This window comes from Watersipora subatra, chromosome 3 (genome assembly GCF_963576615.1).
Source record: "Watersipora subatra chromosome 3, tzWatSuba1.1, whole genome shotgun sequence".
NCBI lineage: Eukaryota > Metazoa > Bryozoa > Gymnolaemata > Cheilostomatida > Watersiporidae > Watersipora > Watersipora subatra.
In genome coordinates this window covers 4,685,453-4,829,631 of record NC_088710.1, presented here as the reverse complement: position 1 = coordinate 4,829,631, position 144,179 = coordinate 4,685,453, and the positions used below count along the sequence as shown (strand labels likewise).

The following is a 144,179-nucleotide window of genomic DNA, read 5'->3' as shown; positions in this document are numbered from 1 at the left end:
CATGTTGCTTTTTTCAGACCTGTACGGCTGTGAGTTTTGACAGTCAAACCAGAGTCGTGACAGTTCATAGGTAGAGAGTTTTGGCAGTTGAAATAATGGTGCAGAAGAGGCTCAGCTGATGAAGGAGAATGAGGCTCCGTAGGCATGGGAGAGAGAGGCTCCTCAGCAGGCAGAGGGAAGAGCGCCTAAGCAGACCCTTGGGAAAGAGAGAGAAAGTGAGCTCTGCAGGCCTTTAAGAACGAGAAAGAGGCTGAGTCATAGGAGCTCTTCTCTTTTACAGATGTCTGGCATAGGGGACGGTTAGCCTGTGGCAGTCGGTTGAGTGTTAAGGTTCAATGCTTCATTTCAGGCCTGTATAGATATCTTGTTTGCGTAAGTCTTCAGCGGTGGCACGTGATGTAGGGTGGAGCTCGTGTCTTACCTATGGTATCTAGGTCATGTTTGACAGGAGTGGCAGATCTGTATATGTGTACCCATTTGATTCGTCTCTAATGTTTCTCTGGTAGTCTTCCGGTGATTGGTGGGTTTAATTGCTTCGACATCCATTTGGCATGTTCTTCATTTGATGCTGACGCAATTTCTATAATTGATTCATCTAATTTTGAAGTTTATAATTTGCTTTTGACCTTTTCTAATTATTGGATCTTTTGATGTCTTTGGACGTCTTGCTGGTTGTATGTATAATATTATTATCCCGTGGTCTGGCTGCTTTCCTTGTTGGTATGCTGTTTTTGCAGTATTGTAAAGGGCTGACTTCGGTAGCTGAGTCAGCTTTACTTTACTAACAAGGGAGACGTAATCCTGAGCTACTGGTATGCCTTATCCAAGGCCTGCTTGACGCGCCCAAGGGTGGTCAAGTCAGTCCACGATAAGTACCTGGTAGTCAGGCTTACTCCGAAACCAATCTGGCCTGCCCTCTAGGTCCCTATATCAGGCTAGTCTAGATCCACTAGCAGCTTGCTCTAGGACTTGATTTCTTATGCTATGGCATACCTGATCAAGTCTAGATAAAGCTGTGGATCAATCCCTAGCCCTATAGAGCCACCTTGGCAGTTCTGTCTGACGTTTAGAATGAGCCTGCTTCTGCAACTGTTGAGCCAACCAGGCAAGCGTCAATATAATCAGTTCTGCGAGTATAATAGTTTTATTTATGATAGCTTAGAAACATGCGGACACAAGATCGGGTGATATCAAGCATACCAGTGCAGCTCATGCACTGGCTTATATCGCAGTATGACTCCGCTCACTATTCTACCTATGTCACAAAAGAGTTGCACCAGGTTATATAAGAGTATACACGTATATTAAATATGAGATTACATAATACAAGGGAAGTTCGGGCAAGTCTATACAGTCAGGCAAGTTCTACCACTAATATGAATATAATAAGTATAAACAATCAATATGTACAAATCTCCGTCCTCTACAGTATCTCTATACAACAGTAAGATCAGATTACCACAATGATGCTATCAAATAATATGCTATAAATTTAAAAATTTATAAGTTATATAGCAATAATCTATCAAATGCTACAAATATTGCTGTGCAATACTGTATATACTGTATATACTATATACTATATAATGTGTTTTACTTATGAACTTATGAGAATAGCTGAGGATCATAGCGCTCTATAAGATCGCCATTTCTAGAACTTATAAAATTTAGCGCATGCTTGACGATATTGATAGATTCCATTGTCCTAGGCTGGCCAGTCATGCCTAATGAGTAGTAATAGTGATACATCTTTTCCGTCAACACGTCCAACAACTAATCATACAACAATCTACGAGCTACATGTAATATTACTAGTAAAACAAATACAACAAATATATATTCATCAACATATATTAACATCAACATATTATATACATAATAACTTATAATACATGCAGAAACAAAAGTAACGTTTTTGAAACAAAAATATTTGGATCGTTTGCTCAGCCAGTTGCGCTCTGATTGTTGTTGTTGATGGAACAAACATCTTCTGGTTGCGCAATATCTTCCACAATGTCTTCTAGCCTTAACTCTTCTTCACTGCTGAACTAGTCAATATTAGCGTCGAAACAATTTTTTAGCAGAGAAAAACTTTTGCGCGTTGCATTTCGTACAAACACATGTACATGTATTGATAAACTTTTAGCCGCATGCACATTAAGCACAACTTTTAGTCCAGTAGTTCTTAACCTTTTTTGCCTCATTCCCCTTTTCCAAACCTAAAAACAGAAATTCCCACTCCCAACTCCTTCAAATAATGCACTGCAACTAGATAGTGAACTCTATTTACATATATAACTTATATACATATATATACATGTATATATGCATTTATTACAGTCATATTTACATGGAATATTAAAAATGAATGTATATATTGAAACTCAATATATCTATCATTGTAAGACAGTCAGCAGACTAGTGCAATTTCTGTGTTTGTTTGGAGCTGACCAGAATGTTGATGTTAGGAGTTGTTGTAGATAGGGCACACCGTAGGTCAGCTTCTACTTCCCGACGGTTTCTAGATTTGCTCTTTATGGTTAGCATTGCTGAAAATGCTGACTCGCAAAGATATGTGGAAGCAAATGGAATGAGCATCTTGAAAGCGGCCAGGCTTATGTTGGGATACAATCTTTGGGCCTGAACCCAAAAGTGCTCTATTGATAGCTCCTTGAAGTCATCTTTTAATGCAGCGTTGTTGGTCAGCTCCAAAAACTCCTCCTGAAGCTGTTGCGGAATCTGGTGGACATTGCATCGGAAAGGGTCTCGAGTCAGGCTCATCAATTGCTCTGTCCTAGGATCCAATTTCGGAAAATATCTCTCAAACTCTGCTATCAAGCTGTTCAAGTGATGCTTTATGTCGGTTAGCAAAGAAGCGGAAGGAGCTTTCTTGTCAACTAATGTATGCAGAACTGGAAATGAAACTCTTACATTCCCAGTAGCCAGTCTTTTTATCCAGAGTTTGAGCTAGTCCTTGAATGCATTGATACTATCAGTTACATTCAACACATTTCTGTCTCCACCTTGCATCTTTGTGTTCACTTCATTGATTGAACCAAATATGTCAACCAGGTAAGCAAGACACTGATGTAAGCCTTCCATCTGCATTGAAGCCAGTATTTTGGGTTTGTTATGAGTTTTCAAGAAATCATTGACCTCTGCTCCTAGATATAAGAAACGCAGAAACATGTTACCCTTTGATAACCATGGAACTTCGGTGTGGAACAATAGTGATGAGTGCACATCCATATCTTCGCATAACTTGTAGAAGAGACGTGTTTGCAAGGCAGAGCCTTTGATAAAGTTTACTACTTTAATCACTGAAGAAAGATGTTCCTGCAATCCTTTGGGAAGAGTTTTTTGCTGCTAGCGCTTGTCTGTGAATGAAGCAATGGGTACTCACCACTAAAGGATTCTTTTCTTTTATCAACTGTGCAAATCCATAGTTAATTGCTGAAAAGGTAAGGATTGCTACACTACATGCATGCCATGCATAAACATACCTGCAATATCAGCAGCAAACAAGCGACGATAAGCAAAACTTTCAAAGACTTGGTAACATATTTCAAAAGGTTTATATGTGTTTTGTATCGTTATTATATTTAAACGACTCTACACAAAAATGGTTAAATTTGTTGATGAGATTTGAGTACAAGGGTTTGTGACGGCCGTTAATGAATAATCTTCGGGAGTTGTGTGCACATGTGCATTTATCATAAATCTCCCAACCAATCGCTTCACTCGTGTTTGGTCGCAGGATAAAACTAGAAATTCCCTTTTCATACAGCCCACAACCAAAGAGACGATGGAAAAAGAAAGGGTACTGCTGGTTGAGAAATGCAATATTAGCAGTCAAATAGCACTGCAGTGCAATAGGAGAACTGCAATGGTAGCTGCAATGGTAGCTGTAATGTACTGGGTGTTATTATGTACAACAAACTGCAATAATGAAAGGGAAAGGTGATATGTTTATATCTCTCTCCTGCAATAAGAGAAATGCAACATTAAAAGTAAAATGGCAAGCTGCTGTGTAAAATACACAGTTTGAAAGTTGGTTGCGTTAAATGTAGGATGGTTTTGACAGCAATCTGTAACAGAAAGCAAGCATTAGCATTGCATTAGCAAGCATTTAATGGCTATTACCCGTAGCAAGCAGTTAAACTATTCGCTGTTCGCTCTATGCTTATATATTGGATTTATTTGTGTCTTATAAAAGACGCCCCGGCTGTGTATTGGCTCTCGTGGGGAAATAAATACTTTCTGCCCTTGCAAATTACATCTAAAATCACCGAACCACACACCAATGGCTTACCAGACGCATTTTAAGTAATATCTCAACAAACTAGGAAAGATGTGAGGGTCAAAATTGGTCCAAATGTATCAAAACTAGTTGAAATCTGACAAAAAAAATTAAAATTTATTAGAAATTGTCCGAAGTCATATTTGTTGTATATGCGTGCGTCTGCCTCGTGCCCGTTCGTAATGCAGGACCTTAGGTTATGCATGACAGTCTGGCATAGAGGGGTCACACCGCGGGTACGTGGATATATAGGAGTCGACCATGTGGACTGCTGCGGAACTATAAAACCATGGGGCTGACTGCAGACAGGGTTTTTCCATTGTGGAATATTTTGTGAGTGCATATGTTCATGAATATTCACACGTGCTTGAAAAAAACTTCAAGAATGCTTAAACTTGTGATGTCATCCAGAGCAAAATAGTAGAGTCATTTAAAAAAACAACATAAAATAGGCATATTGTATTAAAAAACAGTTAAAAGTTGTCTTGCAACAATATTCACATTACAGTTATTTGGTATCAAAAGATTCACCATGTCTTACTCTGCCATGTTGTAGGTGCAATATATCTGGATATGTGATTACAAGCTCTTTTTAAAGCTAAAAAATAAACAGTTTATTGCCGCCATCACGAAACAGCCGTAGATTGAAATCTGTTTATTTCTCTGACGTAAGCATTACATTTGGTTATCGTTTTGTCATGTTATGTTCTCACAGAAATTGAAAGGCCAATAAAAGGTTCAATCGAAAACGTCTCGTAGCACTAGTTAATGACTAACACTTCGGGTTCTACAGAAAAGCACATATGAAATATAAATGCTCGCTACTTTATACTTTTGTTTCGGTTTGGCCTAATCGTCTAGTCGCAATCTGATCATGTGACTCGTGCTTTCTGCCAAACAGCGCGAATAATTCCTGCAGCATTTTTCATCTATCACAGGTGACAAACAGGCTCCTCATGTTTATCAGAAGATGATATGCACTCCTTCGAGCTAAGGTGCAATAATTAAACAAACTTTTACGGTAGGTTTTGAGATATCAGTGCTCAAAGTGACAGCATTACCACGATGATGAAATAGACGCGGAAGAACAATGGTCATGGTTTTATTGAATGTGTGAAGTATATTTGTGAAAATATTTCGACAAATGAGATTGTGTGAAAGTGTAAACAGAAGCCATATTGTACAACTACGTCCCAATTGAGTCATTTTGGAAAGAGATTCCAATCTACAGCGGTCTCGTGATGGTGGCGATTAACTGTTTATTTTTGAACTTTTAAGTGCTTGTAATCACATTTCCACATTTTTGGCGCCTACAACACAGCAGAGTAAGACATGGTGAATCTTTGATGCCAAATAACTGTAATCTGAATTTCGTTCCAAGACAACTTTTAAGGGTATTAGCTTTTATATGAATAGAACATTCATTTTGGTTGATTATATGTAATTGTTAGAATTGATGCTTTTGTTTAGGTGGTTGGAATAATAATCCTACTATTACTCAGTTTAAGGCTACCTTTCGCAAACTTATCGGCAAATGTGGCGCAAAATCAGATGCAGGTAAGACAGGTAATGTTAGTGCTCGAAACGAGATTCTCATCATACAGGCTACTCCAGAAGTTAATCAGTTTTTGGAGCTCACAACAATTACATATGTCAAATTTCTGTTATAGGTAACAGTACATTCAATATAGCTGGATACATTGTGCGAAAGCTAACTAAAGTGCTGTCATGTAACATTGGCCGTCAGTCCCTGGTTACGACTAAGTCAAGTATCCATTACCGACATCTCTATACTCTACTTGAGCTACAAAACAATGGAGGATTGGTGCGTCCATCAGACGGTGTCATCACGATCCTGCTAGTTACAGAGCGATACTTTCGAATCAATGCAAAGCCAGATTCATTCCATTGTGTGGTGTATGTTACCAGTAGTGTACGGTCTAGTGATGAGTTATGCCTTGGGAAACACCTTACAGACACAGCAGATGGCATATCCAACCACTGCTTCATTGAAGAAAAACCTTATTCAGTCGTTCTATGATCTCAGACAGCATAATTATGCTAAAATCGTACATTCAAACTGCAAGGTGCATCTTTGCGGCATAAAATAATAAAGCAGTACTTTTTAAAGGGCAGTAATAGTGTAATTACCAGAATATTCATCTGTAGCTGTTGTACTCCTATTTATAATCTGATTTAGTTGTAAGACACTCTGACACTAGCTCAATTTCCAGTGGTATACAAATCTCATCTCTCAATCTCATCTCTCAATTTACAGTATCTGTAAGGCGTACGTATAGGTTTAATCATATGATTACACTAATTCCTGCATATCCTTGTTTGCATTATTTCGATTATCTTCTATTACAAGTGTTTTTAATTTCTATGTAGTTGTTACAGTAGTTTATTCTATCTTTTACAGATACTGTTTTCTACATATCATACATTCATGAGCAGACTTGCCAACCCAAGAGTGGGGCAATGCATGAGATTTGGTTTTGGGGCACTTGATGCATCAATGATAGTATATATAAGATTGTGGAAATTGGGGCAAAAATCTCACGCATTTCCATTTTTTATTTGGGGTGATTGCGTGAATCTCACGCCCAATGCGTGAGAGTTGGCAGGTATGTTCATGAGCTATTATCACTTACATCTTAAAAACCGTTTCTGTTTTTGCAGCATATGTGTTGTTTTTATCAAAATACTTCATGTGCTAAGTTTCTCCATTATGGTTTATGCATATGTAATATAATTTTTAATGTAATGGAACAGTGGTTATTGTATGATACGGTGATGACATTAATTACTATCGATTTGTGTTCTAACATTAATTGTACGCAGCCATCATGTTTTGTAGCAGGAAACGGAAACCCTCTTTATTCTTCACAATCTAGCGAGCCTAATAACTATACAGTAATGATATATATATATAACACATGTAGCGAGTCCGATAAAGCAATATACAACATCCCCTTTCAAAAAGCAGTAACAGACATTACAGGTTAGTTAAGCAACATAAAGGAAACTCTCCAGAGCAGTTCCACTAAGGCTAAGCCGATGAATAACATATGTGTATACAAATTTTGTGCAAACACTACAGTCTACTGAGTGTTAGATCACTAGTCTGTGTGGCGAGTATTTGTAGGTTGATTTTCTTGTATTGTTACTTGAGTATGTCCGGTACCATATAGTCCTCTAGGCGCTTTGGCCTCTTCCGCTCTCTGGGTAGAGCACATAACCTACCTGACTACGGCTGGCTGGCTATACTAGGGGTTAGATGCGAACCCAAGCCCTCTGCGCCAGGTGAGTCAGGTGACAGCGCTCCACATGAGTTGGCTCTTTGTAGCACCTCTGCACTCTGTGGAACCGGCAGAGGGGCTTTGGTGTAGATACCACGGGGCCCTCCTCCCTGACGTCAACTAGAGCACTCCTGTTGCGTCTGATTACTCCCTTATCCGTTTTTACTTCGTACGATCGAGGGGCAGACTGTCCTATAACGCATCCCTCTTGACACATGTCTCTCACGTATACTGGGCATCCAGGTTTTAGCTTGGGCAACTAGTGCGCTCTATGTCGGACGTCATGGTTACGCTTAGTTCTTAGGTTAATAGATGTTTCCTTGTCTACGAGGGAGTCTTTGGAGTGTTGTATAAACCTTTGTTCAGGCATAAATTGGGAGGGTCGTACGGATGAGGCGGCCCATTAGCAGCTCTGAAGGTGTAAAGCCATTCTCTAACGGAGTAGCCCTATAGGTCATGAGGCTCAGATAAGGGTCTTTTAGTCTTCTCCCACATGCGCTTGACTGTGCCAACAGCATTCGACTTGTATGTAGGCCAACCTTTTCTGATTAATGATAGGACTTCTCGACATATAGGGTCTAGCTGTTGGGCATTTCTCATCTCCCGGATCAGAGGATCTTCACTCAGCACAGCAGCCGTAACTGATTCTACCTCCTGGATGAATAGGGTGTCTACCGATGAAGGTTCCTCTGCTGGTGCCCGAGACAAGGCGTCGGCTATGTGATTGTGTGACGCCTGAACATACTTCACGGTTGGTGCGTATCTCATAAGCCGGAGTCTCATCCTAAGTACTCGTGCGGGCACTTGATCTAAGTCTTTAATACTCATGAGTCTGACTAATGGCTTGTGGTCCGTCTCAACAGTAAAAGACAGTCCTCGAAGAAATTGGTCCAGCTTGTCGCAGGCCCAGGCCAATGCTTCCTTCTCAATAGTAGCGTAGTTTCGTTCTGTCTCTGAGAGGGATCTAGATGTATAATAAACTGGTCTTCTGCTACCATCTGGCTGTACTTGGAACATTGTAGCCCCAAGTCCAGCCTGACTAGCATCTGTGCTCACGATCGTCTCCAGAGTGGGATTGTAGTGGGCCATGGCCTGAGTGGAAGTAAGTAGGCCTTTAATCTTCTGAAATGCCTCTTTTTGGGGCTTGTCCCATATCCACTCCCTGCTCTCTTTCAGCAGCTCACGCATGGGGGCATTCATTGAGGCGAGATGGGGGATGAACCGAGCCATTTGGTTGAGCATCCCATCGATTCTTCGCAGCTCAGTCTGGTTCTTTGGGGGAGGGAAGTCTTGAATAGCAGCAGTCTTAGCAGGATCCGGGCGGACGCCATTTCCATCTACAATATGTCCAAGAAACTTAACTTGCGATCTTCCTACTTCACACTTTGACTGATTTAGCGTGAGCCCTGCTCCCTGAAATCTCAGCAGAACTCTCCTCAGAGCTTCGTCATGGGTGGCTCTATCTCTGCCATGAATCAGGATGTCATCCATGTGACAAATAACATTTTCTAAACCGCAAAGGAGCTTGCTCATTGCTCGTAAAAATATCTCCGGGGCACTGGATATGCCGAGCGGCAGACGGTTGTATGAATATCTCCCAAAAGGTGTCAGAAAGGTAGTAAGCTTTCTGGAGTCTTGGTCGATCTGCCAAAATCCGCTATTGGCATCAAGTTTAGTAAATATTTTGCTGCCGCCCGAAAGAGCCAAGCTTTCATCTACTGATGGCATGGGGAACACTTCGCGTTTCACAGCTTTGTTTAATCCAGTCAAATTCACGCAGATTCGGACATCTCCGGAAGGTTTTCGGACAGGCACCATGCCACTACACCACTCGGTAGCTTCAGCCGTTGGTGAAATCACTCCCTGGACTACCATCTCCTCAAGTTTCCGTTTTGTCTTTTCTCGTAGAGGTAATGGTACCTTTCTTGGAGTGTAGATGCAGACTGGCTAGTAGTTTTCCTTCAGCGATATGCTGTATGAGTAGTCCTTCAGTTTTCCTAGTCCTTTGAAAAGTTCTGGGAATTCGCTCAGCATGTCTTTTGTAACTTCAGCTTGTTCCTTTACATTATATGTGACGAGTTTGAGCTTTTCGCAAGCCTTTCTGCTTAACAGCGAGGTTGCCTGGTTGCGAATCACAAACACAGTTTCCTTGTGTTTCCATGCTTTGTATTTGAGCTCAGCATCAAAGGATCCTAGGACGTGGAGCTCCTGGTCTCCTGGCCCAAAAAGGTGCAAATTAGTCTTCTCGAGTTGTATGTCTTTCAGCCAGGGCACCTTGTCACTAATCACCATCCCATCAGCTCCAGTATCTAGTTTGAAACTTGTGTTGTGGCCATTTACCTCTATTTCTGCTTTCCAGGCATCCACTGTTAACTGGCCAATGCGGAACTCACCGTTGAATAATAGGTCTCCTGGGGTCTCTCTGACCTCTTGAATTGTCCTAGAACGACACTGCTTCTGGTAGTGTCCTACTTTTCGACACTTCCTGCACTCGGCGTCTTTAGCTGGGCAATCTCTCCTTGGGTGTGATGGTTCCCTTTCCGCATCTTGAACACCTCGATTGTCCACCATATCTTTGGTTATATACGGGTAGGTTTCTCTCTTCATGTATTGGTGGGCTTGGTCTTGGTTTTTGCTCCTGGGTTTTCTTGTGCGTCCTACTGACTGCATCTACCCCTATGGTCCCTGAACCACTTTTCCCCACCGACTGCATCACCGAAGAGGTAACCTCGTCACTACGGCAAATTCTCACTGCTTGAGCTAAGGTCAATGTGTTTCCATGTGAAATCAACTTTTTGCGTACAGTGTCGTCTTTGACACCCAAAACTATTCTGTCCCTCAGCATCTCGTTGTAGGGAGAGTCACCCTCAGTGTTTCCAGCAGCTGAACGGTAATTATATGAACATCTGTCACCTAAAGCTCGCAGTTCTGCATAGAAAGTATCAAGATTCATCGGGTAACTGGTTTCGCACATTGAACTTGTAACGTTCGTGAACTACATTTCTCTCCCCTATGCAATATTGTTCCAAAATGTTCAAAATGGCAGTCAATGAGTTATCAGTATTATAAATCTCACTCGATTCTACAATTTGTGCAGCATTGTCACCCAAGGTATATAATAATAAGGCACGTTGATATTTTTCCTCTTCTTCAGCTAACCTAGACAACACATAGAAGGATTGCCACCTGCTCCGAATCCTTCTAAAATTGACCTTACGCTCGCCATCTAGAACAAGTTCACCTGGGGGGTCGATTCTCGGTGCATTACGTTGGACAATTACAGCTCTTTGATTGGCAACATCCTCCTCATCACGCGAATTTTTCACGCTGCCACCATGTATGATACGGTGATGACATTAATTACTATCTATTTGTGTTCTAACATTAATTGTACGCAGCCATCATGTTTTGTAGCAGGAAACGGAAACCCTCTTTATTCTTCACAATCTAGTGAGCCTAATAACTATACAGTAATGATATATATATATATATATATATAACACATGTAGCGAGTCCGATAAAGCAATATACAACAGTTATTTGCCTGAATATATCATTTGCTGGGTTTATGCATCTGTAATACAACCGTTTGTATGAATAATATGGTCCACGGAAATCTATTTTACTTCCACTTCTCATTTATTATATTCCACTCCATTTGTTATCAATAGGAATTCTTCTTTCAGGCATTCTAAACGCTGTGTATGAGTAGTTTTCATTAACACCAGGTGGATAATATCTATTCAACATGTACGTTTATATCATTTTTCACGGTTTGTTTACATACGAAACTAGTTTATTATGAGCAATATTTATTGTGGTAATCAATAGTCATATTTTACAATATGTTTTCCACAAGGTACCACGGCAAGTAAACTAACTAAAAAGCGGTGTACAACAAAAAAATAAAAAGGACCGCAAAGAAACTATAGTTTAACTAAAAAACTAGTGAATAGTCTAACTAATATAATAATATTAGAACTGAATGCATAAAATATGTAGAACACAAGCTTGAGGATTGATATGAGTATTGTTTAAACAAAAAGTGGACAAATAATAGCTCAGTGAAAATAGTATACAAATATATGACAAGTTTTCTAGTCATGAAAACAAAGTGTAATATGAAATGGTTAAAATAGGTAAGGCTAAATGGTGAATGGTATTATTGGTCAGAGGATAGTAGGTGTAGTTTGAGTTTTGTTTTAAAAGATTGCAGAGGAAGAGTTCTTAAATGAGTGAAGAGATTATTAAATGAATTTAGCAGGTTACTGTTGAGTTTGTTGTGGTTTATGGCACTAGGTAATTTGAATCTGTTTCTGGTTTTGTGACTATGGTTTATGGTTTGAAAGCTATAGCTGAGATATTTAGGGCAGTTATCGTGGAGTATTGAATGAGCAGCGAGGCAGGTGAAGTAATGTGATAGCTTAGGTAAGGGAAGAACACCGGTAATGCTTGTTATTAAGTTGGTAGATGGTAAGTGATGGTTTTTATGGGGTATGTTTAGGTCTTTGCATATAAGTCGTAAAGCTTTTTTTTGTAAAATAAATAGTGTGTTGGTATATTTTACAGGTGTTGTAGGGTAAAACACATGCAGGCCATATATAAGATAGGAATGGATAAAATTATAGTAATATAGTCTGGCAGTATCAAAGCTCATAAGATGACGAATGTTATAAAATAAACGTAGGTTAGATGATATTTTATTTGAAATGAATGAGATGTGGTCTAGCCATGATAAAGAGTCGTTGATGATGAAGCCAAGTAGTTTAGAAGTAGATTGTCTTGTTAGGGTACTGTCAAATATAGAAATTGTCAGAGGGAAATTCAATGGTGGATTTACTAAGATATAGTGAGATTTTGAAATGTTAAGAGGCATCTGATTTGCCACACACCATTGTTGGATAAGTCTTAGGTCTGAATTTATTTTAGATTGGAGGCAAGAAGGGTCAGTTTCGGATATAGAGAATGAGGTATCGTCAGCATAAGCATGAGGTGTGCTGTGGAGTGGTAATTCAAGTAGATCATTTATAAAAATTTGAAACAGTGTGGGTGCAAGAATTGAACCTTGTGGAACGCCAGTAGCTATAGGAAGAGCATCTGAGCAGATATTTTTTATCTTCACGCATTGGCGCCGTCCATTCAAATATGACCTGATGGTGTCAAGAAATTTACCAGCTATTCCTATGTTTGCTAATTTTGAAATAAGTATATTATGATTAACCATGTCAAAAGCTTTTTGAAAGTCCAGAAAAATAATGACTAAAGTATTTTTGTTTTTGACCATGTTTGACCAAGTGGAGTAAAGATGATGAATGGTAGTGATGCAGGAGTGGTTTTTTCTAAATCCTGATTGTGAGCTGCTTATAGTTGTGTTACTATCTAAGTGTATTTGAAGCGCGGTAAGTATATGCCTTTCATAAATTTTAGAAAGTATAGGAAGCACAGATATGGGTCTATAATTAGATAAATTGTTTTTATCTCCACCCTTGTGTAGTGGGGTAACTATAGCAGTTTTCCATAGTTCAGGGAAAGTTACTTCCTTAATAGTTCTATTAATGATATCTGTGAGTGGGATGATTATGAATGGCAGTGATATGCGAAGAATTCGAATTGAGATATTGTCAATACCTGTAGCTTTGTTTGAACGGATATGATGCAGTATGTTTACTACGTCGGTTGTATGTATAGGTGAAATAGTATCTGAAGCATGTGAATAGCTATGCGATTTAGGAGTCCAACTGCGTTCGTTTTCGATACTTAAATTTTTAGATATGTTGACAAAATGTTTGTTAAATGCATTACCCAATGAGCGTTCCGGGGTATCAGTTTCTGATGACATATCTGGATTAGTGTTGTTTTTGTTAGCGTTGCGCATAACTTGCCACAGCTTCTTGGTTTGCTTATCATTTGACTCTGAAATTAGGTTAGAAATATAAAGTTTCTTCTTTTTACGTATTAGATTTGTTGTGTAATTTCTCTGTGTTTTATATTCGTTCCATAACTGCTGACTTTTAAGTTTATCTCTCTTTTCCATATTTTTCAGAATTTCACTGTCCAACCAGGGAGGAAGAGTTGAGGACTTGACAAATCTGGTCTTGGTTTTTAAGTGATGCAAGATAATCGAGTTTAGTTTAGAAGTAAATGAGTTAAGCATAGTCTCAACGGAAGGTGATTGGTAAAGAGTTAGCCAGTCAGCTTCTTTTAATTCTTTTTGAAAAGCTTGAATTGAGAAGCTTTTCCAGTCAAAGTAAGTTAGTTTTTGACGTGTTTTAGGTCCTGTAGTTGAGATGCCCAACTTACGAGATGCAAAGATTAGATAATGATCACTCATTCCAGTTTTGAGTACACCTGATTGATGAACGTTATCTAGATATGTTGTGTATATGTGGTCAATAAGTGATTGAGATTTTTTTTGGACTCGAGTGTTTTGTTTGACTAACTGAACCAGAGCTAGTTGTTTTAAAATATTATTCCATTTGATATTGGGAGCATTTAGATTTATATTAAGGTCACCTAAGATGATAAGTTCATGACAGATGTCTTTACAATTTGCTATATAATTTTCAAATGTGTCTGACCATGTACCAGGAGAATTGGGAGGCCGGTAAACAACTGAGGTGAGAAATGGTTTCGAGTATGGTTGAGAGATTTTAATAGTAATAGATTCAGAGAGAATGTTATCAAGATCAGGTAGAGAGATGAAGTCAATTGATGAGTGAACATAGGTCAAAACACCACCACCCTGCCTACCTATTCTATCTCTACGCTGTATTACATAATCAGGAATATATAACAAATTACTACTTATTGAGTTGCTTAACAGTGTTTCAGAAATATGAAAAATTTTAAAATTGTATTTATTGATTAGATATCTTACATCATCCATTTTGTTAAGAAGTCCTCGTATGTTTATGTGAGCGATGGGTAATCCGACCAATTTAACGAACATTGTTGTGTCTATTGAGGTTTGTGTTGGCATAGAGATGCTCTACTCTGAAGATCATGTTTAAGTTGGAAAGTAATAGGCTATTTTTTACTGCTTGTTTTAGTTGTAGTTCATCTTTGAAAGTTATTTTCAGTGTACGTAGTGGTTGCTGGTCTTTGAAAAGCCTAGAAAATGAGGCACCGGAATATTTATTTTGTATAGCATCGAATATTTCTGAGTCAGGTATATCCCTAGGAACATTTTTTACCATACCAACATGTTCCAATGAGTCTTTGGGGTCGATAGTCATTCTAATAACAGAGCCACCAAAACTATCGGTTTTCCAGTCTCTGGTGATCTTAGCTGCTATCTCTGCAGAATCAAGTTGTACTATAAATCTTAACTTTTGACTTCTTTGTCTCTCTGATAGCAAGGGATATGCGTCAGGAATCAATGGTTTTAAGGTCCTTCTAGTGTAAGGCAATGGACCGCGAATACATCTGTTAAAGAGCATTTCAGATGGACTGAAAGGTAGACCTTGGACTGGAGTTTGTCGGTAGGCTAACAATGATTGATAAATGTCCGACTTAGATTCATCAGCAGCTGCCTTTTTCAAGAACTGCTTAACTGTTTGAACGTATCTTCCGGCCATACCGTTGAATTTGGGATAACGTGGACTAGAGGTTGTAATGTTACAGCCCCATTCGGATGCAAACTGACGTTGAGCCATACTACCAAAAGGCATGTTGTCTGCAACTACATCAATAGGTACCCCATGAACAGCAAATATACTTTTTAATGCTAGTGTGACATCTTTGGCAGTCTTGCCTTTGATGATCCTTAGTTCTGGATAATGAGAATAAAAGTCCACCACTAGTAAGTAGCTGTTGTTTTTAAACTCTAGTATGTCCATTCCAACTTTATTCCATGGTAACTTAGGTACTTCATGTGGTAGCAACGGCATTTTCTGTTGTCTATTAGAAAATCTCAGGCATGTAGGACACTCAGCTACAAGTTGCTTAATCTGTTGATTCATGCCAGGCCAGTACATGCTTTGTTTCGCTCTCTCGATGCATTTATCCATTTCCAAGTGTCCTGAGTGAAGCTTCGTGAGGTATGGGCGTTGCTGAGACTTAGGGATCACTAGACGCTCACCTCTGTAAATCAATCATCACTGAGATATAACTCATCACGTACACCCCAATATGGCTGTAACTCAATTGGAACCTGTTTTTTTACAGCCCAACACCAACCACTTAGAATTGCCGATGTTAGGAGTTTCATGGTATCATCCATGGCATAATGCATCTTTATTTCTTCTTTGGCGGACTCTTCTAACTGAAGTGAGTGAATCATGACAACATCATCTTCAATGTTATCGCTGATGCCCTCGAGATATGCCCGTGACAGAGTGTCAGCTAAGTATAGATATTTGCCAGGCACGTAGTGGATCTTTTCAACTCTGTATCTTTGTAATCTTACAAGAAGTCTCTGTAGTCTAGGTGATGCTTTGCAAAGTGGTTTCTGAACAATGGAGACCAGAGGTTGGTGATCTGTCTGAACATCAATTCCACGTCCATAAGTATAAGTGTTAAATTTTTCACACCCATATACTATAGCTAGTAACTCTTTATCAATTTGTGGATAGCCCTCTTCAGTCTTAGTTAGAGCCCGTGAGGCATAAGCTACTGGTTGATTCGCTTGAAGCAACACTGCTCCTAGACCACCCTGAGAAGCATCTACTTGCAAAACAATGTCTTTCTCTGTGTCAAAATACTTCAGAACTGGTTCATTAGTTAGAACAGCTTTTATTTTAGTCATAGCCTCTTCTTGTTGATTGCCCCATACCCATGGAGTATCTTTCTTTAGTAGGTCTCTAATTGGTTGAGTTTCCTTTGATATATTTGGAATATATCCTCTCAAAAAATTAAGTGATCCCATGAGCCTTTGAATTCCTTGTCGGTCTACTGGGTTTGGCATCTGCTTGATTGTTCTGACCTTTTCTGGATCAGGTTTTAGCTCATGCTTGGACACAATGTGGCCCAAATAGTTAACTTCCGACTGATTATGTTGAATTTTGTCCTTGTTAAATTTAATGTTGTTCTCTCTTGCCCGTTGTAGCAATCTTCTGAGTTTTCTATCATGATTTTCTTGGTCTGTACCAGCAATAATCAAGTCATCAAAATAGATGCAAACATCAAGGTCACCAAATACTTCTTCGACTCTCTTTTCAAATACCTCTGCACTAGAGTTAATCCCAAAGGGTAGACGCTTGTAGCAGTACCTGCCAAATGGCGTATTGAAGGTTGTAAGTAGCTGTGATTGGCGATCGAGTGGAACATGCCAGTATCCTGCTTTCATGTCTACAATGGTGAAAACAGATTTTCCTGTGAACTTGAATGATATGTTTTCTAGCGTTGGAATATGATGATGCTCACGAAGAATTGCTTTATTTAACTCTTTTGGATCTAGACATATTCTGACACTGCCATCTCGTTTCTCTACCACCACCATACTGTTTACCCATGGTGTTGGTTGGTCAACTTTGGCAATTATGTCATTGGCTTCCATTTTGTCTAGCTCAGCTTTCACTTTGTCTACCATACTCAGAGGTATGCGTCTTGCTCTGTTGATAACTGGTTTCACTTCAGAATTTACCCTAATAGTATGTTCTTTTTCGAGACAGCCCATTCCCTGAAAACAATCTGCATACTCCTCTAAAATGGCTTGATTGTTAACACTGTCAATTCTCTTGACTATATTCAGTTCCACACATGCTTGAAGGCCTAATATTGGTACAACATCCTCGTCAACGAGCTCAAATACGAGTTCATCTTCTGTTTTGTCAGTATTTAGCTTTAGCGTGGTTTTGCCAGCATTTGGTAGGACATCATTGGAGTATGTTATAAGTCTTGCAGTGCTTTTTTGTATGATAGCCTTCAGATCTTTGGCATACTTCAATGGTAAAACATTTGCCTGTGCACCAGTATCTACTTTAAAGGTGATTTGTTTTGAAACAGAATCATGTGAAAGTTTGTATGATTTATACCATCCTTTTCTCGAATCTCTATCGTTGGCTATCATTCCAATGAATAGGTCACTAACCCCAATATCCGATCTTTTTGCCGTGACTGAATTTACTTCCTTCTTGGTACCAGTACACTTTTTTCTAAAATGATTTTTCAAGCCACATTTATTGCATGTCTCTCCATAGGCAGGACATTTCCCTTTAAAGTGGTCATAACCACAAAATTTGCAGTCAATAATTTTCCTAGGCGCTGGTATAGGAGGTCCTTTACTTGTTCCGTTGCTTCTGTTTACAACTGCCACCACTTTTTCACTAGCCATTTCAGCTAACTGATTTTTTGTGACTTCTGATGCTCGGATCATATCAATGGCATTGTTCAGGTTTACGTCTCTATTTTGCAACAATTTTTCCTTGAGCCTCTGATCTTTTATTCCAAACACACAGCGTACTAATATCATCATGTCTCGTTGCTCAGCAAATTCACATTTATTAGCTTGAGTTTTTAGCCTTTAAACAAACATATCAATAGGTTCACCTTCGGTTTGAGTCAAAGACATAAAAACATACCATTCATACAGTAGGTTTCTCCTCGGGTTGAAGTAACCTTCAAATTTTGCCAAGACATCAGGAAGGCGAGTCCTAACTTCAGGTGGCTCTGCCTCCTCATCAAATTCAAATTGATCTAATATTTCCACAGCATCTTCGCCAATGCAATGTCGTAGTATAGCTATTTGTCTCCTCCATATTGCGTTATTTGCCGGTGGCCAAGCCCCATTTTCATCAGCAGGCCCAGCAATGAAGTTTATTGCATCCAAATAATTTTCAAAATTCCTCCTCCATTTCCTCCAGTTTTCCGCCAAATTTCCATCCATGCACAGCTCAGCCGGTGAGGTTAATCCAAAACCATCCATAGCAACACACAAGCAGTACACAGAAATTGGAAAACAAATAAGAAGCAGGTCTAATCAGCTGATATTCAAAATATATTACTTGGCTGGGTTCTCATCAATCAGCAAATCTTGATGTATTTTGCTGCCACCATGTTATAAGTTGTGATAATTACCTAAATGTTGTCTGGTTAGTTGATGATGAAACCTAATGGCTGGCCAGCCCTAAACTATCTAGATGATGTCAATCGTTAAAGATTAAAGTTACAGTCGTAATTTATTTAGCGTTCTAGCATTTCATCAGATCCTCAGGAAGTGCTATTCTTGGTTGCATCATGGGAAGGTCTTGTAGCATCATGGGAAGAAGGGTAGACAACTCTTATCCAGACTGATTATCAATTACTAATTAATAAAGATATGATAACTCTAACAATATACAACACTTATCTTATTTTTTTCTACATAAATCTTTGGGCTAAATCCGTTGATTACCAATTGAGCGACCGACAATATCGCAGCCAAGCCGCATAGACAGAAGAGAACAACTCCTTTTCAATCTAGCTGATGCATCAGGTGCAGTGCTTATTGTGAAAAGCTGTTGTTTGCTTACTCCGCTAGCCGGGAGAGAGTTCCGCAAAAAACAACAGTTTGTCAAGACAGGCTAGCCCGGCACTAATATGAACATCGAAATATTTTGGTCTACGATGACATTTGACGTAACGCTCTCTACTTTACAAAAAGTAGAGAAAAAGTATGTTGCAAAAAGTAAAATTCTAAAAAATGTTCTATGTCTATGGCTACTGCTGATTTCGAATTTTTTTTAATGAGGTCTATAACGCGTCTGTAAATGTCAATGGGAATTCCCGAATGATCAGCAGTTTCGTTACAGCAATAACAAAATATTAGTTTGGTGACTAAACTGCAATAAATTATGGATAGACTCGGTGAGCAAAAATCATATCGTGTAGCAGTATTTCACTTCGTTAGTTATGTAATATTTTAACGAGTATTGTTTATATTATATGATAGGCCATGATAGTTTTTTTTATGTTCGATGGTATAGACACGTACAAATATGAAGGTACTTACGACCCTGGAAGGGTACAGCGACATCACATCGTTAGCTCTTCATTACAACATGTGTGAGCCAGTTAACAAATGCCAATTTGAGAAAAAAATTATTTAGGTAATGATATATTAATATTGCTGTTATTTTGTGTTTTGTATTACGTGTACGTTTGATTTGTTGTTTTGCTACCTGCGCATGGTTGGTGATCGTGAGTTAAGCATTTTTAACCTAAACTTCCACTTTAAGCTATGTGTAAAAATATTTTGTGTATTTTGAGATATTAAAAATAATAAGAAGCACACTTTATCAAGGTGCAGCTAGTTTTACGCTGCTATAGTGTTCTACAATTTGTCGCTTTCTTTCGGACGAGTATAACTGGAGTGGCTCAGAACCTGGTCACGTGACGGATGAATTTTCTGTTTTTGTCTAATATTTAATATCTCATGCCAAATCTTACAAATCTTTTCGAGATTTATATTTTTTTTATACATTTCTCTATTTTTCTATACATTTTCCAAATACCTCTCTGTGTACAATAATCTTATGCAAGATTCTGCAACTATTTAAGCACATTTTTGCATATCTTATCTTATATTTCTTAACAGTATTGGGTTATTAGTAGTGGGTTATTGCAATATTGCTATGATAGAATATAGCATTGTGGCCAGTGTCTAATATTAATCATGATACATGATTAAATGCAACTGGGCATGTGCAAGACATGTGACAAAAACAGGGAATTTTTTGTTTTTGTCACATGTCTTGCACATGCCCAGTTGCATTTAATCATGTATCATGATTAATATTAGTTATGAGCGATTAATATTAGTTATAATCGTCAAGAAAGGGACGAGTATAATACTCGTCCCTTTCTTTTTATCCTCTCTTTCCTATGTCAAGCGCAAGGTCGAACAAGATTTGTTAGAGCTTGAATAAGTCTATTTAACATACGACGAAGACTGACAGGGATTTTTGCTCTAACGTTCTGAGGCTCTATTATTCATACTTTAACATAATCAAGCTATTACCGGAGTTGCTATTGCTTTTCCCTAAAAAGTACATCAATTTACTCTTCAAACCCAAATGCCTAGTTCACAACTGATTCTTTATCAACTTATTTAACTAGCTAAGAGATGAGATTTTTGTTCTAGGCTTACAACCATACATTGCCTTTGTAAGCACTTGCTAATTTGTATTGCGCTAAAAGAACTATGTACATACATTAAAATCTCACTCTTCACACTACCTGCTGAATAGTTCAGTCCTGTAAGGCAAATTTGGACTGACGTACTAGTTACAATAGCTAAAAATTTTATTGTTTCTACAACTATCTGCCAACCAACAAACTGTACCTGTTTGAGCCATTATCTTAAAAGAGAAGCAACACTATTAAAAAAATTCTTTTGGATTCTTTACATGTAGAAAATACACAATTTGAGGCGCATCAGAGACGTGTGAATCTTAATCATATATTCTTGCTATATTAGAAAAATTACTGTAGCTTTCACTTTTAATGAAGTACATAATAAAAAAACCTATTCAGGTAAGTTTTGTGGCTAAGTGCATGCATGATGATGCATCATTGAATGCCGTGACATGAAATCTTATAAATATATATTAATATATTATAATATTATTAATATGCAAAAGCTTGAATATGCCCGCTGATTTTTCATAAAGTAATTTATTATAGTGTCGACCATATTTAGCTGAAAAAGCTTGTAGAGGATAACTCCAAGTTTATGAATGCATGTAAGACCAAACGAATACTTACACCGATTGATATTCTGATTGTAAATGTTAAGCATTACAAGTGGATGTGCTTTGGCTGACTTTCTATATTAGCGCAATGTTGCTACTTTCACTTCTTTCTTTACCCACCTAACAATCAGTCTTTGTAAGGAACAACAATGGCACATGATCGTTAACAAGCCTATCTGATGGTCTAAATAGCCTACGTGTGCATAATCTTCTTATTCTTAAATGCACACTTTTTTATTGTACCAGAAATTTATTCAAACTACTGATTAAGTAGGACAGTTTTATCAAAATTGGCGAGCAAAAGTTTGCTTGCAAGACCAGACCAGCCAATGGTTTGAGCATTAGCTGTAAACACAACTGGTGTCTAGTAACTGACTATGCAATAGTGAACAGCAACTTGCTTCATAGCATGAGTAATATCAACAGTGAGCAATGGTCTTTATAATCAGTTGATAGAATAAAAGAAAATTCTCATTCAACCTAAAAATCTACTTATTCCTCAGTACTGGCTCGGATTACGACTCAAAAGACAGTTCATGGTAAGATACTTTTATCTCATGATGCTAGCCAATAACAGCTCAGCTCTTTAAAGTAGGGCATTAATTTGGTGCTTGGCGGCTGATAGATACTACATGCGTAGGTAGCTTGCGCAGGTAGCCTTGATCAGTAAAGGCAAGTAAGTTTTGGATAAAAACAAGGACCTCAGGAAGATAGCAGGCATTCAGGGTTTAATTATTGTAAGACCTTTACGATGAATGCTGGGAAGGGCGTGTGGTCTATTCAATAATCACACATGGCTGTATATTATCTGTCACTGTTTGTCTAGCACCTCCTTACAGAATTACCCAATAAGAACAGCTTCAACTAGTATCCAAGTCAGTCAAGTTAGTCATCATAGATAATGTCATATATTTATTGGCTCTGTAGTTAAGTAAAATGTAATAATATATTGTTATATATTACTTACTAATTATTAAGTTCAGTCTCTGAACTTCTTATTTTATTTTTCTTTTGCTTTTTGTATCATGTCATATTTGCGTTAATTTTAAAGACTTACTAGCTAAAAAAGGTTTATAGGTGAACAGGATTTAGTCCGCTTATGATGTATAAAATTTGGTAAATTTCAACAAACACATTTTAGATGAAGAACAATTTAAAGATATTGCATAAAGTTTTAGTTTGTAAAATTTATTGGGCTAAGGAGGTGGCATGTTTATTAAACAAAACAGTTGATATGCAGTGAAAACATGTTCAATTGACAGAAGCAAGGTTAGTTCATAAAAGTTATAATATTTCTATCAGTGCTTGCTGCCATGTAATCTCCCCCTTGAAGATGTGATTGCGTCAAATTTAAGTTGATTTTAACAGAAAGTATTGATTTTTTTCTATCAGTCGACATGTTGTTTGTTGTTTTAGGCAATTTCATCGTCAAGATATTTGAAGATTAAAATTGACAAAAATTGATCGCGGTAAAAAAGCTCAGGAAAAAAAGATGTGCCCAGACTTGCCCAGAATTATGTTTATGGGCATGTCCATAAATAATAATTTGACATTTAGAGTTATTTGATGCCACCTGAGTTGAAGACTGAGAGTTTAAACAATGACGTCATAGCTCGTTAACTGTGGCGGAGAAAATGCCACGCCTCCAATTGATAACATAGTACTGAGACACTAACTTTCACCCTCTAAAAACCTACTTCAAAAAGTAGCTAGGGTTACTTAACCACCACAATTCTACTTCTCCATTCTTTACTTTGTTGTTAATTCCCATATATTGGGAGTTGTCCATTCCTATATGTTTAAAAAGATAACTCCAAAATTATATATAATATAATCGGTAAAATCCGTTTTTTGAAAAATAATTAATATTTTAATTATTATTAGCATTTAGACTTCTTTGCTAGTTTGGACTGATATAAAAGTTTTCCAGGCAATATTTACTTTTAGCACTAGTTCTAAGCTTCAAAAAGTGTAAAAATGCAAGTGTTGACATTATGTTTGAGATTATCTACATGTTTTACCTTATCCACGTCAAGCTAATTTGGTGTTTAATAATTACAATGCATTGATAATTGTTTACTGTATAATATTTTATGAGCATACTCTTTTCTGTGAGCATCTTGGTTTAGAGATTAAAATATAAAAACCGGGCTTCGTTTTCCGGTCGCCATACTTGCAACTACGATTAATCCTCTCTGTCTCCAAACTATAAAAACAAGTACTTTAACCAATCTTAACATGGTGCCCCAAGTGTGATACTGGTTTTTGGTCATTACGAGAGCCATGGAACAACTTCTGGCGCCAAAACCTTTAAGTGATGGGGGTAACCTACCTGAGGAGTGGAAGGACTTCAAGAGACAGTTTGATCTTTTCTTGGTAGGTACAGAGAAAACCAATGCCGATAATGTTGTCAAAGTTGCTTTATTACTAAGAACCATCGGCCCGAGGGGAGTTGATATTTATGACTCGTTTACGTGGACTACAGAGGAACATAAAAATGATTATGCCAGCGTTTGTGAGGCGTTTGATGCGTTCTGTGCACCTCGTGTGAATACAGTGGCCCAAACCTATAAGTTACTTACTATGAGGCAGGGCAGGAATACATTTGATGAATTTCTAACCGAGGTGCACTCAGTTGCTAGACTTTGTCAGTTTGACACCATGTAAAACAGGATGGTTTTGCACGCTCTGCTATTGGGCATAGAGTGTGACAGAACAAGAAGGCGCTTGTTTGAAAAACAGGATGTAGACCTGAATACTGCGGTCCAAATAGCACGACAGATGGAGGCCGCAGCAATAGATCTGAAGGCAATCACCTTGCGAGAAGAAGTGGCTGCAGTACGCCGCTACCAGCCACAGAGAAAACTAGATCAGGAGGGCAGAAGAGGCCATTCCAAAGGTGGTAAAGGTATGCCGTCTAGCGGTAGTTGTGATAGGTGTGGAATGTCACACCCTCCCAAGTCTTGCCCAGCGTTTGGTCAAAAGTGCCATCTGTGCACAAAATACAATCACTTTGCGAAATTGTGCAGGTCTAAGAAGCAGGGTGAAAGCAAGACTGAGTCTGCCCATCAAGTCAGTTCATGGAACTACTCGTCAGATGAAGAATCGACAAACAGCATTCAGATCACTACACGAGACAAGAAGTTACTTGCTAAGATTTCGGTGAGAGCTGGGGATTGTCAGACCGAGATCCATTTTCAGCTCGACACGGCAACTACTTGTAACATTCTTACTGTAGCTGACTATGAAAAGATTGGTCAACCAACCCTACAGCCAACCACTACCAGACTCATCATGTATGATCAGACTGAATGCAAACTAGAAGGCTGGTGCTATGTTGAAGTCATGGACAAAGAAGAAAGCTATCGCAATTTGCGATTTATGGTGGTAAACACCACACAACAGAGTCTGCTGTCTGGAACCACATGTCTGGACATGGAGTTGATCTACCTGACAGAGTCAGTATGTCTGGTAAATGAAAGGAAACTGAGCGATCTTCTGGATGAGTATGATGATGTGTTCACAGGGATGGGCACTCTACCAGGAGAATATCGCATAGAGCTGGATAAGGAAGTTCAGCCTGTTCAGGTGAGACCTCGCAAATTACCTCTCTCAATGAAGGCCGATGTTGAGGCTGAAATTACCTCACTAGAGAAGCGTGGAGTCATCACCCGTGTCAACCATCCAACACAATGGATAAGCCATATACAGCCAGTAAGAAAGGCGAACAACTCCATACGCATATGCATCGACCCTCAAAACCTTAATCGCGCAATCAGGCGCAACCACACACAGATGCCTACGCTAGATGACGTACTAACCCAGCTGAACCGAGCTAGGTGCTTTTCGCTCTGTGACGCCAAGGACGGTTTTCTCCAAGTTAAACTAGCTATGGATTCGACTGATCTGACAACATTCTGGACTCCTGGTGGAAAATATAAATACCTAAGGATGCCCTTTGGCATCTCGAGTGCACCAGAGGAGTTCCAGAGAAGACTCTGTGAGTGTCTGCATGGCTTGCAGGGGGTAACAGTTGTCGCCGATGATGTACTTGTCTATGGAACTGACAGAGAAGATCATGACAAAAACCTGGAGGCACTTTTGAAACGAGCTAGGGATACCGAACTACGCCTGAATCGCCAAAAATGCAAGTTTCTGCAGGATGAGCTCAACTACATTGGACATGTTGTCACAGCCGCCGGAGTTAAGCCAGATCCGGCGAAAGTTGAAGCCATTGAGAAGATGCAGCCACCAGCGTCGACAGAGGGGGTGCGGAGATTTCTCGGACATGTGACATACATGTCCAAGTTCATCAACAACTTGTCGGCTGAGAGTGAACCACTGAGGAGACTCCTTAAGGACAATGCAGTCTTTGAGTGGGGCCGTGACCAAGAAAGAGCTTTCCGAAAGCTTAAGGCTATGTTGGTGGGGGCAGACACTCTCCAGTATTTTGATACCAACAAGCCCATCGTGATCCAGACGGATGCTTCAACGGCAGGAATAGGAGCTGCACTTATGCAGGATGGTAAGCCGATTGCCTACGCGTCACGGTCGCTCACTGAATGTGAGACCAAGTATGTCCCCTTGGAACTTGAATGCCTGGCCATTGTTTTCGGCACAGAAAAGTTTGACCAGTACATCTTTGGTCACACAGATGTGACGGTCCACACAGACCACCAGCCAATACCCACAATTTTCGAAAAAACCTTTATTCAAGGCTTCAAGGAGAGTGCAGGCTATACTGCTGGCTCTACAACGATATTCTGGCATCAAAATTCTTTGGAGACAGGGAAAAGACCAGAAGACTGCAGATATGTTGTCTAGAGATGCTTACATGGAAGCACCAGGGACAGCGCCACCACGGGAGCACGTGTTTCAGTGTACAGAAAAGCCTGGAGACCGATCATTGCCAAATGTGCTCTACCAGAAAGTACAGCGGCTAACCTCTAAGGACAAAGATTTGTTAGAACTGATGGAACACATCAAAGCCGGTTGGCAAGATGTACCATCCTCACCTCTGATCAGGCATTACCACTCCTTTAGGGATGAAATGACCGTAGAGGATGGCATTATCTACCGTGGCAGTAGAACAGTCATTCCGAAAGAGATGCAAGCCGAGGTGATTGAAAGTCTCCATGCTAGTCACATGGGGACGGGAGCAACTCTACGCAGAGCCCGACTCGCTGTATATTGGGCAGGCATGTCCAAAGATGTCACAGAAAGATGTAGTCGATGCTTGGTGTGTCTGCAGGATACAGACCGACAACAGCGAGAAGAACACCAAGCACATGCAGTTCCTGCGAAACCCTGGACCAAGATCGGAGTCGACTTGTGCAAATATGAGAAAGAACACTTCATTGTGATTGTGGATTACACATCCGATTATCTGGAATGTCACCCAGTGAAGAACCTGACTTCTCAAGGATTTATAGACCAGCTGAAACAACTGTTTGCGAGGCTGGGCATCCCACAAGTGGTCCAAACCGACAATGGGCCTCAGTTTGCCTCTGATAAATTTGCAACATTTGCAGAAAAGTGGCGATTCTACCACACTACAAGCTCACCACACTACCCCCAGTCCAACGGCAAAGTGGAGTCGGCAGTAAAGATAGTAAAAAGGACTTTAAGGAGGACTGCAGATCCCCAGTTAGCAATACTAGAGTACCCCAACACTCCTACATCAGAGATTTCCACTACTCCTATACAGAGACTCTTGGGTAGGGAGACGAGATCTATCTTGCCACTGGGCCCCCGAAAGCCTAATGAGGATGAGGTCCAGAACTGGAGGGAAAAGTGGCTAAAACGGAAAAAGACTCAGGAGAAATATAATGATCGGCACAAGAATCTTCCTGCTTTACTGGAGGAGACCCCGGTAATGGTACAGGACTTCAATCGACATTGTCGAAAATGGAAAGAAGGAAGACTGGTCAAGCAACTAACTGACCGCTCCTACACAGTCGAATGCCATGATAACTTGTTGAGGCGAAACCGGCGTGATCTAAGGCCAGTGCCTGTAGATATGCCAGAACACCCAAGCCAGCATTCTCCACCAAGGAGCAGATCTCCACAGAATATTGATGCACCAGCTACTCACTCAGAGTCCCAGGCCCTAGCCCCAGGTCCCAGTCCCGGAATTCAGTCCCCTGAGGCCACTCCCCGACGAAATCCACCGAGGCAATGCCAAAAGCCAGTCTGGATGAAAGACTATGTACAGTAACAGACTATTGTTAGAAGGGAAGATGTTGACATTATGTTTGAGATTATCTACATGTTTTACCTTATCCACGTCAAGCTAATTTGGTGTTTAATAATTACAATGCATTGATAATTGTTTACTGTATAATATTTTATGAGCATACTCTTTTCTGTTAGCATCTTGGTTTAGAGGTTACAATATAAAAACCGGGCTTCGTTTTCCGGTCGCCATACTTGCAACTACGATTAATCCTCTCTGTCTCCAAACTATAAAAACAAGTACTTAAACCAATTTTAACAGCAAGTGCTCAATGCAAGTGTATGCAATTTTTCTGAACGCACACCGCCATTGGAATTGAGGCTCTATTTAAAGCACATAAATTACATAATTTTTTATGGTATATTTCAATACATCAGAGTCTTGGCTTTCGAATGAGCTATTGTTTGCCATGGTGAGACAGACATTGGTTGGTGTTTATAGGATTTCCCCAGAGCTCTACCGTGAAAAAGTTTACTGGCATAGTCTCGAAAATTGTGACGTCACAATTCTCATATTTGTTGTTGTGTGCTCTTATCGCTTATTTATCAACTACGATAATGACGATAATGACGCTAATGGCAGGCGAAGGTAGGACAACTCCAGAGAACAAATGAAGATGACAAAGGAATCAGTGTCATTTGTTCTCCATGTACATATTACTTCTATGATAAGTATCTCAGACTCCAAGAACCATACTATATTTTCCCGATGATATTGTAATGGTTTGGCCCCGGTAGCTGAGCCAGCCTTACTTTCCTAACAAGCCGGTGCAGTCTGAACACTGGGCCTTCCCCTCATCGGCCTGCCTGACACACCTAGTGGTCTGATCAGGCCGCGGCTAGTTGCCCTCAGTTCAGGCTCACTTAGAATACTAACACGGCCTGCTCTCTGAGGCCCTATCTTGGCTAGTCTAGGTCCCGGCTAGCTTACTGTAGGGCCTGATCTCCAATGCTATCGCATTTCTGATCAGGTCCGGTCGTAACGCAGCCAACCCCTAGTCTTCCTTAGGTATCTCCCAAGCAGTTCGTACTTGAAGCCAGATCAGTTCTGGCAGAATGATCCTTACTAAGCCAACCAGGCAGGCATAAACGTGATCAGTTCGTAAGAATAAATGTAGTCTATTTAATATATATATATAATCAACACATATGCAATACAGCGTTAAACAGCATCGAGTTCACAAGTAAAAATCCCAATGAGTTGGCCTGTGCCTTCTCCTTATATACGGTTTCACTCCGCCCACTTACATAATGATTATGTAACACCAAATGCGTTGTGGCAGGCCTGTGAGGCAGGCCTAGATAATAACATATAATGGTATGCTGGCAGGCCTGTGAAGCAGGCCCAGAAACACAGTATTATATAACAGGGTATAAAAGAAGCACACACAAGAGTATTACATAACAAGATATAAAGGAAGCACACCTAAAGTCATAACAAAGAATATCGGTGTCTAAAGCTAAGAGCATGGTTAGCGTTTGTCCAGTCCTCCACAATATTATGCACTAGCTTTTTATTTTTAATGTGGTGTTGAGGGTGCCGACTGAGACTAATTAATTTCAAGCATTGCGTGATCTCGCGAAAGTGCGATTGACATTTAGTCCTAGGGCCACGCAACCGCAGGTCATAATTTAATCGTGATTAATTTAATGTGATTTCATTACCTTTATCAACGACAGTACATTTATTGAAGCATAATTAATTAACCCAGAACATGTGTTTGTATTGGTCGGGCGTTAGCACGATCGCGGGCATTGTTGATTATCTAGAATCTTAGTTTATTATTAGCGCTCTCCGGGTTTAACAGCACCGATTGTCACAGAAAAACGCAGCCTCAATGGCAGCGAAAAGGATCGACGACCTAAGGCTAAATGAGAATTAGGACGTCACATTTTGAGTACCTGAATCAAGTGTTTTTTTTGCAGGACGTACTTTTGACACCCCGTTTTTCATAGTTCTATTATTCTTTGTGTATTGAATATAGGCTTATTCGAAAGCCAAGACTCTGATGTATTGGAATATATAATAAAAAAATTATGTACTTTATGTGCTTTAAAACGCTGTTTACACGATTGTCTATACTCTTCTATGTTCTACTCAGGATGCCACTACACATGCACATTTGCTCCCATTATAAAATTCCTTGAATTGATTGATGCAGTATTTTCTTGGCTTTCAGATAATATAAAGTTTACTACTTTCAAAATAGTAATTCTGGAGCTATGAAGTGCAACATGCGTAAATGATGAGACAATTTGTGATGTCCCATCATTTACGCATATTGTTGTGGAAGTCAGCGCTGACTAACCACTAGCAAGTGGGTTCTGCGTACAAGTTGTCTTATACTGAACGAGTAATAGCTCTCATGCGCAACTGTAATTGTTGCAACAAAGTGTCTGGTGAATAATGGCTTTTATTCACACAAGCTCTATAAACATGAGAAGATAGAACAATTAGAACAATTCACTACAATCAAGCGTAATGCTGAAATGAGCTACAATAATAAATACCCAAAACAGTTACACTTGTAAATGTAAGAATGTTAAGCAATATATATGTTACCAAGGATATACAAAGGTGCACAAAGGTAAGTTAATGTTACCACACTGTTCTTAATGCAGGTTAAGGACGTAACTCTCAGTCTTTAGTTCCGTTGTTTGGAGTCCGCATCGCTAGCTCTGTGCTCTTTGTTTTCCCGTCTTAACACTGAAGCACCATTGCTTATATAGCAAGGGCTGAGTGTTAATCAACGGGCTTTCCACGCAAGCTGGCTTTTAAATTATAGGGCTAATCTGAGAATAGCTGAATGCTTATGGCAATTAAAACAACTCAGCTTAGTAAATCCATCACATTCTCCACCCCTAGATGCAGTGCCGGTATTTTAATATTGGCTCACAAGCGTCGATAAAGGATGGATTAGGGATCCAGCTATAATGTTGACAACCGTGTTGTAACCTTAGGTTACAATGCTTAGTTATCCTAATAATACAGCTGGTTCGAGTGAGTTGAATGTTTTGAGTGATGGTTGATGCTATAGCAAGGCTCGAGACCGTAGATAAAGGCATCCGAGACTCCCCAAGTGAGTTTCCAAACTTAGTGTCATCGGACATACCAATATCTTCTTTTAAGGCCTCGAAGCTCAATATAACACATGATCCTTCAACCAGGGAGGTTTTCTCAAGGCTCGCCTTGGCCGTTCAGGAAGCGGAACTTGTTCTTCCCAGGACATGTTGAGATCATCAAAATGCTGATCGAGTGCAGCATCTGGTGATGCTGGATTCTCTTCAAGCCCGATATGCTCTTCTATATCACTGGGAGAATCATTCCTTGACTGGTCAACATCCGAGCTGGTCCTTGGGCTTCTCAGTTGTCCAGCTAGATCAGATGCCGGCGTGAACAGTTTGAGACGGCATTCATTGATGGTTCCTTGACCAGCAACTTTATAAGTGCCGTTGTCAAAGACCTTCTTTATAATGAATGGCCCATTAAACTTTGGTAGTAATTTTGGGTGAATCCCTTTACGTCTCCGTTTGTTTTGCACTAACACCAGATCTCCTTCTTTGAAGATTGCATCCTCCTGTTCAGGTAATCTAGGAGGTAGCATTTGTTGAGTGCGAATCAACTGGTAAGCAGTATCTAACTGGTCTTGCATATGGGAGGCGTATTCACTTCGTGTAGTCTCATTGACATCATGTGTCCCGCCTATTAGCTGGTCAGGTAGCCTACATTCCCGTCCTAGCATCAAATAGTTTGCAGTTTCCTCTGTTGCTGCATGTGGGGTTGCCCTAAAGGCCCTCATGATCTGTGGTAGCACAATGTCCCAGTTTTCTTGCGCTTCCATCTGACTAAGTAGAAGACAGCGAAGGGAATCGCCCAAGGTTCTATTTCCACGTTCCACCACCCCGTTAGATTGGGGATGATAGGCAGTTGTCCGAGTTTTAGTGATTCTCCACATGGCGCAAAGTTCTGCCATAAGGTCACCTTCGAACTGTGTTCCTCGGTCACTATGGAGCTCTTCGGGTAATCCGAAGTAGCAAAAGATGCGGCTATCTAAAGCTTCAGCAATTATAGGAGCTGTGGCATCAGGTAGAGGTACAGCATCCTGCCAACGGGTGAAATGATCTGTCAACACTAAAATCCATCGTTTTCCTCGAGGGGTCAAAGGCAGCGGTCCAACTAAGTCAATCGCAACCTTTTGCCAAGGACGGCCAACCCAGAGAGGTCTATGACTTGAAGAATGATGCAAACCTCCAGACTTTGCTCGCTGGCATATTTCGCAGCTGTTCACTATACGTCGAACATCAGACGTCATTCCAGGCCAGTACCATGTTAGTCTAAGTCTCCGGAGGGTCCTCATTATCCCGGCATGAGAAAGGGTATGTGTGTTCCACACCACCTGCTTCCGCATGTTCATAGGACAAAGTATCACCTCCCGAGATCTTTTCCCAACAAGTATACGAGTTACCAGCACTTGATCCTCTCTTATTCGCATTAAAGAGAGCATGGTGCTAAGCTTTCGTAATTCTGTACTGCCAAGGTTGACTATAGCTGGATCCAGAGATTGTTGATTCTTGATAGCATTGTAGATAGTCGCAATATCACTTGGGAGCAACTGAGCCTGACACAGTTCATCAGAGCTGGGTGTATCCGACTGTGGTGTTGGTGAAGGTTGGTTGCGACCCCCTTGTTGATTAGAAGAATAATCTAAAGTTGTCTGCTCCTCATCATTCAGGCAGTCATCACTAGTGCTGGAATCTTCTACCATGCAACAACCATCACCGTTAGTTACGATTAAGCTGGCAGTTTGTGAGGACTCTGGTCCACTCCTAGCTGATGCTTTACAGTCTGTACCAATCACTTCATGAATGTGGTTTTCATCCAATAAGTCATCGGCACACTCTTGTGCCATCAACTTCTCTCTAGCAATCCTAGTACACACAGGGTCTTCATTTTGTGCCCGCATTGATAGTTCATGTCGAATTTGGCCCATGCTTGGTCCTCCACATTGTTTCGTGACTCTGTCGCATTTGGTGCAGTCGTTGCATGGCCTCCTTGATAACCCATCAGCGTTCCCATGTTTGCTCCCTGGTCGATGCTCTATGGCAAAGGTGAATTCGCTCAAGATCTCTAACCATCTTGCAACTTGGGCAGAAGGCGTAGTCCTCCTGCATAACCATAAAAGTGAAGCATGATCAGTACGAATTTTGAACTCTTTACCATACAAATATGGACGAAAATGAGCAACAGCTTTAACAACAGCTAACAGTTCTCCTCTAGTCACACAATAGTTTTGCTGAGCATGTGACAAAGCACGACTATAATAGGATATTACCCGTTCCTGGCCATCTTGGATTTGAGACAAAACTGCACCAACCCCATTAAGAGAAGCATCTGTGTCCAGGATATAGTCAAGGGTCGGGTTTGGATAACCCAGAACTGGGGCCGTCAGTAGCGACTGCTTCAGTATGTTAAAAGCTGCATGGCACTCCTCAGTCCATTCGAACTTGGCTGTTTTACTGGTTAGCTTTGTCAGTGGTCGGGCTTTGTTGGCAAAGTCCTGGACATACTGACGATAGTAACCAACAGTCCCAAGAAAAGATTGTAGCTCGGTCACATTCTTCGGAGATGGCCAAGTAGCAACAGCAGATATTTTCTTTGGATCAGTTGCTACACCATTGCTACTAACTATATGTCCCAAATATGCCACTTCTTCTTGAAAGAGATGGCATTTGGAGGGCTTAAGCTTGAGCTTGGCCGATCGAAACCGAGATAGGACCTCTTCAAGGTTGAGGTAATGTTCTTCGAAGCTGTTACCCATGACTATAACATCGTCTAGATATAGCAGCAAAGTCTTCCAATGCAGTCCATGTAGCACTTGCTCCATCATTCGTTGAAATGTTGCCGGAGCTGCCGTCAAACCAAATGGCAAGACTTTCCATCTCCACAGGCCTTCTCTAGTGCAAAATGCCGACTTATCTTTAGCATCTTCATCTAGTGGAATTTGCCAATAGCCGCTCATGAGATCCAGTGTGGAGAAAAGTTTGCTGCCAGCCAAGGCCTCCAGACTTTCATCTATACGAGGCAGGGGGTGAGCATCATGGACTGTAATAGCATTTAATCTGCGATAGTCAATGCAAAACCTCCAGCTGCCATCTTTCTTTTTCACGAGTACAACAGGAGAGCTCCATGCTCCATATGCAGGCTCAATAAGACCTTGCTTTGACAACTCGTGAACTTGCTTGCTGACCTCGGCTTCTTTTTCCACCCCTAAACGTCTTGGAGCCTGTTTAATTGGCTGTGACATCGCCTTAACAGGGATAAAATGTTTCATCAAAGAAGTCAGTCCTTGATCAGAGTCACCTTTTGAAAAGACATCACTGAAGCTATGCAACAACTTGGCAATCGCTTTGCGTTGCGAAAGCTGAGAACATGCCTCAGTTGCCTCTTCATATAGGCTCTCCAAGTGAGATGGAATAGCAGGGATATTTTCATCTGAGACACGCTTCCTGTGGTTCCCATCCATCATATGAACAGATGAATTGACAATCTGTCCCTTCTCCAAGCTGACACACTGCCCTATAATAGATCCAGCATTAATGTGACATACTTGCATTGCAGGATTAATGCATCTAACAAAAAATTTCCTTTCTTCACTCCCTGTACTCACACTAGCAGCAATAGCTATGCCATGCTTAGCCGCAACCCCTGTGTCTTCTACTATGCCAACAGGGGTACAAATGTTATTTAACAACCGACACCGGACCAACTGTTCAGATCTAGCGGGAATAGATTCATTAGCGATTACCTGTACCCTACTAACAAAATCTATACCACGCTGGTTGGTGCATCTAAGGTGTTTACCATTCATCACAACAGTAGAGTCTAAACAACTAACTAAGCAATTATGGCTTACTAGAAAGGGCATTCCAAGTATAGCATCCGGTTCAATATCTGCAACAACAAAGTCTAATTCGATTGGTTCTGACCTTAATCTGCCAGCTAATTTTATCTGTCCATAAAATTTCAAACCAGATCCATCTGCCAGAGTGCCTGTAGTGTGTTCAAATGCTAGCAATCCACCAAGAAACTTCCGTGGCAGCCTATCAAACATTCTCCTTGCCAGCAAGTTGAGGGTACATCCACTGTCTACTAAATAGTGTACTGAACAGCCCTCAACTTTTCCTGGAATATAGAGTGCAGAAGCAGTGGCTGCAAAATTTATACTAGGATGCTCTGCATCAACCCTAGTACTGCAATTAGATTGACCTACCGGAGGGTTCGCAGCATCTCCAGAGCAATGAAGAGGCAAGGGAAGCAAATCAGGTTTCCTAATGATTGGTTTTAATTGTGACAACTCACCAGGACTGTCTGCTTGGCTCACCCTTGCTTCTCTCCTGCCCTGCCTATTTGGCTTTCTGTAACGGGTATCTGACACCGGTCCACCCACTTTACCCGTAATCTTAGGAGTGAACCTTGCTAGTTTTCCTGATTAGGATTTGTGGATGGTGGTGGTCTTTTCTTCCGTACTGTACAACTCCGCATCAGATGGGAAGAGTCTCCACATATGAAGCAACGTCTGGCTCTATGAGACTTGACATTGGTTGTGTCAACACTTCTTTGCTCTAGAGCGGCAATCCGGGCAGACTGATCTTTTATCAGCTTTGTCTGTTTTTCCAGTTCTAATGACATGGAGAACAGAACCTCAGCCAGATCCGTTTCAGAGTTGTCTTCTGCAGCTTTGCCACTAGTACCGCTTGGATTATCTATTTGGGTAACTCTTGGAGGATTTATAGTTCTTGAGGGTACGGGTTGACGTCCAGCTATTTCATAATGTTTTGCTGCGGTAATGGCTTCCTCCAGATTTGAAGCCTTGACCAGCAGCAGGTGCCGCCGAAGTGCAGGGTCATTCACGGCTCGCTGGAAGTGTTCTAAGGCCATCTCATTCTCGACAGCACACCCAAGACCACCATAGGCTAACTTTGACAGCCTCTCTACTCTGTTACCCAATGATAGGTAATCTTCTCCTGCTCGCAGGTGTAAATAGTGCAGCTGTTCTCTTGCTTCGGATGCAGACAGTCCGAACATCTGTAGCAGCTTCCTATTTACCTCAGAAACCGTTTCAGCTCTTCCACAGTCTTTGGCTGTTTGCTCTAAGCAGGATCTTAGTTGTATTAGTGCGACTCGGTCATCCCATCGGCTTACGTCACAAATTTCAGTAAATTGTTGTATAAATAAGTTTACATCTCCATGCCCATCAAAGTGTGGTAACCAGAGATCCACTCGACCACTGAGTGTAGAGTTAGGAACCTCATCCTTTGAAGTAGGCTCGACCAACCTGGTTGACTGTAGCTGCTCCGTTGGTCGGGGAGTGGAAACAGGAAGATGTGCCAAATTGTGGAGTCCTTCTGCTGCTGAAGAAGATATGCGACTGCTGGCAGCCTGTCTGTCCTGCAGTTCCAACACATATTGCCGGTACATATCGTCAATGAAGGTCATCCCATCGACTTGTACTGATGTATCGGAGTGCATGACTTGCTTGGGCTGTTTCTCATCAGTATCAGTGAATGGATTAGTCGCGTCCAAGAATGGCTTACTTATCGGCAGAAATGGATTAGTAAACATTCTGGACTCTCCGCCTTGAGCCATCTCTTTCCAGAGAGCTGTTCAACAATCACTAGGTTGTGCGTACAGCTAAACTTTCAGTAGCAACAGGATTACAGATATCCCACCGCTGCCACCAATGTTGTGGAAGTCAGCGCTGACTAACCACTAGCAAGTGGGTTCTGCGTACAAGTTGTCTTATACTGAACGAGTAATAGCTCTCATGCGCAACTGTAATTGTTGCAACAAAGTGTCTGGTGAATAATGGCTTTTATTCACACAAGCTCTATAAACATGAGAAGATAGAACAATTAGAACAATTCACTACAATCAAGCGTAATGCTGAAATGAGCTACAATAATAAATACCCAAAACAGTTACACTTGTAAATGTAAGAATGTTAAGCAATATATATGTTACCAAAGATATACAAAGGTGCACAAAGGTAAGTTAATGTTACCACACTGTTCTTAATGCAGGTTAAGGACGTAACTCTCAGTCTTTAGTTCCGTTGTTTGGAGTCCGTATCGCTAGCTCTGTGCTCTTTGTTTTCCCGTCTTAACACTGAAGCACCATTGCTTATATAGCAAGGGCTGAGTGTTAATCAACGGGCTTTCCACGCAAGCTGGCTTTTAAATTATAGGGCTAATCTGAGAATAGCTGAATGCTTATGGCAATTAAAACAACTCAGCTTAGTAAATCCATCACAATATTGCACTTCATAGCTCCGGAACTACTATTGTGAAACCAGTAAATTTTATATTATCTGAAAGCCAAGAAAATACTGCATCAATTAATTCAAAGAATTTTATAATGGGAGTAAATGTGCATGGATGGTGGCATCAAATAACTCTGAATGTCAAATTATTATTTATGGACATGTCCATATAGTGAAACAGCCTGTCTCTATCTCTCATTCACATTGGCTATTGCAATAAAAGTCTAGTTCTACGCGACTCTATTGGTATATATTTTATTTTGAATTTGCTCATGATTGTTAGGATGAAATTTTAAATGTAGCTCCAGATACATTATTATAAATGTCTCAAACGCCTCGAATAAAGGAAATTAAAAATTTGTCATATTAGTTCCTTTTAAATTTGAGTACCGACTACGATCCTGTCGGTCTACGGTAATTAGGTCGTCGAGTTAACTTATTTATCGCGGCCTTTGTATCAGCGAAGTTCTCAGTTGCTACCCACACCGGAAACTATTTACTAGATAAAATAAGCAAGCCACTTCTTTAAAAAGAAAATGTTCGAATATATGGCGAGGCCAACTGCATCTCTAAAAAGTCATATATAGTCAACGTTATCTAGTCATTATTAGTATCAATTTGTAGAAAATAAACTACCGGTCACATTTGATTTGTTGATTTAAGTACTAAACAAATGGTTTTATGAGTTGACTGAATTAGTAAACACAAAACGCCAACTTCTGTGAGATCAATTAACCCAGCGATTTTGGCAAAGAGTTAATAAAGCCATTCTTGCACCTGGATAACGGTTTGTGGACTCATCCGTTTTCATTTAGTAGCGTGGAGCATAAAAATCTTCGAGCTTTTAATATTTGATTCGTTAAAATTGAGTCGAGCTATGCAAAAGTACTTGTCAATACAGCTCTGTTTACACTTCATAGACCCATCTATCAGACAAGATTTTAGCACAGGTTCCGGGGCTATGATGTATTCAATAGGTTCTGCAAATCATGTTTTGCACCATCTTCAACAATAATGCTTTATTATATAATTTTGACAAAATGAAAAAATTCATTTCGGCATGAAGTTTATTAAAAACATTCATCCAAGTCGTAGCCACTCATATAGTTTCAGCTCATATTATAGGGCAAATTAATCTACTTCAGCAAACTCAAACAAAACATATCATGGTTTGTGCAGCGCACATTCATGTCTCTCTTTCCCATTTATGGCAGTTTCCAGACTGACACAGCTGCTCTGCTGGTGGCTAAAGATAGACATCCTGTAATCAATAAAACAAATGTTATAAATAGATGTCATTTATAGATATGTCGTTCTAATGCGTATCTACTGAAAGCTTTCAAATTGGGAGTTAGATAAATTGCGAGTGTAATTTTAAAAAGGAATAAATGTTTAACTAAAGCATAAGTACACCAAGCCAACAATTCAAAGCTTTGTTTCTAGGAGATAAAGATAAGCATTGATCTGTAAGATATTATATCTCAGCAAAGAAGACCGCCAGAGTTGACCTGAATATGTCAGCCTTATACGACATGCGTTATCTTATTATAATAACATCGGGTAACATTCCAAGAACTACACTCATTTACACAAACTATGCAATGTTTACTGTTTTATTTATACTGACAGTCATTGCTGACACTAATTACTATGAACAATGTCTAAAGCCAAATATCTCATCCTGTCTCTGCCTTCAAGATTTATTCTTGATACATTTCATCATACCTAATGATATATTCTGCGGTGAACTTTTGTCGTGCCATCAGTGTCTAAAACATACAATGTATATTTTGTCTAATGTTGTGCGCCACATATACCAAGTTGTGTTTGGCAATGTTTATACTTAGATGTCAATCATGCTGTCACAGTTTTTGTATATAAGAACGGTTTTTAGCTTTATATCAGCAGTTAATTTACAAGTGATTGTTATGTGCACACTGTATCTGACTCAAATATAATATCTCGCTTAATGCTTAGAGTGAACGTCTTGTTTCACGCCGAACCCATAAGTGTGAGGACAGCACCCCCTCACAGATCAATCGGTTTTCTTCACTTTCTACAAGTGAGAAGTGAGCGTAAATTCTAATCATAAATCTAATTTACTAGCTAAAACTGCCCAAGAAAATTTGAAGCAAATATTATAGCTAAGTGAAACAATAAACAAGTTATGAAACGATGATTGGTGATAGCAAAAAGTTATAATTTTATTAATTAGTAAATGTGTTAATGAGGACTAAACTTATTACCTTTACTATATTTAACACTTGTTCATCAATTTAAGCCATTATATTGCTAGATGCTATAGATTAATTAAGATTAATTATGTTGCTAGATGCTATAGATTAATTAAGATTAATTATATTGCTAGATGCTATAGATTAATTAAGATTAATTATATTGCTAGATGCAATAGATTAATTAAGAAGCTGTCCATTTAACAATCAACACAGGAAGTTAATTATAGTCTCAAACAGTGAAATATAATCCGAATGTAAACACAACAGTATATATAGGAGACTCAAAGTCAAAGATATATTTACCTTCATTCTCCTATCTTCCTCTGCAACATAACGCTGCTGACGCCTGTCGGCTCTAACCGTATGTTGTCTGCCCCAAACTTTAACCACCTGATAATCAAAAAACTCTGAATCACCTTCGCAGGAACTGGAAGTATTGTTACTATCGTTTTACTAGCGATAACATTTATTATGACCTATATAAAAATTTTCTGCTGATGATTGGCTAAAGAAAAGATCTTATATTTATCGCTCATGGACTCTTTTCACATGTATCACTATATACGTCATGAATGAAGCACCCGCTCTAATCTGAGCATTTTGAAAGATGACCTCGTTCAAACGCTTATATCTCTGGACAGGGTTAGTCTAAAATGACAAAAATAACATCAAATTGTAGCTGATGTTTTACCCTTTTATTGGCTTTAATTTCATTTGATCGACTTTTTTGATGCAATTACATCCTTAATAACATATGTAAGTAAACCATGTAAACTGTGTAAAATGCTGACTGTGTACCTAATGGTTAAGTTTCTGTTGTGTTACTGTGATCGACCTAAAACTAAACTGATATAAAACTATAAATGTTTATTCTCTGTTAGCCAGTTGTAAAGGCTTCAATTTTTATATAAGGTGATTATAGATGCATTACTTTTCATCTTGTTATCAACAGAAATTTTCTAGTTAATATTTGAGGCTGCATGCAGTCAACAGACTATCGTGACTGATGCTTGCTTTAACTTGTGTCATTTCTTGTCCCCCCACCCCTCCCATGTGGTACCTTATTCTTGGAAAACTAAAAACACTGAAGATCTCATGCAAGTTAACTGTTCATGTATGTTAAGCTGATCACCTCTGCTTACAAGTCATTCAGGCCAAAATTGTATAGGGATTATGGTACATTGTGTTTAGTTTAGGTCATGGTGTCTGATAACTGAGTCTGTCAAGGTTTCTTAACAGGGATAAGCGCATGCTTGCCGATGCGGCCTGAAAAGATGTAGCCCGACATCTTTACAAATAGGTTAAAGGTTGACTTGTAACAAAATTCACATTACCACTACGTTTTTGAGCTTTTAAGAGCTTGTAATCACATTTCCACATATTTAGCACTTACAACACAACAGAGTAAGACATGGTGAATCTTTTGATACCAAATAACTGTAATGTGAATTTTGTTGCAAGTCAGCCTTTAATGCTTGTAGGCTTTGATAGACTCTTGCAGACTTTAGATAGGCTTGTAGACTCTCTCACTCACTCTCTCCCTCTTTCTCCCTTTCTCTCCTACCTTTCTCTCTCTCTCCTCTCTTTCTCTCCCTCTCTTTCCCTCTTTCTCTCTCTCCCTCTCTCTCCCTATTTTTCTTTATCTCCCTGTTTCTCTCCCTCTCTCTCCCACTCTCCCTCCCCTTCTCTCTCCTTCCCTCTCATACTCCAAGTTTCTCCCCCTCTCTCACGCTATGTTTCACTCTTGTTTTTCTTACTATTTTGATTTTGTTTTTTTGTTTTGTCTTGCTTACTATTTTGTTTCTCACTACATGTGAAAAATAATTTTGGACTAATCATGGCACATACAATCATGCACATCACCACTTGGAGATCTGTTACACCAGGCGATTCACAAACTCGCTACATGCACAGACAAACCCACACATAAACAAATGCTTTTCCAGACTCTCATACGCATGTGTCCACACACAATGTGTTAAGTACTTATAAAATACTGTAGCATAAACTTGGTGATATGGTGATTGTAGTCACAAGTGCTCATGCATCAGGAATGACAACTACTTCAACGGCAACAACCTCTGGTAGGTATTTTGTTCATTTTGGCCCTCTCTGTATGTGACACATTTTTTCGAATTATATTGTATAAAATATGTACACTACTATATGATCTACATGCACACACATACAAACCTTCAACACTAGACATGTAGAAGTATGCAACCATTGTGTGGAACCCAACTTTTAGTAATTGCTATGTAAATCCGTTGATGTGATGATTGCAGGCACAAGTGCTCATGCATCAGTAATAACAACTGCTCCAACTCTAGACACAAGTCCTCATGCATCAGGAATGACAACTGCTTCAACACCGACAACCTCTGGTAGGTGTTTTGTTCATCTTGGGGTTCTCGACACGGGATGCCCTCTTATTGCGAATTATAGTGCATATAAGATGTACACTGCTATATGATATACTTACACTTACGTACAAACCCTCAACTCGAGACATACATATATGGAAGTATGCAATCATTGTGTGGGACCCTTGTAACTTTCTGTTTAGTAATTGTTATGTAAACTTGGTTGTATGTTGATTGTAGGCACAAGTCCTCATGCACCATTAATGACAACTGCTCCAACGCCAACAACATCTGGTAGGTGTTTTGTTAATCTTTGAATGATTCGGCTAGTTTTCTAGTGAGGAAGTATTTTTATGAACAGGCTGTGTAGACTTCTGAAAGTGCCACAGTTGATCCTTGAACTTGTCAATATTTTGTTGACAGGTAGGGAGGCTCAGACATTGACAACAACATCTTCTTCAGAGACAACAAAACTCTCAAGTGAGTTTGTTTTCTGCTCCTGTCAAACAGTTTTTTCTTTTGTAGCAATATACATTTTAAAAGTTTTTTTTGCCAAACTATGCATTGGCACAAATCATTCATATAATGCATTGCTTCATAGTGTTTCATTGAAAACTGATGAACACTCATAAAGCCTTTTAATAACTTTCAAACTAATTTTTAATTTGACAATGACAATTTGATTTATATGACATGATGAACCTGAGCAGACAAGTTTTCTCACCCTATCTGTTTCTGACTGTCGATTACTGGAACACTTACAGCACAAGTGGGGCAAAATATCATTTTAGCTTCTAATATTGAAACCTTATTCAAAGTACTGACACTTTTTTTTTAATTTAAACCATTCAAATGACATTCTATTGCTATTTAAGCTATTTATAACAATGAAGAATTTCGATAGTCGATAGTTTGATGTTTGAATAATCGATAGACACAAGTAAAACGGGCTTGTTAATGCCCGTTGTAGACTTGTTGTTATTTGCTTTGATGTTATGTGCAGGCCAGATATCTATTCTTATTAGTATTGTGGTGGAATGTGGTCCACTGAGAGCTGAGCATAGGACTGAGTTAAACCGAGCCAAGCTGTGTTCAGTCAGGCGTGTTAATGAGGTCGGAGTTTAGCCAAGCCAGAGCCATGCCGGGTCCAGCCAAGTAGAACGGAGGCGGAGCTTACTAGCTATATAAGCTCGAACATTTGTGTAGAAGAGCAGAGCTGTTCTGGGCCTGTTCATTGTTACTTGATTCTTTTTTGTACACCTTGATGAACTAAGCAGAAATATATGTATTGTACTCATTGTACTCATGACTCTTGTTCTAGTGGAGGAAAGTGAAGGTCGCACAAACCTTTACACTGGTGGCAGCAGTGGGATTGGTAACGATCCTAAGAACTCCACCACAGGACTCGCATCTGGATCACTGGACTCTAGATGAACTGGGCTGCCTGAAAAACGGCAACACCACTCCTACTGGAAGCACTTTTTACTGGAAGAAACCCAGAGAGAGCTGTGGAAAGCCCTACAGGATCGGATTTAGTAGATGCACTGCTCTGGGAGCAAAAACCTACTAAAAGGACTTATCTGAGGAGGCAGCAAGCTCCTACTGGAAGAACCTCCTACCAGAAGAAACCCAGGAAGAGCTGTGGAAAGCCTACCAATTGGACCCGGTAGATGCACTGCTCCAGGAGCAGAAACCTACTAGGGGATCCGGCATGGCTTGCCTAAGGAAGCGTTGTGTTTCTACTAGAAGAACTTCCTACGAGAAGAAACCCAGAAAAGAGCCAGCAGCCACTGACACAGTAGAGGCACTGCTCTGGAAGGAGAGCAGAAACCTACTGGAAGCCAGACATGGCCAATAGGAGAGCCAGTAGCGCTGACCCGGGACCCAACCGACTAGTCGAAGCACTAGAGCGGGTATGACTGATGCCGAGAGCTCAGGAACCGGTGCCACGCTTCAGGACTCCCAGTATACTGGGAAAAGAAATATGGAATACTTTATTGTTCGCTTCATAGAGGTAGCCGACGCCAACCAGTGGACAGTAAGGGCAACCCTATTGCACCTCCGGGAAGCACTTTGCGACCAGGCTGATGACTGTGGGCTGGCCGAGGACCAGGAGGCCATTTTTAATGCCCTCCGGGCAAGGTTCGGGCTATCCGCCAGGCAGGCGCTGAGCCAGCGCAACGCCCTTAGACGAGAGGAAGGGACGATGCTGCAGGAGCATGCTATGGAGGTTGAGAGGTTGGTGCGCATTGCGTACGGGGACCTGCCGAATCGCCACCGGAATATCATGGCTATGGAGACCTTCTGCAGCTCGCTAAGGGACCCTGCCCTGCAGAGACATCTGTTGGCCGTACCTACGCCCACGCTGACAAACACTGTACGAGCCGTAAATGACTACATCCAGATTCAAGGAGGCAAGTGTAGACCCCCCGGATCTTTGGTGCGAGCTCTGGAGGGAAGAACCTCTGACCAGGTGAACTCGGCCAAGACCGATGTTATAGGATGACTAGCCCGGCTGGTATAAACCCTCACGGACAAGGTGGAATTGCTCCAGAAGCAGGTGCGCACCTTAGCTGAGAAAAGGATCCAGCCAGTTACTCTTTGCTGGGGATGTGACCAACCGGGGCATGTACAGAAGAATTGCCCTTGCCACACCAAACCGGCTTCGGGAAACAAAAGACGGCCACAGCAGTAGCTCCGACTACTGGCTGTGCCAAGGCCAAACAAACACGGAAATACAATAGGATATCGCGGGACTCGACGACGGCTGATGGCTGGTCTCAACCAGCAAGGACTAGGCCAAGGGAAGTTTGTGCACAGGAAGGGCCTGTGGTGACACGGAATTATTACCAGTCTTTGGGTAAAACCAGTCTGGACAACCCCCATGTTCCGGACACAGCCTACGCCCCTCTGTGCGAACGGTAGGGACGTAACTCGAAACGCATGAGGGTGACCCCCAAATCCCCTCCGCCCCGGACACTGAGAACCATCCCCACTGGACCGGACAGTCGGAAGCCTGCCTTAAAAGTGTAATAAGATTTCACTTCAGATTTGTCTCCGCCACACCAATAGAGTTGTTTTGCTCAATTGTCATGCGCCCAATTGGTTAAGTTTTGAACATGTAGTGCTGAAGAGCAAATCTGGGTTCTAGGTGTAATGTCTAGACTTAAAATTCCAGCAAACTGAGTTCAAGTCATGCAGGTTAGTTTGTGAGGCAACGCTGAGCCCTGTGATATTTTTCATATAGAACTAGTCAATCATTTTAGCTAAGCAGGCTAAGGGAAGATTTTTAACTGCTCACTATGCCAAATAACAAAACCAGAGAAGGTTGGTGGCATGTGCCCATATATCAAATTTTATCTATTAAAACAGAGAACAAAATGTACAAGATATACTAAAATTGTTGCAAGGCATAGCATAAAAAATGTAAAAGGATATTCCCACCACTCTAGAAAAGCAACTCTGTCTTTAGGCTATGTCACACAAAGAGTTACTTGTCTGAACAGTGAATAGCTCTGGTAAAAAGTCTGAGAGTGCACAAGTGAAAATATAGATATAAATGTATTTGTGCCAGCGAGTGTGCTTCCAAAGTTACTGGATACTGGATCTGATCTCTATAGAAAAATGATAAACTTCTCGCTTTTATAATAATGGTAAATATTCTGTATATATAGCTGGTTAAAAATATCTTGTAATTCTATTGGCTAGCATCAGACTGACGCAAAAGGGTTTTAAAATAAGAATATTGAAATGGGGTTGCAAAATCTGTTCGTCATCTGTTTGTCATGCTTGTCGTGACCCTGAAAGCGGAGATGGACCCTGGAAGCAGAGAAGTGCGGTTTCTGTTATGCGAGTTCAGCGGAGGTCTTTAGTTCGCCTTAGTCCTGGGTCCTGATGTAGGTTTGGGTTTCAGTATAAGGTAATGTCTGTAAAGATTTTGTCACGTGTAGGCTTAGGCAATTGTCCATGTAAACATCTTTGTTGACCTTCTACTACCATTTGGTGTAAGTCTGATTGATGACAGATTGATTGGCGTTTATTGCGGGAATCTCCGTGGATTGACATGCTCTCTTTCTCAAAAGCTGTCTGCAACAAGATTAAATGGTTTTTAATGCCAACTTCATCTGCCACACTGATTCAAGTATATGGAAAACATATCTCTATCAAAGCCAAACAGCATTACAACAACATGTATTTAAGTGAGGTTGCTTATAAAAGCGACAGGGCCGACCCCTTCTCCGCCTTGGAGGTGGCAATCACGGAAGCAGCAGATTTGCTCCAGATGTGGGACGGCCCGAGGTACTGAACTCACTCCACCACCAAAAGGAAGCCTTCCAGGCCTCACGGAGGATGTCCTGGAGGATACCATTAGGGCGAGAGCCCTCAGCCGACCTCACTCCACCAGCTATTTCCTCCTAGGAAAAGTGGAGGGGTGGCCCATCCAGTTCCTGCTGGACACCGGATGTACCATCAATCTGATAAATAAACAAGTATTTGATCGATTGCCAGGAGCCGTGCGGGACCGACTCGAGGAGAATGACAGCCACTATTGGCTGACAGAACACGGCTCTCCTTCTACGGGATAATTCGTCTTACTATCCGTTTGAGGGATGTGAAGACAGAGGAAGTTTTCGTAGTGAGCCGACTGAGCGAGGATGCCATCCTCAGAATGCCGTTCTTCGTGACCCATCACTGCGCTCTCGAGTTTGAGCAACCAGTGCTTCGAGTAGATGGCAGACAGCTAGTCTGCACAGACTGGCATGGACGGCTGCTACAGAGCAAAGTACAGGTGATAAGGGGGGTAGTGGTTCCCGCCCAGACAGAGATGGCGCTACACTGTCGCATCACCACGCGGAACTATTGCCCCATGGGACTAATCGAGGGATTTTCCAACGGACCTCCCGTAGCTAGTAGCCTGAACCAGCCAGTGCCCAAGGAATAAGTCATCACCTGCTGCATGAACACTACGGAGCGGTCGTTGACTTTCCGGTCCAGAGCCACTATCGGCACGTACACGGGAGTGGAGACCCCGCAGGTCGAGGAGGACGATCCCTTACTGCGTGACGCTTGTCCGATTTCAATGAATGGAGTGCCGGCTCACCTCTAAGAATTGTTCTAGGCAGCCCGGCCAAACTGTGAGGACATGGGACAAACGTCAAGGTTGGCAACCTTGCTGCGTCGGTATGTCACCGTGTTTGATGACGACGTGGGAAGGACCTCGGAGGTGAAACATTCTATTCCACTTAAGGAGGGCACTCGGCCAATCCGAAAACCCCCTCACAGACTCGGACCGGAGAAGGAGGCAGAGGCCGAGAGGCAGGTCCAGGATCTGCTCAAACGAGGATTTATTGAGCCAGCCGAAGGAGCTTGGAGCTCCCCCGTGGTGTTGGTCTGGAAGAAGGACGGGAAGTGGTGCTTCTGCATTGACTACCGGCGTCTCAACACCATCGCGGAGCAGGATGCCTACCTGCTACCCAGGATTGACGACAGCCTGGATGCCCTGTCCGGCAGTCGCTATTTTACCACGCTCGACCAGGTAAGCGGGTATTGGCAGGTACCCCTGAATGCAGAGGCGCAGGAGAAGTCGGCTTTCTCGACACGATCTGGGCTGTTGAAGTGGAAGATATTGCCTTTAGGACTGACGTTCTACATGGCCTCCACTGGAGAACGCTGCTGTCATATCTGGATGATATTATCGTCATCGACCCAGATTTTGATATGCACCTACATCGGCTGGAGGAGGTCTTCCAGAGACTCCACAAGGCCGGACTAAAGCTGAAGCCCTCCAAGTGCAAGCTGTTGCAATCCCAGGTCTGCTACCTGGGTCACATAGTAAGCCAGGACGGAGTTTCTACAGACCCTGACAAGGTGGAGGCAGTAGCAAAGTGGCCGAGTCTGTGCGGAGTGAGGGAACTCCAAGGATTCCTCAGGGCGATCGGCTACTACTGACAATATATCCTGGAGTTCGCCACTATAGCACCTCTTGCATCGACTGACTGCAAAGGGAGAGCCCTGGAAATGGGTGGAGGGAGAACAGGCCACTTTCAATACGCTGAAGGAGAGCATCAGCACCGCCCCGATCTTGGGCTATTCGGATCCTTGGAGGCAGTACATCCTGGACACAGATTCCAGCAAATGTGGAGTAGGGGCCGTACTGTCCTAAGTACAGGAGGGCTGCGAGAGAATCATTGCCTACTACAGCAAGACCCTCATCTTCTACAATTACTGCGTCACTCGACGGGAGCTACTTGCGGTAGTGAAGGCGGTCAAACACTTTCGGCCGTATCTGTATAGCCAGGAGTTCCTCCTACAGACGGACCACGCGTCACTCCAGTGGCTATGCAGTAGGAGGGAACCCTCAAACCAAGTAGCTCAGTGACTTGAGATCTTGGCGGAGTTTAGCTACATCCTGGAGCACTGGTCAGGGACTCGCCACGAGAATGCAGATAGATTGAGCAGGCAAACCTGCGAGAACTGCCGGCAATGCGCAAGCATTGAACAAAGGGACGGAGGCCCCTCACGGAAGGAGCTGGCAAGGGAACAAGGGTAGTTAGCAGGGTATCGACCAGTTGCCTGAATGGGACTCCTGCCTTTGATAGAGCGGGATCGACCCTGGGCAACGTCGCATACCCTAGGTGGCCGGCTGGAAACTTGCACGGGACTACTGCCCCAACAGTGGGAGGATTGAACCTGGGTGCCGGAGGTTTCTTCGAGGGGCTATCAGCCCCACCAGGAGTGAAAGGACCAAAAGGCAAACTGGCAAGGACACAGGCTACCGGAAAGAGACCAGTGGCCATCATGTACTGAGCCATCGCCACAGGAGAGGAGGTGCCAGCAGAACACCTGGAGGTCGGGAGCGGAGAGCTGGACATCCTGCCTCACATGCGGGGCTCTCTGCGCATACGGCAGGACGGCGTGCTGGAAGCACGCATGGCCCCGCAGGCCCACGCCAGATGGTGTGCCATCTGCCCCCTGGCCATGCGGGAAACCACGGTGTGGCAAACGCACGCCCTGGCTCACTCTGGGGTGGGAAAGATGATAGGTCACCTCCAACTGACGTGGTACTGGCCCAAACTGACGTCCACAGTCAGACGGCTCATCAAGAGTTGCGAGGTGTGCCAGGCCACAAAGCATGAAAGACAAAGGCGGCCGGAGGAAAAAATAGGCTCTATGCAGGACGAACCTGGCATAAGGTGGCCGTAGATCTGGTGGGACCATTTCCTGTCACGCCAAGGGAGAACGAGTGGGTACTGGTTTTCACCGACCACTTCACCTGGTGGCAGGACGCATTGGCACTACCTGACGCCATGGCCCCGGTGGTCGCCAACGCACTGGATGAGCGGGTCTTCTGCTACCTGGGATTGCATGAGCAGATCCACACGAACCAGGGGTCGCAGTTCGAGAGCCAACTGATGGCCGAACTGTGCCAACTCTGGAATGTGGGAATGACCCACATGGCTCTGTATCATCCACAGGCAAATGGAATCGTGGAGCGGAGTAACCGAGGACCCGGAGACTCTTTGAGGGCGCTGCTCCTGGCTCGGGGACAGGATGACTGGGACCTACTGCTCCCCCAGCTGATGAGGGCATACAGAGGCACTCCCCACTCCGCGACTGGAGAAACGGCCAACATGCTAATGTTGGGACCGTAGCTGAGGTTGCCAGATCAGCTGGAAAGCCACCTTCCATCGACCGAGTTCTTTCTTGCCCACGAGCACGCTCTGGAGGTGCAGCGAAGACTGCAGACAGTGCACAAGGCACTACGGTAAAGCCAGATGCAAGTGCGGCAACAAGACAGGAAAGAGCCATCGCTGTACACCCCAGGCGACTGGGTATGGCTCACAAACAAACGTTGGAGATGAGGAGAAAATCCCAAGCTGCAGTCGAAGTTCATGGACCATACCAGGTCCTGAAGGCCTGGGGGAACCACACATATCTGGCGGAACGACAGGGCCAGTCTTCCATCCAGAGCGAAGGAAGGCTAAAACCCTATCATGCTTGCCCAGAAAGGTTGGGACAGGCCCCAGCTACTCTGAAGCCAAGGAGGGGGTTTCAACATGAAGGGAGCTCGACACAGCAGGCCGGAGAAAAGGCAGGAAGAGGCCAGAGTGGACCCTGTGCCGATAATGCCGCCCCTCCCAACTGGTAAAGGTTGCTGCTGGAGGCTGCTGAAAAGCAAGGACAAGAGGTAACTCTGGGAGAAAACCCGGCCAGACCAGAGGAAGGAGAACACCAGGGGATGCCAAGGACGCTCCAAGTTCGGTAGAAGCCAATCTGGTCCCACTAGAAGAGGTTCCGGGAGAACCAAAATCAAACCCGGAGGAGACCGGAATGGCTCCGACACCGGAGACTTTATTGGAACCTGTCTGCCACAACCCAAGGCCGGCCCGGACTACTAGAAGGCAAGACCAGTACGGGGTGTGCTACTCGATGGAGTCACCGGCAAACAACCCAGAGGTGGGACAAGAGGACAACCAGGTAGTTTTCACGGCCGCTACCAGGACCTTTCTGTTGGAGCACTTGCTCACCCCGGACGCCCTCAGTTTGTTGAAGAACTTGGATGATGCATGTGATGCGTCTTTGCAAGAATTATTGGCTTCAGTCACCAGGAGCTGGAAAGAAGTTGAGAAAGCCCTAAGTGCACCGAAGCCAGTCGGTGTGGCACCATACCAGGGAGATCGGGAGTGAGAGAAGGCGGCCACCAAGGCTGGCGCGAGCTGCCCTGGGGCAGCTGCCTCAGACACGGATGTGGAGGACTTGGACAGAATCCTGACAGGAGAGGAAGAGGTCTGCTACGTGGCTACCGTAGGCTCTCTCCCAAGGTTTAGATTGGAGACCATGGTCACCAATGGGGAGAGAGTGTTGTGGAATATGGTCCCAGTGAGAGCTGAGCATAGGGCTAATTAAGCCGAGCCAAGCTGTGTTCAGTCAGGCGTGTTAATGAGGTTGGATTTCAACCAAGCCAGAACCATGCCGGGTCCAGCCAAGTAGAACGGAGGCAGAGCTTACTAGCTATATAAGCTCGAACATTTGTGTAGAAAAGCAGAGCTGTTCTGGGCTTGTTCATTGCCTGTTACTTGATTCTTTTTTGTACACCTTGATGAACTAAGCAGAAATATATGTATTGTACTCATGCACGACTCTTGTTCTAGTGGAGGAAAGTGAAGGTCACACAAACCTTTAAAGTATTTTCTGTGTTTGATGTTTATAATATTTATATTATGTAACCTAAAAGGAATGTGGGTTGTTAAAGGAGTTTGCATTTTTGATTTGTTGTTCTAAAAACATTGTTGACAGTTTAAACAAATTTTAAATATGAAAGTATGAAATGTATCTCATAGTTGTTTTGATGAACATTACTAATTAGGCACTCTTTACAGACATGAATCAGTGTAATAACAACATGTTCTGATTCAATGCCTTTTGTTTTATTGTTGTAGTAGTTCCACCACGTACACGGAGATGTCCTCCAAACAAGAGGGGATTTATACAAACCAACGACTACAAAGACTGTTTGGAAAAGGCGAAAAAGTGTCCTGTCATCTTATTAACAGGTAACAAAACTGCTCTGTTGCTTAAGAAAAGAAGTTGGGAAGGTGGTATGTGCAAAAGTTTGTTTGTGGGAAATTGACACCTAATAATTTAGGACAAAATTGGAAAAGCATTTTTAAAGTTGGTTACAGAAAGAACATAAATTCGGCCTACTGGCAGCACAAATAGACTATATAACGCATTCAGAGTACATGCAACACATAGAGATATAAATTTTGTAGTTTAGTGCTTCAAAGTGAGTTGTTTTGAAAATGACTCGAAGACAGTATCAGTCACACTTTATAGGTTTATCTGTCAGAAATGATGTTGAGTGGTAATAGAGGTAAATGGATATAGGAAGCCATGATGCGGTGGCATAAGCAAGAGCTGGTAGTCAATGACCGAGAAGAGTCGGATGATTTAATGAAGAACAAAGCTCATAAAATTGAACAGAGACTAGAAATTTATGAGGTGTAAAGTTTTAGAGAAATAAAGAACTGTGAGAAAAGAATTCTCGAAATCAAAGTCAAGTTGCGCAAGAAGTTTTGAGCTTCTATCACTATACTCTTCTAGCTCTTCTGACCGTAACAACAAGCGCAGCTTTGGTGGATATGTACATGTCTGTAGTCAGCAGAACGTCAAGCACCGGAGTGCAATAATTGCATTAAAATAATTTCATCAACATAGACCCAAGGTAAGGGAGAATACCAAGTATGTGCAGAAGACTTGCTATTCATAAATATGAGAGAGAAGGTACCCAAGAAAGATGACCAAAACTTGACTCTAATTTTGTCTGTCAAACACAAGAAGAATATTTAAGGAGAGAAGAAAATTAAGCATTTTTGACAGAAGAGCAACTGTGTGGGTAGAGAGGGATAAGACTGAGGCAGAGAAGACTGATAAGGGCTCTAAAAATAGTTTTAACTTAAATTATAAATTATAGTCAACATCTTAATCTAGTAATGAAGAAAGACAAAGTTATACTAGATAACTTATTTTCTATAGGATACATTTCAATTATATTTACAACATACAACCAAAATGCCATCTACATACCACCAAAACACCATCACTAGCCAATATTCCACAAATATGCTGCCAACATATCGCCAACAACCAACAAGTTTTTAACACGCTGCTAACATGCTAATTACTTTTGGTATTTTATTATTTTTGTGATGAAATGATAAAAAATCAAGATGGCTTTTTATAGCATTGAACAAATACTGCTGTTGTTAGAACAACCCAGTTAATGCTTCACTAGTGTATATGCAACTAGTAGCTCTGCAGCTTGATGTTCTTTTACTTCAAATCTATTTAACAGCAGCTCCTCACTTTAGTAGCTCGCACTTACAACAGATAATTTAAGTACTTGGATCATTAAACATCTTTCAGGTTAGCGTATTGAGATTGATTTACAAAGCTCTGCTTTCCTGTGAATAGCGAAGTGCTTTAAAAGCCAGCTTGCATGAAAAGCCTATGGACTAGCACACAAAACTCGCTACATAAGCAACTATGCTCCAGCTTCAGAGAGAGAAAAAAAGAGCACAGAGCGAAGCTTTGTAAACACAGCAAGAACAGCAAATGATGTAGCAAAGAACTACATTTTACAGAACAGCACAAGCTTGAACGATACAAACCATACTGATCAATCAGTCACATTGCTTGCAACAAGTAGCCTACAGTTGGGCATAATAGTTATTAATTATTCAGTAAAAGGCAACTTTTACTGTTGCATATAATGTTTACTTACATCTGCTGTTGCTAATTGGCCATCTCTAAAAATATGACTGAACTACCGTCTTTTCTTGTGACTGTTGGTTACTATCATCAGTGTGTCCAGGAGTTTGCCAGCAAAGCTCGACCACTGACAAAGCTAATTGGTAAAACCACCAAGTTTTAATGGGCTGAGTATTGCTATACAGCTTTCAACACACTGAAGCAGCCGTTACTGACTGCACCAATTTTGGGTTATCTAAATCCAGCTAAATCCAGCTAAATCCAGCTAAATCCAGCTAAATCCAGCTCTTGAATATATTTTGAATGCAGATGCTTCTCTTAAGTCTGGTTCACACTATATTGCCATTGTACTTTTGGCGTTCATCGTCGTCTATGGGCATCGTGAACTGATGTCATCGATGAAAAAATGCGAATACATCGGGAAGTTTTGCAGCTGTCAAACATTCCCAATAATTTGCCGAGCATCGACACTAGCCTGTACAATGTGAACTCTTTCGGCAATAGTAAATCGCTATCGCGAATGACGTTATATATTTACGTTTGTCATAGTCACTGCAAGACTACTATTTGATTTGAGCACACGACAAGAAAAAGGTACCTTTGCTTCGGACAAAATTAAAAAGCAAAATGAAAATAGAAGCAAACAATGGCATGTGTTTATTATAGTGGAAACATTGTTATCGCAGACGATCACTGAAGTATTTTGGCATCAAAGTCGCAGAGTTACGACAATACAGTGTGAACTAGCCTTCAATGGGATTGGTGCAATCTTATTTTATTTGTGCTTTGTCACCTGTTCAGCAAAACTATTGTGTAATTAGGAGAGAATGGTTAGCCGTTGTCAAATATGGTAAAGGATTTATAATTCATACTGATCATTTTTCACTTTTATGGTTATGCAAAAAGGACTATGCCTTTTGCCCAATTGGCAAGGTGGTAGATCTTTAGTGAACTCACATTTACCATAAAACTTTGATCAAGGAGCAAATATGGAAATGCTAATGGATTATTAAAGAAGTCATGCCATGATTGCATCCAATGTGACAAGGTTGCAAAACTCTGTGAAAGGCCAAGCTAAGACCAAATTCAAAATGAACTATCAGTGAGGGCACGAAACGAAAACCCTGTGTGCTAGGATCGCTGGCGAGAAGTTGACAAAACTACTGACAATTTATTGGATGGCAAGTGCACCCATCAAGTTGTGAATATAGACGGTGAACTATTAGTTAAGTGAGGATTAGAGCCCTAACAAGCTGCCAGCGTAATTCTAACTAATGGTGACGGTTGTTGCATGGTAGAAAAATTCCAGCACTGGTGATGGCAGCCAGAGTGATCAGGAGCAGACAACTTTAGATTGCTTTACCAATTGACAAATAGATGGCAGCCATCATTCGCCAGTAGCTTACATGCTGCAGCACAAACAACCTTCGGGTATGCCTACCTCTGATGAATTGCGTCAGGTGCAGCTGGTCCCAAGTGATATTGCAAATATTTACAATTTTGTCGAAAATCAACAATCCCTGAATCCAGTCATAATTAACCTTGACAGTACAGAATTACGAAAGCTTAGCACTTCACTCTCTTTAATGTGAATAAGAGAAAATCAACTGCTGGAATCAACTCGTATATTCGTTAGTAAAAGATCTTGGGAGGTGGTACTTTGTCCTATGAACATGGATAAGCAGATAGTGTGGGACACGCATACCCTTTCTCATGTTGAAATAATGAGTACTCTCCGAAGACTTAGATTGACGTGATACAGGCCAGGACTTCTGATGTTCGACTTCTGATGAACAGCTGCAAGGTATGCCAGTGAGCAAAGCCCGGTGGTCTGCATCATTCTTGAAGTCATGGACATCTCTGGGTTGATCGCTTTTTTTGCAAAAGGTGGCTATCGACTTAGTGGGATCCAACCTTTGACCGCTCAGTGAAGCAGATAGATTCTAGCGTTGGCAGACTATTTCACTCATTGGCAAAACGCTATACCTCCACCAGATGCTACTGTGCCTGTAATCACTGACGCTTTAGATCAGTGTTTTTTAACCTTTTTTGAGCGAGGGAACATTTTTTACATTGGAAAAATTTTGCAACACACCGCTAACCAAAAATGTTATAAAATGACACTCTGAATAGTATATTCAATTACAATGTAATTTCTTAATTTGTTTATACTCAGCCAGTGTAAAACCTGGGTCTGTTTAGATGAACACAAAGCCGATATCTTGGCCGGAATAAAAGAAAGACACACACGAAGCTCTTCTTCAACAGCTCTCAGTCTTTCTTGGTTTTTAGTTTTTATAGAAGTTAGCCTTGAAAAGCTCAGCTCAGCTTGTGTAAAATGGGAGCAATGTCAGAACAGCTTTGTTGGCCACAATGTAAAATTTCTTGGCAGCAGTCAACCAGAAACTGTCCAAGGGAAGATCAGCAAATCTTAGTTTTAAAACCCGATCCTGTTTCAGTTCAGTTAGTTCCTCTTGCTCTTGTAAAGTCATGTTCTTTCCAACAACTGATGCTGAGCTGTATGGGTATCTAACCCAGTCAAACCATTCAGTGGAGGCTGAAGAGAGATAAAATGACACTTCTGCTCAAAACGTTTCAAATTTTCACATATTACCTCACACAGTGCCGCAGTGGAACTTTGCTGTTTCTCTGTGAGTGGCAACATTTCCAGGTTTGTAGCACATGTTGTTGCCAGAGGTGGTCTTTTAAATGGAATCCATTTATTTTATCTGTGCTTGTAAGCAGGTTTTCATTTCAGCGCTGCATCCTTGTGTTCAGTTCATTCAGATGATCAAATTTATCAGCCAGGTATGCCAGCTATGCATACCACTCATCACTTAAAAACAAATTTGAGTAATCAGACCTCTCAGTTGTCAGAAACATTTCAAGTTCTTTTTGCAGCTCATACACACGGGCCAGCACCTTACCACGTGAAAACCATCGGACCTCCGTATGGAGCAATAAGTATGATGATTTTCGAAATCGTCACACTTTCGGAGGAACGAGGCAATCAGCTACATGTTGCCAAACGGATGAATATTAAATTACACTTCCAGTCATTACAGCACGAACATCGGGCATTTACATAATATTCACAGAAAATGATTAATAAATGTTTTGAAAAATTTAAAATTTAAAAAAAGTGACATTAGATAATTTCTCACGGCACACCTGACGATCACTTACGGAACACTAGTGCAACGCGACACATTGGTTGAAAATCACTGCTTTAGTTAGCTGGGTCTTTTGCTACTTTGACTTGACAGACGAGCTGCACAGTGGCCTAAGAACACAGTTTGAGAGTAATTTATGACAGAGCTCTGCGCCATGTGGAAGATTGCCAAAGCTCGCACACGGGCATATCACCCCTAATCTAATGAAGTGGTAAAGCGTAGCAATGGGACTTTGGGCGATTCCCTTCACTGTCTTTTACTCAGTCGAATGAAAGCTCAAGAAGATTATGCTCCGCTGCATCTTATGCTTCGCTGCCATTTTCTCACACATGAATATACAGGTTTTCAGAGGTCTTGTTACAAAGTTTACTATGTGCACCACATCATCCAACACAAAAACCAGTTCTGCTGGTAAATTCTTAGCGACGAGGGCCTCACGATGCAAAAAACAGTGTGTAACAATCAGGTTGGTGTTTCTTTCCTTCACTCTGCTCACAAAGCCTTTGGTGCAGCTCCATCAGTGCAAACACTTGAACAATTTGCCACATAAGTCCTTCATGGCCCAGATATTGCGATGTGACCCAAAAGATTTCTCCTTTAGTTGTTTTTTTGGCAGTGCTTTGCAAAATAAGAAGTGTTCTCTAATGACATCTCTATCCACAAAATGCACATTAGTCAAAAGCTGAAAAGTTCCGCTAATATCCATAGACTCCTCCACTTGCAACGCAAATCTCATACTGAGGCGCATCTTTTTCAAAACATGGCTTTCGATGTCTGTAGACATGGCACCAATACGTCTGGTAATTGTGTTATCAGAAAGCAGGACTTTAACTGTGTCTTTAACAGCGTCGGGGCCAAGCATTTTGTTGACAATGGCTATACAGGCAGGTGGTATTAATGTCTCTGCCACAGTGTGCGGCTTTTTTGATTTAGCAGCATGTTTGACTACTAGGTAACAAGCTTTTAGTGCTTTCTCATTTACCTTTGTGGTTTTTCTCCTAAAGGTTGCCTGTTTTTTGTATTTATACCCTGGCGAACAACATAGTCAGTCTGTTTTTTTAAGCGACGAGTGTTTTGTTAGAAGATGGAGTTTAAGCTTGCTCAGCACCATGGCACTGTTGGATAGTTTCCCGTTACACATCAGGCATAATGGAGTAAGTGTCGTCTCATCCCTGGTGAAAGTAAGTCCATACGAAAAATAGCTTTCACTATATTGCCTTGAGCTCACTGTCATTGCTTTATTTTTCCCACCACTCATACTAGGGCCTTTATCCAGGTCAAAATCATGTAGAGAGCCCAATTCGGAGTTTGCAGTTGTCTTTTTTTAAAACTTCCATGACTGTCACCACGACCTCTCACGTGCATCATTAAGTCTTCCGAAGGAACGAGGCAATCAGCTACATGTTGTCAAACGGATGAATATTAAATTACACTCCCAGTCATTACAGCACGAACATCGGGCATTTACATAATATTCACAGAAAATGATTAATAAATGTTTTAAAAAAATTTTAAATTTTAAAAAAGTGACATCAGATAAATTTTCACGGCACACCTGACGATCACTTACAGGACACCAGTGCGACACGGCACATTGGTTAAAAATCACTGCTTTAGTTAGCCGGGTCTTGCTACTTTTACTTGCCAGAAGAGCTGCACTGTGGCCTAAGAACACAGTTTGAGAGTAATTTTATGACATAACTCTGCGCTATTTGGAAGATCACTAAAGCTCGAACACGGGCATATCACCCCTAATCTAATGGAGCGGTAAAGCGTAGCAATGGGACTTTGAGCAATTCCCTCCACTGTTTTTTACTCAGTCGGATGAAAGCTCAAGAAAATTGCGACGTTATGCTGCCACAGATCATGAAAGCCTTCAGAGCAACCCCACATACAGCAACAGAGGAAATGTCAAATTATTTGATGCTGGGCAATAGTGTAGGCTATTTGACAAGTTAATAGGTGGTACACGTGATGTAGATGAGACCGCACAGAGTGACTATGCCTCAGGTATACAAAATCAGTTAAATTCTGCTTACCATTTGTGTTGCACTCAACAAATGCTACCTCCTAGACCACCTGATCAGAAGGATGCAATCTTCAAGTAAAGTAATCTGGTTTTAGTGCAAAACAAACGAAGGCAAAATGGATTTCACCCAAAACTTGTACCCAAGTTTGATGGGCCATACAATATCAGAATGGTTTTTGACAACAGCACTTACAAAGTTGCTGGCCAAGGAACTGTCAATGAATATCATCTCAAACTGGTAACGCTGGTATCTGATCTAGCTGGACAGCTGAGAAGCGAAAGGACTAGCTCAGATGTCGCCCAGCCAAGTAACGATTCTCACAATGATATGGAAGAGAAAATCAGTGCTAAGGAGGATCTAGCATCAGCAGATGCTGCACTCGATCAGCATTTTGATAATCTCGGCTTGTTCTGGGAGGAACAAATTTTGCCTCCTGAACGCCCAGGGCACACTTTGAGGAATCCTTCTTGGTTGAAAGATCATGTGTTGTATTGAATTATATATGAGACAAGTTATGAGGTGATCGAAAAAGCTTTAAGGCCTTGAAAATATATCGGCATGCCCAATGATACCAAATTTTGGGACATAGTTGGAGAGTCTTCGATGCCTCTATTTATGGTCTCGGAGTCTGCTATGGTGTCGACCCCTAGTTGGGACATTAGACTCACCCTAACAACCCGCATTATTAAAACAACTAAGCATTGTAATCTTAGGTAAGGTTTACCTCCAACATATGATTTACTTCCAACGTAAGGTTTACCTCCAACGTAAAGTTAACCTTTACCGTAAGGTTAACCTTTACTGTAAAGTTTAGCTTCAATGATGATAACTAAGTTGTCATCATTGAAGCTAAATCTATAATCGCCTTATTGCCGCTGGTAAGCCAATATTTGAATACTAGTAACGCGTCTGGGGGTAGAAAATGTGATGATTTGCAGAGCACAGCTTTTCTGTGAATAGCCAAATGCTACAAAAGACAGCTTGCATGGAAAACCAGTGGACTAGCACACACAAACTCGCTATATAAGCAACTGCGTTCTAGTGTTAGAGAGAGGAAAAAGAGCACATAGCGAAGCTTTGTAAAACAGAGCAAGAACAGCAAACGATGAAGCAAAGAACTACAAGGCAAAGAACTACTTTCTACCAAACAGCATGAACTTGAACGATAAAAACCATACTGATCAACCAACCACATTGCTTGCAGCAAGTACAGTTGTGCATGAGAGCTATTAATTATGCAGTATTTTATATCTTGTACGCAGAACCCACTTTCAAGTAACTAGTCAGCACTGGCTTTCACTCAGCAGTATAGACAATAATGTTCTCAAAATTCATTCATTTGCTGCCTTACTAACTATTATCTAGTGTAGTAAAGGTTCACCTTCTGTCCGCTTGATTACCAATCCTTTTTAGGCTTATTTAGTGAAGTATATGACATTTTGTATCATTGATAAACACAGTTAGTTTTTATTTATTTATCATGTTATAAATTGTTAATTTCTATAATAGGAGCAGGGAAATCATTGGCATGCCATGTGCTGCAAGTTACTGTTTAGACAGTAGTGTGTTGTACATTAGCTTATGTTGATCATTTTTAGCTCATCAATCACTGGTAATAATTGTTGTTTCTGCTATTTTAATTGTTTTAATTAGGTAATAAAGTTGTTCTACAATCCAGGTTTTTATTAGGCCCTTAAATCTTGCATGCATTTCAAATCCTTCTTGCTAATTGTAAAGTTATACAATACAAAAATTTCATGCTATTGTTTCTGTTATGCGGAAGAGCTTAGGCATGTGAAGGTGCTTCAACCAATCTTTTGGGAGAAGAAAGTGTTTTTTTGAAGTTTGTACTTGTAGCAGAATCATTATTTTCCTAAGTGCTTCTATCACAGAGAAAAGGCTTTCTTATAGAATGCATTGATATTATAAAAGTTTTTGTCGTCATGATTTTTCAACTTGCTTTAAGGTCAGCAAGGAATTGGGAAGCATGCGACCTGCCTTCAAGTGATACGCAAATTGTGGCGTGAGCCCGCGAATACAACAAGTCATCGATTTTTCGACCTTGAACTATGCAGGGACAGCTCAGATGACCTTGACATTAGTTCCATCAAGTGGGAGTATGGCGAGATTGTGGTTGATGGAGAGTACGATCTCTCTGAATACCTTCTAAACCTCTTTCGACATATGGACAGAAGTAGTCAAAATTATCGCAACTTTGTCCGACTCGACATGGGTAAGCTGAACTCCGAATGTGTAGACACGCTGATCTCAGAGTGTCTGGATGGTTTACAAGAAGAAATCTCTTCACACAAGTGGACTATTTTGTGCACAGCAGACTGCCAGCCGCGTTTTCTCCCAAAATATGCTGGGAAGATGAAAGGGTTCAATTGCAGTAATGTCAAAGATTACTTTCTGCAACATTCTGAAGAATTCCCGGAAAAATTGGTCATCGAGCTCGCACAGAAAATTACAGAAGACCTGCCGCTTCATCTACCACAAGATATAAAGTTGGTTGTTGCTGGGCTAATAGAATCTGTGGTGAGTACATACAAGCTTTCTTCTCTTATCAAAGCGTACGCGACATCTAATTCTGTCACATATTACAGGATAGTTTATTCTATGTTCGTTATATTCAACATTGTTTCTGTCTGCTCCTATCTTCATCGTATTTTAAACTTCCGTTTTGTGTTTTGCCTGCTTTTGGTGTGGTAAAGTTTGCAAGTTTACCACATGCCTATGTTCAGTGGTTTAAATTTTTACTTCAGGCTATTCTAAATACAACAATGTTTTGGTGCGTATTTTGAGTTTGCTATCGTGATACAGAATTTTTACAGGTCTCATCACAAATGTCAGATTGTATAAATTATGCAATTTTTGTTAGAACCAAACTCCTAGTAAAACAAAATTAATATGAAATGTTGCTTTTGCAGTCCTGTTTACACACGGAAATCACTTTTTAAAAATTGACTTGCAACAAAATTCACATTACAGTTATTTGGTATTATAAGATTCACCATGTCTTACTCTGTTGTGTTGTAGGTGCCAAATATGTGGAAATGTGATTACAAGCTCTTAAAAGCTTAAAAACGAACAGTTAATCGCAGCCACACGAGACCGCACTAGTTTGGATTCGCTTTCCAAAACGGCTCAAATGGGACGTAGTTGTTACAGGATGGTTTCTGTTTACACTTTCATGCAACCTCATTCGTCGAAATATTTTCACAAATATACTTCACGCATTCAATAAAACCATGTCTATTGTTTTTACGCGTCTGTTTTATCGCCATTGTAATGCTGTCACTTTTAGCACTGATATCTTATAACTTACCGTAAAAAATCGTTAAACTTTTTAACCCTATCTCGAAGGAGTATATATCATTGTCTGATACTCATGACGAGCCTGTTGGTTACCTGTAATAATCGAAAAGAGCTGCAAAAGTTATTTGCAAAGTATTGGGTCACGTGATCAGATTACGATTTGATGATTGAATAATGCCGAAAGAAAACTGTAAAGTAGCGAGCATCTATATTTGATACGGGGTCTTCGGTAAAACCCGAGGTGTTTGTCACAAACTAGTGCTACGATAAGTTTTACATTAAGCTTTTTATTGGCCTTTCAATTCACGTGAGAACATACGTGACAAGACGATAACCAAACTGGAATGACTACGTCAGATAAATAAACAGATTCCAATCTACGGCGGCTTTCCGTTTTTGAGCCTTTAAGAGCTGGTAATCCCATTTCCACGTATTTGACACCTACAACACAACAGAGTAAGACATGGTGAATCTTTTGATACCAAATAACTGTAATGTGAATTTTGTTGCAAGTCAACCTTTAAACAGACACAAAACTACTCACGAAAGCCTATACTAATAAATTGATTAAATTCTGATGTTGGAGTTGTCTTATTGTGTTAAAAAGAAGCGCAATGACTTAGCATTATAGTAATAAATGTACATCTTTTTGTTGAAAGTAAATTGGTCGTTTTTCATTATCGTTTTTGCTTTAGTTACAGATATATAGTAAGTACTTTTTATTAGCATTATCAGTAGAGACATGTAGTAAGTATTTGCTATTAATATTGTCAGTAGAGACATGTAGTAAGTGCATGTTATGAATATTATCAGTAAAGACATGTAGTATGTACATGTTATGAATATTATCAGTAAAGACATGTAGTAAGTACATGTTATGAATATTACCAGAAGAGACATGTTGTAAGTACATGCTATGAATATTATCAGTAGAGACATGTAGTAAGTACATGTTATGAATATTATCAGTAGAGACATGTAGTAAGTACTTGTTATGAATATTATCAGTAAAGACATGTTGTAGGTACTTGTTATTAATATTATCAGTAGAGACATGTAGTAAGTACTTGTTATGAATATTATCAGTAGAGACCTGTAGTAAGTACATGTTATGAATATTATCAGTAAAGACATATAGTAAGTACATGCTGTGAATATTATCAGTAAAGACATGTAGTAAGTGCATGTTATGAATATTATCAGTAGAAACATGTAGTAAGTACTTGTTATGAATATTATCAGTAGAGACATGTAGTAAGTACATGTTATGAATGTTATCAGTAGAAACATGTAGTAAGTACTTGTTATGAATATTATCAGTAGAGACATGTAGTAAGTGCATGTTATGAATATTATCAGTAGAAACATGTAGTAAGTACTTGTTATGAATATTATCAGTAGAGACAGGTAGTAAGTACATGTTATGAATGTTATCAGTAAAGACATGTAGTAAGTACATGCTGTGAATATTATCAGTAAAGACATGTTGTAAGTACATGTTATGAATATTATCAGCAAAGACCTATAGTATGGACATGTTATGAATATTTTCAGTAAAGACATGTAGTATGTACATGTTATGAATATTTTCAGTAAAGACATGTAGTAAGTACATGTTATGAATATTTTCAGTAAAGACATGTAGTAAGTACATGTTATTAATATTTTCAGTAAAGACATGTAGTATGTACATGTTATGAATATTTTCAGTAAAGACATGTAGTAAGTACATGTTATTAATATTATCAGTAAAGACATGTAGTAAGTACATGTTATGAATATTTTCAGTAAAGACATGTAGTAAGTACATGTTATGAATATTTTCAGTAAAGACATGTAGTAAGTACATGTTATGAATATTTTCAGTAAAGACATGTAGTAAGTACATGTTATTAATATTTTCAGTAAAGACATGTAGTATGTACATGTTATGAATATTTTCAGTAAAGACATGTAGTAAGTACATGTTATGAATATTTTCAGTAAAGACATGTAGTAAGTACATGTTATTAATATTTTCAGTAAAGACATGTAGTATGTACATGTTATGAATATTTTCAGTAAAGACATGTAGTAAGTACATGTTATTAATATTATCAGTAGAGACATGTAGTAAGTACATGTTATTAATATTATCAGTGAAGACATGTAGTAAGTACATGTTGTCTAAGTATGTGATATGAATATCAATATGAAGTAAGTATCCCCAATCATATAGCAACCAGTTTAAACCGACACAAACTTATCTAAGAAAGTCAATGCTTTTCTAAACTGTGCAGAAACCTTTAAGCATACATGTACTTGATGCATTTCTACCGGCTTAAACATACATAAATCTTCTATAATCTCATAAATCCTCATATAAAACTGGTTTTACCAAGCTCTGGCTGTTAGCCAAGGTCTCCTACTTGATTTTGCCTTGATGAAAGATTTTCTCGAATTTTCCATTTGCCACTATCAATTCTAGGATCCTCCAGATGTGTTTTTTCAAAACTTTGGTGAAAAACTGCGTCATGAGCAATCGAGTGAAGCAAAGGCTACATTGACGATTGCAAAGACAAGCATACAACAGTGCCTTAATGAGGAAGAAGATCTTAAGGAGACGCGAAAATCTTTCCTTGGAATGCTCTCCTTCTTGGACCACAAAGATATTCCACTCTCTTGGCTTATAGCATTTGCCGAATTGGCGCATCTTGATGATAAACCTCTTGTGGTATGTTTGCTAGTTGCCTTTGCCAATATTACATGCTTTCATATTTTAAATCTATATTTTACATTCATTCATGAACCTCCAACATCAAAGAGATGCCAACCTCTATTCACGACAGATCAAACTCTTCCCTACAAGCTGCAAAATCTTACTTTGTCAACCATGTTTATCTCTTTGTTAGAATCAGTGGTTACCTTCTGGTTTCAACGACGTGTTGTCTTCTGGTCTAACCGTACTCTTTCTGGAGTTTTAAGTAGAACATTATATATTACTAAATACGTATCATGTAGCATTCTATTTAGCCTATAATAATTTTGTATTTGCCAAAACTGTGGTTGAATAAAAGCTTCAAGTCTAATCAGATTAAAACACGTGCTAGCAACAATAAAGATTTTCCTTGTTTTTTGTTTTCTGGTACAAAAGGTCCTTGTATCAGGTATAATTCTATTTCTCATTCATAGTTGCGCCATTTACATATAAACAAATCCATCATCAAAAGGTAGATGTCGTTTTTATATCTTGAGACCTTAATACTTGTTATAGTCTTGTTAGCCAGTTCATCAGACAAGAATAGCTGATTGTGTAATGTAACTCAACAAATTTTCATAACGCCTGTGATGATAACTCCTCAAACATCAAGGTAAACCAAGTCAAAATCAAAGAGTTGGGCAAATTGCATGTAAGCTCTATGCTGAATTAGGTGTGATAATAAAATATAATAGTTTATATCATGATATTGAAAGAAGGTTGTACAAATGTGCGTTTCAGATTTTCTTGTTTGATTAAAGAATTAAGGATGCGCGCTTTCCTTTAAAATTATAGTCTAATATTGTATTGTTCTCCTCCAGTCAAATAGGCCAACCGACTAAATGGACCTTTGCAGATTCAAGAAAGGAATTTTGATGTAAGATGTTTTTATTTTGCATGCACTATTGCTTACATTGTTGTGTTTCCATAGAGTCATTTACAAGCATTATACCGCAACTACTGCTGATTAAAAGTACTTACCGTAAAACCTCTAATTAAACGCCACCTCTATTTGAACGTGACCTCTATTTGAACGTCACTATGAGAGAAGGGTTAAAAAATGGAGCGCCAACCTATATTTGAACACCACCTCCATTTGACTGCCACTTTGACTATCTTTGATCTTTATGAACCCATAATATCAAGTGAGCAGTAGAAAAGTGTCCACGAAATCGTATTACTAATGAATCGTTTACATTAATAACAATCAATTCTCTCGTTGTCCAACTCCAAAACCTTTTGCTTTTTTTCGTTAAAGATTTGAAAGCAACACCATATAAATAATTAATAACTGTCTCTGAGTTATAGTAGCTCCGTGTTTGATGCGATCTTGATACTTCGAATTAAATGTATATAAAAACGGTTTGCAAGTTTTGGGCCAAAGGTTACATTTAGCGAGCAAAACTTTACGCGTTACTAAAATGCAATGTGTAAAAGTTTTGCTCTTTTGCTTTTGTGTAAAAGTGCAGAAGAAGATTTGAGGTCAGATGACATTGTAGAAGGTATTGGACATTTAGAAAATGTTCGTTGCATCGAAAGCAACCATCCAAATGCAGCTATCCTTTCAAATAATGGAAATATTTTTGTTTTAAAAACGTTAAATTTTGTTCCTGCATGTAATATAAGTATGGTTTGTTTATGTCACTTGTTCAAAAATATATATTTGTAGCATTTGATAGATTATCATTATCTAACTTACAAATTTGCAGATATATAGCATATTATTTGATAGCATCATTGTGATAATCTGATCTTACAATTGATCGACGCTCATAACTCCTCTTCTATTGCACATAAAAATCTAGTTTTGGCTGCAAATTGTAGCATTAATATCAATGAGTGCAATGGGCTTTTATGCAATGCTTTTATGTTAAATATATATATAAAATAAAAATATGTTTTCAAATTTAGAAAAAAATAAAACTTAGAAGCTCTCACAAATTTGCAAAGCAGGACACAGGCTATAATATCATCGCAGGTTAATTGCAAGCAATAGTTATCAACTATTACGGAAATTTTTCGGTTTCTCAATGCATATTTATTAAGAGATCTTTGACAAGTTGAAGGTAAAATAGCAGTTTTATTGCATCCAAAGAGTTAAATATCGCTCCACCAGAAAAAGAGGGCAAAATATAGGCGACATTCGTTTCGCCCAAAAAAGAACTAAATTTATCTTCCCAAAATCCTGACGAGTTATTTGAAAAACACAACACTTTGCCAGCCTCTATTTGACCGCCACTGCAGAAGAAGGGTTGAAAAATAAAGCGCCATGGTGTTCAATTAGAGGTTTTACGGTAGTTAGTTTTCATAGAGTTATTTACAATCATTATAACGCAGCTACTGCTAACTAAAGGTACGTGGTTGGTTTCCATAGAGTTATTTACAATCATTATAACGCAGCTACTGCTAACTAAAGGTACATAGTTGGTTTCCATAAAGTTATTTACAAACATTATACCGCAACTACTGCTGGCTAAAGGCTCATCAGTAACTTTTGAAGTCATCAATTTATGGAAACCGTTGGAGCTGTTACATTTTTGCACATTTGTCTCAAATTGGTTCATGCGATCAAGCGCTATGATGAATAGGCTGAGTAAAGGTTTAACTGTATTAACATCTTCTCCAAAACCTTATATTGTTTGGGGACAATAAAAAGTACACGATCAGCAAAGCAAAGAAAAATAATATCAATAACAGGAAGTTTTATGTGGGATGCAGCCGGTTACATATTATTATGGCCATCAACTCTTTTGTAGGCTTCGAAGCACGTGTCCCAAACCATGGCACGCCTTTCTAAATTCTGTCTCTGCACGCCACGTAGAAATTCACAAGGTATTCTTGTCACGTATTCAATAAAAACGGTTGTTCAGGAAGCGATGCGAATACTGTTTAACGAGCTTCCAGAAGACAGAAGACTTCCTATAATAAGGTATACTTTGGTATTTGTAATTTAGCAAGTTAGAGATTATATTCATTGCTCATGTTTTGAGTCATGTTGTGCTGACATACCCTAAATTATTGCATATAACCCTAAAAAAGAACAGCCCTAAAACGGTGAATTTGGTAGAAAATCACATATAAGCCAGCACTACAAATTGTAACACTTTGTACACGCACTTATCACAGCACAAGGTTTCACAAAAGACTTAACTCAGTGCATACCACAAACCATGTAATGTGGCTCAGCATAGCGTATGCCTATGGCCAAGAATCGCGTGTCATGGCTTTTGTAGGCTTCGTTTAAAACATTCCTGATTAGTGACTAGTTGATTAAGTAGCTTATTATGTCAGCATTTCCAATGAAGGAAGCAATCTGTCTATCATCTGTCTGAGCCATAGGAAACAATCTGTCTATCATGTCTGAGCCATAGGAAACAATCTGTCTATCATGTCTGAGCCGTAGGAAACAATCTGTCTATCATCTGTCTGAACCATAGGAAACAATCTGTCTATCATCCGTCTGAGCCATAGGAAACAATCTGTCTATCATCCGTCTGAGCCATAGGAAACAATCTGTCTATCATCCGTCTGAGCCATAGGAAACAATCTGTCTATCATCCGTCTGAGCCATAGGAAACAATCTGTCTATCATCCGTCTGAGCCATAGGAAACAATCTGTCTATTATCCGTCTGAGCCATAGGAAACAATCTGTCTATCATCCGTCTGAGCCATAGGAAACAATCTGTCTATCATCTGTCTGAGCCATAGGAAACAATCTGTCTATCATCTGTCTGAGCCATAGGAAACAATCTGTCTATCATCTGTCTGAGCTATAGGAAACAATCTGTCTATCATCTGTCTAAGCCATAGGAAACAATCTGTCTATCATCTGTCTGAGTCATAGGAAACAATCTGTCTATCATCTGTCTGAGCCATAGGAAATAATCTGTCTATCATCTGTCTGAGCCATAGGAAACAATCTGTCTATCATCTGTCTGAGCCATAGGAAACAATCTGTCTATTATCTGTCTGAGCCATAGGAAACAATCTGTCTATCATCTGTCTGAGCCATAGGAAACAATCTGTCTATCATCTGTTTGAGCCATAGGAAACAATCTGTCTATCATCTGTCTGAGCCATAGGAAACAATCTGTCTATCATCTGTCTGAGCCATAGGAAACAATCTGTCTATCATCTGTCTGAGCCATAGGAAACAATCTGTCCATCATCTGTCTAAGCCATAGGAAACAATCTGTCTATCATCTGTCTGAGCCATAGGAAACAATCTGTCTATCATCTGTCTGAGCCATAGGAAACAATCTGTCTATCATCTGTCTGAGCCATAGGAAAATGTATTTACAACCCAAGCTGAGCTTAGTTTCGGTTTGCAAAAACTTGATTTTTTATCGTAATTTCTTTTTCGCAATGAACAGTAGTGTCAGACATTTTACAGCTACAGGGATTTCACAAGTTGAAGATCAATGGATCAATATGTTTCGTCTAGTCACCAATATTACTAGTGGTGGTGATAATTTATTTTTAGCAGTGATAATAATACCATAAGCTATAATAATAGCAATAATTCAACGAGTTGTCATGATTTTGAGCCATGTTCCCGGCCATGACTTAAACATGCTCAACTTGTTACCCTCGGTAATAAGTAGCAGGCTGCCAGCAATATGCTTAGCATGGTTCAAGTTGTAGCTGTTAGAATTATGTAGTTGTAGTTGTGATCTGAATTATGCCCGACCGCTCAGGTTTATAACATGTTATTTGCGATCAAAATTTGGTGTACATGCGAGAATCTACGGTGCTTTATTTTCAAGTGCTGCTCTAATTTCTATAAAAGTTTGCTTTTTATGCAACTTTGAATATATTTACTCCTTAGTTTCAGTTTATAATGGATATGGAATAGCTTTGTGTAACAGACCAGATAGGACATTCAATGCTGAACAGCTACATGGTTCATGATAATGTTGAATATATTTTAATTAGAAGACATATTGGGCAGTTTGATTTTCAGAGGTAGAAGCAACCAAGAGTAAACAGACTCTTTGTAAAGAATTTTCATAAGATGTTCTTGAATAGTTAGAGACTTTTGCATTTCTACAGAGAGTCATCAGGATGAGTTACATATGACAAATGTCTAAGCAGTTTGGTTGAGTTTCTAACAGTAAGTATATGAAGGCCAGTCATCATCAAATTACTACTCGCTAACTTTTACTCATATCATGCAAAGTCATCAAGTTTAACTATTATAATAAAATTAAGTTGTTACAAAACCTGCTGATCATTTTCACCAGGAGCAATAAATGCTAATCAAAACTAGTGAAAATGTTTTTTTAAGTTGAAACAACTTCGATATTTCTACTTGATAGCACTCTTTTCAAGTCTCAAGTGCTGACACATTATCTGCCTGGAATATTCTAGAGACTGCTTGGTAGCTGTGATTCGTGAAATGCCAAGAGAAGGGCATCGATATAACCTCGAGCACATCAGTAACTTTCTAAAACATGCACTCAAGATGGATGAGCATGTTAGGACCCAAGAGCTAGTTGCTTCTGTTGATGATCCTCGACGTAAGCTCATAATGGTGAGACAGCAACTTTACTGATTGTCTAATATGTTATTCTAATAGAAATTGTGGTTTTGTAAACAGACATGATCTGTTTCTAAATAATTTCATTCTTATGTATAAAAACTAGTTCACTCACTTTTAATCTCAATTTTTAGATGTGTATATACTTGTACTTTACAAATAGTTTGAAAAAAAGTTTGTACTTAGCTTCCAGCTAAGTACACACTTTTCAAACTATTCACATGCAAATCTATATATAAATCTAAGTATTTGTCTGCCATTCGTTCGTCGTCCGTCATTCGTCCGCCGTTTGTGCGTCGTTCATCTGTCATCGGTCCGTCGTCCGCCCGTCATTCGTATGTTGTCTACCTGTCGACTGTCTGTCATCTGTCTGTCGCCTGTTTAGTTATAGCGATAAAATACGCATAAAGAAACTGCTTAGCAATGGAATTGAACCATAGATATATAAACCTAGATTGGCCAATAATAGCTATACCCGTTGGTTGCCTTGTCATACTTAAAGAATAGAGAAAGCATAATATTATTATGCTTTATTATTCATCTTGAGGTGTTGACTGATGTTCTAAAAAAAGAATCAAGGAGATTGACCAACCAGAAGCTGAGATATAGCCAGCCAAACACAGGTCTACCAAAAAACAAAAGTGTTTTGGTAATCATCAATATATGACGTATGAAATCGACTTGTGTGTCATTGGTCAATTAAGCCAACTAATGCGCTCTCCTATAACAATCACGGCGTTTTAATTGGTTTAATCCCTGGAAGTATAGAACAATCAAATTGGGCCTAACAATCATCGCTCCTAGAATTCCGAACCAGTCCCTCTGACGTGTAGACTAGTTTTAGCATAAAATAATTACACGCATCTATTATTTCGCAACATTTCGCTATCTTGCTAGTTCAGCTCAGTTTTGTTGTTCTCCTACTTAGCTTCCCTATTCAGACTCATCTTTAGCGTTGTTCAGATTTTTTAACTATAGCTAATAAATAGAATCAATTAAATCAATCATCAATCTCGGTTATCATTTGGAATTTTCTACAAATTATATTAGTTACATCATCTATTCTATACGCAGTTATATTATTATTTTGTATAATATGCATTATGAATATTATATAAATCATAAAACATAATCATAGATAAGATAATAGATCAATAGAAAAATCAAAGCAAAAGTTATCGTTTTCTTTTCTTATAGCAAGAGCAGCACGGTCAAGTTAATCTTTTTTAAGATTATGGCTGTAGTGAACTTCCAGTCTGTTAATAGTGACGATAATCATGAAAATCAACTGAATGCTGCAGTAGATACACAGTAGAAAAATGATGAAGGAACAAAAAGTCCCATTCCTATTTCTTATTCTAAACAAACTGCAATCGCGGATATCGCATATAGACTATACACGCGCCGCTAGTTGAACAGATGATCTTCGGAGCATATCCGGGGAGATCGAGTTAAAATTTGAAGCACAATAGTCAAAATCTGCTCTTCTGCTTTAAAAAATCATGGCGAGGGGTTGTGGGCAAATGCCTTTACCACACAATGTTTGGATGATTTTCCTGAGAAACCAGAGCTAGTATGTAAATTATTTACTATCGCGAGAAGCGTTTCACATCTCGTAGCCGAAACAATCATTATAAGTAACGGCGGTAAGGGTGCGCAACTCCGGCACATGACCATTAAGTCGATTTTATACGTCACAGTTTTCGGGATTTTCGAAGGGTTTTCCTCTGATTCTTTATTAGGTAGACCTGTGTTTGGCTGTCTATATCTCAGCTTCTAGGGGGTCAATCTCCTTGATTCTTTTTTTAGAACATTAGTCAACACCTCAAGATAACTAATAAAGCATAATAATATTATGCTTTCTCTATTCTTTAAATAGCATGACGTTACGTCATTGTATTGTACCTAATGCTTGGCTGCATTGTTGTTTACAATGGAGCTAATGAGGAGAAGATGACAAAATCACATATATTTTCACATAAAAACCTTCTTGGATACATAATCCAGTAAGCCAAAGCAATTCTGTGATAATATCTGATAACCACCATAGATTAAAACTAAAAGTTATGAAATGTTGCGCACAAATCATGAGCCATCAGGGCTTTATTTGCCACCCCTTCTCCTATACCCCTTATATCTTTTTGCCTTCCCTCTTCTCCCAAGAAAAGGTGGGAAGGGGAAAAGAGAGAAGAGGGAAAGGAGAGGGGGGCAAATAGCCCACCCACTCGAAGAGCCAGACCCTGGCTAGGTAAATAGACTAATATCATGCTGAACTAAACATGACTAAATATGATGAGTATGCAAGTATGTCTTAAATCAAAAATAAGACAGAATGATTATTTTACAACTGGTTATGTATCTCGGTCACTAAAGCTGAAGTGTAATGGTTGTATTACTAGCATCGTGGATGTTACCAACTATGATGTCAACCAAGCAATGAATTCCCTAATCACAGTTAAGAATCGTGGTGGCTTGACTTTGTTTTCGCCTGTGGTGGTTGAGGTTTGCAACCACAGTGAGAAAGCGATGAGAGTGTTGCTTAGTAGTGGTGGATTGGTGACAAACTTTTCCAGGCTAGCACTAATTGCCACCATGAAGAGGTTGCTGAGGTTCAACATCATGCTATTGTTTAAGTGTAATCTTTATGCTAGTAGCCTAGCTTGGGAGATAGCAAAGATATATATTTCGTTTAGGGCACATTATGAAGCTAAGAATAGAGCTGGCACGGGTAGCTCGTCTGGTCTTGACCCACCGGGTCAGAGGTGCCCTGGTTGGGGCACCCGACCCTCGGGTTTTCTTATACAAAGGCACGGGTAGGTTTATGGCTAAATGAGAGCGATTGTATACCGCTTGTAAATGCGATTGAAATAGAGTCGCATATAGTCTTAGCGCGAAAGGACCAGGCGAAATAGAACAAGGTGAGTTCAGACTATATTTTTACGTCTGTGACAATAGTATTTGGACTATAGGTTTCACAACATTTTTTGGCAAGAAATAATCGGTGGTCTGGGAGTTCATGAAGAAGCCGGTCAAGAAAGGGAAATACCAAGTTATTTGTACAATATGCGAAAGCAAGTTAAGCTACAAAGAAGGGTCCATCTCAATGCTATTGAGGCATTTACAACGAAGGCATCCTGAGGAACTTGAAAGCGTCTAAGAACCTTCAATCCAGCAAATTTATTGTATTTTCAATTTCTTTCACTAATACCAGAAGTTTTAGGGAAGTGATAGATTTTTGCTTTCCACTATGCTGGGTTATCCATTTCTATATTTGCAAAGTATTTCTTAACTAATCTCTTCTTGTTAATTATAATAGCAGTTGAAAATAAAATCGGTAATAAAAACACTAGCCAAATCATGCCATTAATCTATCACCCATTGAATAGCATTGATCCACCAATGTTTAGCCATAAATTGTAAATTGCATCTAAAAACCAAGCCACAAAATATAATGGTTGGTGTGATTATGGGTTCTTTTATCTTAGGTTATTGATGTCACAACATTAGGCTGTAATAGAACTATCTCTTAACCGTAAATGAATAAAAAATCGCGTGTGCTGACCCGGTCCGACCCGATCTTGACCCTCATTGCTGACCCTGAGTCTGCTCCGACCCTGCATTCCTTGGTCTCGTTCCAGCTCTAGCTAAGAAAGCCATTGATTCCATTTCCCTGATCAGATCAAAACATCACAGGCTCATCATATTTAGTCATGTTTAGTTCAACATGATATTAGTCTTTTACCTAGCCAGGGTCGGGCTCTTCGGGTGGGTGGGCTATTTGCCCCCCCTCCTTTTCCCCTTCTCTCTTTTCCCTTTCCCCCTTCTTCTTAGGAGAAGGGGAAGGAGAAAAGAGAGAAGGGGGATAGGAGAGGGGTGGCAAATAAAGCAATGATGGCTCATGATTTGTGTGCAACATTTCATAACTTTTATAGTTTTAATCTATGGTGGTTATCAGATATTATCACAGAATGCTTTGGTTCACTGGATTATGTATCCAAGGTTTTTATGTGAAAATAAATGTGATTTTGTCACCTTCTCCTCATTAGCTCCAATGTAAACAACAGTGCAGTCAAGCATTAGGTACAATACAATGGCATAACGTCATGCTATTTAAGTCTGACAGGCTTTTTTCCTATTGGCCAATCGAGGTTTATATATCTATGAATTGAACTGAAAAACACCGGTTTTACTGACAGGCGCGCTAACCACTACATCCCGCGGCCTCTTCTCCATACTATGGAATCATTCTGTCCATTTTTATTACACTAAAATACGCACACTTGCAGCGCTTGCAAAAATACTCTTGATTACAACTAGCACGACGCATAATGATTAAAAGCACAACAATTCCAAGCTGTGGTAAGGTGGATGGTTGGCTTAATGGTAGTTCGCTTGGCTTTACACTTGTGCATCCATTAAATGTATGGGTTTGATTCCTGTGAAGTGCAATTTTTTTTCCGAACGCTTGTTTTAGCCGGGGAGCACACAGCTCTTATTATAGTAAAGATTTAGACTAGCTTAAGTTACTGACTTACCATTAAACCTGTATTTAAACGCCATCTTTATTCGAAGGCCGTCTCTATTTGAGCGCCACTTTGGGGGATTGCTTGGAAAATAGAGCAACACCCTTTAATTGAACGCCACTTCTATTTGAACCCCACTTCCATTTGACCGCCACTATCAGCAAGTGATCAGTAGAAAAGTGTTCACAAAAATGCGTTAATAATGACTCGATTACATCAATAACAGTTAATTCGTTCATTTTTTCTGTTTGTATCAAAATCTATTTGACAACTCTTTGGATTTTATTGTTAAAAACAGGCTAATAGTAGTTCTCTGTTGAATGTGGTCTTGATACTTTGAAGTACAAAAAACGTTTTAGCAATTACAATGCTTCGGACGACTTGTTCTAAGTGCGCATCTGGCTAAAAACTTATTATTTTTGTGACATTATTTTCAGATAGCAACGCGTAAAAGCTTTGCTCTGGTAAAAAATTGTTTAGACGCTAATATCGACTAGTTTAGCAGTGCAGAAGAAGATTTCAGGTCAGCAGACACTGTGGAAAGTATTGAACAACTAGGCGATGATGTAATGGTTGCAAGTGTTGCGGCTTGGATAGCCGACAGCTTAGCGCTGGACTGACGCTTGTGAGCTTTGTGGATTAGCCGTTAGCTTGCCTTGCCTTGCATTGCATCCATGACTGGACCAAATGGTTAGTTCAAATGCTCAGTGTCTGATAGATAGTTGAATTAGTGGAGTAGGCTGCGACTCCAACAAGGTTATTAATTTTGTTTAATATAAATTTGTTTAATATTTTTGTTTGTTGATAATTCATAAATACCGAGTGTTGTGTAATTGCTGTATCTCTCATTATATTTGTTCCATCTTTATATTTCCATTCTTTTGATTGAAGTTTTACGAAATAAATCCTGTATAACTTATAAGCCTATGGCCACTACACCATGTGCGAAAGTGACAATCAGAACGCAACCTGCCGAGTAAACGATGCAGGCATTTTTTATTTCAAAAATATTAATTTTTGTTTCTGCATGTATTATAATTGTGATTTGTTTATCTAAATTGTTCTTGAATATATATTTGTATCATTTGATAGATTATTATAAATAAACTTATAAATTTTCAGATCCATAGCATATCATTTAATAGCATGATTGTGGTAATATGAACACAGCTTACAATAGATCAACGCTTGTAACTCCTATTGCACATAAAAAGCCAGTTTTGGCTGCAAACTGTAGCAAACACATCGATGAGTGCAATGAGCTTTTATGCAATCTTGTTAAATATAGATATAAAATGAAAAAAAGCCTTTAAGTTTAGAATAAAATAAAAAAACTTGAATGCTCCAACAAATTCCAATGCAGGCAATAAGTTCATTGAAAGTTAATTGCAAGCAAGGATATCAACTGGTAGAGACATGTATTATTTAGAGGACCATGACAAGTTGGAAAAAAGTTAGCAAGTTTTTTGCATCCAAAATAGTTAATATTGCACCGCCTGAAGTAGTGTACAAAATACGTGCAACATTTGATTTACCCATGACGGGGTTAAATTTATTTTATAAACATTCTGACGGGGTGTGTGAGAAATACAACGCCACCCTTTATCTGAACGTCACATATAATAAAGCACCGCTCTAAGTGAAAAGTCGAAAAATAAAGCACCATAGCATTTAAATAAAGGTTTTACGGTAAGTTACTCAAATTCATTGAGTAAAAAAACTTAGTCTATGGCAACTACATTACTTGCTACTGTTTATAAGCTGTTTGAAATTTTGAACCAATGTGTAGCCCTAGAATGTAAAGTTTTTAACAGTCTGTTTTAGCTATGCTACAAGTTTTCAAATATTTGAATTATGCGTTGGCTAGAAACACCCAGAAATAAACAAACACCTTCATTTAAAAGTTAGAATAATAAATGTTGTACAAGTTGATTAAAAATAGATTTTCCGCGCAAAAACTTGTTTTATTACCCGTTATTACCCAGCTAGTACATCCGTATATCTGTTCATCTAAATCTCAAAGTTTGTGTGTCCAGATATATCAATTAAAATCTTGGAATGACAAACTCGCATAGTGCTGGATTTAAACTCACAAAGATTGCAACCACATGTTTGTAAACCAATCATGTCACGTTTAGTGACAGTTTTATACAGAAATGATCCAAAATATCTAAAAAAAACTTTCCTAACTATAAATATATATATTTCAAATTTCCATGATGTTAAAGTGCACCTTTTATTTCTAAAAAGAGGTTTTGGGTGGCATCCAACATACTCCCTTGTATGCATGTTAATACTCAACATTGCTGTTCATGCTGTGATTTCTATAATCTTTAATCGGGATGTTGTTTCAGCTGTCTCCAAATTATGGGAAAGCTTGTGAAATTTAGTGGTTTTTAAACTAAAATCATGAGTATTCATGTTTTAGCTGTTACACAGTAAATTACTCTGCGGCATCGGCTATTGCCATGTCACTCAACACAAGTGGCCAAAGGTAGAAGAGAAGTATCTGATGGCTATTAACAAGTACAGTGAGGCTGTTCTCAGCAATGAAGAATATAGGCCACTCAATAGCAAGTCAGAGTGTTCGCAGTACGTTGTTAAAGTTTTTGAAGTATAATCTTCTTTATTACACTCTGGTTTATCATATCATGCTTAAAGTCTAATTGTCTTATGTTTGTTTTATTCTGCAAACTGTTGAGTCTATCAATTTCTGTAAGTTGTCTAGCTTATCTTCTTCTGTAAGTTGTTTAGTTTATCTTATCCTGTAAGTACTAAGTAGGCTGGTTTAGGTTATTCTCTAAACTGCCTGATTTATCTTATTTTTTAACTTTTTTCGTTCACGTTATTCTATAAAAGCTAATCACCCTAAATCCTGTATTTTAAAGGCTGGCTAGTTTTAGTTCGAATATGATGAAGTACTTTTCCCATAGGCATAACTGGCATATATGATGCCGCTCTCTTGATGATCTTCCAGGTTATATTGTAGCGAATGTTCTTGTCTTTTAAGTCCTGTATGTATTTACTCAATTCTGTTAGTAGCCGTTTGGTAGAATATTTAAAAGGCGTTTTGTGGTTGACTAATCTTGTTTTAAAAGTGGTTTCAGTGAGGCCTACATAAGTTTGTGTCTCTTGCGTATCCCGTTTCCCAGACTCTACAGTTGCCTGATGTACTACGCAGTTTGAAAGGCATTCTCCATTTAGAGGGCAATTTTCCCGATTTTTGCAGTTGCATTTCCTGTGGATGTTGGGTGGTTGCAATAGTGCTTGCTTATTGTGCTAGCTAATTCTGTGGTGGATGTTTGAAGTACAGCTATAACTTAACTTTACAGCGTTTTTGTTGAAGATTTTGTGTAATTTGTGTTCTGGTTGAAATTTACTTTGCAGGATCTTGAAAAATTGTTTACCGATCTTGGTAATAACACCTTTGTTGTATGGGGGGGGGGTTGTACCATATTGTTTGACATTTCCTATTTCTCTGTTGATTGGTTTCTTTGTTGGGGTTGTTGCTCTTGTAGTTTAAAAAAAAGTTGTACTTACTGTTAGAAAGTGCATTTTGAAATTGTCCTTTTGTTTCCTTGAAGAGCCGCTTGTTTAACGAAATGTTGGCGAGTCTTTTGTTGATGGATTCAGGTATGTTTCTTATGATTGATGGTGGATGATTTGAGTCTTTGTGTACATATGTGGTTGTGTTGTTAGGTTTACTATACGGTTTGAAGCTGTTGTTGTTAAGGTTCAAAGTTACATCTAAAAAGTTTACTACTTTCTAATTTGCTTCGATGGTAATACGTAAGTTGTTTACGGAAGATTTCACATAGTTCTTTCTTAGTGCGCTTAATGTTTCATGCAGTATCTTTTAGTAGTCCTTGACCATTGTCATGATATAAGCCAATTGTTTTGCCAAGCTTCTCAGGGGTAAGGTTTAGCATGAAGGTTTCCTGCCAAGTTGGCAGCTTTCTGCTCCGTCGTAAGAGCCCATTGTTACGTCATACAAGTTTGCAGTTGATCTTTTATCCCATGGTTTTTTATTGCTGTAGAGTATAGATTTTTTTGCGTGGTGTATTATACGTTTGTGTAAGTCAGATATATTTGTGTATTTAGACGCAAACGATTAAGCTTTGTTAAGTAGATCTTCCGCTATTGAGGGATAAGACTCAACGACATCAAATACAATAAGAGTGCTGGGATTTGTTGGTGACGTTTTTAAATCATGTGAGCATAGATATTGTATTTTCCATATATTTAAGTTCATTTGGTAGAGTATTTCTCGGTTGATGCTATCTGTGATTTGTTTACCTATTTGATGCCTATCTCCGATTTGCTTGGATAAATGAGCTGGCAAGTTGGTTTTTCGGGGAAGTTTGCCTTGTGGTCTTTGATGATGATGAATGCTTTTTGCTCACTAGTTTTATATAGGCGGTCTGCAATACTAAGTTTCTCTACTATAGCCTTAGCTTCTAATTTGATGGAGTCTACTGTAGCCATGGCTATCTTTTTGTAGTCTTTCGTGGTGTTGTTGGTAAAGAGGCTTTGGTAGGTCTGAGTTTTCTTGTGATAGTTCATTGTTTGTTTTGTCTGCATCGACAATGACTTTGGTTTTGTCTTTAAGTTTCTTCCTCAGATCGTTTTTCATCCTGTGCTGAAAGTTGCACTGGATTTTTCTAAACTTGATATTTCTGATCATATGTGTGAGTCTGTCATTAAATCTTGCCATTTCCTTCACTGTTGGTGGTGACTTTGTTGAGTTAAATTCACAGTTGAATAAAGAGCGGTCATACAAAATCTTGCCAATTATGTCTATGGGAAAAGTACTTCATCATATTCGAACCAAAGTTAGCCAGCCTTAACACTAGAAGTGAGCTGATATCCACATGCCGACATGCTAGAAAACACCTAATTAGCTCAATAACATAATTTGACAACATCTTTGCTGTATACTATATTTATATCAGACAAATAGTATTGAGCCCTCAGCTTTATAAAGTAATTTTATAGCTTGTAAATTATACATTTTAGGCATTCTACCTGAAGATTGCAACGCGGCTGCATGAAACTATTAGTAGTAATGATTTTAATCTATAGTTTTTTATAAACTAAATATATATATATATATACAAAACCACGTAAGCAACCGCTTCACCAAATATAATCTGCCAAACCACTGAGGAGCAAGGCCAACCAAAATTCAAGCGTGTATGCCAGAAAACACAACTCGGAGGCAGGCAAAAACATAAAAAGGCAGAAGCGGAGCCAACACTGTAGTATATAAAACAGTGCTCAGCTACAAAGAAACAAGAAATTGTTGGTTTTTAGGAGTAACCTGTATATTTCATTAATAAAAAGGCAAAGCTGTGGTCTTAGATATTAGGTGAAATGAAGGTGTAAAAATGACCACTAAAGGCACTTCACTACGAATTGTTTCATATGGTAGGAAGAAAGAAGTAGTTAAAATATGAGTCGATTGCTAATTCGGTCACTGAAAAGTTGAGAAACGTTTTTTCAGTTATGATAGATGATAAAATAGAATGAACTAGCTTTGTAGAGTTTCTTATTGTAAAAGATTTAAAAACTTTTAAATTCTAAACTAAGTAGTTAAAATCTTTAGTAAATGGTATACACTGTACTTCGTTTTATATAGTGTTATGGATTCATTAACTCGCTTAGAATTGCGCATAAACATCTGAAATTTTGCAGGAAAGGAGCAGATCTGTATGCAGCTGGGCGACAATGCCCATTTGTCTCATCTGAGGTGTTTCTAAGCTTCATAAGAGACTTGCCGAAATTTCACAGGTTCACTCATAAATCACAAAAGAACATGGTACGTCTTAGCGAAGAAAACCTGGTGAATAACCACGCTCGAAAAGAGTAAGTGTTACCACAAATGTTGTATTACTATTATTAATATAATTATTATCATTACGCGCTCGCTCTACTGATTCTTCAGAACACCTACCTAGTTTTATCTGCTATAAATTGAATTTGCCATTTGTGTAGTTATTCAAGATAAAGCAACAACAAAATATATGACATTGCTATTATGGAGAGCATGATGATGAGTGAGTGCTCTGTATTTCCTAATACACGAATATAATATTCACTACAGGTACTTTGAGCAGCTATTAACAGAAGGGCGTGTCCTCTATAAGAAGGAAGAAAGGAAAAAGGTTGTAGACATAAAAAAGCTGGCTGAGGTTTATATGGGAGAACTACCAGCACAGATTTTCCTTTCTTGGGCCAAAGTTTACCAGTGCGCCGCTCACTGTATGTTTTTTTTTATATAATTGTTGTACAAGTATTTAGAGTTGTGAGTTATGTACAACTAATTTTATGATTGAAAACATTAAAAATAAATGTTACTTGCAATAAATGTGGTTAATATATAGTGATTATGATTACTAAGGTGAATGTATACTGATTATAATTACTAAAGTGAATATATACTGATTATGATTACTAAGGTGAATATATACTGATTATGGTTACTAAGGTGAATATATACTGATTATGATTACTAAGGTGAATATATACTGATTATGATTACTAAGGTGAATATATACTGACTATGAGTACTAAGGTGAATATATACTGATTATAATTACTAAGGTGAATGTATACTGATTATGATTACTAAGGTGAATATATACTGATTATGATTACTAAGGTGAATATATACTGATTATGATTACTAAGGTGAATATATACTGATTATGGTTACTAAGGTGAATATATACTGATTATGGTTACTAAGGTGAATATATATTGATTATGATTACTAAGCTGAATATATACTGATTATGATTACTAAGGTGAATATATACTGATTATGATTACTAAGGTGAATATATACTCATTATGATTACTAAGGTGAATATATACTCATTATGATTACTAAGGTGAATATGTATTGATTATGATTACTAAGGTGAATATATACTGATTATGGTTACTAAGGGGAATATCTACTGACTATGATTACTAAGGTGAATATATACTGATTATGATTACCAAGGTGAATATATACTGATTATGGTTACTAAGGTGAATATATACTGATTATGATTACTAAGGTGAATATATACTGATTATGGTTACTAAAGTGAATATCTACCGATTATGATTATTAAGGTGAATATATACTGATTATGATTACTCACATAAACATAAGATGATTATACAACGTGGTCCTTTCCAGAACTTTCAAATGTTTACTGTTTGTAGTTAGCTACTCTTTCTCTGACTGACACTCACATGCTCAACTCTTGTGAGATTTTCTTATTAAATTTTTTTTCAATTGACTTCTTAATATTGCAAACTTGTACAATGTTCAAGTGTTTTATATACTTAACTCTACTGTTTCTTCCATTAGCACCAGACTTTTCGGAGTCACCAAATGAGTATGGAAAACTCGCTTTGACAGCCGGTCAGATTTGTGGTAAGGTTCAACAGGATAACAATGTCTATTTGTTGGAGACAATGATAAGCCTTCGCATAGCTGAATCCTACCAACTTTTGAGAATCAGCAACTATGATGAAGCTGTCCGCTCATGCAATCGTTGGAGACGTAAGATGGCCTGGCTGTTTTCAGTTTACAGAATTTATTAAACCCCTTTCAGTTTCTGTTTGCTCAAAGGTTCTTTGTTCAACTTGTCAGTTTTGCTCTAGGAGTTCTCAATTTCCATTTGCATAATGAGTCTCAAAGTTTATCTTACAAGTATTGTTTAATTTTATTGTTTAATCTTATTGTTTAATCTTATTGTTTAATCTTATTGTTTAATCTTATTGTTTAATCTTATTGTTTAATCTTATTGTTTAATCTTATTGTTTCATCTTATTGTTTCATCTTATTGTTTAATCTTTTGCCACACATAGGAAAGAAAACAAAACTTCGAGGGTATCTATTATACACAATACACATTTGTTTACTTTAATTTATACATATACGATATTTTTCCTTTACCTTGCTGAAGAAAAAAGTAAATAAATCTATTTAGATTATCGTTAAAGTAATGTTTTCTCCTTAACTTATCATTAATTTACTGTAATGATGGACCTAAACTGAGTACAATTGAGAATTGATAATAATTATAGCAAATAATAAGAACAGCAATACATTATCTAGAAGTATGAGTGTGGTATGAACTTGGGTGATGCTGCTAGACTGTGCATATGGCTCCTCCGATGATACAAACGATTACCAAACAGAATTATGCCTTTAAAGTGATCAAGCTTGCCAAGGACATCTCCAGGATGTTCAACCAAAGGTTTCTTCTGAATGATTAAATTGAGAGGTTTCTCCTAATTCAGATCAAGGAGAAGAAAATAGTAAAAGACTCTATAACTGAAGCTGTCATTTTTATTTGTCATACGTGAAAAAACAACTGTCATATTTGACTAACTTTCCAAGTTCGAGAGTGGTGAGGGCAGTCTGAGAAGCAAGATTTCATGGCCTTGCATGGATGATGAAATTTTTTTTAAAAGGACTGGCATCTGCTCAATTGTAAGACCTGGTGAGACATCAAGTTTCGGCAAACTTGTAGCAGGGAACTTGGTTGAAGAATTTGAAAAAATAACAAAAGACAAAGGCTACATTCTTCAGCAAGTATTCAACTGTGATGAGACAGGCCTGTTTTTGAATAAGGTGCATTTGCGTAACCTACATTACCGCTGAGAAAAAAGTCTCCCAGGACCCAATCCGATGGAAGATCGCCTCACCCTCGCCCTTTGTTGCAATGCCATTAGTGATTGCATGGGGAAACCGCTCTTGGTTTACCATTCGGCAAATGCTGAAGCATTCAGAGCCTACAAGAGAATTAAGCAGCAGCTCAAATTGATGTGGAGGTCAAACTCAAAGGCTGGGGTTACCTGGCAGTTGTTCCTCGAATAGGTCAACACAGTGTTTTGCACTGCGGTTAAAAATACATCCGAGATAATGGTGTCCCTTACAAGTGTCTTCTCGTCCTGGAACATGTCCCTACTCACCCACCTGGCCTACAAGAAGACATAATTGAAAAGGTTTAATTGGGAATGTGCTTTACCTTCCTCCTAATATGAAACCACTTTTTCAGCATATGAACCAAAAAGTAATTTACAACTTTAAACAATTGTACACCAAATATCTATTCATAGCGGAGTTTTGAGATCAATGACAAGACTCAACTCGCTCTTCTTGAATTTTGGACATGTCACTCTAACATTGTGGTGTGTCTGCGATGTCAAACTTGCATTGGACGAAATGACCAAGCGACCGCTCAAAGTTGCATGGAGGAAGTTGTGGTCTCACGCTATTTCTTGTCGAGACCGCAAAAGGTTTGATGAAGCTTTCATTGATGATCCTCCTCTTGAAGTGGAGAACTTCAAGAGTTGTTCACAATGCAGCAAATAATTGAACAATTTGGAGAATTCGATGAAGAGGATGCAGTTATGATCGTCTTACCTCCATCGATAATTAAAGAAATCCTGATAAATTTTGATGTGTCAGATTGGGTAGTCAAATATCATCCGAAAAAACTTCACTCGATGCGTGCCATCAATAATGTTGAGAACTCCTGCATGATGCATTTTAGAAGTTTTAAAAAATCATTAAAAACAAGTCACAATGGATAGGTATTTGAAAATACTGATGATGGTGTTGGTTCATCAAAAGTAGCCAAAGAAAGTGATCAATAAAATGTGATCACTAAAGTTGCGTTATTTTAAGCTAAACCTACTCCTTATCTCTATCACGCTCTACTTATAAACAGTCTGTATTCTGTAGTACCATGACTGCATCTCAATTTCCCTGCGTTCAACATAAAGGTCATCTGATAATAAAAACCTTTTTTCGATGAGTAGTACCTTAACACTCCATTGTGTCATGCTTGTCGACAGCGCTAATACATAGGTATATGCACAGTTATTCCGCAATGCGGAAAGCAGTTGAGTAATGCAGGTGTTAGAGTGTAAGGCAACCAAGTTGGATGTATCGAGTCCTTTAAAAAGCGAACCTCTTTTCTAACCTCGAATCCTGGCTTCTACAGACGGATACACGCATGCTCTTGTTATACTTAAGACCAATCCCGTGTGCCATGAGAAATAATCAGTGTGATGATGAAGCACTGATTATAAATGTGTGCTCAATCCCTCGAAAATGCCGGAAGGCTATTATTTGGGGCGCACATGGGTCTACTATTTTTACTACTCAATTTTCAAAATACCAAAAGACATTTTGAAAATTGGACTATTTTGAAAATGTTGATGTTTCTCAAGGCAAAATACAAGGGTGAGTAAAGTGGGCCAAAACAATCAGTTTACATACATATACATGCAGACAATCAAAGGCTTTAAAATAATATATATATATATATATTTCTCAAAGTTGGTTGCGTGTGTATTTGTGTAGTCGTCTGTCGTTGTGATTGTCCAGCTATCGTTGTGATTGTCCAGCTACAGCTATTATTTTAGCAAGGCGCCCATGTGTTTCGATTCCCCTGTTAATAAATATTTTAGGACCTAAGTATGCGCAACACAATGCTTCTTTGTTTTTTTCTTGTCAGGGCTAATTTATTCCGACAATAATTAATCTCGAACTTAAAATTTGGCAATTTGTGTTCTGATTATATACGTTATTAAGAGATATATCTTTCCATGGCGAGTTCAGCGTTATCCGTTATGGTAAAAACCGATAAAACGTATAAATGACAACATTTTAGTTAAAAGTTTTAAGTTTATTATAGTACGTATTAAAACTTCCTGAAAGTATGTTTAGTAAGCTAAATTCATTCAAGTTAGATTCAGCATTTATGTTACATGCCTGTTTCGAAGGTAAAAACTCTCCACGTAGTGCATGGTAATGTTATATTATCTTGCAGATCATCGCCACAAAATGCACTAAAGTCATTGTTGGTACCAATGGTTACAAAGGTTAACATATTGTTTTGTTACTATTTTTAATGATGATGGTTTTTACCAGGAGGTGATTGTACTAGATAATTACTACGGGTTTCTATACCGCTCTCTGTTTATCTATAGCCTATGATATTCTCGCATGCCAGTGTTGGCATGCCAATTTTTGCATGCCAACATTGAAACGAACTAAAATTATATAAGTGTATACCAAATAATTTTTCATTGTAATCGTAGCAAAACAGACTACTATATGTAGCCATTACTTGCTAATGATTTCACATTTACATTTAAACGCCTTAACGTTTTTATTTTTCATCCTAATTTATTTTAACGAAAACTTCTTTCAAGTTAAGAAGTTTGAAAGTTACAGTTGTTTGACAAATTTGAAAACTATTTCAACGAAACACATCTTTCAGATAATGAAGTTTTAAAGTTACAGTTGTTTGACAACCTTTACAGTTGTTCTCATTTTCTCTCTTTTAATTTATTGCAATTACACAAAACACTTTTTTCATGATAGACAGTTTGAAAGTTAGAATGGCAAATGTTGCTATATGTTTAATACAATGCAATCAATTGTAAGCTCAAAATCTACATAAATATATTGTCAATGGTCCATGGTAGGCAAAACCTTTTCTTTATTCAACGAACGATATAAAACTCATGACACTACAAATTTCTGTAAAGGACATTGACAGAACAAAAGCTATTACTTCTTTATTACAATAAGTCTTGTTCTGTCAATGTGTCCATGGCAGAAATCTTTTACAACTGATTTTGTATCTATTTCCACAATGTTATATATGTGTAATATTAGAAGGTTATTTAGAAGAGCCTGCCCCATAGTGCTCCTTGTCGATGTTTTGATTCTACGTTGATTAAGTTTTATACGATAAGAAAACTGCAAGTTTAGGGGTCTTATTTATACCCCCACTATAAGCAATAAAGTTCAGTTTCCAAGTCTTAACAAAGTCTCACAAGATCACTCATCTGGTGAGATCATAACAGAGACAGTATAGAACGCTAATTGCTAGTAAATTAGTTGTTGGAAATTCCAAGTGAGTGAGCTTAGACTGCAATTCTTACTAATTAGCCGCCAAAAATCACTAAAAAGTTAGGGGGGGCTGAGCCGCCCGAGGGAATACAGGCCTGAGTACCTTGGCTGTCCAGTGTGCTGTGAGATCACAAAGAGTAAGTACATGCACACTTATTTGGAATGGAGGAAGGCAGTCGTTTGGGGCTTCGACAGGGCAAGTGTGGCTAAGCCTAATGTCATGAGTTCAAATACCATATGAAACAATCCTTTTGCTGAACCTCTAACCATGGCTACTGATGAACATGGCTTGTATCATAGTACAGATTACTTCAGTTGTTTCTTTCACATTATCTAGCTTTTTACACAGTTTTAAATAGTTTTACGCCTATATATATATGCAAGATTAAATGCATTTCTTTAAAATTTATTTGTAATTTCCTGAAGCATTTATCATTAAATTTTTGGACTGTGAAACAATCACATGAAATATACCCTTAAAAGAATAACTGCGATAATTTTGACATATGAAGCGAATATGAGAACAGATTAGGGTAGCTTTGTATGTTAAGAAGCAACCATATGAACATATATACATAACAAGACATCAACACCTAGAAACACAGAATGGTGGAAACCTGGTATGATTATACAAACTGATCAGATGGAAACCAACTGCTTGTAGGTATAAGTGGTAGACCTGACTTCAACGTTTACTTGCCTTGGCAGTCAGAGCAGCAAGGTCAACAAGAAGAGTCAGGGCAGCAAGAAGAGTCAGGGCGGCAAATGGAAGGCAGCCAAGGCTTGGCAATGCCTTCAAATGGAGACCAGGCAATGCCATCACTTGGACCCCTGCACCAAACTGTCCAGACTGGGATTCCAGCTGTCATCCACACCGGGCATGCAAGTGGTGCACAAGCAGGGGCATTACCTAGCAGCCATACAGGGCCTAAAAATTGTAACCAGAGTGCTTCAATTAACCCACTCATGAACCAGTCTGGGCAGCCATCTTCTGGGCAGGCAAAAACTTCTGCCTTCGAGTGTGGAATTGTCAAGAGTGAATTGGAAACAGATGATTACCACCTGCTGTGCTGCCTCATGGGATATCTTCTGACTTTAGGTATTTATATCAATGTTTTCATAACAATAAAGTTGTAAAAGATATGAAATTTGCACAATCCAATCAATGTGGAGTTGTCTTACCACAGCTTTAAGCATCGAGTGTAGGACTTCACACTTACGCTATTAGGAATAAGTTCAGTTCAAAATCAGAGTGATTAAAGCATGTGAACACATCAGACAGCACCGATATAGAACACTGATATTATGTAATCGTCATAGTGATAAGTTCATGTACTGTTATAGACCATCAACATCAGGTTTTTTGCATGGCATAAAAATACGAATGATGTTAGTACTGCTTGATGCTAGTATAAATAGTTAACCTTTAGTTGACTAAAAACTAACTAAAGTTAACTTTTAAGTTGAGTTAGTTAACTTTAGTAACCAAATTAATTAAAGTTAGCTTTTACCAACTAGTAAGTGGTTGTAAAATGCATAATGCAGTAGATTATTTGAATTATGTAAGTCAAACATGTAAAGCACTACCGAGCTAGAGAAAGTGTATAATAATGTAAAACTGGTAGAAAAGTTAATGATGTATCAAACAGGCTGTGCCAACGTCAGAAAGCATTTGGACAGGTTTGACATGGTATGTCAGTGCACTAATTAAATTTACCAACCAGCAGAGCTGAGTCCATATTCATGGCAATTTGTATATTTGAAACAAACCTCGTTTGTAGCGATCCAACTTAGTTATCATTTGATGTGATTTGGACATAGGCAAAAGTGATTTGGGATTTCATTTGAAAGACAGAAAGCAATTTGGATTTATTAAACAAATCAACTTGCTGATGGACAACTGAAGTATATGGTATCTCAAACTGTTTATGCTTGGTGTACTCACCATCGAAGGCAGTTGAGGTAACATTCTGCTGGTATCAAAACACCCAGCCTTATGTTAGCTACTATACTATGTCAATAAGATTTTCCAGCCACATACACTTAACTGATGGAGATTTATTGCGAAATAGCAGACACTAAGGGTATAAAATTATTTTTTGTAATTTATGTACTGGATGTCCTTTGCTGTCTTAAATTTAGCATTTATGCTTTTATATGGTAGCCTTTTGGTTTATTTACACCGATTTACAGCCACTTGATTTGATAATAAAAGTAGAAATTATAGTCAGAATATACATAATTCTTATATAACCATAAATTATCATTGTACTATTATAATGCATTATTATTAAGATTATTATTTGGTTTTCATACATTTCGAGGTTCAGCCGATAAATCTTCGCAGTGATATCTTTGTAGTAGCTACAAGTATCACTGTCTAGTCATAGTTTACCCTTTTAATGAGTCACTCTGGCTAGCCTTTCTATAGCCTTATAACTACAGCTTCATGGAGCACTCTGGCCGTTTATGCTCAATAGTTTACTCACAGCTTAATATTTCTTTTGGATGGTTTCCAGGGAAGAAAATCTCTTACCTCAATGGGAATGATGCACAGGCGGATCGTGAGAAGGGAGAGAGATTAATAGAATGCATCAAACATCGTATTGAGTCGCAGGGTGTCAGACTGTCAAGTCCAAGCACTCCTACGAGCCCACCTGCTTCCCGTACACTGGACCATAATTGGTCTCTTGCAAAAGCTGGCAGGTAATCCTCTTGAAAGGATGTATAGGAGCACTAAAACTTATAAAATGATATGCTAGCAGTGTTGTAACCATATATCAACAAGTTTACGATTTATGTTTGATCAGTTGACCCTGGTCAGCATGTCTATGTATTTCTGTTCATGAACTTGTATATAATCAGTTGATCAAGTTCACAGCACAGATCTTCAAACTTTTTAGAATTTGTACGTTCTTCACTTTTGCAGACTCTTGCTGAAAAAGAACTTGTATGCATAATGTTGAAGTATTATCGTATTCAAATTTGAAATGTCATTTGGCATGTAATATTTTCAACATTCATAATTGGAAACTTTGCTATATAAAAACTTTAAAATTGTTGTGTGTTTTTCAAAATTCAAATTTCTATGCAGCTGTAGGCACCTAATCAAGATCGTTCGTTTTTATCTGCATTGTTTTAGATACGTTTAGGGATATTTATGCCATTTTTTTTAAATTAAAGCCGGTGTTATCCATAGCATTTTTTATCCAAATGAGTGCTGCATCCAAACCTGCCATTTTTGAGCTCAGTTAATGTTTAGACAACTCCTACTGCAATAATCATTTAACATCAGACAAGCAATCAACAGTTTAATTGCCTGAACGTCATTGTTTAATGAGTCTATGATATAATCGGATGAGTCTCTGATATTATGAGGACTAGTCTAAAACTGAATACATAATACATATGTTCTTAGGCTATTTGCGCAGTACCATCATTTCTGTGGCAACAACGAGAATGCTGTAAGATGCCTTATTAGCGCAATGGAACATTTGAGAATAGTTGACCATCAAAAGCTTGACCCAAAGGTTAGACCACTTTGCCAAATTCGAGCAGAGCTGGAAAAGTACTGCAACTCGTTAGGGTGAGTCAGCAATGTCTTGTTTACATGTGTAAGTCCTAAAGTACACTAGTAAGTTGTAAGTACACTAGTAAGTTGTAAGTACATTAGTAAGCTGTAAGTACACTAGTAAGTTGTAAGCACACCGGTAAGTTGTAAGTACACCAGTAAGTTGTAAGTACACTAGTAAGTTGTAAGTGCATTAGTAAGCTGTAAGTACACTAGTAAGTTGTAAGTACACTAGTAAGTTGTAAGTACATTAGTAAGCTGTAAGTACACTAGTAAGTTGTAAGTACACTAGTAAGTTGTAAGTACATTAGTAAGTAAACTAATATGCTAGTGGGCGATTGTGTTTTCAAGTTTTAAATGCAAATCTCTAAAAATTTAACACATGCATCAGAATGTTTTTGTAATTTTCTGTTAATATGGACAGTTGCAGTATACAGAAAGAGCTTGTAACAGACTAAGTCTAAACATTTGAGTGAATACTTATGATAAGTTGTAAGATGTACTACTAGCATTCTGAAAGGTGTATGTTTGCTTATGGATGAATTATGGATTACGGATGAAACCCAGTTAGCAATTTAACACAATTATTCCTGCACTAATTCCATTCACTTCCAAAGCACTGGCTACACTAATTACAAATGTATCCAGATAAAAACTCTTTATATTACTGGCACTGACTAGAGGCATTTGAAATTCAACTAAATTGCTACATTCAAGCATTACTCAAAGTTGAAACAAAAAAATGAACACTCATGTTTTTTAAACAACTTGCCATTTTCTATCAATGTTTAAATGTTTGGACTTATAAAGATGACTCGAGTACTTTTTAAACCAAATTTCAAAAGTTGTAAAAATATTTAAATTTTCACTGCAAGTTTAAACTTGGACTTTCAAGCTGAAACGGACTGCCTATCAGTTGCTGATAAAAGAGAGCATTTTTTCTCAAATTTGAGAACGTTATTTAGTGAGTTTGCGTCAACTATGATTACAGTCACAAATTGACAAAAGTTTGATATCTTTTCATGAAACGGATCGCAGTATTTTTCAATGAGTAAAACTTTCATATACATGTATGTGTTTAAGCTTTTTTGATCCACAGCTTAGAATCTGCCAAATTATGATACAAGAGTGTCTAAGTTACTTCTCTATTCAGAATGTATTTTAAAATAGTTCCATAGCTAGTAAAAATAAAAAGCAATCTATGGACATTTTTCCAACAAAATCCATGCATATACATCCATATATATGTCAATCTACTCAATTTTTTTAAACCTGCAAAATAGAGGTTATTACCCGTACTCAAAGTAGTGCCTACCATATTTAGAAACTTCGATAAAATGTGCTCAGGTATGTATGAGACTCGCGTAGCCACAACTTTTACGACTGACTAATTCCTGTTCATAATTGAGTAGTTTTGAGTGTTCCTAATTTATTTTTGCACTAAACTAGTGAATTTAGTATCATTTTAGCAATACTACGTGATTGTGAACAGCAACATTAAGCATAAAGAACTTGCTATCTTATAATTATTTTTTACATCGTGATCACGATCTGTCAGCTGTCAGCAGGTCGAAAGAATTTATATCACTGTCAAGGTAACAACATTTTCTTTTCATCTACCAAACATTACTTTTTAAACAATACAAGTAATGTTAAATATAACTAGATTTCTAAACAGCCTAAGACAGATTTCTGTCAAAAATTGTGATTCATCTTCACGAAAAAAAATGGATGTATGATAGTGGATGTGTCAAATGAATTACTGAAGTGTGGGCTTGTGGGCAGATACTCTGAAAAAAACATTAAATTGAAATAAAATTTTATTCCAGAAGAATTTTAGTCAAAGATGTTAATGTTGTGCGATGAAAATTTGTATACGGAAGAACGGGACCTTGTGTTTGATCTCATGTTGAGTAGGATTACTGTTAAATCTTCTAGTAAAAAGCAATAGCAAATGTAACATTTCAATTAGACAAGCTTTATTAGCAACTGAACCACAGTTTACACTAGCCAACTCAACACTGAACAAGGTCAGCCGACCAGCTGGTAGGTAAGCAAAAGCTAGGGGGTTGACTCATCCTAAGCTATTTATAGAGCACTAGCTGCACATGTCTGGGCAGCGAAATTTTTTTTCCCAAACAGGTTTACATACGGCAGTAAAATGTTGGCTCCTGATTGGTTTTAGTAAATGAGTTTTAGTAAACAAAACCTACATCATTACATTAGAAATCAATAGTTATAATTAGAAAGGAACACAAAATTCTAAATTACGTAGTAAAAATTATGTTATCATTCAAAAAGTGCTGTTAAAACGTAAGAGGCGCTCGCTTAAAACTCATTGATTTAAGCCATTCTGATTAAAATTATGGAATTTTGTGTTCCTTTCTAATTATAACTATTCACTTTTAATGTAATGATGTAGGCTTTGATTACTAAAACTCAATTACTAAAACCAATCGGGAGCCAAAATTGTACTGCTGTATGTAAACCTGTTTGAGAAAAAAAAATTTCGTGTTCAGGCAGAAACAACACTGAACTCTAGTGATAGTGCATACATATCAATTACTAGTATTTAACTATTTTATAAATAAACCCCTATATGTCATATTGCGTAATTTTAACTTGCGATAGATTTTTTTAAATGGAATTTTACTAGAATTCTTGTCATGAAAAAAACATCATTGCCCATAAGTCAAGGATGAATTTTTAAACTTGAAATTTGATGTCAAATTTTCAACTTCAACAACAGAATCTATGGTACTTAATACAATTATCCTTAATCAAAGTATTATGTTGATAAGATTAGCCAAGATTTGATATGAATGAAAGATACCGCTGGTAGCCTGTTAATCAATAGTCATAGTGTTCTAATACATGTGAGGTATCATTTTCTTGAATAATTTAGACTAGGTCTTCATACATGAATAAAAGTTAAAATTCACTAGTTTACAATGCATATGAACTTGTCTGACTGTGTCTTCCCAGTGCTATGTTCAGAGCTTATTTTGTGCATAGGAAATATTTTGACTCTATGATAATCATTCAAGTATTTGTTGATCTGCAGCGACCAGCCTTTCATACAGCCAGGAGAGGAAGAGGTAGAATACCTGGATAAGGTTATCAAAGCTATTCCTTGCCCAACTGGATACAGCAGACCTGAAGAGGAGAACCTTCATTATGTGTGGTTGCAACACGTTAGAGACAAAGTGGTCATTGTAAGTCTTTGACTAGCCTATCAGCAGTGAGTTCATGTCTAAGCAGCCTATTAACAGTGAATGTTAGACTGTAACTATCCTATCAGCACTTAGCATTTGTCTGCAACTAGGAGCATATCAGCAGTGAACGTTTGTCCGTAAATATCCCATCAGCTGTGAGTATGTTTAACAAAGAACTTTGAATAGGTACGTCCACATCTAGCTTTAGCTAGATGAGAGAAAGCTACAGAGAGAATGTTGCTACATTGAGAATGTCGCTACATGACGCTACAGAGAGAATGTCAGTGCTTAAGCACTGACATTCTCTCTGTAGCAGGCAATTGGCTTTCAAAAAGTTACAGAATTTTGCTGGTTTTTCTTTTTCAGTAGCTTGATGTTTTACCTCATAAAGGAGTTAATTCTGTAACTGCCCTTTTAGAACCAACTGCCCGCTATCACCAATTTACCAAGCTACTGTCACATTCCAAAATGGTGAAGAATAGTATAGAAATAGATATGTATTATATAAATTATATATATATTATATATACACCCTGCACGGTATATATATACCATGCAGGGTATATATATATACCGCACATATATATATATGGTATATATATGGTATATATATGGTATATATATGGTATATACATGTATATATGGTATATATATATGGTATATATAGGCCATTTGTCCTATATTATAGGACAGATGGCGCAGTTGGTAAGGTATCTGGATGGTGACCATTAGGTCCTAGGTTCAAATATCAGCAACTGCACCTTTCTGGCAGTCCTCAAACAAGACCCTTGCTTATATGTAAGGTCTACAACATCTATGAGTGCAATAACCAAAGCCATGCCAGCTCGAACATCACTCGATCAAACAAGGTCCGCACTGCCTGTAATGGAGCCAGGACAAGGCAGTGAAAAATTGGCCACTGGTTCAAAACGAATGAAATGGACTGGGACTGATAACGCGAAACTCATGCAGTGCTACTTTATGAGTAAACCTCAAAGGAGCCCCCTGAATTGCCTTTAACCGCTAAACAACTTGTAGCTCAGAGGAGTAACATAATCAAGCGGCAACTTATATCGGAACTTGAAGTAGATGAAATTAGGCAACAGTTCACCCAAGTAATCATATCAACACACACGGAGCTAGCACACGCACCATCTTGTGTTGATTCACAGGTCAAAGAAGACATGCACATTGACTTTGACCCAAGAGTGAAAGAACTTGCAGACAATATCATCAACAAGATGCCAGCTGCTAATGATTATAAATGCAGATTACCACTATGGAGTGTTAGCAAGGAATTCAACCTAAAAAGCTGTTAGAAGACATTAACTTGGCACTGGAATCGATCTCAACTAGATCGATCAGTGAGACTAATGCCCTAATCTACAGTAGGGCAATCGTCCTCTTAGAGTAGATGGGTAATTAAGCCACTGTCAACAAGGCTTCAAGCCATTCTGTCTTGGCAGATGAGGCTGCAAAATAAGATCAAAGACTTGCGCAAGAAAGTTAGTAGGCTCAGTAAGATATCTAACCACAGTTTGGAGCGTCCAAAAAGGGAAGCCACAATGGAAGCTCTAGAATCTGCCAAACAGCAGCTAGTAGCACATTCGGCGTGACTGAAGTGGTACACCAAAGAGCGGGATAACATGAGAATGAACAAACTGTTTACCAATAATCCATCGAGAGTGTATTCCCAGTTCAAAGATGAACTACGAAAGCCAATGCCAGAATCTCCTAAATCCAGCACCTCAAAGTTCTGGAAGGGCATCGGGAGGAAAGAGGCTACTCATATCACCACTACAAATTGGCTGAAGAGGCTCAAAAAGACCCACCAACACACTGTGGCACAGCAAGGACCCACCATCAGCGAAGTAGACATCAAGTGCAGAGTGCAGTGTATAAAGAACTGGGCAGCACCTGGACCTGACACGATTAAAGCCTTCTGGTTGTAGAGATTGACATCACTTCACACTAGAATGGCTAAGCAGAGGGAAAGACCAATAGAACAAAGGTGATCATCCATAATGGCTGACCAGAAGGAGGAACTGTACTTCTGATGAAAGACCCGAAGCAGGGGCCGAGTCCCAAGAACTATCGGCCAATAAAATGCTTGCCCTCCACCTGAAAACTGTTCTCAGGAATAGTTGCAGACAAACTGGAAGAGCACATGAGTCACTATATGACTAGTGCTCAGAAAAGAATTGGACGCAACACCCGGGGAGCCAAACATCAGTTGCTGGTGGATTGGACGGTCTGTCGAGGCAGCAGGAGAAGGCATATCAATCTTGCCATGGCTTGGATTGACTTACAAAAAGGCCTATGACTCAATTCTCCAGTTGGATACTTGAGTGCTTAAGGTTGTACAATGTTCACCCTAACCTTGTGGCGCTCATCAAGATGTCAATGACCAAATGGAAATCTGAACTGGAGCCTAATGGCAAAAAGCTCCCGAGTGTCAAAATCAAGCGAGGCATCTATCAAGGTGACTCATCACCGCTGCTCTTCTGCATACACCTAAACCCTCTAAGCAATATGCTGGAAAAGACAATATAGATACCAGTTTAAAAGTGGCACCAAGATAAACCACCTCCTCTGCATGAATGACATCAAGCTGTATGCTAAAAAGGAAAAGAACATTGATTTGCTAACACACCTTACTTAGGTATACAGCAAGGACATCGGAATTACCTTTGGTATTGAGAACTGTGAAAGGCTTATTCTCAAGAAAGAACATTCTGTACACACATATGGCCTAGAAATGCCAATTAGGACCATCAAAGATATAGAAGAAGGGAACAAGTACTTGGGGTTTATGCAAAGCAACATCAACCAGGAAGCCGAAGTACGTCACAAAGCAATTACCGAATACAAGAAACACGTTCAGCAGGTCCTACGAAGCCAGCTTAATGCCAGAAATAAAGTCGTGGCAATATGTACTTACACTGCCAGTAATAAGATCCCCAGCAAGCATAATAAAGTGGACTGAGGAAGCCGTCAAGGAAACAGATATAGCAACTCACAAACTGCTAACGATGCACAGAGCACTCAACCCAAAATCTGATACTACTAGATCGTATTTCGATAAGAAAGATAGGGGTAGGGTACTCCAAAGTGTGCAGCAAACAGTGAGAGAGGAAGGACAAAGCATTAAAGTCTATACAGCCTCCATGGCCACCACAGATAAGTTGCTAGCTAAATTTCAATCGGCTACTCTGACAATGGAGCTTCGCAGTGATGACTGGCACATGAAACCTCTTCATGGTGCTTACCACCGATAAAAATCTAAGATTGGCAATCTCTACCAGACATACATGTGGCTAAACAAGGGGAACCTCATGTCCAATACAGAGTCGCTACTCATTGCAGCCCAGGAGCAAGTGCTCCCAACAAGGCAGCTCCAAACAAAGATCCATCACACTAAAAACGATCTTAGATGCAGACTGTGCAAAGATGCACCTGAGACCATCCAACACATCATCAGTGGATGCAAGCAGCTAGCCGAAAGCGCATACACTGAGCAGCATAATCATGTTGCATGTGTTGTGTACAGAAGTCTATGTGATGAGTATGGCCTTAATAAACCACAAGACTGGTGGAAGCTCCTGGTTAGGTCAATGAAAATGACCGTACTAAGATCCTCTTGGACTTCTACATCCGGACTGACAAGCATGTCCTAGCAAATCAGCCAGATATAGTAGTGGTGGACAAGGAAAACAAGAGGGCTACTATAATAGATATAGCAGTACCCAATGACTACAATATAGCCAGCAAAGAAAAAGAAAAGGTAGAGAAATATTTCCCTCTTGAAGAAGAAATTGAAAAATGCTGGGATGTAACAACAACTGTAATTCCTGTAGTCATTGGGGCACTGGGCGCAATAACACCTGCACATAAAATTTGGCTTGCCTAGATGCCGGCAGCAATCAATTCAAGTGAGTTGCAGAAAAGTGCGCTATGGGGAACAGCTAAGATCTTGAGGCGAGTGCTCAAACTCCCAGGTCTCTAGTAGGAGACCTGAGTTAGAGCAGAAATTGCCACCCATATGGGTTAACCGGGATGAGGAAACAGTTTTTCTATAGGTATATATATATTTATACCGTAAAAAACCATTATTTGAACGCTATGGCGTTATATTTTTCAAACCTTATTTAATGATGGCGTTTAATTTGGACAAGGTGGCATTTAATAAAAGGGTAGCATTCAGTTTTTAAACTAGCTGCTCCGGATTTTGTAAAGTCAAATTTCATTTAATGAACAATGAACGATAACGTAACATTCAACATAAAATTCTAATACAAAATAACTTAACAAATTACGAACGATGAAATAACAACCAACATACAATTATAATACAAGAAATATCATACAATACATATAATACAAAATAACATGGTGATTATTGGTAAGCAATAAAATGTTTACTGTTGATAAATGGTTATTGCAACAGTCCTCGTCCTTCTCTAGAACTTGCTCACTCGCAGCGAATAGTGGAATGTCATTTATATTGGATAAAGCTAGCATTGGCCCGCATTAGCTAGAGACATTTTGGTCTAGTCTTTATCGGCGGACCATGTGACCTGCAACAACGAATCTTGTTATCTGCAGAGCCCATATCCCTTGAATGCCTTGATGATTCGTGCATGTTCGTCATGTCTGCCAAAGTTTATAGGTACATTCAAGTAGTGCTCTGATGAAGTTTAACCCACAAATGATGTCATATAAGCGTTTTAGTTTCATGCTAAGGCCTCAATGGAGTAGGCTCAATCTCCAGGTACCACGATCCAGGTGTGTTTATTCATCCGTTTGATGCGTGATCAGTGCTTTTGATATTAGCCCACAAAACTCAAAGTCCATTGAAATTACACTCGTTTTTTTGGTACACTATGCTTAGTTAGGTACATTTGATTAATAATTAGTGTGATGAATGTCAAAGTGTGATGAGTATCAAATATAGGTGACCTTCAAATAAAGGGTGGCGCTCTATTTTTCACACCAACTCCTACAGTGGCGTTCGAATTGAGGTGGCTTTCAAATATAGGTGGCGTTTAAATACAGGTTTTACAGTATCTGCATAGATACATAGATACATAGAAATAGATATATAGATAGACTCGCTGAATACTTTGTACACCAAAAGTTTTTGCATAAGAAATCTTTTGCACAGAAAATTCATTTTTATTTAACGTACCACATTTATCATTCTAAATTTTAAATAAAGGCATTTATGTTTTGTTTTCTGTCTTCTCTGGCAATTAAAACCTAGCAATGAAAAATCCATTTGTTACTGGGATTAAAATTGGGACCTCCAGTTCTGCAGACAGGTATTTATCCAATACACTGTCCAACTGGCTATTGTTACTGGTACTGAAATTGGGACCTCCAGTTCTGCAGACAGGTATTTATCCAATACACTGTCCAACTGGCTATACTATGAAATAAAGTGTGCACATACTCAGTACATATTCTAATCTTTCATAGGTTCAGTTAAATTTTCAGTTAGCATTATGCTAGAATTGTTGGCCAGAAGAAAAATGCCTAAACTCACATAGGCAGCAAGACTATTGCAATCAGTATAGAGCTGTAGTAGGCAATTCACATAAACATATATATATATATATATATATATATATATATATATATATATATATATATATATATATATATATATATATATGTATATATATATATGTATATATATGTATATATACACTTATGCTACAAACAGTAATGTTTTGGCTATTGCACCCTCACATGTGCAGCTCAGAGCCAACAAGGGAGCTAACCCCCAATGTCAACAAAAGTTGATTTCTTCCCATATGTATATATACACATGTATAGAAAAGTGAAACTTACTCAAATCAAATTTTCTGGAAACTAAACAAAAAATACCAAAACTACGACAATGGTTGTTATAAGTTGAGTATATGTAGAACTATGGTTGCAGTTCTAACCTGGTGATATTATATGAAATATACAGTATAGGTATGTTTTTAAATTTGAGGTAGATACAAACTTAGGTTAGTACATGTATTAGGTTATCTGACACACTTAAATAACTACTCATTACCATAACTCAAGGGTTATATGTTTTATGCAGGATAATTTTATCATAGCATATGATATAGTTTGTTCTTGTTACCCTAAAAGACAAGCCTTCGAGTTTTAAACAAATACAAAGGTTTTGTATATTTTAGGTTTTATATTATGCAACTTTTTGTACACAAAAGCTGTGCTAAAAAGACCTAGCTGCAAGAAGTTTATTGTTTCAGGGGTCTGCAACTCATGGAGCTCCGAGCAGACCGATTCAGTCAAGTGATGCACATCAATGAGACAACGCGTACTAAGAGTTTCCTTTCCTTTTGATTCTTCAGATTTGCTGCCAGTTCAGCTAGGTTTGATTGGCTCACCTAGAACTGAAGGTTGCGCCTGATAATTGTCAGGAACCTCTGAAAGCACAACTCATCAGCATCTATGTTATCAAATTCATATGAGTATCTATCACCAACCTACCGTAAAAATACTTATTTTAGTTTTAGCCATTAGAGGTCCGCTGAAACATTATTTGTTTCATTTAATATAACTTTTAGGTGGTAAAGGTAGTATTTACAGGTAGCACTGACAGACGAAATTGTCAAACATTAGACATGAACACACAGGTGCTTTCTATACCTGCACATCTACAATATGACATGAGCATCAGGACTTGGTTGGTCATCCACCTGCAACTTCAGCTTGACAGAACTGCAGAGCATAAAGACTGCTCTATTTAAACACTTCTAGCAGATTATGATCATCTCTTTTTCAGATGTCAGTGTGCTTTACAATAAAATTTGATTTTCTATTTTAGGCTGGCAGCATTTGTGTAGGTTCAGCATTAAATTCAGGATAGATAGTTGCTGACGGTGATATCAACAACAGTATGAGGAACTTCTAGATTTTGAGGTAGATCTTAGAACAGATGCGTAGAATGAACTAGTTAGCATTAAATCCGCAAAAAAGAGAAAAATAACTATTCACTACTATAATTCAAGAGCTATTCATGATGTTTTAGACTGACATAGAACAATTTTGAAAAATAAAACAACAGTATTTTAGTTAGACTGTAATTGCCTGGGAACCCAGCGCCTTACGTTATTTCTAAAGCTACTCAACAAACAAACTTAGTAAAATTCTGTGAATTGTCAGCAAATCTCATATAACGATTTTGCTGTTCTTATCCACACATTGTTTACATGAATTTCCAATCTTTGGCTTTAATTGGAATTTGATTGTTTTAATGGATTTTATTCACACTGAATATGTAAATCTTCATGAGTAAAAACATTTCAGTATTGTCCAGCAATGCATTACTTTGTTCTACGCATTCCTCTGTTTTTTACCTTTTTTTGACTGCATTTTATTCTTTCATACATTTGATTTTGCTATCTATAAAATAAATTCAGTCATCTGACTAAACCAAAAGAAGACAACTCTGAGTTGTCCGGTTGCAATGTCATTCATAAATCAACTCATCGCTGCAAGTATGAGAATAGTGAGAAGGCTGCAAAGCCAACTCGGGCATAAAAACTACATTTTAGGTTTGTACCAGTCAACTGGCATAGCCTAAACCTCACAGCAGGTCATAGACTTTGATATGCTTAGTCACTTTCCTAAATCATGCACTTATTCTATTTCCCTGTTTCACTTTTTCATATAAAACAGAGAATTCTATCTGTAAAAAATTTGTGCCTCATAAGCCATGTTTGTCAATAGTTTGTTATTGAAAATTTTCAACACTAGAGATGCACCGATTCTAAATTCACCAGTCGATACAGATACCGATCTGATATACCGATTCTTATTGAAAAATAATCCAAATCAGATCTTTTGTGTTGCATAAATAATTGTTCATTTTATTATAGAAAATATAAATATTAATTTATTTGTTTGTATTTATTTATGGTAAAAAGATATATATGTATATATATATATTCACATACTGAGATACAGTGCATGTAGTAACAAAACGGTCCATGTTTCTTGTAATTAATAATGGTAATTACTGTTAGTGTTTTAATTCTCCAGCAAGGAGTCTCTTCTATCACTATCAATGTAGCCAGTCGTACCAAAGAGGGACTCGCTTGCCACAGATGATGGAGGACAGGCTAAATATCGATAAGCCACTGGGGTTATTTTGCACGATACATTGTATCGTCAGTATCAAGAGAGAGATAGAAAAAATTATGCATCGTCTGCTCAAATTACTTTCGTAATGCTAGTACATGTAAATAGAAATATTACACTGCATTCTTGTTTCCTTCTTTGTTATCTTGTTCGTGATTAGCTGCAATAAATCCCATCGCTGTAATTGGGAAATACCACACTTTGTGATCGCGTCCTGACTAAAGCAAAAAGGTTCCTCAGCTGTGTTGATGTTGATTAGGCTATAGATATGAAATAAATAGTGTGACAGGCCCGGAATTCATTAAGTAAGAGTAAAGAACTAGCAGCTGAGGATTTTTATTGGTGTAGCAGGCTAAAATACTGTTTTTTGTTAAATAGTTGATCTGTAAAATGTACCTGAAGTTTCAGATTTTTAAGGAAAGATCAGCAGATACCGATTCCCATACATAACACTCATATTGATAGCGATTCTGATACCAAAATCAGGATGACTTTATTGAACACAAAATTATGGCTGCCAAAAAAAGCACTAAAGCACTAATGTGTGACCCCAGCAGTCACTTGAATACAACATATACCACTAATATGTTACCCTAGCAGTCACTTGAATAGAACATATACCACTAATATGTGACTTCAGCAGTCACTTGAATAGAACATATAGCGCTAATGTGTGACCGCAGCAGTCACTTGAATACAACATATACCACTAATATGTGACCTCAGCAGTCACTTGAATACAACATATACCACTAATATGTGGCCTCAGCAGTCAATTGAATAGAACATATACCACTAATACGTGGCCTCAGCAGTCAATTGAATAGAACATATACCACTAATATGTGACTTCAGCAGTCACTTGAATACAACATATACCACTAATATGTGACCTCAGCAGTCACTTCAATAGAACATAAAGCACTAATGTGTGACCCTAGTAGTCACTTGAATAGAACATATACCAGTAATATGTTACCCTAGCAGTCACTTGAATAGAACATATAGCGCTAATGTGTGACCGCAGCAGTCACTTGAATACAACATATACCACTAATATGTGACCTCAGCAGTCACTTGAATACAACATATACCACTAATATGTGACCTCAGCAGTCACTTGAATAGAACATAAAGCACTAATGTGTGACCCTAGCGGTCACTTGAATAGAACACATATGTGCTGAGCATGTGACAGACAAAATTGATCAACGAGGTAAGCTCTTATAGCCAGTTTTTAACGCAACTCAAGATATGTTTTATTTTATGCTCATCATCTGACGGAGCTGTGACTCAATTTACACAGGTCTTTAGATGGTTGTCAGCTACAGAATGCTTTCTTCAAGGAAATTATACTCTTACCAACTACTAACATGTTTAATGCTATTTCCTGAACGTAATACAGCTTGAATAAACAAGAACTGATCACTAGATCAAGTATCACTTTTTTGTCTGCTTGCAGTCATAGAAACAAGAGCTGCTCGCTAACTCAAACACCTTAGAACCTCACTTATAAAAGACTCCACACGCAAAATTTTCAGATTATAAAACGATTTTTGGTAAAAACTTTGTTTCCAGTGGGTACGATGTCTAACCCGTCTTATTCAGTTTGTTTTGCTAGCGTAAGTCAGTAAACGAAGAGTATTTGGCTTTGGTTTGTTGTATAATTTGGAGTTATCGTGATTCATATGCACAGTAGGACAACTGTCGTTTCTAGGAATTTAAGTTCTGTGTCCCATGTATGATGACATACACTGTAGTTTTTCAGTTAGTGATGACGCACAGAAATATTTCTACTTTCGTTCTTATAAACATACATTCTGAGCACAACAATGACCAAGACAATAATGCAACACCAACCTCTTCTGACTGCCATCATCCCACTTTGCGCGGTCTTTGCTCAGCCACGTTTAGACGACCACGCTAAATGTAATCAAACCGTTTGTAGTTTGGTATTTGTTATTTCTCTGTTCTCTCTTCGTTCCGGGTTTGCTTCTTTTGTCTCATTGTAATATCCTTCACCAATGTTACATGCTGAAAATTTTTGAGCTTCGAAGTTGTGGTTTTAACTGTAGGAATGAGGGGGACGTATTTACATGATGCGCAGGAGTGGTCACACAACTCCGAAGAAAAAATGCACAAAGAGGAAAAGAAAAAATTGTTGCACAGCTCTGCATTTTCTTTATTAGTCTTGCGCTTTTAGCTGCAACGGGGCGCATATTTTATATCACGGCTGACAATCCTAAAATGCATCTAAGGTCAAATATCAATGTCAAAGCATGTAGGAAATTTTTCTTTCAAATTCAGTGTTAATATTTTTATTTCGAATATAACATTTTGAAAACAGAGCTGTGTAGAGATGCTGCCGTAATGATGTCACTAATGAAGACAATGAAAATCCAACCTCCGATCACAAAGATTTTGTGCAATAATACGAATATTGATGTTTACATCATACGCAGTACTTCGTTGCTGATATGATGTTTTCACAAACACCCACCTTGAAACAGAGGTTTGAACCAATTCAAAAAATTAAAGATTTAGTGTTTTAAACTATTTACATGCTACGAAGATGAAAAATATGACAAAAATTTTTGGCATGTAACACTAGCGACTTTTATTATATAATCACTTATCAAGGTCTTCGTTCGATGGTAAATGAAGTCTCTTCGCGACGCCGCTTTATATGCGCGCACACAGGTTTATGGCGATCAAACCCATGCAAACGGTGGGTTTCTATAGGTCCATGTACTTGGTACATGACCTCCCAATGCCGCTCTAACATTCTTAATCCACATTCCTGCGACACAATTAAGCACAACGGAAGCATCACTGTATACCCTTTAATTGAATGCCATGGCGCTCTTATTATTCAACCCTTCCTCTATAACGGCAGCATTCAAATAGAGTCTCACGTTTTTTTCAAATGGCGTGTCAGACCTTTGTAAAGGTAAATGTAGCCCTTTCACAGGCGGAGCAAATGTTGCCTATATTTTGACCTCTTTTTCCGGTAGCCATAACCCTTTTAGATGAAATAAATCTACTAACTTACCTCCAACTTGTCAAAGATCTCTCAATAAATATGCATTGAGAAGCCAAGAAATATTTCTACCAGTCAATATCTAAGGCTTGAGATTAACCTGCAGTGATATTATAGCCTGTATCCTGCCTTGCAATTTTTTGGAACTTTCAATTTTTATTTCATAATAAATTTGAAGACATATTTTTATTTTATGTCTATGCTTTACAGTGCTGCATAAAAGCTCATTGCACTCATTGACGTCTGTTACAGTTTGCAACCGAAACTATAAGTTTTTATGTGTAATAGAAGAGGAGTTACAAGCATGGATCCATTGTAATGTTATAGGAAGATGTGGAGAAATTATGTTATGCATAACTAATCCAAATCCACACACAATATTAGTGTTGAATTTGCTTTGTCGTTTTATACTATTTTGACTGTTTAGATTAAGCCCTTTTGCTTCGCTTGTGGGAACAAATTTGATTATTACTGGTTCAGGTACTAGTGAAGGTGCTAAGCTATTGAAAGCAGTACTGATATTAACCAGTAAAAGTTACTTCTTTATTCTATAAGTCCTACTATTGAATACTCAACTAACAAAATTCTAAAACAGTAATATTAATGACATATGGTTAGAATAACTAATGAAGGTTACATCCTTACTCGAACAGTCGTCCATGTTGGTTTTCTCAGTCCCGTACGTCTGCGAGTTTTGATAGTCAACCAGGAGTGGTGACAGTCCATAGATCTATAAGAGAGTTTTGGCAAGTGAAATAGTGGCGTAGAAGAAGCTCAGCTTATGAAAGAGAATGAGGCTTTATAGATAGGGAGAGACAGGCTCCTCAGCAGGGAGAGGGCGGAGTGCCCTAGCAAACCCTCGGGAAAAGAGAGAGAGCGAGACAGAGAGAAAGAGCAAAAGAGAGAGCAAGAGAGAGAGAGAGAGAGGGCAAGAGAGAGAGAAGAGAGAGGGAAAAAAAGAGAGAGAGCGAGAAAGGATTTATAGGGAGAGAGCGAGAGAGGGAGAGAGTGAGAGAGAGGGAGAGAGAGGGAGAGAGAGTGAGAGAGAGAGTGAGAGAGAGGGAGAGAGAGTGAGAGAGAGTGAGAGAGAGTGAGAGAGAGGGAGAGAGAGAGAGTGAGAGAGAGAGTGAGAGAGAGAGGGAGAGAGAGGGAGAGAGGGAGAGAGGGAGAGAGGGAGAGAGAGAGAGTGAGAGAGAGAGGGAGAGAGAGGGAGAGAGAGGGAGAGAGAGGGAGAGAGAGGGAGAGAGAGGGAGAGAGAGGGAGAGGGAAAGAGAGGGAGAGGGAGAGGGAGAGAGAGGGAGGGAGAGGGAGAAGGAGAGGGAGAGGGAGAGGGAGAGAGACAGAGATCTTATCTTGTTTGCATAGGTCTTCAGCTGTTGCACGTGATGTAGACATGTAGGGTAGAGCTCATGACTTACTCATGGTACCTAGGTCATGTTTGACCAGATTGGCAGATCCGTATATGTGTACTCATTGATTCATCTCTAATGTTTCTCAGGGGGCTTCTGGTGATGGTGGTTGGTAAGTTTAATTGCTTCGACATCCCTTGGGTAAGTTCTTCATCTATTGCTAACACAATTTCAATTAGTGATTCTTCCAATTTTGAAGTTTCTAATCTGCTTTTGAAAGATTAGAAATTAATTAATTTAATTATAATTGGAATTAATTAATTACAATCGAATATTAATAGATTCCATTGTCCTAAGGCTGGCCAGCCATGCCCAACGAGTCGAAGCCAACAAACACAAATTACATGTACTGTACAAACACATGTACTGTACATCAATTGATAAACTTTGGGCCGCTTACACGTTAAGCACAACTTTTAGCCTAAAACTAGTCATTCATATACCATCGTAAATGTAAACCATTTTTTCATCATATGTTGAAGTATTAGGACTGTGTTAAATTAGGAATTACTATTAGCTTGATGCATTAACTAATTATTTTTATGGTGTTGTTTTTAAAGTTTATACGAAAAAAAAAAAAATACTTTGAGTTGGACTACAGGAGAACTAATTGTTATTGATGTAAACGATTAATTATTAATACAATTTTGTGAACACTCCTCTACTGATCACTTGCTATTATGGACTCGTAAAGGTCAAAGTGGTGGTCAATTGGAGGTGGCGTTCAATTAAAGGGTGACGCTCTATTTGTCTACTTTTCTCCCATGGTGGCAGTCAAATAGATGTGGTGTTCAAATAGAGGTGGTGTTCAAATAGAGGTGGTGTACAAATAGAGGTGGCCTTCAATTAGAAGCTTTAAGGTATATTAATATTCCAACAGGCATTTGTTACATGATGATGAATTCTATATTGAATATGGAATAAGCCTTTATTTGCAGACAAGATGAAAAGGCGATCTTAATAATGTAGATAGTGAAGCCAAAACAAACAAAAAATGATATTACCGGATGCTTTAACCAGAACCAAAAATAAATATAGCATAAACAATAAAACAAATCATGTTTTATATGGTATAGGAAATACAAAATGAGCGATTACTGATTGAGTGATAGTGTGATTATTGTAAGGGATTCTCCTTCTTTATTGTCTGTGGCCACAACCACAACACCAAACCTCAAGCACATGGTTGCCACTGTTGCGACTAAATAATAGTGCCAGTCATTCCCCAATAAAGATGAATAGTCCAGTTACCGTCTGACTAGGACTTTGTTCATACTAAATTTGAATGACAGTCTGTTTGTCAGAATATCGAACAGGATTGTCTGCACCCAGTCATGTAACGTTTGGTGTACTATCTGTCACATGACTTTGTATTCTAGACATTAGAATAGATAGTGTCGTGGGTTTCATCACTTTCCAGGCACGAGCAAATTGAGGTGTTGGTATATAAAAGTAAGATCTTGGGTACTCAAAGGTGTGCTGCAGGTGGATACCCAAAATTCTCAGTGATGCCATCAAAGTTAAGCGATTAGAAATGTTTAAGAAGAATCTGGAGATCTGGGTTCAAGAGACGTAGATTCCTTTCTAAGCAGACTTGTAATGAGACTTTGGTGGCACAATATGAGCCAAAGTCAAAGCAGCTGTTATTGAAGTGGAAACCTATCATTCCCTGTCACAAAGAAGTTCAGAGCACCAAGGAGCGTCAAAAAAAATGATGTTGACAGCATTTTGGGATGTGAGAGGCCCAAATACAATAAGCTTACTTGAGCAGAAAAACCACAGCAATTTGTGAAAATGACCTGCTACACCAAGTCAAGACACTAAGAACAAGAGACGAGGCATGTGATCTTGTCGAGTCATTCTCCATCATGACAATGCAAGGCCCCACACTGCCATTCAAATCATTGAGGCCATTAACCAACTAGGTTGCGAACTGTTGGATCACTCACCTTACAGCCTTTTTCTTACACATTCGTACTATCAGCTCTTTGGTGCTCTAAAGTCCTGTATCAGAGGCATTCATATGGAGACTCTTGACGTGGTTAAAGATACTGTGAGTGAATGGTTACAAAGGCAAGCTAAAGATATTCATGCTCACCGGATCAAGAAGCTAGTATCAAGATGGCAGAAATGTGTTGACTTGTCTGGCAATTATATGTTGAACAATAATAGAAATAAATTATGTAAAACAAATACATCTTGGCTTTTAAAAAAATCATCTTTACTCATCAAATCGTCCTTTTATATTCGAGTTTTGTGGAGGCTTGGAACGAATTGGCACGTTATGTTGTAAAACCAGTTTTTACCTACGAAATTATTTGCTTACAAACTTGCTTCTGGAACAAACTAATTTCGTAAGAAGAGGTTCTACTGTATTAAGCTTTCCATTTGTTTGCTGCCATAGAAATCCTCGACGAAACTATTAGATAAACTATTTGGATAGTGTGAAAGACTTAGCTTTTAACTGCAGCATCAGTTGGCTCAACCAATGTCTAAGCATGTAATCTGAACAACTCTGCAGACTAGGAATGTAACTCAGAAGTCATATATGTGCCAAATCACATAAAGATTTTATTGTTGAGCTCAGCTATACTAACAATCAATAGAGAAAAATAGTAAGATTTGAGAAGGAAAGATATAAAGGTGAGTATATTTTGTCATAGAAAACTGAATCATAAAAAGTAATAAACAGCAGAGCTTGCTGTTAAGGCAAAACTTGTTTGGTGTTGTCATAATATCATTAGTGCTCTAAATATTGCATAAAAATGTAAAAATTGTTCATTGTGATGGTCAGAGCAGATTAGGAATGTAGTCTTAGCTGATGTTAAAGTTTGCAGAGTTGAGTCCACAGGCTACATGCAGTTTCTCCAGAGTCAGGGGAAGATCTGGAAAATACAGAAGATAAAACATGCAGAAAGTCTGTTTCATGGTTACAAGACTTTCAACCATGATAGTTTCAACTCTTGTTGAGTGAACTAAAAGTGAGCCAGAGGATACGTTAGGGGGAGCAAGGTGGAAGAGGACTCGAACTTGGCAATGTTATGATATTTTGGATATAGCAAGGCCTTCACTGACGTTGTATTCATTCGATTTCCAAGCGTTGGACCATGAGAGATGGTAACTGTGTGTCGGCACCTCCTGAAGATGCCAAACCACAAGAAGGCCGAAAAAGAAACACTAATAGGCACAAATTTATTAAACACAAATTAGAGACATCACACTGGGCGATATCGCAGACAAACGATATTTCCATATTGAGAAGAAGACAGAGATGCGAAGGTGTCAATAGACAATTTTTCTCATATTTAGGCTTCGTTCGCCTACAACACTATGGAAGACATATTTATTTACTATTCAGTTGCTCACCAATTCCTACTTCACACCTTGCTATCCCAAGAAACTGTGAGGGATACTTTGGTTTATATTGTTACTAGCTGCATTACCCGCCTACAGAAACAGATTCACGTGCAGCATAAGGTTTATTGAGAGTTGTCTTTCATACTGTAAAACAACTCCAAATATGCAGTCTACTGAAATTGTTGTCCTGATCAGAGTACGCATGCACATATACATGTCAATGTTGGGGAGAACAATGGAAATCTGCAATGTGTCTTACAGCTAGATGCGTGTAAAATCTAATAAATATTCTAGATTCATGTGTCTAGATTCATACCCGTCTATATTTGCAGTTGACGATCGCGCACTTCTGCCGCTGAGCCCCCGCCTCAACTGACCAGTCTTTACCAGCCGAGCAGTTGACAATCGCGCTCTTGCACTCGCCTAGCAATCAATCGCTTCGCACTTGCAATCAGTCACCTTGCAATCAATCAGTCCGCACCCGCCTCGCAATCAATCGCTTTGCACTCTCCTCGCAATCAATCGCCTCGCAATCAATCGCCTCGCACTCACCTTGCAATCACCTCTCACTCACCTCGCAATCAATCGCCTCGCACTCAATCGGCTCGCAATCAATCGCCTCGCACTCACCTTGCAATCAATCACCTTGCACTCGTCTTGCAATCAATCACCTTGCACTTGCAACCAATCGTCTGACAATCAATCGCCTAGCACTCAATCGCTTTGCAATCAATCGCCTCGCACTCGCCAACTCATTCATCCGGAAAGCCGCGCCTGGAAACTCTCGCTGTACTCAGGGCGAAAAAGGTCTCTCGCGCATCCCCGAGTGACGCCACGGCCTCAAGCCTAGCTGTGCTATGTCTTTGCACAGAAAATTGATTTGCGTTTAACATATAACAACATTTGTCATTCTACCTAAAACAACTGTAAAGGTATTCAAACTTACTTTTTCAAACAACTTTTAAACTTCATGTCATGAGAAAAATGTTTCGTGCAGGTCAAATAAATTTTAAAAATAAAACGACTATAAAAGGGTTTAGATGTAACAGTGAAATAATTAGCAAGTAATGGCTAAATTGAGTCTGTTTTGCTACGATTACAATATGAGATGATTCAGTAATGATACAATTAATACGAACTGAAAAAACAAAATAAAATTTTTGAATGTATTGAATTAATAATAACAATTCTTGCATAGAAGTGTGTGTATAAAAAAGTTACTGTTCCACCAACAGCTATCCATCAAAACTCTGAATACGATGATACTGGTACGACGATATGTTATGTAAAAATAAACTATTGTAGTGTCTTTGTCTGATCGAAGGTGAAAGAATCTAGATGCTATCCCTGCTCGAGATAATACAATTTTTCGCGTGAAAAGTAGTGACCTTAACAGCGATTTAGCAATTGAACCTTAAAGGTTGACTTGCAACAAAATTCACATTACCGTTATTTGATATGAAAAGATTCACCATGTTTTACTCTGTTGTGTAGTAGGTGCAAAATATGTGGAAAGGTGATTACAAGCTCTTAAAAGCTCAAAAACGAACAGAAAATCGCAGCCACACGAGACCGCCGTAGTTTGGATTCCTTTTCCAAAACAGCTCAAATGTGATGTAGTTGTGAGAGATGGTTTCTGTTTACACTTTCTTGCAACCTTATTCGTCGAAATATTTTCACAAATATACTTCACGCATTCAATAAAACTATGTCTATTGTTCTTACGCGTCTGTTTTATCGTCATTGTAATGCTGTCACTTTTAGCACTGATATTTTATAACTTACCGTAAAACATCGTTAAACTTTTTAACCTTAGCTCGAAGGAGTACATATCATTGTCTGATAATTATGACGAGCCTGTTGGTCACCTGTGATAATCGAAAAGTGCTGCAAAAATTATTTGCGAAGTATTGGGTCACATGATCAGAGAACGACTTGACGATTGAATAATGCCGAAATAAAACTGCAAAGTAGCGAGCATCTATATTTGATACGGGGTCTTCGGTAAAACCCGAAGTGTTTGTCATAAACTAGTACTACGATGAGTTTTATATTGAGCTTTGTATTGGCCTTTCAATTCACGTGAGAACATACGTGACAAGACGATAACAAAATTTCGTGGTAACGTCATCGAAATAAAGAAATTCCACTCTACGGCGGCTTTTCGTTTTTGAGCTTTTAAGAGCTTGTAATCACATTTCCACATATTTGGCACTTACAACACAACAAAGTAAGACATGGTGAATCTTTTGATACCAAATAACTGTAATGTGAATTTTGTTGCAAGTCAACCTTTAAGAAATGCCAGAAATAGAGGTTCACTAAAACAGCATCGTGTTTTATAGAGTTAATAAAATTTAATCGCCAAATTCTAATATCGAGGGAGTCTTTTGTCGATATCGTTTTGCCGAAAACAAATTAGCCCTAATACGTCGAGGACAAAAAAGCATCGCGTGTCATGAAGCTGAAAGAAAGCCATAGAGTTGTAATTATTACGTCATTTTTGTGTGAAAACGGCAAATGATGAATAGGCTATGTATAGAGGCGCACTAACCATAGATTCCCGTTAATGCGCCCTAGATACCTAGTAGCGGCTAATAGTCCGAAAAGTACGGTACTCTATAAGGCGGACACATACGCACACACACAGATAGACAGACAGACAACGATTGCCGTTTATATAGTAGATTGGTGCTTGAAACTACTTTCTTTATATTTGTCACCATTCAGTTTGTTGCACCAAGCTGTAGTCATGTGATATTAGTATTACTAAGAGCTTGGTATATAATTATACTTATTTGAACTACGAACTCTCTCTTCTACACCACGCACTGCAGCTGACATACAAAAAATTACAAGCTACTATCACCATTTTCTTTTAACATTGACAAAGACTGACCTGCAGTAAAGGATGTAGACAGACCCTGGTCCTTCCTGACCTCCAGTATGCATTTCCTCAGAGAGGTCACCGCTGACTCAGCCAACAGCATTGGAGGCTCAGCTACAACTACACGCACAAAACATCTCACCGTTAACACCGCTATGACACAGCAACACTTCTTTACACTAATGTAAGGGCAGGAGAAAGAAGCCTACACCTAGATGCTGTATGACAGAATATAAATACAATGACAGTGTACCTACAGTTGTACAAAGCCTCAAGTTTAAACTTAAAACAATATACTAATATTACAACAGTAAAATAACAATACAATGCAACATGAAAAATTTAAATAAAAATTGACCTAAAGTAGTAAAATCTACATTGCCCTAAATATCTAAAAAAGCAATAAAAACTGGCTTTGAAAAGAAATTTCGAATTCAACTACATTATATTATAATGTATTATATAACATTTGTGCAGTAAAACTGAAGCTTAATAAAAGGCCTATAATTAGGGTTAGACTGAGTTTCATTGATTGTTTAGTAAAGTAACTAGTACCTCCACAATCGCTTGCACATCAGTGGTATGTGGGGCTTTCAGAGAAGCTAACAACAAGAAAACCAAGAGTAAAACAATTGTAAACCTTTACGCTTTCTATAGAAACCCGATGCAGCTTTACCGGTTGCTATCAATGAGAGTTATGCTCTCATACTACATTGGTAGATATAACAGATGAATGTTATACGTGCTACTGAGTGCTGTGTGTAAAGGCAATTTCTGAAGCCAATAGTCAATGTAAACGTGAGTAATGAATAAGAAGAAACATTAGCCAGAGTGATGAGAGTATGGTAAGTTCAGCTATCTGTAGAGACTGCAGATAAATGGGAGTAGGATAAACTCAACTACCTGTAGAGATAGTAGTAAAAGCTATTACTAAGAGTTGGAGAAACTGTACGAATAATAATTATAGAATCGTAGGTTTTCTGTGAAGCTGACTCAAAGATATTTGTTGACAAGAAATAAGCAAACAAGCAGGTATCTGCTTACCTTTAGACCTTAGAGCAAAAGCTTTGTTTGGTCGATGTGAAAGGAGTGAAACCCTCAGGTCTACTGGGATGTCCCGACACATGGGCACATGGTACGACTAGAAAAAAACAAGTTGCAAAATTTTGCAAGAGAAGACAAATGAAGAACAACTCATCAACCGGTGTCATTTACAAAAAAATACAGTCTAGTATGGCTAGAGTACGGCTAGAGTGTAAAGTTTTACTAAGACGCATGGTAGATTGTTCAATAGGAAAGAATATGCCCATTGTGAAATTAATAGGAATAATGTTCTTAGATGAATATCGTATACGCACACTCAGTTTACCTGGATTATATCATAATGAAGATCAAGATGCGTTGTCGTCCTGACTAAGACGGATTGTCGTGGCTGGCCAGCCCAACGATCGATTAAAGCATTTATAGTTGAGCTTATAGTATTTACACGTGTTAGCAATTCTCTTCATCGGAACGGAAGTGCCCTACGATTCTCTCCTAGCCCTCGAGAATCCAAGGAAACGGAAACAGTAACTAAGTAGCTTATATGTGACGCTAATAATATAGTTCGATATATATATAACACCCATCAGCAGTATACATGGTAGAAGTGAAAATATAGAGAGCATTCATTTAGAACCAGTTACATCAAACTAATAGCGCATGATAATAGTAAAGAATCCAATATATTCACCCAAGTGCTGTTGGTTAGGAGTTGTCCTGTCTTGGTTGAATATTTGATTTCTTCATGGAAAGATAGACCAAGTGCCATCACTATAGCCCCTTCTACTTGACCAACATCTATCTCTGGAGAATAGCTACAATAGCAATCATAACACTCAATTGTTGTATACCAAAAAATGGAAATCTATGAAATCTACCGTCTGGAACGAAGAAACTAGTAATGTCAGAATAATTCTATTAGCTGACTAAACAACTGATTTTAATGACAGACTTCTCTGATATTGTGGTAATATTTTATCATATGTAAGGTGCATCCTGCAGATATGCTGATTGACCAGCCCATCAGTGCCAGCAGAAGAGGGTAACTCCCAGTTATTGGCTCAGTCTGTCGGTCGGTTGAGATCTAAGGCAGCTTAGCGAGAGGGTATAAACTTTTATTTATAGTGACAAAAATTCAAAAACTAATTTGCTATGATGTTGTACATATAAGTAACAACTTGTGAGTTGTATATCTTTTCCGTATCAGCAACAAGGGTAGGTAACTCTTATTATATCTAATACTAGTTCAACAGCTTGTTACATGACAATGCAGACAAGCTGCTGAAGGAATAATCTATGAGGTTGTGCTATACATTGGCAATACATGATGTACTAAATGTTTAGACTAAACTACTGTTTTAAGTTTAAATATAATTCTATATATTTTGGTGTTGTTTGCATTCCATTTTTAAAAAATGCACTCTTCATAATTACTGGCTTAATATAAAATTCATTTACAAAATACAATCAAAGAATTATGGTCTCAACCTGCTTTGTTTACATGCAAACCACATATACATGTATTGTGTCGTCTTCAGAAAAAGTTGCTAGGTTTTGCACCAGTAAAAGAACACAAACCGAAACAAAATTAAATTTTAAAATTCCTTCAAACATTTAGTTTAATTTATTTAAGGAGTAAAAATTGAAAAACTAATTTACAAAAATAAGAGAAAAACTTTGAGAAATCATGATGGTATGCGAAATATTCTTCAAAGCAGGAGTTGTCTAAACATCACAATACATTCAAACAGGTCCCATATTAGTAAGTAGAATAGATCCTTGACAAATACGCATAGCTCTATGTATAGCTCTATGGAGTTATGCAATACTCATACCTTGCACCAGCATCATAGAGAATGTCCATCCTATTGATGATTATATTTCCTGTTAGAACATCCAATTCCACCTCAGCACTGGCAGCTCCAAACACATCATATACTTGAAAGTCAAATTTAGCATCTGGAGCAGCATTTTTGTTAGTTACCCTGCAGCATTATAGATAGGCAGTTAGGCTTATCAAATAATTTAGCACACTTGATAGCAGCAAAAAAATTAGACTCATTATTAGAGAATTGACAATGGACTAGCCAAGGATGCTTTTGAATTAAAAAACATGCTACGTATGAGAGTTTTTCCTACAGTTTACTTTTTAAAATTCTTATATTGTTCCAGTAAATGGTAACATAAAACAAATTTTGAAGTATTAGCAACTTTGATATCACAAAACTGTTTTGTACGTAGTCTAACAATATTTCTGTGTCAGCTATTAGTTTATAAGTCTGCAGAGGTATACGGTGCGTCATGCAACATAAAAGTAAGAACTTAGGTTATGTCAAAACAAAAAGAGTAACAATTCCTTACTGATACGTAGCGTGAAGATCCACTTGGTTCTTCTGGCACTCAGCCACTAACTCTTCCCAAGTCATCTTTTTCTTTTTGTAAGGAGCCATCCGAGCGACAAGCATATCGCAAGCGTTCTTAACAGCCTGTGAGAAGACAAAGATTACTAGAGTAATCCGTATATGACATAGATGCCACCTGTTGTGGCTACCAAAGCAGGAAGTCTCAATTGAGCAAACTGTTCCCTAGTGATACAACCAGAGCAAACCATTCATATAAAAAGTTGTGAAAATTTGTCAGATTTTCTGCATTTTATCATTCGTGTGGGATAAAAACGCAGCAGTCATACAACTGCAAATCTAGGTCAAGCATTGCTAGCGTGTCAATTGGCAGAGCAACTTCCTTCTTTGACAGGCAGCTCATGAAAATCCACGATTAATTTCTCTGAAACTGGAACATTTTTAAAACAGAACCAAGCTGTAACAACTTAGATGCCAAGCACAGAGCTTCATAAACCAACTAGCAGTTCTACCACTTGATGGCAGCTACAAGCATTCGCTCTGCATATTATATCCTTGTTGTGCAGTCTCATTTTTGTTAATTAGTTAGTCATGCCATACAGCTAGCATTACTCATCACCTAGTCATGGGACTAACCATTCAGATAATATATCCTAGTCCCAATAAGTAATCATTCAGTTACTATCACCTAGTCACATACAGATAACATAAGCTAGTCACAGTGACTACCTATCTAGGTCACAACTATTATCGATGAAGTTGACATACCAGACAGTTGAAGTCGCTAGACACAGATCCTGCTGTGGGGGAGGAGTTAGTATTGTAGGATGTGGAAGGCGGATGAACCCGCACCATATCCAAAGGAACTCCGAGGGTACGAGCAGCTACTTGTATTGCCTACAAAGACAATGTGTAAAGTTTATGCCAGGCTGGTTGCTATTACGAACAACCACATGTAGATGTACCTGCTTTCCAATTATTTGTTTGATTTGTGTAGCGACTAGCTCTCTGTAGCACACATAGAGACCATGTAAGGCTGTTAGTTCACCCATTTTCTCATGATCAAGAAGAATTGTTTCAGCAGTCGAACAAGAATTCACAGTTAAAATTGTGCAAACTGTTTTACAAACCATGTCCAACCAGCAAGATTCTTCCAAGTACAAACATACAAAATAATCTTCTTTTCACCGCAACAAAATTTACCTTTTTCTTTCATTTATTTAGACAGCACATTTTACATGTATGTATGTTTGGCCTGAGCATCGGATATGGCATAAGATGACAGATATTTCATATTTTAGCCTAACAGCATGTTTTAACAATAAATCTCTACATTCATAGAATTCATTGAGCATCAAACACTTGGAACTTTTTTATTTTCCATGAGTTGTCAAACACTTCAAAACGCTGTAAACTGGTGACTAGGGCAGCAAGGGGAGTTGTGATTTACAAAAATGTTTACTAAGGCAGGCAGCTGGTACGAATATGAGTATCAACTATGTCTGTTTAATATATAGTTGACAGAAATGAGAAGGAATCTCTATTTTTAATAAGACAACTCCCGCAGTGATGGGTTTGGAATCCTAAAATTTAAATTAACTGCTAATACAGTCTTGTGAGAAATGATAAGAATATCTAATAATTCACGTCTATGTTCATCTTGGCACTCTTTCTAGAGCCATGTTAATCTATATAATTACCACATATTGCGTGTCATTAGATGCAGCAATTTCCCTTTGTTCTAGCAAAGGAAAACAAACGCCTTTCAGACTTATTTTATAGCAGAGGTGATGGAATTTGTGTAATCAAGTTATAGTGTCATCATGTTATAGCGTCATCATGTTATAGCGTCATCATGTAATAGCGTCATCATGTTATAGCGTCATCATGTTATAGCGTCATTGCGTTATAGCGTCGTCACGTTATAGCGTCGTCATGTTATAGCGTCGTCACGTTATAGCGTCGTCGCATTATAGTGTAATCACATTATAGCGTTGTCACGTTATAGCGTCATCACATTATGGCGTCATCACATTATATGGCTATCACATAATATCGTTGTCATGTCATATCGTCGTCTCGTTATAGCGTCCTCACGTTATAGCGCCGTCACATTATAGTGTCGTCACATTATAGCGTCGTCGCGTTAGAGCATAATCACATTATAGCGTAATCACGTTATAGCGTCGTCACGTCATAGCGTCATCACATTATAGCGTCATCACATTATAGCGTCATCACGTTATATCGTTATCACGTTATATCGTCGTCATCATGTTATAGCATCATCATGCCATAGCGTCATCATGTTATAGCGTCATCACATTATAGCGTCATCACATTATAGCGTCATCACGTTATATCGTTATCACGTTATATCGCCGTCATCATGTTATAGCATCATGATGTTATAGCGTCGTCATGTTATAGCGTCATTATGACCTGTCCCAATGGCCTTTTTCAGGGCCACCAATTATTACCAGAATTGTTCAACTAATGTTGCAGTAATTTCACAAAATTAATCAATTGAGAATACAATAAGGAAATAACTAGGCTATCTTTTGATTTTTGTCAAGTTCAGTTGTTTATGCATTTTCATTGAAAGAAGATTAAGAAAACTCACTTATTGAAAACTCACTCCATAGTTGTCATTAGAGAATTCAAGATCTAATGGTATGTGGTTTGCGGTGGTTTCTAGCAAATTAAGGCAGTAAATCATTGCTACCAGCAACTGTCTCTTATAATGTGAGGTGGTCTCTTAATTTTTAACGCCACTGTACCAATCACAAATGAGAAAGTCTGTTTGCATGTACTGCTATAACAACACAATGATTTGTGTGATGAGAGATGGGTGTAAGCTATCTTATAATAATATATTTAAATATATTTGAGTGTTTTTGTAGCAGCTTTCACTTTTAATTCAAGTTTGATAAAATTCGCTAATTCTGATGAGTTTTAAATAAATCATATGTTGGTGTTTCTGTGCTCACTTTTGTAGATTGTTTTAACAAACTCTGAAATATTTGTTGTAAGACTAGTATATGCTGTGATCAGCAGACTCTTGTGTGGTTCAACCAATTACTAAGCTTCAGGAAGGGCTAGTAATGTTTGCTCAAAGGTTGCGTTTCAACTCAAACCTGATTTTTCCTCACTTTAGTACTTATCATAACAGCGACGGATTGTGACAACTCTTACAGGTGACAGCAACAGCAATGTATAAAAACCAGCAGCATGTATACAAAGGAGGCTTGATTTAACTCATAGCCGTTGCTAAAAAAAAGATTATTTGACTAGCTATATACGTAGCATGAAATCAGCACTATATATCAATTGGAGCAGCAAGCTCCAATTGATATATACATGTAGGTAGTGCTAGTGATAAATCAAGGTTTAGTAACTTTGATAGTGGTGCTAATTCGACTTGTAACTAATTAGAGAGCTGGCATTATGCCAGAGCTTACAGAAACACACCCACCTTGGTGTTTATCCCTTGCCCTAGTTCTACACCTGCATGAATGACTGTTACTGAGGCGTCATCATGGTTGATGGAGACGTGCACAAGGAAGGCCCAGTTGGCAGGGAAACCCTGGCTATATTTAAGTGGCATCAGGCTTAATGCTTTCTTCCTCCATCTGTTGGCCTAAGAGAAAATTGAAAAATGCTGAAAACATGATTAATATTATGTCGTAAAAATATTTGCTTTATGAACACACTGATGCATAGAAGTCTTCACAATGTTGCTAAAAAGCTACTCAGCTTTTACTAATCCTGCAAAAACAAAAAATGTGCAAATCTCAGCTTTTACAAGCGTAATCACAACTTGGGCTTTACAAATGGCTGCCATTGAAGTCAGTCCATGTTCAGTTTCACCTTCTTTGATAAAGGGGTCAATAAAAGGGTCAATCACTAAATTTTTATGAGGTAATAATGCGTCAAAGGTCTTATTCGTCAACATATGAGAAAGAGTCGATGCATCGAAGAATGGTCTATCGATGTACTAGGTACGTCAGAGAACAGGGCAGACCAACACATAGAATAAGGCCTCTTTTAGATTTACAGTAGACTCTTACAAACAGGGGAATCAACAATACCACTGATACTTCTAATATATGTTGTCTCTTGCGGAATAAACTGAAAACTATAACAAGTGCTTAACACTAAAGTCTGTGGGATATTATATGAAGATATGGAAAAGACTCTTTTCCTTGTCTTGACTCTCTTTCCTAACAAAACCAGCTAAATTGAGAATTATTGTTTAGTGAGAATGTCGAAGGAGAGCAGAATGTGTGAATTGAGCTACTGAGTTGCCAAGCCTATCTCTTTTATTGACAGGAAACCTTCAGCAAGTGATGGTTTGGGCAGACAGGACCATTGGGTATTTACGGATGCTGCAGAGCAGTTGCTGGTTTGCGCACAGGTGTTGGCTGTAAGGACTGTCACAATTCCATGAGGCTGCGAGCTATTGTGCTACAGACGTGCAACGCTGCGGTGGTGAAGGCTGGTGGCAAAAGAGAGATTGGTGTGCCATTGTTGCAGCTTTGTGCTGCAGTTGCGTAACAACAAAATTGTTACGCAGCACAAAGTCAATGTGCTATTGATTCAACATACCACTGTCAACCAATGTTGGTGCATAAAAGCTTGTTACATAGTCGATCAACAAATGCACAACAGAATCTTCGATATATCATCATCTTATAAAAACTTAGTGTATGAGAATTTTATCTAATACTCGCTCCTGAGATAATTCCCTGACACTCCTCACATTCAGAAACTATGAAATCATGGTGCAATTACACTAAGCAATTACTACACGCGGGTCTCATAGCCAAGTCTCGAAAAAAAATCACTATGGGAGTTGATTTGTATGTTACTCGCCAAAATATTGGTGATGCGACGGTCATGTGGTAATACTAACATGTAATTACTGTAAAATGACCAACCTGTTGTGATACGCTGTTTTATTTCAAGACAAATACATGTATATTGCTGACATTAATTGGCAGCCATGTTGGTGCAGTGCTTGAATTAATATTTGCGCATACAATTTTCCTTATACGCAGTTCAATCACATAATCACCTTGACCTTTGGTCTGAAGTTTGAGCGCTGCTAAATAGTTTCTTTAGCTGATGAAATCACGCTATGCATGACTCACCCTAGCATCCCTATGACATCACGCTATGCATGACTCACCCTAGCATCCCTATGACATCACGCTATGCATGACTCACCCTAGCATCCCTATGACATCACGCTATGCATGACTCACCCTAGTATCCCTGCGCTCAAACGAAATACAGTAATCTCTCCTTTTCAGTTCATTAATAGAAACTAGTAATCCCCGAAAGGAACTAATTTTTTGAAGTTTATGTATGAGCCCAATTTTTACACTAGAACATTTAAACTGATTTTTAAACAGTTTGTATTTATTTTCTGCATAATAAGTAAGCAAATTGAAGTTATCTTGATTGACTTTTAATTTATATTTCAACTTCAGTGCCAGTATTTTAAGCCAGAGAATGCACTTATGGAGTACAGGCAAAGTTCAGGCTTCATTTGGTCTGAATATTCGTACTTGCGATTAACTGGGTTCGTCGTGAGAAGAGAGTCACATGTTTGTAATTGTGTTTTATGTATGTATATTCATGTATTTGAATTTTTTAATGATTTTTTGTAATAAATTTTCCTTTAGTTTTAAATTTTTAATAAAAATTTTCAACTGTGAAATACAGAAACTGCAAAAGATAAGGCCCGAAGCAGCGAGAGATTAGTGTATGATTATTGCAGCTTTAAAACAGGGTTAAAGGTCACTGTGTGTATAAAAAGGAATAAAAACATACAGGAGTAATACTATCGCGTATCCCATATTACTAGTACTAGTACACTGGCAGTCTTGTGTACTGTGAGAAATCGTCAGAATAAGCCGATAAAGCACAGATAATAACCATGTGCACTGTTATTATGCAATGGTTAACGTGGACAACTGGCACGGATATTACCACGTCAGGCTATGAATCCAAATCTCAGTAGTTCAAATTTCGCATGTTGCAGTCTTTTTCACTAATTTAAACCATGGCTCCAGACACGGCTCTTATTATAGTAAAGATGTGTCTTATGGATATCATGAAATAGATAGTGCTTAGCGCTCATTGCTTCAGTAGCCCTTCAGAGATAGCCAGACAAACATACCAAATTGAATTTAGCAATTTCGACAGTCTGGTCATCAAACCGGGTTGTCTCCTTGAGCTTAGTCCAGATCTCTCTCGTGTAACAAGGAGTGATAGGAACATTAAAAGGGTTGGTTTGTCCGTATTGGTAGAGGTTAGCCTCCTTGACCTGCTCTGGAGAGACATCCAGCTGCACCGCCACTTCAGCCAACATCTGCTCCGTGAAGTGGTTCACCGATAAGATGCCTATAGGAGAGCCAATTCTCTAATTACATATCTATGCAGGTAAGTTATAGCATACAAGCTCCTTTATCTGGTACGCCGCATGCTATATTGTTCCAGCAAAGCTATGTAAGCTAGCAATGCAAAGGATATGTAGTAGAATTGAGCATTTAGTAAACTTGTGTAATATACGCAACAAGTCTCCAATTAGATGCAAGCATTGCTGAAAACTAGGTGGATGATAGGGTAGACGACGAATCAGACAATAGAACACATAATGAAGCAGATGACTGAGGTGGTGTCACAGGGGATGACAGAGCAGATGGCAGCATTGATAACAGAGCAGATGGCAGCACATACAAAGAACAAGCGACAGTGTGAGTGAGAGTGCAGACAACAGAGCAGATGATGAAACATACGATAGTAATGAGGATACATACCCGGAGCTCTGATGTAGCAATGGTTAGGTTGATTTGTCTTGCATTGCCGGAATGAACATTTCCAGCTTGGTACATAGTAGGCTACAATAGACATAGATACCACCATTAGATATAACCATAAGTTGTGCGCCATGCGGTGTCTAACAAGTCAATCCAAGTTTTTCAAATGATGTCCTAACTAATGTCCTGGTCATTGTGTCTATGCTCAAGTGCTGGTGACATGGTGATTTAATTGTTTGGTGGCAATCTTGAAGATAGATGATTTGAAAATCGCCACCATTTAAAGAGATATCACTAATCCTATAAATGATATATGGTAATCATGTAGTGGCAATCTATCTCATACCTGCCGATCTTGGATGCAAGCCATCTTCGAACTATGGAACGCATGTGCCTCCTAGTCTTATAATATGCTCATTTCAAGGCTTTCTTCGCACATGGGCATTTATGAAATGTTTTTTAATTATAATGAACATAAAACAGTTTCCTTCTAAGTTAAAATATATAAACAAATCTTGAAAAAATTTGTTAAATCTTTTTTCTTAATAATTGTAATAAAAACATCCCGATACGGTTCAATATTGCAAATTTGCAATGTCGAATCGTCCGGTGATTTGTAGAAATCGTGAAGTTCTAGTTGTGATGTACGCCCTTCTGCTGCTATCATTTTTTTTTACTAACAGCTGTTCTTGTAATTTACAAAAAATGAATGTTCCATGAACAATGTTAAAATATATCAAATTATTTAGATCTTGTATTCACAAACGGAAACAAACCAAATGTGTACCGGCTTTCATCCAGCGGTGTCTATAGACACTTACCGCTGTCCACATAGTGAAAACAATAGCTGCCCATAGCCTCCGTTGTATAGAACCCACAGTTCTCGTACAAGTTACTGATCACAGCTAAGAGCTTCATATCTCTCTTCCTCACTCCAACCTGTATTTTAACATAAAAACAACAATAATGTCTAACAAAACATGTGAATTACACAAAGAGTCAATTCATATATGTAATTAGATTTTATTTGCTACCTGATGTTCTATCAGAGACACTTACTAGTAACAGTATACCGCTACTTACTGTAGTTACTCTTACCTACTCTTCAAGTACCAAAGAACTGTCCCAAAAGACTTATTCCTGGCCACATACTTTAGTCCACACCAATGAGCTTTTAGCTTTGAAACTAATAATCTGTGATGTGAGAGCTCAAGTAACATGATGGACAACGTAAAGACAACAATGTACTCAGAAGCTGTGAGTCAGAGCCGTGTGAGGCCATGACACATCAAGAGTTGCTTCCACAATGTTTACACATAAATGTACCTGATAATCAATTCGCAAAGGATTTCTTCTGCCAAGCATCTCCATGTTGTCCTCTATCGTTAGATGCATTCTCACAGGCCGCTGAATGTGGTAAGCAGCCAATGCTGTAGCATAACCAGAAAATGATGACCTTGCCTGCTTGGCTCCAAATCCACCTCCTACACGTCTAACTCTGACTTCCACCCTTCACAGACAAACATAAACCAAGATAGTTGTCTGCTCTTACAAATTATTAGTATCAGCTGCAAATGTTTAAGTGATTTCTGACTTTCGCTGGACAAGAGCCACTTTCTTGACAGAAAGGAAATGGCAAGAACAGGTTGAGACATGCATTTTCATCCTGTTGCAGTGGCTGGGCAATGGATAGGCTTGTTATCTTTGCCCTCTAAATGCTGACACAGTGCATCACTGGTATAGTGCTTTTCCAGATGTTATATTTTGATCTGTAGGGGTGTCCAGTTCCCCTTCCCATTTGTATGGAGGTTGACAGTTTATTCACCGTCAGCCTGAACCATATACAGGTAGTACCAGACTACAAGTATTATTGGCAGCAGGTTCACATAGGCTGACCTATGTATAAGCATCAGCTGTACACTCACAGCTATTTAGTCTCAGATATACATTGAGTAATACATTCAGAGCTGTACATTCTCAGGTCTACACCATCAGCTATACAAGCTAATCTGTACACTTTCAGTTGTACACTTTCAGCTGAGTGATAATGCAGAGGTTGTACAGCAGTTTCTCTAAAATTGACTCCGTAAATTCATGACAAAACACACGATTCATCTTACAAGCGCTCTGATAAAAGCATTACTCATACCTACATTATTAACTTTCGTAGATTAAATACATTAAAGAAAATTGACCAAATATGTAAGGTAATGCTAATTAAAAGAAAGCATACAGTAAATGCTAAAAATTTACTGAATGCGCTTCTTTAATTAGCCCATTTAGTAAAGTTTTATCATTTACTAAATGCGTTAATTAAAAAACTTTATATTATAGTATAGTTTTATATTATAGTTATAGTAGGTAGTGTATAATATTTACCTACTATAACTAGAATGTAAATATTCAAGTTATACTGCAAACAGTTCACAAACGATTGATTACAATTAGCCAATTGAACAATCCTTCATATAAACAGGCTGTTATCTACAGTACTCTAAAGCTATTTCTACATGTTGTGAGCAGATAACTCCAATTTGCGATAGTTTCTAGCTCACCATTAGGATGCCTTTCCCATTTTAGGCAAGTCTTTATTTATATACAGAGCAGACATGATAGAAATAAAAATATAGTCAGTTGTAAGTCAGCACGGCTGGCAGCAACCAAAGGTTAGGCTAAGTTCACCAAAGAAGTTTATTCATAGCATACTCATTCTTTTTGATGCCAAGCAGGGCTGCCACGCCAGTCTGCATGGCCCCCATCACCTGAGTGGCAGCGTGGAGGATATAGAAGCCTTCTTTCGGGTCAGTGAGACATGTTTGAGACTCTAGGTGCATTGGGTACTGCTCACCTGTCTCTATCTTACCAGATATTACCATATCAGAGTTCTTCATTGCCTCTAAAACAAATTGTTACTTTGGTTCATATCTTTAGCACAGTACAATATTAGCAGTTGAACAATGTCCTAACTGGCACACTCTGCTCAAAGGCTGGTCATAGTCTTAATGTATTTTAATGAATTGAATTTAGGAAAAATATATGAAAATTCAGACAATTTACGCAATATAAAACGCTGCAAAATATAAATGCTGCTCAGCTTTGTAACCGTATCAGCAACCTAAAACCTTTCAACATACATACTATATTAGTTTATAGACCAACAACTAGTCTATTGATATTCTCAACTGGCTCTTCATAAGTCTCATTTGCTGTTTGCTACTGCACCCAGATGTGGAATGAGAGAATTTTAGGGTTTCGATCAGAAGAACAAGACACCTTAGCTGTGGTAAAATGTAGCTGAAATAGTCTGCTCAATAATATAAATACATTTTATCTACTAGTAAGACTGGGTGATGGTAGACTGTTGACTAACCACTGACCATCCACTGATGATCCTTTGATCAATCACTGACTAACCACTGACCAACTGATGATCAATCACTGGTCATCATTTGACCAATCACTGAATAATAGCTGACCAACCACTGGCCATCATTTGACCAATCACTGAATAACAGCTGACCAACTGCTGACCAACCACTGGTCATCCTTTGACCAATCACTGACTAACTGCTGACCAACCACTGGTCATCCTTTGACCAATCACTGACTAACAGCTGACCAACCACTGGTCACCTTGTGACCAATCACTGACTAACAGCTGACCAACCACTGGTCATATTTTGACCAATTACTGAATTACAGCTGACCAACTGTTGGCTAGTCACTGACCCACCACAGCAACCATGGTCTAGTGGTCTAGAACAGTCTAGAACAGTCTAGAACAGTCTAGAACACCTGACCTGTAAACAACTGGTTGGGGTTAAAGTCCCAGAAAAGGTCACTGCTGGTGATGATAGGAATGCTATCTGACTTTAAATTGCTCTCTGCAACTGGGCATGGCTCCAGTCGTCGAGGTTCCCTTACCACTAGACTTAGACATGTCCAATCAAGGTCGTAGAGCTACCGTTGTGCAACATGGCTGTTTAAAAAATATATGCACAGCCTCTGCAGACATCCTACTCCATCTTCAAGGATTGCTCCATATCCACCAGCTACTTACCAACTGCTGACCAACTGCTGACCAACTGCTGACCAACTGCTGCCCTGCAGCTAGAATTGTTCTGCGCATTATCTATTCTCATTTGCCACTCCTAAATATGGACTTACGTACAATTACGTTGTCCGTTATAATTTTTTGTGCGTACATGGATACTTCTACGCTAACATAATATCACAAGTTCTACCGTCATCAAATCATAGCATATGAAGTACCTTGTGTGTTTCCCTTGGTAAGAATATTATTTGATGGATCTGGGTGGAATGAATTAGCTTTGATAGCCTGGTCAATAGAGAGTATTGGAGTCTTCTGGCCAGAGTACTGAACTTTGACCCTGCCTCTGGCAGCCATTGCCTCAGCTTCCGTTTCTATCAAATATTCATTAGCGAATAATTGTTACCTCTGAGCCAATCACAATCCAAGAAGTATCATATTACTAACAGCAACCCATGTCCTAGTAACAACCAATTATACATGTGCAGTTCATTTGCTCAAATTTTCAAATCACCGCGTGAGCAACACACTAGCAGTAACATAGTCTGTGAACATTACCAAATAATTGAACTTCCTAAGTAGTTAATGTCACAGCCATTTCAAATGAACTAATCATCTGCGAGTAATAAACCCAGTTAATAATCCTTATTCAATCACCGAAGTTCTTTACTATTTTTGACCAATTACATGCAGTACTTATTAGCAGAAACCAATCACAGAGCATTAAATTTACCTGCAACTACTATAGCTACAGGCTGACCATAGTAGAATACTTCTTTCTCGCACAAAAAGATCTCCTCATTACGGATGCGGTTAACCCCTGGGATGTCCTTGCTGGTGAGCACACTGCAAGGTATAACAGTACATATAGCAATCAAACTGGGTAGCTCTGTTTCTAGCAGTAAGGATACAACTACCAGTATTTACACAAATACAGATGTTTCAAATTTGAATAAAGAAAAAAAAAGAATGGCTAAGTTAAGTGACCAAAGCCTCATACCAAAAAAATGATAACATTGGCAGGCCACAGTAATGGAAACTACAAACGATACTTTGTTCGATGTACAGCAGACATTCAACAGTGTCTAATGTGCAGTCAACAGTGTACAACATACAGCATACAACGTAAATTCTACAGACTCAGACTCAGGTACAGCTAACAGACTAGAGTGTAAAGTGTAGAGTCAGCAGTTGATGGTTTAGTCATGTATAACAACAAAACTAAGAACAATAAGACAAAGCATTTACAAGCAATCACAATGAATCAATTTTTAACATTTTTTTTGTAAAAAAAGGCAAATCTTCATATTAGCTGTTGAGTAGGAGAGATTGAACATTGCTGTAAAAACAATACAAAATTTTGTCAGTGTTGTCCATTCTTTTTAGTTTAGTACCTTTCTATTTCAAAACAGAATATCAAAGATAATTTACCATAACAGCTTCTAAATGCTCAGGCCCATCCCTCTTACCTCACCACACCGGGCATCTTCAGAGCATCCGATACATCAATACTGTCAATAGTAGCAGAGGCTACAGTAGTTTTGGCAAAAGCAGCGTGAAGTTGTCCTGCCATGTGTGGAAGATCTCCAGCATACTGAGCTTCACCAGAGGTCTGCTTGCGAGCATCCAGTTTAGGAACTGGTTGAGTCATTGGATATTGTGATGGATCGGTTGGGAACTCCTGGTGACCTGTAGATATATCTGGTCTGGCCAGAAGTTCTCCTCCCGACATTACTTCTGGTGAGCAATGAGAACCACCAATGCTCAGTACAGCCTAAAGAATATTCCAGAATAAGTGATGGAGAAGGAAGTAGTGATTACCTAGAAAATACTTTGTGTAAAGTTCCAATTATCAGTCTATTTCTATTATGTTAAAAACCTCTGGTCTTATGATCTTGAAACTGTTGCGCCAAAGAACAAATATAGGCAGCAACTAAAGTACTTCATAAAGTTTTGCTCTGTGCAAGTCACAAATTTATAACCTTCTGGTCGGTAGGCTGACACTCTACCACTTGCACCACTCAGATTCCAAAGTTGAAGAATAATCTATAGGATCATAACATGTTCCGTGATGTTAACAAATTTTTACGTGACTGAAGAGTCGCGCAAGCAGACTCACTATGGCTTATTTAAAATCAGACCCACTTCAAGTAATCCCAGGCTCAATTAGCAATCTTAAAACTTTCCTTTTCCGTAAAAATGTGCCACAACCTTTCTAATTAGCAACTCAAGAATCCACCTTCGCGTGCACCAAGGACAATTATCCTCAATGACTGCATTTGTGAATTTTTGTTGTGAAACAACTTGCATTGAACATGAAAGAAGACCCAAGCATCGCCGAGACTGAATGACTTAGTACCTTATAAATACCTAGCTTAATGACTTGGTACTTTATAAATACCTTACTTAATGACTTAGTACTTTATAAATACCTAACTTAATGACTTAGTACCTTATAAATACCAAACTTAATGACTTAGTACCTTATAAATACCTAACTTAATGACTTAGTACCTTATAAAAGACGCTTTTCAGAGCAGACTTTCTAAACTCCACTGAAGAAAACTGCGGATCATCTTGACAGTCCACCTTTTCTAATGCAGTCATGCATTCTACAACATATATGTACATATGTGAGACCAGTCGACCACACAACGTATATGTACATATGTGAGACCATACAACGTATATGTACATATATGAGACCATCCATAGAGATCTGCTATAAAAGAATAAACGTCGGTGAGTGTTCTCACCTTGAAGAGTGGCATTATCAAACAAGTTCTTGTTTAGCAGTAGGTTTTCCACATCAGCAGCATGTATCTAAGAAGTGTGTAACACGATATGAAGTAAGCAATGAACACAGTAAGTAATGAAATCAGCAAAAGGAATTTGTTTACCAAAAGCAGAAATAATTTAAAACATTTATACCAAAACAAAACAATCTACAAATAGTTCCTCACATTCCTTTGAAAAAAAATTCAAGTACCAAAAAAGTCTTCACAAATTTGACGCTCACGCCAGCATATACAAATTGTTACTACCTGATGGTATCGAAGGCATCCAAAGGTTAAATAACCTGCACTTATACCATATTATGAATGCGTTAAAACAGCAAATAATACTCACAAATTTGTCACTCACACCAGCGTAGACAAGACTTGGTTTTTCTGACACGACCTTTGAATCATCATATTTGACGAAGAAAGCAAGACTGAGCAGCGAATGGGCATTCTACATAAACAAGGTCATAGAACTAATATAACATTCCATGTAAAACTATATGAAGGATGTACAGTATACCGCAGCAAATCGCTTACATGCAGACTATTGCATCCTGAATGATAGTTTAGCCGATTGTATACTAAAATCAAGTCAGGTTTGATACTGAGGCAAGTAGGCCACAGTCAACTATCAGCACTAACAATTTAATAAGAGACGGCGCTAAATTTAATACGATTATCATTGACTGTAGATGATGGAGAACCATTCTGAGCAACTGCTTCCATTTAAACTATCAGTAAAACAAAACATATTTTAAAAAATAATACTTGATTTTGGTATTATTACACAACATTCGTACAAACTTATAGCAAAAATGTATGGCAAGCGCAATTCAAAAACACTTTGCGCAGTGTTTGTAGCATGCTGAGCTCTGCTAAAATATTAGCAGAGCCCCTGAAGCCATGAGACACATGCTTTAGTCAACCATGTTGAGTCCCCAAATGGTAACGACGCTCTTTAAAAAATGTATTGGTTGTACCATAATTTGAGACAATAACACAAAAATCTGTAGATTTTACATTTTTGTATCAAAAGCAGTAAAATGTTAGTCATTACATGTAGTCTCCAGCAGTAAGTACTAAGTTTCATTAGAAGAGCCTAGTGGCGGCAGCTACATCAACTTACAGCGTTATTATTATCATTACTATTATTATTGTTATCATTGTTATTATAATAATACATCCTGTGTGAAATGAAAGCACAACAGGACTTATTTACAGGAGGATACAACAATTAATAATGTCACAGCATGTGTTCTCATTACCAGAGACAGGTAGTGTATGACTAATTATTATTGCATGGCTGGCCATGGAATAGAACGATGGCCACTGTTCGCTTCATTCAAGTATTTAGACAAAATCATATAAATAAAATGTTTTACTCAAAGTACACAAGGATGAACTGCAAGAATATAAAAGAAGGTGTGACAACCCACCCTGTATGTAGACGTAACCTTATAGCACCGCAATGACCATCCGGGTTTGACAGAAAGACTCATGCTCTGAATGACCTTCCCTTTCATGTCAAGGTCAAGCAGCTCCGCTGGTGTACAAACTACCACCGAATCATTCACACAATCACCTGTATATAACAGCAAACCATTGCGTGTTAGTTGATATGTGAGCGTGTAACGGCATAATGAAACACTTTGGCAAAGGACATGGTGTCTGCAGTATCAGTCATTGTGCTAGATCTCTGGCTTCTAAAATCGAAGACGCTAGATGTTATTAGGCATCTATTTCGAGTCGGAGCTAGTTAACTCAGCTATGCTTAAACTATACGACTATGCATGCCGAGTAGCAAAAAATAACTCATTTAGCCAATTAACAAACTCTTCAATGTTACACTATTCAAAACAATGAGAGGTGACAACTCTTTAACACTTTGCACTCAATTATTTTTAAGTGAACATTTTCGCTATGACAATGTTCCGTTGAAATCTGCATTTTCTTTATTCTTTCTTCTTTAGAACATACTGGTACTTTAACTAGAATTGTTCCAAGTTTAACAGATCTTTAAAAATTATGTTCTTTTTAACTTCGACTTTAAAAGGTTAGGGTCATCTAGCTATACTTATGAGTCCGATAAAAATATATGATTTGAATTAGTTTTGTTTTCACATTTATCTTACCTTTACTATTACGTTGTTTTTATTTATCTCTATTAAGTTATTTTGCTACTATACTCAGCCTGTGCTTTAACTTGTGGACTAAGAGAGGTTTCCTCTTGTCGTTGTTAAGTTTATAGGCTAGACTCACCAAGGCAAAGTATCATATAGAATATATGTATACCATATAAGAACTAGATATATATAGATATATAGTATCATACCATATAAGAATACCAGCAGAAAAGAGTGGCTCAAACTATTTGAAAATGCTGGAGATTTGAAGGAGGGTACTGATGCACCTCAGGAAGATAAGTACTCACTCAGACTGAATCCAAGACACCTGAAGAAGGTAAATACTCACACACATTCAGACTGGCTCCAACACACTCGAGGAGGATAAATACATCAGACGCAAATCCATGGTGTTTCTGCTTCATCATCAGATTTCCTGCCCAACTTCCCAGCTAAAGTATATAATGACAGACACAAATTAGAGGTTAATACATCATAAACATCGTAACAGAGACAAGTCAGAGATTAATCAAAACATCCATAGACATCGTAACAGAAATAGGTCAAAGATGAATATATCTATAGACATCGTAATGGAGAGAAGTCAAAGATTGATATATCCAAAGACATAATCACATAAACAAGTCACAGATTAGTACATGAATAGCCACATACATTACGTATCTGAACATTGGCCATATGACCAATATATTGAGCTGCATCCTTGAGGTATTCAAAGCCAGGGGTAGAAGACAACTCCTCAAATGTGCTCATGAGTTGAGTCAGTGTCACAGCTGCTCCAACATCTAGTGAGTTGGTATCCTAAACCATACACACAGCATGTGAGACACGAGTACATTACAATATAATGCGTACATGGCCATAAACACAGATAATACCTACATGTTTTATAGCAGTCAACTCAGAAACTCCATTGATGTCTATGCATTCAGCAAATGGTCCATCTTGTTTGTACACCCCAACACCAGTGTGGCCTGCTGCCAAGTAGTAATTTACTGCTGTCAGCTACAATAATCACAGTAGAGCCTCTATTAATGCGTCTAGCAACAGAATGTAAGACTTGATCAGTGATGTCTGTTGCTATTCTGTACATTATAGCCTAACTTTATAACAGAGTAGGGTTTGATTCTAACATGAATTTAGACAGGGTATCATTCCTTACCAGTCTACAACTATGCACTTAGAAAGCAGGAAACAAAAACTTAGAGAGTAGCAGCAGCCATGTCCTTTGGTTCTACAGCTTCCAGTGCCCAATACTGCCACTGGTTTGTTTCAGAGTAAGATAACTCCAACTCTTTAGAAAGAAGGAAATTCACAACCTTACTTGTCTGAGATTACACTGATATGTGATGAAAATGAATGAACATTTGATATGGTTGAAGAAACAAGTGAGGACAACTCCCATCACAAGGTTAACTCATTGTTAATATAAGCTAATGAGCCTTGTTGCTCAAGGACAGCCGACTCCATAGCCCAACTTCTTTCTAGTTATCAAGCAATTTTTATTTATGGAAAATTATGTAGATTAAAAAGATCTTTTACAAATGTCAAGTTTTGATATTGTCATAATGTTGATAACCAATGTTGGCCCAATACATTGGTTATTGGCGTATTGGACCAACATTGTCATAATACATATAGGGTCAATGTGCTGGCTCAATGTAACAACGCATTGGTTATATTGGGAAGCACAATGGACCAATATAACCAATGAGCTGCTTGAAGCAGCACATTGGTTATATCGGGCTAGGCAGCAGCACTAAGTTGTAGGTTAAGACTATATTTAGTTAGAAATCATCCGTCTGTCAAAATAAGTTTGTAGCACCCAATACCTGCTGTGTGCACAAACAAGATATGTTCAGCCTGTTCAACAAGCTGGACATTATTGGACTAAAATGATTCAATAGTTTTGTTTTTTAAGCAAACTTACATAACTTTGTTAGCCATTTGCACAACATTTTACATTTATACTTATTCATAGAAGTATTCATAGAAGTGTTTCCACTTACCTGTGTTCTTATTGTGAATTAGCATAGCAGTGTTTCGAGTAACACTCAGTAATTTACAACAAACTATCCAATTACTATGATTGCTGTTATTATTCATGTTATTATTGGTGAAACCATTTTCAAAGTAAGTAGTCAACTGCTTGTCTTGCAGCAAACTGTAGATCACAATCGAAGGCAACCAAACAGAAACAAAGAACTAGCCTTGGCAACGATTGTCTTGAGCTCTGCCAAAGATATTGGGCTATGCCATGACAAGCCTCCAGCCGCTGTCCAGTGAGAGCTAGATTTCTGAGTCTCCACTAGCTTACTAGGGCAATCCTTGCACTTCTCGATGTCCTACAAGATACGATGACTCACTATAAACTACAATTATCTCTGTCAAACCATCAAACATTAGGGAGCTCAGTCTAGGCTGGCTAATATCTAGGGTAACAAAGGGATTATCAAAAATGTCACGAGATAAGACTTGGGCTGATAAAGGTTTAGTAATCAAATAATTCTGCTCTGTGTACACACGGATTGTTTAACCTAGAAAGACAGATATGAGTCAGCGAGAGATAACGAGAGACAATACGCCAGGCAATAGATTCCCTGGCCTTCTCTCTCAAGGCAGCATATAAACTAACAGCATTAAATATAGTGTCAACCAATATGACACTATATTTAGATATTTGTGTCAGATTACGTCACGAGTGATGTGGTGTTATCGCCAACACACAGTAATGACACTGCCGGGCATAGAAGTGATGCTAGTAAAAGTATAGCCTCAGTAGGATGACTTATAGTTTAGGAGTGGAGTTGTCCTTCTGTAAAATAGTGTTCGTCGATTATTGGTTGAAATCCTTGCTAAATAAGTCTGTGATGTCACACGCTGTTAGCAATGTGAAGTGCTGACAGGGCTAGTGCCAGCTGGTAATTTATTTGTAGAGAGAACAAGAGAGAGAGCTTAATACATCAGTGAGCTGAATTAAAAGTACAGAATACTACAGCGTGTCATAGCGTCTCTCTGTCAGGCATTCTATGCCATAGCCTGCAGTTCCTACCTCAATATCTGTCACAGACTGATACCTAGAGTAAATGATAGCCTGTAGTTCCTACCTCAATATCCTTCACACACTAATTCATAGAGTACGTAATAGCCTGTAGTTCCTACCTCAATATCTGTCACAGACTGATACCTAGAGTACATGATAGCCTGTAGTTCCTACCTCAATATCTGTCACAGACTGATACCTAGAGTACATGATAGCCTGTGGTTCCCCCTCAATTTCCTTCACACACTAATTCATAGAGTACGTGATAGCTTGAAGTTTCTACCACAATACCCGTTACGTACTGGAGTATAGAGTCAATGATAGCCTGTGGTTCCTACCTCAATATCCTTCACACACTGATGCATTGCATACATAATAGGCCGATATCCAGTGCAGCGACAGATATTCCCATCAAATGTTCCTTCCAACTTTTCTGGCAGCTCTTTTGGTGCTTGCTGCATTTTTCTACAGTATATCAGAAAAAAGGAGACATTTTCTTTGACAGAGTGTTCACCTACCTTCACACTCTACATAGCCTTCTCTGGACTATGGCAACCACACACATGCAAAATATCTACCTACCCATACATAGCCATGACCATCCCAGGACTACAGTAGCCACACTGGGACCCATTGTTATCTGCCAACGTCTTTTGAATGTCATGGTATCCCGTTTTTTCACTGCCAAGACCTTCTATGGTTGTTATCTTCCAGCCACTGCACATGTTTATGGGCACCAGACACTGGGGACAGCAGAAAAGTACAATGCATTAAAAACAAAGTAATAGAATAAAGTGTAGCCGGTTTGGTTGGCCCACTGAGTACCTCCCTACAAAAAATACACGAGTGTGCCTAAAATTTGTAGCCTGAGTTCAACCACAACAACCAATATTATGCAATTAACAAGGTTTCAACTGATTACAACTTTTGAAAAGAATTTTTTCTATAAGTCAACTGGTGGTTGATTAATCAGCAAGCGTGTGGTAAGTGTTTTAAGAGAAGATAACTCTATAAAGATGAATTATTGTCACAGGAGGAACAAGAAGGAACTTAATATAGAAGGAAGAAGATCAGCCAACTAGACTAGAGTCTGCAATGTATGTAAAAATAATATAACTATATGTAGATATTAACTTGAGATACACATAACTTTGACGCATAATAATAATAAACTAAATAAAATAATGATAAACACCTCTGCTTTAGCAGACAGCAAAAATAACGACAAATTTTTACATGTCAGAAGAGATAAGCCATAAAATATTTCAAAGCCTCAGCAAAAATACTAACAGAGCAAATAGGAGCTTGTTTAACAGAGTTAGCAGTGTTTAACATAATTAACAGAGTTAATAGAGTTTAACAGAGTTAATAGAGTTTAACAGAGTTAATAGAGTTTAACAGAGTTAATAGAGTTTAACAAAGTTAACAGAGTTAATAGAGTTTAATAGAGTTTAACAAAGTTAACAGAGTTAATAGAGTTAACACAGTTAATAGAGTTTAACAGAGTTCACAGAGTATTGTATTTTCATGCAAAATGAAACTAGTAAAGAACTAAAACTATAATATTTATTTAAAAATTGTAAAACTTCTCTAAATTTATTGAACTTGTTTAGTTTTGACCAGCATTACTATTATAAGCATTTGATCAGTTGTTCACTGACTTCTGCTAGTATGTAGGTCAGCCATCTTCACTCTTGCTGACTTGCTCAAGGATCTACAGTAAATATCTCAACTGCAAGTGTTTTCAGAAATAGATAAAACCAAGTCAATATTTTAAATGTTTTACCGAGTTTATTGCTTTAGGGGCTGCGTCTCCAATCTGCATGGTGACAGTACACAAGCCACAGCCACCCTCTCGGCACATGATTTTGGTTCCTTTGAGTAGAGCATTGTCTCGTATGTAGTCAGTGAGTGTGTAGTCAGCCGGCAGCTGTCCAGGGTTAACTGTACAACATATCTGATCATGTATCAAAGCACTGATGACCCAACAAGAACATAAAATAAAATCATCGCTAATGAAGCCACAGATCAAATATTGCTAATTTTTCAAACATATGCTGCCATTTGTTTCATATCTGGCAATTCTTCAAGTCATTAAATCCTATCTGCTGCCAGTTGGTTTATTTGAACCATTCAATAACAAAGTTGAATTGAGTTGTGCAAATTAGTAAACAGACCTGAACAATTAAAAAATTTGTAGCATATCACAGAGACAGCTTCTATATACAAATAATAGCTGCTGCAATTGCTATAGCTACTGCTGCAATTGTTCAAAGCATGTTGCATGCTACTAGTTCCCCAGAGTGTGTGTTTTTAATAATACACCTTTATATAAAAAGCACCAGAGTCAAAATATATTTGAAGGAATACTTACCAATATATTGTCGACTGTTGATAAAAACAGGGAAGCTGGAGTCAGCCATGTCTCGTCAGCACCTACAATTGGAGCTAACACATACAATGGCTCCTGATAAGAGATGAACTTCGGCAAACAAGATTTTCTGATACGGTGATAGCTGACCGTGAGAGTCTGGTTGATAAATCAGATAATCTGTTTATCCCAGTCTGCAGCATTTCACCTGCTAAACTCATTAAAATTTAAGTGATTTTCATTCTAACAGAAAACTGCTAAGTACTTGTATGACATCTGCACTTCTGTACAAGGCAAGGCTAGTAACGGTTTATTTTAAAACCTGACTAGACTAGTAGTCCGCAAGATAGTATAGGATTTAAACCAAATTTTAAAATTATACTATTAATTCAGAAATATTCTCTTAAAATGCGAAAGAGCAATTTTGGTAGGAGATTAATTTTAGAGTCTGAGATGTAAAAATGTTAGCAATCAGTTAGCATTGTTAAAAAATTGGACCTTAAAAATACTGCAAATAGCTGTTTTATGTATGCTGTCTTTTGACTTTGGTTATCACTTTTTGAGTATTTGAAAGTACATAATATTGCATGTCAAACAGATAATCAAATACTGGATATATTTTTCATCATTCTAGGCGAACTCATACAGACTCAATACACCTGAGATTCCTTGTTTACCCATATTCATGTTACAGTTCAGGTATAGATTGCTGTGAATACTTCAGATCAAATGAAGTGAATACTTTGCCATAAACATGCTATTTTGTATTTTTATATGTGCAAGCACTGTAATATTGTAGCCGTAGCATTGCTTTTTGTTGGTACAGTTCTTACAAAGAAATTATCTATGCTAAGTTTGTGTTTAAATAGTGCATCAGCAGTATCAACGTGTTCAGTTGTACAAAAACCGACTGCCAGACAACTCTATTACAAAAAACTCTGCATTTGCTTAGTTAAATTCGCAGTCAATAAATTAGAATACTCGCAATACATTTAAAAGCCAGAATGTCTTATGATGGTGCGGTAAGGCCTTGGCCTATCAACTAAGCAAGCTATTATTAGTCAATATAAAGTTTACTGAGTAATATCATCATGCAGTTTTGCAAAATTTGCGTTTTACAACAAGATAGTGCCTGACAACCAGCGTTAGCACTTCGAGAAATTCTATAAATACATGCATTACCTTACCGAAATAAGATAAGTCTTGACGGTGAGATAACAGCAGTAAGTTTTTGAGAACATGCAACATTACCTGCAAGTAAATATGACTTCTTTTATTATTTTCAATGTAGGATGCGCATGATGAACGATGAACTGGTTTGACCGACGCTAGACTCTGAATCAATGATGTTGGGGTCGGTTTGAGGTAAACCACCGCTGATTGTCAAGTAGGCGGTCCCAATGAATGGAATTTTTACGCGACTCACAACCGCAATTTAGATGCAAAGTAGTTAATTCGTGAGCAAGCACTCGATTTTGGTTACAAGTTGTTATTAAAATATAATTATATTTAAATAATATACAAGTTTTAATAAAATTATTAAATAATAACACAACAATCTTAAACCTTTTTAGGGAATTTTATTAAACGTTTACTTTGCGGATACAAATATTTAGTTGTTGTTGAATCGTTTCCTAAAATCTTGTGACTGTTTTACTAATTGTAAATTGCAATGATATCAATTGATTCTATAGATAAAAATGGCTGACTTTTATGATAAGCCTACCAAACGCCTTTTCACAACATTAACAAAATACTGTGACTATTTTGTAGTATATGGTGTACTGTAAAAAACCCTGTTGGTCTAACGAATTAGTTTTTTATACATGTACTTCATGGTTTTCAGCCTCATCGTCTGGAGTTTTGTATTTTTGTAGTGTTACGATTCGACATTTTACAGAATATTCAACTACTTTAAACGCTGAATTGAAAATTCACCCTTGCGGACAAAGTCTTCACCCAGACTCTGTCCGCAACCTCTAGAGATGGTAACGCCTTAGCATTGAAATTTCTCTTCTGCCTATCTTTTAGCATAGAATCCCGAAACTCGAAAGAGCCTTTCTCCTTTAGAGCATATACAAGAAGTCCCGTACAAATGCGTCGACCCAGCAGCAATTCTGCTGGTGAAAACCCAATTTTTAATGGTGTGGCTCTGTATATCATCAATGACTTGTGAAACTTCTCTGACTTTTTCCACAAACTCTTTACAGTCTGAACTAACCTCTCAGCTAAACCATAACTTTCAGGGTACTTTGGGTTACTTGTTACGGAATGAAACCCATATTGGGCTGCAAAGTCACTAAACATTTCACTATTGTAGCACCCCCCCCCCCCCATTATCACTCCTAACCTTCTCTAGAATCCCAAACCTAGCAAAGGCATTTTTCATCTTGGCAATCACTGTGCACAATGTCATATCTTTAACCTCAAACACTTTTATCCATCTAGAGTAATGATCGACAAGAACAACATGTTTGTCGAGAAACTCGAACAAGTCTGAGTCAACTTCTCTCCAACGCTTTTTGGGGAGATACGTCGGATTCAGAGGCTGATGGCTAATTCTCTGGTGCTCCAGACAGGTCTCACAATGTTCTACCATTTGCTGTATGTGCTGGTTAATCGCAGGCTACCAAATGCATTCTCTAGCCCTTCTGCAGCTCTTCACCAATCCCTGGTGACCTTCATGAACGTGATTTAGCATCTCCTTTCTCATAGATTTGGGAATTACTAATCAATTTCCCCACGACAGCAACCCATCCTGCACATATACAATGTAGCTCATCTTTAAACTGGTAGAAACTTCCAGCTGAAAGAGGAACATCTCTTTTCAATGGCCAACTTGTCTGAGCAAACTGCATGATTATTCTACAGGCTGGGTCCATAGAAAGCCCTTTTTTCCCACCATTTTCATCCCGAGAGCTCTGTTCCGCGATGACAATGGTAGGAACTCCGTGTCATAGTTATTGCCAATCTTTTTTATTACAAGTCTTGTCTACATAGACAGGGTAAAAGTATTTTGCTAATTTCTATCCATATAGAGTGAGAAGTGTATATTATTTTTGCAAAATCTTTGAAACGAAATGAGTTGATTCTGAGTTTTCAAAATTTGCAAGTTGACAAATTATTGGTTTGAAATCAAATCAGGGCAACCCGATACTAGGCCGAGCAGAAACTGATGTTTGGTTATAGTTACCAAAATGCCTCTTCTGATTAACTACAAACTTTGGTCTAATGATCGTATGAGCTGACAATTCAGACTTTCTATATCACAGCCGATAGCAGACTGTGTTTATGCCAGCGCAACCTCAGCAAGAGCTTATACAGAATCTATGTATCACAACCTATAGCAGACTGCTCTGCAACTCTAGCAAGAGCCGGTTATACAAACTCAATATATCACAGCCGATAGCAGACTATATACCAGCACAACTCCAACAAGAGCCGTCAATACATACTCTCTTTATCACAGCCGATAACAGACATGTATAAACCAGCACAAATCATGCAAGAGCCGATTATACAGACTATATGTCACAGCCAATAGCGGACTGACTGTATATACCAGTGTAACCCTGTGATCCAAGCTGTCTAAATTACTAAAGAAGATGTGTTTTACTTGAATAAGTTTGTTATATTATCATAGTATGTCTCACCGTGCTAACAAAATTCCGACTAACTCTCAAACGTAAAAACAACTGTTAATATAAGTGAGCAGAAGCAAACTCGGCATATGATTAGTGGTTATGAGTAGATGAAACTTCTAGGTCAAAATGACAGTTGTTTAAGAAGAGGGCAAACTTTAATTACAGGTAAATATACGGTATAAAAGTTTGGCTACATTTTTGTAATACATTATTTAATAAGAAAAGAGAGTTAATAACAAACAATCAAATCAACATTCTTTCTCTACTTTGTGGGATTTTATGTTTGCAAGTCCAGGACAGCGAGTGCCTTATAATTCTTTTAGCGGGTGTATTCTGGCCTGTATTTATTCCAGCAAGCGCCTTAGTCTCCGTAAGCCGTTAAAACACATCATAATTTGAGTCACCTCGTTGGGTACATAAGCTCATATTGATTTGCTACTACAGTTTTAGCCCATGCTGCCATCCTCTCCTCGGCCCTTTTCAGAGCCATCAACATCTAACAAGAAGTTGTCCCTTTGCCTTACTGGTAAAAAGTCTTTTTCATAATTTTTACGCAATTTTATTACAGGTAGGTCTAATAAAACTTTCTACAGTGGGAGAATAAGACCAACTCATACTTCTAAGCTCGCTATTTTGCTATCGCTCTATTTCCTGCTGAAGCCAACAGAATGCGCTGAACTCAATGCTTCCTGTCATATAACTTGCTGCAGGCAACACGAGGTTGCGGTAACCAGCTTGTTATGCAATGCTGAAATCAATAATGTGCAAAGCCCAATGTTCCGCAATTATAACCTGCTGGAGCCAATGGTAGTTAGCAGAAAACAACTCATTTTTCTTTGCTGAAGCTAACAAAGCGCAGTATAATATATCCAACACATATCATGGTACAACATGTTGGAGCTAAATCCAACACTTTCTGTGACACAATCTTTTGAAGCCAATAGGAGGAAGCTAAGACCATTTCACTATAATTTTTTTGAACCAGCAGAGTACACTGCCCCCAATGCTTTCTGTAATACAAATCATATAAAGATCTCTGACACTCAAGTGTAAATGTACTGGAGATCAGCATATGGCTCTCATTGGCTATCATGTACTTTTTCTTATTTCCAATGGTTTTTAAACTATGACAGATATTGGACCATGTGAAGATAAGGCTACTGATCCAATAAAGTCTTCGGTTGTGTCAACTCATAAGACTGAAATTAATCAGTGATGGTTTCTCAGTATATCGAATTTGATGCAGTTGTGCCATTAGCTACTAAAAAAGTTAAACTTCAAGTTGCCATTGCTAAACCAACTCATTCAGGCAGATTAAAAACGATGTTTGTTCTGAAATCGATTCTAATCATTGAATAATGATGGTTTTGTAGTTTTAAACTGAAAGATTGGAGTTGTGTTATAAATTGTAAAAGAAGACAACTCTGGTTTTCACTACATTTTGCTGTTTATGCATAATTTTTTTGTTCGTTGTTCTAGTGAATTACACACTAATGACTTTAGTCTAACATAAAACAACAATATAAATAGAGAGATGAAATGCTGAAATGATTTAATTATCTAAAGAGTTACATTGATTCGAATAGTTGTTTATGATCGTCTTATGGTTGGCATAGATGTTTTCTTATGCGACTTTACCTGGAGCGTTTTACATGTAGTTCAGATTATACTTAGTTCAAGCTATGATTTTGTTGCATTCTAATTGTCATTAAACACATTAGTTGAAATGCAGTATGTACTTTCGGAAAGTAGATCTCTGTCTGAAAGCATTGTTCGCATAGACATTTTTTTTCTTTGTAGTTGATGTGCAAGGTTTGCAAATTTTAAAATGATCATGTCGCAACATTTTCATAACGCCTTTTGCGCTAAACCAAATATGCAGATTGAAAGAAACCAGATTGAAAGATGTCACAAGTTGTTAATGTTAGTATATTTTTATTCGAGTACGGCCGGTGACCTTGGATGAGCAGAGTCTATTAAATTTAAATTTTGCTCATTGACATAATTATTAATACTGCTAGTACCTAGTAGTATATTGTGCTGTGAGAGATCATCAGGTGTGCCGATTAAGCACAGAGAATAACTCTCTGCACAATTATTTAGGAATGCTTGAAGGTGGTTGATTAACGCAGGTGTTGGAGTGATTGGCTAGCAAGATGAATATTACGAGTTAAAATCCCATATGAAGCAATTTTTTATCCCAACTTAACTTTGGCTTCAGACAAACAGACGGACCCGACTTTTATTATAGTAAAGATTCCATTTTTGTAAAATTCTATTGTCCGATAGCTTCACTTTCCTTGCCGGTGTTATGGCTGAAAACAGAAGAAATGACTTATGGGTAACAAATGACTTATGGGTAACAAATGACTTATGGGTAACAAATAAAAGGAACTTTAAAGAAACTTCTAAACTGCATCAGATGTGAAAGTTGAAACATTTTTATGTTGGCTTTTAGGTTCATGCATAGATCTCTTCGTTATTGTATACCCAGTCGCTGTACAGTCATACCTTGACATACAAGTGTCCTAACGTATGAAAATTTGAGATATGTGGAAAATTTTGGGCAAATATTTGCCTTGAGATGCAAGCATTTGAGACAGTTCTCGATACAGCTGTCAGGTGGTCGTGTATACAAGAGTGCACTTACGAGAACGGCATTGCTCGATCTTTCTAGTCGGATCAGTTTGAAAAAGTTTTACAAAGCCGGCTAAGAGAAAAGGTGTAAGAGTGAAATGAAAGCTAGTCAAAAAGCGGGCAGAAAGCGCCAGAGGAAAAAGTATAAAACTGAAAAGGAAAAAAAGTCTCGTGTACAAACTAACATACTACATTAACATACTACATTAACATACTACATTAACATACTACATTAACATACTACATTAGCATACTACATTAACATACTACATTAACATACTACATTTACATACTACATTTACATACCACATTAGCATACTACATTAACATACTACACTAACATACTACATTAACATACTACATTAACATACTACATTAACATACTACACTAACATACTGCATTAACATACTACATTTACATACTACATTTACATACCACATTTGCATACTACATTAACATACTACATTAACATACTACATTAACATACTACATTAACATACTATGTTAACATACTACATAAACTCTAACTACTTTTGCATCTTAGTATTGAGTATTTTCATGGTGTTTTGTCTTCAAATGACTAGTTGAATGCTCGGCGTTGCACGGGGAATAAACAAGGTTTTTGTACAGAAAATTTATTTTCACTCGACATATGCAACAGTTACCATTCTTTTAAATGAAAGTGCTAGTTTATTTTTGTATGTGCTTATAAGTTTAATTGATTTTATTTTATATATACGTATATTTATATCATTTTGAGAAAGTTTGGGCACATGTTTTTCTTTTAGTAGTTCAAGCATGCTAAATGAAGCATTAAGCGTGTGTATGTTAACCAGACACCAATAAAGATTGGCAGGTGTAATAAGTATGTCCACAATTATTCTATAGTCTATGGCAAGGTGGCCGCATGTCATTATGGTTAGCGTGTTTGTCTGCAAAACTGGTGTTTCCAAGTTTAATTCTAGTGCGAAGCGTGTTTTTTTGTGCGTGTTTTATTGTTCTAACTGGACATACAACAAACCCTTTGATTTATATACATACTAGCTGTACTACTCAGCGTTGCCCGGGTATTAAAAATCAGCTTTTAAACAATGAGAAGCGATGAGAGTTGCCTGCCACTTGCTATTAGCCTGGCACATTGCCAATGGAAAGTGGTATTAAAATCAACTTATAAACAATCAGAAGCAATGAAAGTTGCTTGCAACTTGCTATTAGCCTGGCACATGGCCAATGGAAAATTCCAGGAAGCTTGCTAATAAGCACTAGGCTTCTAATGCCGGTACTCCATGACATTGCGTCAGCATTGTCCAGCTACAGCTGCTCTAATAATAGCTATAGTTGGACATACCGAAGGACGACAAACAACAGACTTACAGAAATATATATATATAGAAGTGCATAGAATTGGACTGCTTCATTTAAGCATTGTGGAAGTTTAGTTGAAACCATGCGCATTTGCTCCATTGGTCAGCACGACTAGTCGTACTAAAATCAATTTTTTGTCTAATTTCAAATACATAAACTGGGACGCAGCAATATGAACAAGGGACATAATACAGTAAACAGTGAAAGCTGTTATCCTCTGCTAGCTTGAAATGACGGGTAAAAGATAGCTCTGGCTGAGTATTTTTCCTATCAGTTGTGTTGGATTAGATTAGCGATGCTCTAATATAATGCAA

At 38.4% G+C, this 144,179-nt stretch overlaps 2 protein-coding genes across 3 annotated transcripts; one reads left to right on the top strand and one right to left on the bottom strand.

The window, feature by feature from the left end:
- Nucleotides 1–41,400: 41,400 nt before the first annotated feature.
- LOC137389967 (uncharacterized) lies at nucleotides 41,401–100,197 on the top strand. The gene is made up of 17 exons (XM_068076168.1): nucleotides 41,401–41,447; nucleotides 41,667–41,724; nucleotides 41,854–41,906; nucleotides 50,867–50,980; nucleotides 59,867–60,438; nucleotides 63,686–63,931; nucleotides 66,712–66,884; nucleotides 69,327–69,489; nucleotides 76,447–76,610; nucleotides 79,713–79,883; nucleotides 80,122–80,279; nucleotides 81,385–81,579; nucleotides 86,621–87,055; nucleotides 88,476–88,662; nucleotides 89,375–89,542; nucleotides 92,592–92,742; nucleotides 99,012–100,197. The coding sequence occupies exons 1-17, from the start codon at nucleotides 41,417–41,419 to the stop codon at nucleotides 99,069–99,071; spliced, it is 3,099 nt and encodes a 1,032-aa protein (XP_067932269.1). The 5' UTR covers nucleotides 41,401–41,416; the 3' UTR covers nucleotides 99,072–100,197.
- Nucleotides 100,198–107,905: 7,708 nt separating this feature from the next.
- On the bottom strand, nucleotides 107,906–137,545 carry LOC137389929 (xanthine dehydrogenase-like). 2 transcript variants are annotated; one of them, XM_068076118.1, is made up of 29 exons: nucleotides 137,470–137,545; nucleotides 136,222–136,283; nucleotides 135,634–135,791; nucleotides 134,430–134,590; nucleotides 134,186–134,312; nucleotides 133,015–133,149; nucleotides 131,687–131,809; nucleotides 131,459–131,605; nucleotides 131,133–131,235; nucleotides 130,097–130,242; nucleotides 129,007–129,111; nucleotides 128,634–128,700; nucleotides 128,392–128,489; nucleotides 127,347–127,651; nucleotides 126,611–126,723; nucleotides 126,099–126,251; nucleotides 124,533–124,722; nucleotides 123,153–123,336; nucleotides 122,648–122,765; nucleotides 121,827–121,907; nucleotides 121,187–121,410; nucleotides 118,475–118,639; nucleotides 115,768–115,896; nucleotides 115,001–115,125; nucleotides 114,475–114,624; nucleotides 113,331–113,454; nucleotides 112,643–112,739; nucleotides 111,611–111,718; nucleotides 107,906–108,239 (listed from the first exon to the last, which is right to left on the bottom strand). In XM_068076118.1, exons 2-29 carry the CDS (start codon nucleotides 136,268–136,270, stop codon nucleotides 108,169–108,171), a joined length of 3,756 nt encoding a protein of 1,251 aa, XP_067932219.1. In that variant the 5' UTR covers nucleotides 136,271–136,283; nucleotides 137,470–137,545; the 3' UTR covers nucleotides 107,906–108,168. The 2 variants fall into 2 exon arrangements, with proteins under 2 accessions (XP_067932219.1, XP_067932220.1); XM_068076119.1 differs by lacking the exon at nucleotides 137,470–137,545 and adding an exon at nucleotides 137,406–137,469.
- Between the last annotated feature and the right edge of the window lie 6,634 nt (nucleotides 137,546–144,179).

Excerpts from the sequence above, each read along its gene's own strand:
- LOC137389967 (XM_068076168.1), top strand. The coding sequence starts at position 41,417 with ATGACAACTGCTTCAACACCGACAACCTCTG. Across the intron at positions 66,885-69,326 it reads AGAAGACTTCCTATAATAAG|AGACTGCTTGGTAGCTGTGA; the intron begins GTATACTTTGGT and ends GGAATATTCTAG. Across the intron at positions 88,663-89,374 it reads TCTCTTGCAAAAGCTGGCAG|GCTATTTGCGCAGTACCATC; the intron begins GTAATCCTCTTG and ends ATATGTTCTTAG.
- LOC137389929 (XM_068076118.1), bottom strand. The coding sequence starts at position 136,270 with ATGGCTGACTCCAGCTTCCCTGTTTTTATCAACAGTCGACAATATATT. Across the intron at positions 127,652-128,391 it reads TGAAAAGCGTCTTTTATAAG|GCTGTACTGAGCATTGGTGG; the intron begins GTACTAAGTCAT and ends AATATTCTTTAG. Across the intron at positions 115,897-118,474 it reads GGCAAGGGATAAACACCAAG|GCAATACAAGTAGCTGCTCG; the intron begins GTGGGTGTGTTT and ends TTGTCTTTGTAG.